Source organism: Magnolia sinica, chromosome 4 (genome assembly GCF_029962835.1).
Source record: "Magnolia sinica isolate HGM2019 chromosome 4, MsV1, whole genome shotgun sequence".
NCBI classification, from domain to species: domain Eukaryota; kingdom Viridiplantae; phylum Streptophyta; class Magnoliopsida; order Magnoliales; family Magnoliaceae; genus Magnolia; species Magnolia sinica.
The window spans coordinates 28853961-28965914 of record NC_080576.1 but is presented as its reverse complement, the minus strand read 5'-3'; the positions used below and the strand labels follow the sequence as shown (position 1 = coordinate 28965914).

The following is a 111954-nucleotide window of genomic DNA, read 5'->3' as shown; positions in this document are numbered from 1 at the left end:
TTAATTGTAAGAGTCATCTATGGTGTCATTCACGATTTGTGGCTAGGGGTGTACACGAACTGAGCTAGCTCGGTTAGCTCGCTTGACTCGGCCTAAAAAAACTCGGCTCGATTCGAAACTGAGTTCAATACGAGTCGAGCCGTTTTTTACAGCTCGAAAATGAGTTCGAGCTGGCCCCAGCTTGACTCGACTCGGATCGACTCAGTTATATAGTGTGTGTGTGTGTGTGTGTGTGTGTGTGTGTGTGTGTATATAAACCCTTATGGTTCAACTTATTTCTCTATTGATTCAAGTAATGTATTATAAGCCTCATATATAGTGGTTCATATATATTATCGTGACGTAATGCATTTCAAGTAGCAGCCTTCTTGGTCAGCACGTAATTCCATGGGTTTGTGAGTGGTGCACAATCGATATAAGCAAATCGTCATGCATGTTACATTACTTCTCGGAATTAGATGTTGCAAATAGACGCTCCATAAACACATTGTGTCACGTAAATCTCTCAATCACGTTATTGTGTCGCCTTGAGACATTCGCATAAATCCACATTGACATTGGACACGCCGACGAATCTCCGCAGTATGGGATGCGGGGTGAGCCTAGTTTTTTATGAACTATATTCCACATTGTGAGACCATTACATATGATAAACCGCACACACTATGCTAGGTATGCATTCATATAGATTGGTTACGCATACTGATACCACTAGTAGTGGTGAAGTGTGAGACATATCAAAACTCTCACATTATTCTTATGAATCTATTAAATTGTTGTTAATCTTAAAGGTAACCATCACTATGAGTAAGGCATTGACCCTCACCAGCTATACAGATATTGCAAGTGAATTACAGGTTGATGATATGATCGATAATCATTCCATGGAAGATTCTTTCGAAAAGAAAAGAAGAAGGATAACAACACGAATCATTTTATTTATTTTCCTCCACGAACTTTGACAATGTAATAAGCTCTCATTGAGAGGACATTAAATAATTGTTTGTACGCTTTTTACTCTAATGGAATAATAAATACGGTCGATTTTATTCTCGTGAATGGTTACCTTCGTAAATATAACTGGATGTGATTTATCTAAAAAAACGATGTGCGATTTTAAAGCATCCAATTTTTACAGCATTAACACCAAGAATTCTTGGGCATGAGTATGTACTTGGGCCGCAAAAAATCGGGATGTTACAGTTAGGGTCACTAATGCACCATATTTAACCGTTCTTTACTCATTGAGGCTCTACCTTCAATTATGTTTTCGGTCTTCAGCTTCCAAGCGCTCAACTAACTACACAACATAAACTCTTGTGATTGACAAATACGGTGCATAAATTAATGCACTAACAAAGTCAACATCTTCTCTTTAAGCGTATCTCTTTGCTACAAGCATTGCCTTGTACCTATCACATTCATTCTTGAAGATCCATTTACACCCGATCGCTTTATGGCCGACGGAAAACTCAACCATCTCCCATGTCTCATTCTTGTACAGACAGCCCATCTCATCATGCATCGCCGATTTCCACTTTTTGGCATTTACATTGTCAATGGCCTCCTGAAAAGTAGATTGATCCCCATAATCCGTAATGAAGGCCAATATAGCATTCGAGTCATCTTTGTATCCCGCCAATAACTTATGATCCATTAGCCAATTCTTTCTCATAGTTGTTTACTCCACTTGCACGTACACCTCTTTCTATGTCTCAGCATTAGCATGTATCTCATCTCTGTCTATCTAAATATATACAATTGACTTTTCATCCTCCTTGTGTTTATCCTTGTGGAACAAGGATCCTTCATCGAATCTAATGTCACGACTAAGGATGATTTTTTGTGTAACCCTTCACACCACCACCATAGCTGAAAAAGATGTACTTTTTAGCCTTTTAGTCTAACTTATTTCTCTCAACTGACAATACATGAGAGTAAGCATCACAATCAAATATTACCTGCTGACCACTCCATACTTTCTCTTAAATTTCACAATTAATAGCCATAGAAGAGGACCAATTAAGTAAGTAGTAAGATGTGCTAACGACCTTAATCTACATTTTCTTACCCAACCCAGCGTTGTTCATCATGCATCGAGCCCTCTCTAAGCAAGTTTGATTAATTCGCTCAATCACACTATTCTGCTTAGTTGTGTGATGCACTGTGTTAAACCCCATGATCTCTTCATCATTACAAAATCGATTGAATTTCCCACCATTACTTGTCCTCAACACTTTCACCTTTTGCCCTGTATGTTTTTCCACCATCGTCTTCCACTGTTTGAAGTTAGTAAAAACTTCAAATTTAATTTTTAAAAAATAAACTCACACCTTTCTAAAATAGTCACCAATGAACGCAATAAACAATGACGACCCTTCACTAAAAACTATAGGAGACGACCCCCATACAGCAGAATACACGTAATTTAGAACCTCCTTACAAGCATATTTCTCATATTTAAAAGACAACATTGATTGTTTATCATATATACATTACTCGCACATACGAAAATCAATGCTTTTAAAAACCAGAATCAAATAACGGTAAGCAAGTTCCTTCGTGCCTCGCTCTCTCATGTGGCCTATGCACGCATGCCACATACGTGCAAAAATGAAATCCGCTACAACCTGCTACAACTCCACCCGATGAAGTGCTCCCGATCTACTTGTAAAGGTTATTATTCCTATGTGCCTTCATGACTACGAGTGCCCCAATTAAAACTTTAATGACACGATCCAACCTTGTGAATTTGCACTAAGTGCCTCGAGTGCTTCCAAAGATATCATATCCTTCCTCAACTTAGGAACGTATCTCACATCTGTTAATATGCGCTCCATGTTATTAAACATCTTGATGGGCACTGATCTAACACCAACCACATTATAGTCATTGACATTACCCATAAACACCTGGACATCATTGCACTCACTATAGCTGGTGAACCAACTCATATAAGGGGTCATGTGATACGAAGCCCTCTTATACAAAATCCACTCATCGCTGAAATATCTAGATTTTGATACAGTCAACACGTCCCTACCACCCGCCTCCTCATTGGATTTCGCAGTGATGGCCTTTCTAGAAGAATTTTTTTTCTCCTTTCTCAACTTAGGATTATGACGATCCCTCTTAATGTGCCCTGTCGCTATAGTTCCAACACTTCAGCTTGTCTTTGCCCCTTGCATTTAGATCTTGATCGCAAAGATCCACTATCTTACTCAAAATTTCCCCATCTTCTAACCAACGCATCTATAAAAGTACTCACATCATAATTTTTCTTTCTTATCACCTTCGACTGAAGTATTAAGATAATAGTCTCAACGCGAATGGTTGTCCTAAAAGATGAGCTATCGATGTCCTGAAGGAGGGGTGAATAGGACAATACAAAATTATTTCAAATAAAGCGGAATAAATAATCTTAATTGCCTAAAGTATTGAAACATTGATTCTAAATAATTCGCAAGACAACCTTCACCTAGTATTTTAGGTAGGACAACCTTATATGACGATGTATTTGAAATTAATCTTTCAAACTAGCAAGAGAAAATAAAATAAATATAGCATTCATCACAAAGAATGAAATAAATATAATATTTACCACAAATAATGAAATAAACAATTACAATATAAGCACAAGGGGTTATAGTAGTTCGGTGTTTAAACCCACACCCACTTCACTCCCAAAATTACTCTCCTCATAATTTTGGCTTTCAATATTTCAAGGTTTTCACATGTTCATGTTAACAACCTCATACAGTTCTTGTCACGCCCCAAACCCGGAAATCGGATTCACATGAATCCCGATCGTCAAATCCGGTGCCGACAGCCTCCGTAGTACCCCATTCTCGGCTCCTAACGTCTAGACGCTAGATTCCGATCCTGGGATCCTATAAGGAGGATTATTTTTTTTTTGTACATTTAACTCAAAATAAGCGTAACCACAAGATTACCCAATTCACAAAGGAAACATCATCATCACATATCCACTAATATAGTCATTTGAGTACAATGCTAAAAAGGGATATACATAAATCGAAAATCAAGCTCCAGAAGATCGCTGCATGCTCCAAGCTCAACACTGCTGTAACCCAACATCACCTGTACGCATCTATCGTGCATAAGCTTATAGAAAGTTTAGAGGGTGGTGTAAGTATGTGCACAAGGTGAGTGCCAAGTATTCAATACAAAACCATAATCATACAATACCAGAAATACTGGTAATCCATAAATTGTATAATGTCATAATAAACAGAAATACTGACAAGAAAATGAATTATCATAGTAAACAGAATATTGACAAGATCATAAATCATACGATAACAGAATAAGTAAAAATACAGACAAGCCCATGAGTCAATCAATATCAGAATACGCATTATAAAACAACTATGCAAATGAGGAGTCATAAAGAGGCAAATATCAGATGTCGAGGATGCGATGCAGTACGCAATTCCTGATGAGTTCACGAATAGCGTCAACCATATCTAGACTATATAAATGCAGAAACATAGTAACTCAAAATGCTATATGCCGCGGATGTAATGCAATATGCGGTGCGAATGGAATGACCATGCTAGAGTGTGAAGTCGGGATGATAGTACGTAGTATCGCAGGCTATGGGGTCCATCACAAGGGTCTTCTATCCAAACCAGTCTCATACCTAAATTTGGATAGTCATACTTGATGTAGTAAACTCTTGATCTCAGATTAGTCGCGCCCCCAACCGAAATCCTTACCATTATGAAGGTACACAATAATTAGTTGCGCACCACCAGCCCAAGTGGATAGTGAATGAAATGAATGCATGAGTATGCAACTCCTACTCAATAAATCCACATATCAGTATAGTTCCTCTCTGGAAAATCACCGGGGTCTATTACACTCCAAACCAGATTGTCGCCCCATCGCGCGCAACAAGATGAGTGGAAGAGACCTCACTATCCGCCTGCCAATATCGGGCCCGGCTCGTCGATAGCGGACCCATTCCTCGAGCTGGTCAAACTCTACCTAGCATTGCCCCCTCCTCTAGGGCAGGTAAGGCCGTACCCCCTTCCAACCGACCACGACATAGTGGGAGACGCGGCCTAATGGTATACGGCCCTCATGCGCTTATGCATCTACTCGGTCTAGACGTTGGAGCAATCTCTAGAACCAAGAGGGTTTAGGGACTTTTACTCAGGGATATCTATAACACCCCATGTAGAACAGATTTTTGGTGTCCCATCTGGCCATCCACGAAATACTTGTGGAGGCTACGACCCTAATGTCGCTAGGGCGTACGGTGGTCATGTCACATAAATGCGAGATGCATGAGTCATACAGTCCAATTATGCATCAATCTTACGCATACCGTGCGCTCATGTGGGGCAACTCTGCCTGTCAGGGAGCCCCACGAACAACCTGCCCTATGGCATGTGCAACGGTCAATCATATCTCATAACAAACATGCAGATGATGCGTATGGGCATGTATCATGATGCTATACTGTCACATGCTCATAATCAGTATCAATAATCGGTATCAACAATCGGCCTCGACAATGTGGACATTTAACCAACATTGCCCCCAAGGAATGGCCACATAGAGCCAAACATATAATGGGGCCACGCCTCACATAAATGCCTAATATACGACATGATGGGCCTTACTCAAGGGCTACATATACACAACAGGTGGGCCCTGCACATGGGCCTCAAATACATGGCATGTGGACCCTGCACATGGGTCTCGAATACATCAAATGGCCATGCATCATGGGCCTAATACATATCATAATGGGCCTTGCCCATAGGCCACGAATACATCACAATGAGCCTCAACTACGGGTTGCATATGTATCATATAAGTCTCGACAATCGGCCTTGGCAATCGAAATCGACACTCGGAATCGGCCTCTTTACTCGGTCTCGACAATCGAAATCGGCCAATACACTCAACCTCGACAGATCCAAATCGGCCTCGATCCTTGGAATTGGCTATCGACGTCGATGAGAATGGCCTAACAAGGCCTAAGGGAAGGTCACAATGAGGACGTCTAACCGTCATTACCCATCAATGTGGACATCTAACCAATATTGCTCCCAATGAGTGACCCATATAGGGCCAGACATATAGTGGGTCCATGGCCTCACATACAATCATGATGGGCCTCATTTATGTCACATCGGCCCCGTCATATGGGCTAACATACATCACATCGGGCCTTGAATACACAACAGGTGGGCCCTGCACTTGGGCCTCATACATCTCAGGTCAAGCCACGACCCATGGGCCTCATCACGTCACAATGGGCCACAACCCATGGGCCACAATTACATCCGAGTGGGCCCCGTGGATGGGCCATAAATACATACAGGTGGGCCTCAAAACATGGGCCACACCAATGGGCTAATATACATTAAGTGGGCCGCAACACATGGGCCACAATTACATCCGAGTGGGCCCCGTGGATGGGCCATAAATACATACAGGTGGGCCTCAACACATGGGCCACACTAATGGGCTAATATACATTAAGTGGGCCGCAACACATGGGCCATAATTACATCCGAGTGGGCCCCGTGGATGGGCCATAAATACATACAGGTGGGCCTCAACACATGGGCCACACCAATGGGCTAAATGTACATACAGGTGGGCCGCATCACTGGGCCACAATTACATTCGAGTGGGCCCCTTGGATGGGCCATAAATACATCAGGGTAGGGCCCACCATAATGGATATTCTCCATCCAACCTAATCATAAGGTCACAAAGCCCTGGATAAAGAGGGAAAGCAAATATCATATTGATCCAAACTTCTCTGCACCCAAAGAGGGTTTCAGTGGCAGACGTTCAAACCTCCACTCTTTTCTACAGCGGTCCACCTGGTAGACAGTGTGGATATAGAATAAATACAATAATGGTGGGTCCCACCGTCCATATGGACGGTGCAGATAATAAGTGCATCACGGTGGAGTTCACATTGATGAACGGTGTGGATCAATTCCGCACACCATGGTGGGACACACATACAATGGACAGTGTGGAACAACATATACATCATGCTAAACACCCACCGCCCAGACAGTGGACGGCTGGGTTAAAACACATAACTCAAGGTGGATACCCACACATGTACGGTGTGGATCCAAAGCTTACGTCAGGGTAGTGGACCACCGTCTAGATGATAAACGGTGTGAATAATAAATACATACATCATGGGACCCATGTGCTGGGCAGCATGGATGCAACACACTTATCAAGGCAGGCCCTGGATGGTATGGCTTTTACATAATTGTCAGGTGGGTTCCCACGTGGCCAATACCACAGGTGGATTCCATCTTCTCACGTGTTCCCCTAAGATTTGGATCTATCTCATTCTAATGCCATAAAACAATCTCTGAAAGTGGTTGGACGGTAAGGGTACAACGCATGCATCATGGTGGGTCCCACCATCCAGGGATTGGACGATGCGGGTAGACATGCATCACGACCGTGGCCCACGGAGCTTGTTGTGTCGTTAAGCAGTAATAAGGCTAGTGTACGGTACCCAGCCAAGTTGCTTTCCCTATAGCAACGGGCCCCATAGATCAAACGAATGGACAGCGGGTATAGATACATACATCAAAGGTGGCCCCACCCCACACATGCTACACGTGTGGGTGGGTCCCACCCACCAGAGAAAAATGGACGGACGGTCTGGATGGGGGTCCACACAGCAGCTGGGCCCCCTTGCCGCTACTGCTAGCGCTACAGGTGGGTCACACGTAGGCCCACCACCAAATATATGATATTACATCATGTTATAATTATATTATATTATATTATATTATATTATATTATATACTTTACTGTACTTCATCTCTTGTAGTTGGATAGCACACCCCCACTGAACCCCACCGTCAGATCACCTAATTTCGTGGGATATGAATGTGGGTCCCACGTATGGGGTCCACCACAGCGTTTATTTGCCGTTCAATCTGTTAATATGGTCACACATACCCGGATGAGGAGGAAAAACGAATTGCATAATGATCCAACACTTCTGTGATAACCTAAAAGGGTTTCAATGGTAGACGTTCAATCAACACTTTTTCCTGCCTTGTGGGCCACTTGAGTTGTATAGCGGCTGATTTTGTGGAAAACCAGTTCCAAAAAGGGAACCTATCAAATTCACGGGGCAGATGTGCAACATACATTGTGGTGGGGCCTGTGGTGGGGCCCACCATTCCACCTTTGAACCAGCAGTAGGGACGCTGCTTACTGCAGCGTCCAGGGACGCTGACAGCAACAGGGACATCATGTGCTTGCCTTTGTTTTTTTTTTTTTTGTTATTCTATGGATTGTTATATGTAGAGCCCACGTTAAAAAAATCCACACCGACTACTGGTCTCCCCAGCTCGTAACGGAACTAACAAGTCCAATATACAATATTTTTGACATATAGAAACAACACAGCGGGCCTTAACCGTTTAAATCACATAAAACCACTGTTTCCTGTATTATGGCCCGCCAGATGTTTAGATCAGCTTCACATTTCGGCTCAACGGTTAAAATGAGATGGGAAAAAGGGTGGATAGTGTGGATTAAATCTATACATCAAGGTGGGGCCTGTATGAGTGGCCCACCTAGAAATATAAAAAAAAAAAACAACTGACGTTCCCTATATATATATTACTATTATTATCATTTTATTTTGTTAACTTGTTAGTACGCACCCAATACACAGACTCCATGCTAGCCATACCCTACTTCACGTCCAGCGTCCAGGGAACGCTGTAGGGATAAATACAACATCATGGTGGGTCCCACATGTATGTGGCCCACGTTTCATCAAGGTGGGTCCCACATGATCGTGGCCCACCTGATGAGTTAGATATTGTGTTTTCTCATCATCCATAAGGTAGGGTCCATATGATTTGGATGGTTTGGATAAGACATACATCGAGGTGGGGTCCATCCGAGTGGGCCACACATCACACAAAATGAAAGAGAGAGAGAGAGAGAGAAAGAGAGAGAGAGAAGCACCCACCTTTGATCTCTTCTTCCTTCTTCCGCCAACGTGATCTAGAGTTCCAAGTGGATGATTTCAACGGTCGAGATGATCATAGGATGGTGGAGATGAGAGGTAGGAAAGTGGGCCACAAGCTCTCTCCCATGGAAGCTTGGACGAGAGTTGCTCTCATAGAGCTTGAGAGAAATGAGAGAGAGAGAGAGAGAGGGGATAGGTGGGAGATGTGAGTGATGGATGGGTGTACTTGATGGGTGGAGAGAGAGAGAGTGTGTGTATTGACTTTAGGGTTTGCTTGGGGATGGGTGTTTGTACTTGACATGATGGGATGGGGTACTTGACACTTGATGCGATTGATGGGACATTCTCTTGGGATTGCAACGCGCTGCGTTTCCCTCGAACTGAACGCGGGCCCACATCTCGTAGCCCGGGTATCACCTCGGCGCGCGAGACATGGCATCGGAACCGCGGCGACGGCGCGGTCGCACTGGTATAAGTCTCGGGTTGAGCCGACTCTGATATACGGGACACGACTCAGGATCGCGCGCAAATGCCGATTATAGGTCGCGGGTTGCCGAAATTCGACAAGGAGGGTCGCGGGAATCTATGGAATAATACGGTCTATGATACGAGTCTTACAGTTCTTGTGATTTTCACAGGCTATCACAACAAAACCCTTTTGTGATTTTCACGAGCTATCACAAATCAACCCACAAAGATTTTTGGGTTATCTTAGAAAAATCCAAATAAAATAATGTAATTGACAATGTACTTATCTTCAAGTAATGATTCAAATATGTACTTAAAGCTTGAAGTAATGATCTTCTTTCTTAAGTGTCGAGGATGCAGTGTATGCTCAACCAAAAAGAATACAGTGATCTAATGTATTTCAAGGAATATAAACCATAATGTTGCAGATTCAATCCTATGTTTCTTAAGTAAAGTATAGATTACTCTCTAAAATGTATTTGAGATCAGCTTGAGAAAAGGGAATTGAATAAGCTAAATGAAATTTATAAAACTGCACAAATAGCTTGATGTGGACCTGAGCTTCTCTCTTACTTGCAGAAAGTTTTTTAGTAAATTTTGTTGTAAAATAGAATGAGAGAAGGTCCCAATTCACAGCTAAAATATTTGAAAATTCAGTCAGCTTAAGAATAGGTTTGACTGGCCGAATTCCAACGATTTTATTCTAACGACTATCGGATTGTGCGGGATAAGATTTATTTAAAATTCGACTGGCCCAAGCCAAAATTCGGCTAATCGAATTCCCTCGAAAATTTAAGAATCCTTTACTATAAATTGACCCGAACTTTCATTGGGCTGGCAGAACTTCAAGTTAGGCTGGCCGAATTTACAATGGATTTTTCAAATTTTCAAATCTAAAAAATTACCCAAACATGAAGTTAGATTAGTTGAAGTAAGTTGGGCTGGCCGAACTTGAAGTTAGGCTGGTTAAACTTCAGTGAACTTATACTGAAGTTACCTCATTTTAATCATTTTTCGAAAAGCACCTAACCTAGGGTCTTTCTAAGGTCATTCTACCTGATGGTTGGCATATACAAAGATCTTCTAATCTTGATAAACTTGAAACTGAGCGACATCGTTTAAGTCTTAAAATGTTGAGCCAATATTCATGATATGTTGTATAAGACTATAATGTACTTGCGATCTGACCGGTATCTTTGTCTACAAAATTTGATAAGTGTATTACAAATATAAGCACTTACATGTCCTACTGGTGCACAACAAGTCTTTAAACGACTTATGTGATTCTGGAAGGAAATTTAATAGAATACATGCCTGATCTTTATCTTTCATCATCTTATCCACATCCAACAATTTACAAATAAGCTTATTGAAGTTACTGATGTGGGCCTCAACGTCAACCCCTTCCATTATCTTTGGATTGAAGACATGTAGCATGATTTTTAAGAGACTTAATGCATAGGTGTTCTCTAACATCACCCAAGTATCGGCCACAGTTTTCTCTCTCATAACGTTGTAGAGGACCTCATCCATTAGGCACAACTAGATTGAGATATTGGGCTTTTTATCTAACTTGTTCCATTATTATTCTTTCATAGATTCCAGCCACTTTCAAGGAGTGCATCTTCCAATTGTTATTGAGCTAGGATTCCGTTCATCTTAACTTTCCATAGTTCAATGTTATTTTTACCGGAATACTTCTCTATGTCAAGCTTCATATTAGATGTCATTGATATCTTACTTTCAGATTCGATCTGCTTCCCAATGTTCTCTTTGATACCAATTGTTGAGAGTCGCGGGAACACACGGAAGAGAATTAAGCAAAGTAATCGCATTCGCACAAACAAACCCAACAAGAAAGCAATCTGAATTTTACATAGAAAAACCCTTGCAGGAAAAAACCACGGCACAAAGCGATGAGCAATGCACTATGAAAAGTAAAATTACAAGAGATAATAGATCTTACTGATTCGAACAACCCTCGAATCTCCTTTGAAACCCTAACTACGCCCATGATCCCTTTAGAACACCTTATAAAGCCCTAATCCTCTCCCTAATCCTGATTACACTCGGTATATATATACTACTCAACCAGAATAGGAAACAAATTGCATACTTACATAACTCTATGCGCGCGCTCGATGGAACATTTGATGGCATCAACGGACATCAAAGATCAGTTAATGACATCGAAAATCATTTGATGCCATTTCGTAGCAACTTCCAAAAGCGTCCAACAATCAAATATGATTGATTTATTTTTCATATTTTCTCGATGGGATCGAGTGATTTGTCGATAACATCGACATCATCCATATCTACTTGATGGGATTGAGTTGTCTGTCGATGGCATCGATAGACCATGTTACAGACAAATCCAAGACATTAGACAATAACCTATACCCATCCATAATGGGACTCATATTTTCAATTGTTTGATAGATGGAAAGAAAATAAAAAATAAAAACATAATGAGTAATGGCCATAATCGTGAGGGCCACCTTGATGCATGTTTTGTATATCCACACCGTCATTAGTTTTGTTTACTCATTTTAGGCATGGACCTAAAAATGAAGAAGATCCAAATCTCAAGTGGGCCACACCATAGGAAATGGTGATGATTGAATGACCACCAATAAAAATTAAAAGTGGGCCATAAAAGTTTTTTGATCAGGCTAATATTTGTGTTTTCCCTTCCTTCAGGTCCTTTTTTTCTTATCAACGGGTTAAATGGCAAATAAATATTACAATGGGCATTAAGAAGCTTTTAATGGTAGGCATTCAATTAACACTTTCTTATGGCGTGGCCCTCCTAATTTTGGATTTACTTTATTTTTTTGGGCCCATGCCCTAAAATGAGCTAGTAAAACTAATGGATTGCGTGCACATACAAAACATACAATATGTGGGCCCCAATGTCACATCCTCACCGAATTGAGTCCCAATTCAAATGCAGGAATGTACGGAAAAAATTGAAAACAAAATCATAACCTTGTTTCCTAGTCGACTATAAAGAAGGAGGGGTACATAATGCCAATTTGGGGGGGGGGGGGTGGGTTACAGATTTATAGATAGAGAGATCTAATTGTGTGTGTCGATAGAGAGAGAGGTTATTGGAGCTTCTTTAATGGTTACACTTTACTATTATGGAGGTGCGTCTCCCCTCTTTTAAAAAATCAATCCGTTGGATTGTAGGTTGCTTATACGAAAGTGACTTGTCAACCCATCCCCTAAAAGTTTCTGGTTAATTCTATCTATAAGTGACTTCCATGTGAATTTCCTCCCCAAACACCACTTGTATGTCGCTTTCCACTAACCCCAACTCATAGGCATCCAAACAACCCTTAAAAGATTATTCTTAAAATATGTATATTTTAGAATAATTGCACTAAATAGCTTTAAGTATGCCATCTAAACCATTCGTAACATGATTCTTATTGGGATGAACAAAAGCATAAAAATATTAGCTCGATCTTAAACTTATAATGTTTCGGCGGTGGACTTTCAATATTTATTGTTTCCTATCGTGCTACTTACTTGAGTTTTGGATTTGCTTGATCTTAATTTGGACTCATGTTCTAATATGAGCTGGCAAAACATATGGATGAGGTGAATTTATGAGAAACATCAGAATAGGCCCCACCTGGCTTATGAGCATAGGAATTTCTTACGATTGGGTATCGTACGCAATTTGTGTATGCTAAAATAAGTTCTTAAATGTCTTTTAGTTGGAAACATAAGAATTAGTTTGCAAGAGACAATAGATAGCAAGCGTAGTTGTAAAAAGCAGATCTCAAGGCTTGCTAATCCCATGCACATGCATTGTTGCTCATCTATGCTGCCACCTACAGTAGAATTCACCTCTTCAATACTCACTATTTCCTGTCATGGAGCTCACTTGAGTTTTGGATTTGCTTCATCTTAATTTGGACTCATGTTATAATATGAGCAAGTAAAACAAACAGATGAGGTAGATTTCCCACAAACATCATAGTAGGCCCCACCTAGCTTATGAGCACAGGAACTTCATGTCATAAGGTATCACAGGCAATCTCCATCCGCTAAAATTGGTTCTTGAATGTTTTTTAATTAGAAATACAAGAATTGGTTTACAAGAGATGATTGATGGCAAGAGTAGTTGTAAAAAGCAGATCTCAAGGCTTGTCAAGCCCATGCACATACATTGTTGCTAATCCATGCTGCCACCTACCATAGAATTCACCTTTTAAATCCCTACCCTGCAAATCTCTTTGCATCATCAACATCTATATCGTCATTGGGCATAGCTTTATTCTTTTGAGCTATGGCTATGGCTTTAACTGGGCCATGCCTTTAACTAAGCTAAAAAAGGCACTCACCCTACATGGCTGGGTAAGCCAAGTCCGTCCTATGAAGGAAAGAATTTAAAGAATCAAATGTTTGAAATCATCCAATTCAAGAAACTTTCTTTGGATATCTTCTATTTACAAGAATCTCATGGCATGAATAGTTTAGATAATAATTTCTTTAGACTGCACATGCATGTTGAATGGAACTGAAAACAAGTCTATTTAAATTGGTCATTCTCATTATTTTTGAACTTTTATTTTCAAGGACATGCGCCACAAAGTATCTTAAAAGTTCAGATTTTACCAACTAAAGGCCCCTGCAACTCAAAGTTTATGTAAGGAGTCTTTTGGAGGAGTGAAATTATTTGTTCATTTAAAAAGGTTGTATAGTTGAGTACTGTGGGGCCCACATGGCATGTTTATGACATCCAACGTATCCAATTGAACCCCACCACAATGATTAGACAAACCAAAAACATTACAGATCTAATGATAAAGTGGACCACATCATAAAAAAACAACCTAACAAAAACTTCCTGTATAACTCATATAATTATTCAATCGCCCCATTTTTTACTTTAGGTGATCGTCATCCGAGGTATATATGTTAGATGAGTTGGACATGATGCACCTAGCAAGTGAGCTCCATAATTCTACCCTCTATTACTATTTAAAGAAAAAAAAGAAAGGCACATTTTGGAGATTTGTGTTGTTGATGTCTTAAATATGTAAATCATCAGGTCTGTCAATGCAATCAACAAATTGCTCGATGCCATCAAACATGTGCTCGATGCCATCGAAAAAAATATGAAAATGCATGTTTTCTTGCTGGAACATTTGGGTGTTTTCTCGATGCCATCGAAGGGGTTTAATGCCATTGACAATCTGTCGATGCCGCCGAAGTCCCATCGAAGGTGCAAGCGCGCATGCAGAATTACGTAAGTGCGGGATTTGTTTCCAATTTCAATTATGATTCTTGTATATGTTATGTATATGGGTGTAATCGGGATTTGGGGTATCTTAGAGCTTTCTAATTATTTCTAGGGTTTCAAGGGCATAACTTGGGGTGATTTGAGGCTTGTTCGGATTGGGTGATCTCTATCTTTGGTAATTTTATGCTTTCATAGTGCATTATTGTTGCTTTGTGCTATGGTTTTTTCTTGCAAGGATTTTTTATGTTAAATTCAGAGTGTTTGTAATTGGACCTGATTGTGTGATTGGAATGCTTTGTTTGATTCATCTTTGTGTGCTTCTGCAATTTCGCAATAAGTGGTATCAGAGATTAACATTGGGAAGTAAATTGAATCTGAAAAACATAGTATAAATGACTTCTAATTTTAAGTTTGGTGTTGAAAAGTATTTCGGGAAGAAAATAATTTTGAACTGTAGAAAGTCTAGATGACTGGTCTCCTAATTCAGCAATGATTGGATGATGCACTCCTTGAGAAGTGGCCTGAATTTATGACGCATGAAGAATGGAACAAGATGAATAAGAAGACGAGAACCTCTTTCCAACTGTGTCTAATGGATGAGGCCCTTTACAATGTCATGAGAGAGAAAACTTCAACAAGTACATGAGCAAAATTAGATGACATATATGTGAAGAAATTTATTGAGAATTACCTGTAGTTGAAGCTTCAGTTGTTCAATCTGAATATTACATAGGGGGCTGATGTTAAGGCCCATGTTATTAACTTTAACAAGATTATTTGCAAATTGTTGGATGCGGAAGAAATGATAAAAGATGAGGATGAGGCATGCATCCTGTTGAATTCTCTCCCGGGTTCGTATGATTCATTCAATGACTCATTATGCACTGGTAGATCGGCCATTAGCGTCGATACCGTTATCTCATCCCTTCAAGGAAAAACGATGAGAAAGAAAAGTGGTGATGTGGTGTAACGCCCTGAACTTTTCAATACTCGAGTATTGAAAGTTCTCGAGCGTTACCATAAGATTCAACATATTATGTACATGGGTACAATACCAATCCATCTAGCCTAACCTTACATTGAACCCCAAATGTAAATTAGACCATTTAGAATGATCTCTATCTATAGACCAAGCCATCTGATTGTTAAATTTGAGACAAGACCATCTATTAAGTGATCTGACATATGCACATTCCTCTAAATGAATTGGGCGAATAACCCTTTGTCCGTAATGATTTAAATATAAGTTCGCATGTAAGAGTTGCTTAGGAAGATGTATATGACCCCGTAAAACCATTGGATTTCTCAAAACTCTTAGATCAGCAAAAATTACAAAAATGTCATCAACCTAGACCCCTGAATTCTAGAATTCATAGTTTTCGTGATCCGTTTCATGTAAAGGTTTATATCATGCTAATCTATCATAAATTAACTGCACACATCGAAATTCAACCATTAGATCATCATAGAAGTGCCCAATCGACAAATCAGCCAATAACCGTTTTTTTTGTCGTTCATCGAGTGAAGAAACCTCATAGATGGTCGTAGCCAGACATTTCCCTTCATATGAATGGAGTGGATTTGCTCGCAAACATCACAAGTGGACCCCACCTGCACTGCAGGTGCACAATACAAGTGCATGGGCGGTGCACTGTACTAGAGGTCGTCTTAAACTCGGTTTGACCCGACAAAACTCCAAACGTAAGCGAATTCCTCTCCTTTTCCCGCCATTTGTAGTTTAAATGGACATCGCCCGTTTGTGACCTTTGCAGCCCACCATCATCATCTGCATGGATGATCTAAACTGTTCATCACAATCGGGGGCCACCTCTGTCCCAACCCTAGGTGTTCATGCGTGGGACTTTACATGTGAGTGTAGGCAATTCCCAGCAGAAGAAGGACCTCTGTGCTGCAACGTCGACGGATAGAGTGTGTTTGTAACTGCTGGGACCCACTGACGATTCATGATAGATGAATCAGAACCGTCCATCAAGATCAAGGTCAAATTCCGACCGTAATCACGAACTCCGACCGTGATCTCCGGCCAAACCGTGAGGTCGCGCAACACCATTCAACTGTTCAAATTCAAAGAATATCATGTATTATCGTGCGGAAACGGGAGTTTCCTTGCATGATGAGATTTTCAAAGTTTCTGAATTCTCTCAACCAAGAAATGAAGGGAGAACATGAGAGGATTTCGCAGATGGATTCCACGCCGCAAAACTCGCCGCGATAAGGAGAGTATGTGGAAAATCACCGACAGACTTCATCCAGACCATTAATCCCATGACCGGGAAACATAAAGCAAATAATCCACACCAATGAAAGGATCTAACCAAGCAGAAAATGGTGGAGATAAGATTTGCCATTAAAACGGAACTTGCCTCCATGACCGAGTAGGGAACGGTGATTGCTGGTTCAAAGACATTTTACAATCCAACCGTTGATCTGATGACCCCAAAACAGATTATCAATTTATAGAAAATAGACATCTAGTAAGATTGAACGAAACCCACCTTGTGTAAGATGCGATCGCACCAGCCGGGCGAGCAAAATTGTTTTCCTATCCGTAAGATGTTAACACACAAGGTCAACCAAACAACTTAGACACGCAAGGTTTTACGCATGAGAATTCTAGAAACCCATAAGATGAATATATAAATCCTCGACCGAAAATAACGTAAGAGAGAAAGGAGAGAAAGAAGAAGGAAAGAAGAAGACGAGAGGGCAATCGCACCATCAAGACGTGGAAAAGTCACCCACGACTCACTGAGTCGTTGAATCGGGAAATTAGTTAGAGGTATATCCCTCCCATATTCCTCTTTCTTCTTGAGCTCCTCCTTCCTTTCCCTTTCTTCCACCGGCGCAAGCCAAAGGACCCAGGACCGAGTCAAGGTGAGTTACCTCAGTCAAGAAAAATTAGGATATGGGATTTAGGCTAAACCTCCAACCCTCGACATTGACCTACGCTCAAGAAGGAACAAGCATCAAAAGTGAGGGTTTTATCTTTTAAGCTTACAATAATTTAAGTTGATATGTTATTATCTTATCTTTTACATACTATGTTTCATGTTTTTGTGAATTCTTCCGGCAATTATATGTTTTACCATCAATTATTTGCCCTTTTGGGATTATAGTATAATATTGATTTCATGAGATCTTTATGAATTTATGTGGGGCCATGGATATAAGTCTTGCCCTTGCCTTTATCCATTTATTGGGTTGGCCTTTGCCACCCTCTTCTTTATTGAGTTAATCATTACCACTCTCCTTATTATTGAGTTGGCCATCGCCACTCGTATATTTGTTGAGTTAGTCATTGTTATTTATCTTTTATTGAGTTGACCATTGTCACTCTCCTCTTTGTTATGTTGGTCATTACCACTTTTATCTTTGTTTAGTTGGTCATTATCACTCTTCTTTTTGTTATATTGGTCTTGTGTTATTTATCTTTAAGGCTTGGGCATGGGTCTTGATATTCCAAAACCTTCATGATTCAGTTTATATTCTTTATAAGTGCAAGTGATGTGTTAAGATGTGTCACAGCTAGTGATTCAAATAATCTATCATAGACTTAATGTGCTCTAGGTAGAGACCCTCTTGGTCGTCACATAACTTCATAAGTTTTGGGTAGTGGTGTACAAATCGATGTGTATAATTCGCAAATGTAGTGTCACATCACTTCCGGGATTAAATGTCGCAAATAGTCACTCCATGAATAAATCGTGTTACGTAATTCATCCGACTCATGTGTTGTGCGCATTGAGGTGTTCACGTAAATCTACGGTAGCGTCGGACATGCCGGTGAATCTTCGTAGTGTGAGAATGCGGGGTGATCCGGTTTTTCTATGAATTGCATTCCACATTGTAATGATCACTATGTATGATGAGCCGCACACACTTTGTTAAGCATGCATCCCATGTAAGTTGTTTGCGCATTCTGATACCCTCATATTAGTGGATTACGGGACGTATCAGAACCCTTACATTACTTTTATGAATCTCTTGAATTATTGTTAATCTTAAAGGATAACTATTACTATGGGTAGGACATTGACCCTCTCCCAACCGTACAGATTATACAGGTGACATACAGATTGAAGACCTAGTGAACAATCTCCCTAAGGAAGATTATATTGAAAGAACAAGAAGACAGTTTTATGATTTAATTTTATACTTCCGCTGTGAAGTCAATAAATGCAATAAGATCTCATTCAGAGGACGTTTAATTATTCTTTTTACTCTGATGAAATATAATCAATACAGTTGATTTTATTCTTGTGAATGTTACCTTCATGAATGTATTTGGATGTGATTCGATTTTTTTTTTTAAAAAGTACATTTTTCAAAAGCATCCAATTTATACATCATTAACACTCAGTTTTCTTGGGCGCAAGTATAAACTCTGGCTGTGAAAATTCAGGATGTTACACGTGGGCAGCTCTATTAATGCATTGGTTACAAGGGGACAACATTATAAGCGGGACAATGGGTTTCTCGATCAAGATCTAAATCTAAGGGTAGTGGCAGAGGAAAGTTAAAGTACTGGAATTGTGGGATGTCTGGGTGCATGATGAATTATTGCACAAATCGTAAGGCAAGAAAAGAGAATACAGAGACTTCTTCGAGGGAGGCCAACACTGCTGAGTTTAATAAAGGTACGAGTGGTTGTAATGTGTTATTAGTGTCCATGGTTAGACGCTTATACGATGGTTGTAAGGATGAGTGGATCGTGGATATTGGGGCATCATATCATGCGATTTATCATTGGAGTTGTTTCACCAGTTACAGAGAGTACGATGGTTATTAGGTATATTATGGACAATGATAATGCCTGTAATGTGGTTAGTGTTGGATTGGAGCGCATCAAGATGTTTGGTGGCATGGAGCATACCTTAATCAAGATAAGACATGTTCCTGATATGAGGAAGAGTTTGATGTCTTTGGGAGCACTCAATGAGCTTAGGTACAGATTCACCAAGTTTGATTGTATCCTTAAAGTTTCAAAAGGGAACCCGTAGTCATGAAGGCATAATGGAACGAGAATATTTATAGGTTGATAGGGAGACTTCATTAGGTGGAGCTACAATATCTGTAGCGAATTCCATGTTTGCACATATGTGGCATGCACATTTGGGCCACATGAGCGAGTGAAGCATGGAGGTACTTTTTTATTGTTGTTTAATTATGGTCTTTAAAGGTATTGATTTTAATATATACGAGCATTGTATATATAGTAAACATTCAAGGTTATTTTTTAAATCTGGCATACATATAAGGGTGTTCTTAATTATGTCCATTCTTTTGTATGGGGGCCGTCGCCCGTAGTTTATGATGGAGGGTCGTCGTGGTTTGTCACCTTCATTGATGACTATTACAGGAAATTATAGATTTATTTTATGATAAATAAATCCAATGTTTTCACCAACTCCAAGTAGTGGAAGGTGATGATGGAAAAATAGTCAGAGCGAAAGGTGAAGGTATTAAGGATAAATGGTGGCGAATTCACTTATGGGAATTTCAGTCAATATTACAAAGATGAAGGAATTGTGAGGCACAACACATCGCGCCATACACCAAAGTAGAATGGTGCGGCTGAGTTGATGAATCGAACTCTCTTGGAGAGGGCCTGATGTATGATCAGTAATGCTGGGTTGGGCAAGGAATTGTGGACTGAGGTTGTTAACATGACTTGTTACTTGGTGAATTGATCCCTTTTTACGACCATTAAATGTAAAATTCCAGGGGAAGTGTGGATTGGTCAACAGGTAGACCACTCGAGACTGCGTGTATTTGGTTACGATTCTTACTCTTATATACTGTCACTTGAGATATATAAGCTAGACCAAAGGGTCAAGAAATATATTTTTATCAGCTATAGTGGTGGCGTGAAGGGGTATAGGTTGTATGATCGGGTCACACGAAAAATCATCATTAGCTATGAAGTTAAATTTGATAAAAGATTATTGTTTCGTAAGGATGAACATGAGGAACCAAAAAAGTTGGTAGTGGACGTTTAATTATACAGAGATGAGACATAGGTTGAGACAGAGGTACAAGAGCAGGTAGAGCAGCCACCTATGAGAATGAATCCGCCACGAGATTGCACGTTACCGACGAGATACATGGATGACTCAAATGTCACATATGTCCTCATTATATATGAGGGGGATTCGTCTACTCTACATGAGGCTCTTGATGAGCTGGATATCGAAAAGTGAAAAGCTGCAATAGATGATGAGATGGACTCATGGTACAAGAATGAGATGTGGGAGTTAGTTGAGCTTCTCGTCAACCGAAAAATGATTGAGTGCAAGTGGATCTTCAAGAAGAAACATGATAGGTACAAGGTAAGGTCGGTAGCAAAGAGATATACTTAAAGAGAATGTGTCAACTTCACTGAGATGTTCACACCTGTGGTGAAACAAATATTTATCAGATTCGTGTTGGCACTGATTGCTCAATACGATCTCGAGCTGGAGCAAATGGATATGAAGACTGCCTTGCTGTATGAGGAATTAAAATGGCAAATTTACATGAAGTAACTAAAAGACTTCAAAATAAAATGAGCATAGAATAAGGTTTGCAGGTTGAAAAGGTCATTGTACGGCATAAAACAGTCGCCTAGGTAATGGTATAAAAAGTTTGATTCTTTCATGGTGAGTCAGAAGTTTGTTAGGAGTAAATATGATCATCGTGTCTATTACAAGACGCTAAGTGATGGAAAAATTAATTATCCTGGTATTGTATATTGATGATATGCTTATCATCAGTCACAACATGTACGGGGTTGACTTACCGAAAACTCGTTTATTAGAGACATTTGAGATGAAAGATATGGGGGCTACAAGGAGGGTTCTCGGTATTGATATACGATCATGCTATGGTTATCTCAAGTGGGATACAGTGATAAGGTATTGATTAAGTATGAGATGGACAAGGCAAAATCGGTTAGCGTTCCCCATACGGCTTATTTCAAACTTTCTTCAAAACAGTGTCTTAAAATAGATGAAGAAAAGTAAGATATGTCTCGTGTGCCTTATTTAAGTGCGATTGACAGCTTGATATATGCCATGTTTTATACGAGACCGAATATATTCACGCGCGATGGGTGTTGTTAGCATATACATGTCTAACATTGGGAAGCAACACCATGAAGTAGTGAAATGGCTACTTTGATATATTCGAGGTATGCAGGACTACATCTCATCTTTTAAGAAATCAATGGCCAAGTTAATAGCTATATGGATTCAAATTACGTGGGTAGTGTGGACAATATAAGGTCAAATTTTAGTTACTCATTTGTGCTAGCGGGTGGAGCAATTATTTGGATATCAAAGCTTCAGTCTATGGTACCTCTTTCTATGACTGAAGCTGAGTATATGACAGTTACAGAGGCATTCAAGAAATGTGTTTGGTTAAGAGGGATGATAAATCAGTCGAGGCTTCAGCAGGAGGCCTTGTCGGTTAATTGTGACAGTGAAAGCACAATCAAATTAGCTAAAATTTTTATTTATCACTAACGTACTAAACATACTGATATGCGTCACCATTTTATATGACAGGTACTCGAGGAAGGAGGCGTGATTCTAGAGAAAATTCATACGAGCATGAATCCGGCTAACATGCTCACTAAGGTAGTTCTTACAGAGAAGTTAAAGTTCTGTGTAACTTCTCTGTGCTTGGTGAAGGCATGAAAGGAAGACAGAGTGTGGACAAGAAACGATGGTGGAGCTATGATGTAAGACATAATTAGAGATAAAGAAAAAAAGATATGAAGAATGGTGATTGAAGACATGGTGGAGATTGTTGTTGATGTCTTAAATATGTAAATCAACAGGTTTGTCGATGCCATCGAAAAAATTTAGAAAATCCATGTTTTCTTGCCGGAACGTTTTGATATTTTCTCAATGCCATCGAAGATGTTCGATGCTATTGAAGTCCCATCGAAGGTGCCATTGAGTGGGCACACAAAATTGCATAAGTGTAGGATTTGTTTCCGATTTTGATTGTGATTCTTGTATGTGCTATATATATGGTTGTAATTGGGATTTGGGGTATCTCAGAGCTTTCTAATTTGTTATAAGGTTTCAAGAGCATAACTTGGGGTGATTCGAGGCTCGTTCGGATTTGATAATCTTTATCTCTTGTAATTTTATGCTTTTATAGTATATTATTGACACTTTGTGCGATGGTATTTTCCCGCATGGGTTTTTCCACGTTAAATTTGGAGTTTTTGTGATTGGACTTAATTATGCAATTGGAATACTTTGCTTGATTCATCTCCGTGTGCTACCGCGGTTCCTCAATAATTTGCCCTTTGAAAAACATCACAAGTTGATTTTCATTTGCAAAGGCCTTTCCTAAATGGCATGGAATTGCATTAGATGGAATTAACACCATTACTACACAATGATTACATGTTTATATATACTATGGTATTTTAACAGTCCAGTCTCACGTTTGTGATCAAAATCTTCCTTTGGAAAATACATTATATTAAATTAAACTTACGTTTGATCAACTATGGAATTGTAATCACTGAACTAGATTTCACACCTATGTTGATCATCTATGAACACATGTGACTTAAATGTCATGTGAGAGCACATACGGATGAAGCACGAATCAAATACATGAATCAATGTGAGGTGCACAGGTGTACTGGATTTGGAAATTCACTGAAATATCTACTGGGCTCGGATGATATAATCCCAAGATTAATCCTTCCTCAGGTTTTCAAATGTCGGATGAAATTTGCATGGACCAAATTCAATTCCATATCACATAATCCCAAGCTAATGCTATGTACCCAGCAGGTGGGAGGAATTTGGCCTCGTGAAAATCCCATTTATACTTGTAAACGGGTCCCACTTGATGGTGGCCTAGGCCCAGGCACTGTGCTAGATTTCAAGCCCGGCCCAGCTATTGGGCTGATTGCAGGGCCCAAGCCATGGCCCGCCGGGTCGCCCAGCTCATTTCTACCTCTACTTGAGACGAAAGAAACCTCGCCTTTTTCTTGGCGAAGGGGGCTCTCTCTATTGTAGTTTTATTTCCGCCTCTCTCGTCTCTCTCCTCAGTCTCCTCCACAGCAACATACGATGGGAGATAGTCAGTATTCCTTCTCTCTCACCACATTCAGGTATGAACCACCGTATATCTACACCCCCCGCTGTATCTCTCTGCACTTCCTGTAAGCCGATCTTTTGATACCATGATCCGATTTCTTTTCGTAACAGTCCTTCGGGGAAGCTGGTCCAGATCGAGCATGCCCTAATGGCTGTTGGATCCGGTCAGACATCTCTCGGGATCAAAGGTATTCTCTTCCATCTCTCTCTCTCTCTCTCTGCAATAACAATAAATGGTAATGGATTTCAACGAAGTACAGATTTATTAGGTTTCTTTATGAATACATGATCGCCAGCACGTCTCGCCTCATGGGGCCCACATGCTACTGCGTTCAGATAATCACGCTTTAAGGGTGATCCTGAGCTTTGATTCAGGGTTGAATGGGGCCCATCTTTTATGCAGCTCTGATGTCCTACACACATGACTTGTTCATGGAAAAGAAAGGGTTGCATGTGAAAGTTCACATATAGTGCTTTTATGTGATCATCTCTCTCTCTCTCTCTCTCTCTCTCTCTCTCTCATTTATCCCAAAAAATGAAGCTGTTATTTCTACACCTTTCCATCAGCATTTCTCATAGTTTTGAAGTTGAAAAATTTGCTTTCTGATATCTGCAGCTGCCAATGGTGTTGTTATTGCAACCGAGAAGAAACTTCCATCCATCTTAGTCGATGAGACATCCGTAAGTGCATACTGTTCTAACTAAGAAATTTTGCTGCTTTGTTTTCTTGTTGCGAGCTTATTCTCCCATTTATTTACTATTTTTTCTGTTTACAATAATCTTCAGTGGAGTTCCTATGCTGTTTACATGCAAAACTACACCACTAAGTGACTCCCTTGTATAATATATGCATGCTTCATTTCTTTAGTGTCCATTAAATTATAGAGTATAATTTCCACCAGAACCTGTTTTTGCAAAACAATTCGCATGTCATTGGAGATCCTAGTGGTTTTGAGGTAAGCTTCTAGGAAATGTCTTGCTTATCCCCATGCTTTCAAGTAATTTTTACCTTTCTATGGTATAAATCTCAAGGTGTAGGCATGTTTGATTGCACCAAATATCACATAATTTCACGATATTTGGTGCAATCAAATATGGCCCTCAGGTTCTAGTCCATAGCTTGATGGTAGATGGTGTGATCCAATATTGGCATCTCGGGTTCGAGCCCAACTTACATATTAAAAAAAGGAAAATCCAAGGTTTATTCATCCAAGAGCATGAACTGTGTTAGGTTGGATCTCTCAAAAATAAAATAAAATTGTATCAGGTTGGAGATTTGGAGTTTGCATGAAACACTTAGATGTTTATTATTCCAAGGCAAATTTACAGACAGATGGATGAATAGAGAAATTCCTTTTTTGTGCAAATCTATGGAATCTAAAAAAATAGAATTCCTAGCTAGCAAATATATGAAAAATAGGAAACCACCTAGATAAGAAACCACTTAAATAAGAAAGTACTTAAATAATAAAATTCTAAGATTACTTCTTGGCTGATATAAAAATATCAAAGGAAATTACATAATGTAGAGATTTGCCTAAAATGGAAAGTGGGCCATTTCTTGTGCACAAGTGTGGAGTGTGCACTGTGTGGGATGTGGGGTGATTGCATCAATAGGATTCATAAAAACGTTTGGAACAAAGCATCCACGGCAGCCATGATAATGGTGGTAGTGGCAATGATGACAGAAGTATCTTCTGCTGCTCATAATTAGTAATAAAATTTTTACCTATGGTAAGGGATAGATACTTGGACGAAGGATTCTGGTTGTGAGGACTATTTATGGTTGTTTGACTCCTTCAAATCTTAAAAGTGGCTGTGAATCTGTTTCTGGCGAAACAGATACCCACTTCCCAGTGAAAGAGGTTCTGTATGTGGGATTTGGTTACAGAGGAATCCACTCTCAGGAATCCAGTTTTTGCATTTGGATAATTGGGAATAATTGTTAGGAGAGGATAGGAGAGGCCTTTTTGTCCTCTTCAAAAAATATAGTAGTTGGATGGGAATCCATTACCAAAATTTTGCAACCTAAATCTTGAGAATTGGATTCCCATGGGAATTCATTTCCCACCATTCCCTGGACCAAAACTCAAATCGAGCCATCACTCATGGAATCAATTTCTCAGGTCTGGATTCTTGGTAGCCAAATGATCCCTTTGGTTTGCCCCCCTTGGTTCCTTTATATTCATTTGGTCAGATTTAAAATATTTTTGTGGTGCTTATGTTTAATAATTAATCACAAGTTTTAAGAAGCGGCTGATACTTAGACCAGGGATCTGGGTTGTTAAAAACAATGAGGTTTTTTCCTAGACCCATCAATATTCATTTAATCTACACTTTGAAGTATGCCTTGCAATATTTGATCTACACTTTGAAGTATGCCTTGCAATAGACTTAGTCCTAGGAGAATTGCTGCATGTTTGACATGCAAGTTTTTTTTGTTTATGCCTTGCAATAGAGTTAGTGTCTTTTTCTTAATCCAGTCGTGGAAGAACCAGTGGTACTGTAACATATGTTTTTTTTTTCCCCACCCTTTTCATTTGCATGCATTCAAGGTGCATGCATGCAACATCATTAGTTTGTTTTGCACCTTGCATTTTAGTATCTATGGTACCATGTTTTATTTTATTTGTGGATAATCATTGCTAGTGACTAGTGCTTTAACATGATTTTTTCTTTGAGGGGTATGGGGCTTCTATTTTTTAAGTTCCCTGACATATGTCTAGCTCTCTGGGATTTTGATGAATTTTCCATATCCGCACCATTTTTTTTTTTAATTATAATTTTTTTAATTTTATTTATTTATAATATATTTTTTTTTTGGGTGGGAGTTTTACTGCGAAACACCACAAGATCACCAAACAATGTCTTAACTTCTCAAAAGTCCCAAAATGCGCTCTTCAGTGAGTGAAACAACCAAGATGACCTCATCTATTTTTTCCTGAAAGGTGTGGAGTGAGCATTGTGTGGCCCGCATTGTGTGGCCCACATTGTGTGTATGGCATCTACCCATCCAACATGTGCACCTTGCTAGGATGATCAGAAGAATAAAAAATCAGGCTGATCCAGTCATGAGTTGGGGCTTTATAAAAAATGATTGCACAACCTAAAACATCCAAATCACATGTGGCTCACCTGATTATTGGATTGGCATGTTTTTTGGTTTGTTTTATGATCAAGCCGGGGTATACCTAAATGCCATTGGAGCCCACAATTCTCAATTCCATCACTTCTGAGGAAAGATGTTTGACAATGGCATTTTGGTCATTTCATTCCCAGAAAAAAAAACAGATTCTCTTTCTTTCTCTCTCATTCAAGGCATTGTTTAGTGAATCGTGAGTTTTGTGGAAATTTGTGGTAAATCCGTTGTTTTTTCAATAACTATGGTGTCCTTGATTTTCTTCTGCTGTAGATAATGTGGGAATAATCTTGGGAGTTCATTTGATTGCAGGTACAAAAGATACAGTCTTTGACACCAAATATTGGAGTTGTATACAGGTTCGTTGTGGAACTCGTGCTTACTAGGATTGATTAGCCATATTGCTTGTATTGCATTGTAATTTGTAGGTGCCATATTGTGCTTAGTTTTAGTTGCTTTTACTCTCTATTTTGCTGACTACTAACATGTATTACTCCTCTATTTACTCTTTATGACTGGTCGATGCAGTTCTATATCTTGTTAGTTTTTATGAATTCTTGCCTTACAAATTCTTCTATTAATGTGAATTGTTATTTTCATTTGCTGTGCTGCTTGTTCTTTAATTCAAAAGGCTAAACCATGTATAGTGAGAATCGCATCTGCATGGTTTGTTGATGTGGGAGCCTGAAACTCTTGATTCCACATCAGCATCTTCTTTGGACACGAATTGATTGTAACCCCTATATCCCCTGATGTGGCCCAATGATAATGCGTCACGTGTGTGTTAGATGCAAGGTTCACAGTGAAAAGTGAATACTTGCATCTGATGCGCGCACGTGACACTTTTTAATTAAGCCATGTCAGGGGTGACATGGGATTCCTATGACCAGGGTTTACTGACAATTTGTGTTCATCTTCTTCCTGGCACTTATGGAAACTAAGACTCAACATTCCCAGTCATCTAACTATTCCTACACCTCCCACTCTTCCAAGTCTTATCCAAGTTACGAGTGGTTTAGAAAACTTCTAGGTACATGGGTTTGTCCACTCCATATATCAACAAAAACTAAGTCCTCTTTATTAGGTAATGGAAACCATCATCTTAACTATTCATCATCATCATCATCATTTTTTTTTTTGAAAGATGACAACAAATTTATTAAAAAACTCACAAAAAGTGAGGAAAGAATACAACTTGAACAAACTAGCCTAGGCGAAAAAGATTAGCAGCCAAGGATGCTTTTACGTAAATGGTGTCCAACTTGAGACATACAACTTAACTTGCCTAATGGCCCCCTCTACACCCACCCTCTCATTCCGAAAACAACGCCCATTCCTGGTACCCCAAATAACCCAAAGCACGACCATGATGATCAACCTCTACCTAGCTATTCCAGCTTTGCCAACTTCACCCCCATGCCATGCCCACAAAAATTTTTCCATTGTCTTTAGCATAATCCAATTAGTATGAAGCACACACAAAAAATGATCCCAAACTTTCCAAATAAACAAGAAATGGAGAAAGAGGTGATTGATCGACCCCGCATCATTCGTACACATTAGATAAATATTGGGAAGAACTAATGATCTCCTTTGGAGATTATTGACTATAAGAACCCTCTCCCGACCCACAAGCCAAACAAAAATAGATGCGGTGAACTAATCAACCCATAGTGCGATCAGACAGAGAATGTTCCAGAGCAATGCGCAGACCAATGCAACGAATCTCTTTCATGATATATATATATATATATATGTATAGGGAAAAGGTTCTATGCGGTCGAGCTCATGCGAACTTCCCATGAGGTCGAGCTATGTGGGTCCCACCATGATGCGTGTCTAAAATCTACCCCATCAGTCAGATGCCACGAGCTTAAAAATCAAGTCAATCCATGGCTCGGGTGGGCCACACCACGTACAAAAGTTGAGAGGGGTTACTCTCCCATTAAAACATTCATAATCATTTGTTGGGCCCACCGAGATGTGGTTCACAAATCCAGCCCATCCAGTATGTGTGTCCCACTTGGATGAGGGGTCATACCAAGTTTCAGACGCATACAAATTTTAGGTGGGCCCCACAAAGTGATTTTATATGTTTTAGGCATGTCTTCACATGATTTTAGATGATATGGCCCACCTGAGTTCCGTATGCGGCTGATTTTTGGGATATCCCATAATTTAAAGGGGACCCATCAAATGCACGGTGTTGATGTTAGACACGCATCATGGTGGGACCCACACAGCTCGACCTCATGGGAAGTTCCCATGAGCTCGACCGCATAGAATCATTTCCCCTATATATATATATATATATATATATATATTGAAGACACAAGGTGTCCCTGTCCCTTTTGAGGCGAGACTATTCCTTGCAGATATACACAATCACTCACAACCACGTGTATCAGGTACTACCGAGGAGGGGAGTCGAATCCACACCTTTAGGGAGCAAGCCCACGGAATCTCTTTCATGATATGAAGGGATAATATCTTTAAGATTATCCAATAACTCGGCGAACTCAATAATCTTCTCATTCATCATATTCCTACAATAAGGAGGATTCCAAACTACATGGCCATTGTAGACAAAATAGCATTCTGCCACTAAGATGAAGCAATTAGAAGCGAGACAAGCTACTATAGGGAATAGATCTTGAAGTGCATTGCTCCCACACCAAACATCAACCCAAAAACTGGATGCGAATCCTATTGCCAAGTGAGAACGCAATACCCCTGCGAACAAAATGTTGCGTTTCCGCGACCGCCTTCGAAATGCCTAAGGCTCTATAGAAAGAAGACCTCTTCACAAACTACTTGCCCCCTTGCACGCCATACTTACCAACTATCACCTCCCTCCATAAACTCTCAGGATTAGAACCAAATCTCCAAATCCACTCCTTGGCACCTTTCCAAAAGACATCTCTTCTCAGCGTCTTAAGCCTATCTAATACCGACTTGGGACACTTAAAGAGAGACATGAAATATATGGCCATATTGGAGAAAGCCGTCTTAATATGAGTTAGGCGACCTCCCAAGGATAAGTACCTACATTTCCAACCTGCTAATTTCCTCTTGATTCTTTCAATTACTCTATCTCAAAGATGCCTAGCCAGCTTCCCAATGCAAAGAGGAAGCTCGAGATACGTCAAAGGAAAAGACCCCCATCCTGCACCAAAAAATACTCACAAGGCAACACGCAAGTCATCCTTGCAAACACGGATTTCTAGCTTTTGCGATTTAGCAACATTGATTTTCAAACCCAAAACAACCTCAAAACAGATGATGATTTTCCAAAGATTATCCATCAAAGGCACATCTCCATCACAAAATAACAGGTCTACCAAGTCGTGATGGGCCACTCAATCAGCAAAACTTCTCATGCATCTAGTCAAACTGCCACCCTTGGATTTTTGGTGAGAAAACCGCATGACATCATAGTCCCCCCCAACACACCATGGAGCCTCCCATATCTGTTTAGCCTAAAACTGGTCTCTCAATCTGTAGCTACATGGACCATAAACAATTAAACCTAAGTAAAAGCCCACTGAAATCCCAAAGAAATATCACGGAGCAAGATGGGCAGGGAAAAAGTACCAGAAACAATATCAACCTTCCTCCAAATCTCTGAATTTCAAGAGACAATGACCCCCCTAGCAGCACCAGATGCATCAACAGCAACCCAATCTTTCTGCTTAAGCCCTCCAGATAGAATCGAGCATAAATCTGTCTACAGATTTAATTTATATTCTTGCAGTGCAATGATATCAGCCTTCGATTTTCTGCAGATTTTTATGACCTGAGCCCTTTTGAACTTGCACCCCAGACCTCTCACGTTCCAGCATAAAATAATTATTGGAAACAGACTTTTACCCAATCTTGCCCTCTTTCCTTCACTCACCTTGCCTGACAAATCATAGTTGATTGAGTTTTCAAGGCTGAAAAGTTCTCTCCAGTGCTTGGGAGGTTCTTTGATTTTAGAACCTAAAGATCCTGCTGCCATTGAGCTCCTCTAGACTTGACGAACTGAAAGAAAGCATACACGCCCTCATCTTGAGCTCCATAAAAAAGGCCCACAAGCCCCCAACCTTTCTAAGATGTCTTTGGCCTACCGGAATTGTTCCTCTCCCTTTCATCATCATCATCATCATCATCATAGCTTTCTCCCAGCAATTTGGAGCTGGCTTTTAAATGGACGATTGGCAAAAGTTTAATGATTGGCTGCACACCAGGCGTCGACCTTCCTCTTTAGCTTGGGTTCCATAACCTTTCAGGTGGAGGTTCACCTAACTTACCATTCATCATCATCATCATCAAGCCTTTCTCCAACAATTTATGGTTGGTTTTTAAATGGTAGATTGGCAAAAGTTTTCTGACCGGAAACCTGCAAGAGAATAGATTGCCTACCTTTTTTACCCTGACTGTTGGACCAGCCATTGCAAAGGCTCACATTGACGCCAGTCACTTGGCAGCAGCTTCTCACCTTGTATTGACCCCCCCAGCCCAACTATTTCATGTAGGTCCCAAAGGGTGATAAAATAAAGTAGGGTCATGGAGGGGCAGTTGTCAGGCAAACTGCTAACCACAAAGCACCCCCACATATGAAGGATAATTGGCTGCACAAAATGGCAGGGAACCCATCAATACAGGATTATCAACACCACTTACATGCCAACATAGTCATGTCCCATGCTGAACCTTGGCACAAATATTTGTTTCCCAAAGGGGAATTTATGAACAATTCATTTATAGAGCATGCAAAGACAAACAAGCCTGCTAAGCATGCAACAACTTAGCATTCGCTTCATACTTTGTTAAATGTCCGGCCCACAACTTGATTTTAAGCAGTTCTGCTTTGAGCATAGGCCAAGAGACAGGAGACGGGAGATTGGATCACATTGTCATGAACCAGGACCGTAATAAAAAATAATAATCATAACCAAATTAAAACTAAAAATCAAAGCACCAAGCTTGTGAAGTCTAACTTCAGGTGATGAAATTGTCTTAACCTAGATAGCACTACCAAACCCTAAGAATAACTGCATTTGATATCTAGCAAATGTCTGTGATAATTAGCTAATTAATGATGTCAATAAACAAGAAGCCTCTCTGCAGAGATGCACCTTAAAAACTAAACTTGCATAGCGTTCTGTAAATGGGGCGTGGACTTTTGACATTTGTGAATCAGCTAGCTTGAGTCTCGAACACATGCCAATTAAAGTCCAAGTCAATATTTATCATAAAAAAAAGGAAAAAAAAAGTCTCAAGTCAATATTTTGTCTATGAGAGTTTGGGCCCGAATTAGTCTGGACTATGGAAGGCTCGGTTGAGTCATTAGGAATCACATTATGAGCAAAATCAGAAAATTGAGTCTTGAATATCTGGATTTAGGAAATTCTAAGGCCTTGTTTAGTAGACGGCTAAAAATGAGTTCATCTTGTTTTAGTTAACACATAATTACTGTTAACTAAAACGAGATGAATTCATTTTTAGCTCTACCAAACAGGGTCTAAGATGTTGGGGGTTTTAAAAAAAATGATGTAGAAATCAATACACTGATTATAAATCGTTTGAATAAAATCGTATAGTTTGAAACAACTACATTCTAACGGATTCAAAGTAAAGTAAATTGACTTTATATTTTTTTGCCCAGAAAATAAGCAATTTGTAATTCTTTCAAAAGTAAGAAAAGAAAAAGAAAAAGAAAAAGGAAAAAAAGACCGCAAATTAACTTCCCTTACAATCCGAAATCCAACCAAGGCTTTTAATTGATATGTGGGATATTCAATCGTAGATCCAGACTTTCCATTAATTCACACCACCGGGGACACCCCATGGTGCAATAGATCATGCCAATCAGATGCTCCGAACCTTTCTATCAATAGTATGTCAAAATGGACAGTCAAGATCAAGCCGAGAAGCAAAACATGTCAAATCATCTGGAAATATCTCTTCAATATGCTCCACTGTGGATTGTTTATGATTAGAAAGAAGCTCTTTGGTGTTTTTTTGAAAGGTAAAAGAAGCTTTTTGGCTAATGATGCTAACCATCTGATCTATGGCTTGTAAGAAAATGGATGGTTGTAACAAAATGGCTCACATCGTGCATGCGTGCGTGCGTGAATACACAAACATGTATGTGCATAGATATACATGTCATCATTGTCGTCATCATCTCAGTACGTGCATAGATATACCTGTCATTAGGGCTGAAAGTCGGGCGGGTTGGGTCGGGTTGGTGATCAACCCTAGCCCAACCCAAGGTTCTTGTACCTCAATCCTAACCCAACCCAACCCAACCTAGGGCTGGGAATTCTCAACCCAAGCCCAACCCAAGCGGGCTCGGTCGGGTTGGTCGGGTTGATCGGGTGGATACATGATAATATTTTCATTATTACATTAGTCTATTGTATTTCAATACATGTCTTATTTTTTGTATCTATAATTTTATTAATTATATAGGTAGTTATTTATAGTATAGGACTTCATTTTTTTCTAAACAAACAAGTTAAAATATAAGACAACTATTTCTTTAAAAGTCATGCTGTGTAGCACGCAATCTATTTGGGAGAGAAAAATCTGACATATCTTATTTGCGTAAGTCATAAAAAATGATGTGGACCAATGAGACCCAACAACACTGGAATTTCCTATGCCTTCTTCAACACAAACGATCCACACTATTATAATTAATTAGTAACTTATATATTGATCGGGTTCGGGTTGGGTCGGGCAACCCAAGACCTCAACCTAAGCCCGACCCAAGTTTTATCGGGTTGGTGTTTGTATAGCCCAAGCCTAAGATCGGACTCGATACATCCTGCCCGAGCCCAACCCAATGTCGGGTCGGTCGGGTTGAACCCGCCCAACTTTCAGCCCTACCTGTCATCGTCATCTTAGCCTTTCTCCAGCAATTTTGGGTTGGCTTTTAGATGGTTGATTATGTTTGGTTGCCCACCAGACATCAACCTTGTTTACCATGCTCTTGGACTTAGAACAAGCAATGGCAGAGGCTCACATTGACACCAACTCACATGCTAGCATGGTCCCACCTTGCACCAAGCCCAGACCAGTAATTACGTGTAACCCCAAAGTGCAAACAAACAAAATAGGGTGTAGGGTCCACAGACATGAAGGTCATGATTGAATGGTTGGTTGCACAAAAATAGAACCCATCAATACATGATTACCAACACCCTCATGTGCCAACAACAGTCACACCCCATGCAGCACCTTAAGCATTGCACACTACTGAGAAAGGAGAATCCATAAACAATTCATTTGTAGATCAGGCAAATGCCTGATGAGTCCACTAGTTAATACAAATGCACATGGCTTAATTTATGAACAATTCATTTCTAGAGTGTTTGCAAATGATCCAGTGCTCTCATCCATGGCATTGATGGATCTTTGTTTCTCTTTGGTCTGTGGGCTTATTGATAAACTTTTTGTTATTAACTAAAAAAAGTTTCTGTGAATATTTGAAGAAAAACTAATCACGTTGTCTCTCTCTCTCTCTCTCTCTCTCTCTCTCTCTCTCTCAAAAAAAAAAAAAAAAAAAAAAAAAAGAAAAAAAATAAATAAAATCTGAATCATGTTGGTGGTTACTGGTTACTGAAGTTGAATTGAAAGGTAATAATCGACAAAAATAATTATATCTCACCCTGCAAATCTTATCTTCCAATAGAAATCTTCCATTACAAACTTCTCCTACAACACTTCAGTGGGGACAATAGGATCTAGAGGGAGGATACACCAATTTCTGCTATTGAACATTGTATAACATAAATTCCTGGGAACTGCAGAAGCAGAGTAGGTGTTGTTTGTGGTGCATTCCAGTCTCAAAACATCTTTTGACATATGAAAACTGTTGGTGGATTGGTTTTTCCTGTATCTTGTTCCATCTTTCTGGAATTCTGCTGAGCTTGCACACATATCTTCACATGGCTACACACGCGAACCTGCATGGGACATTGGATCCGTGCTTCAGGTGGGCCCTGTCTGCTCATCAGGTGGTATCACCTGTGTATGTTGGTTGTGGACTTTTAGAAGTTATTTATGATGGATCCATTTCTTTCATACATGCATGGTCCACTTAATGAGCCAATTTTGGCCTATTTTTAGGTCAGATCATTTACATGGTGGAGCCTGCCTGATGCATGGCCTGGACCTTTATGCGTCCAGCTTTCCACATGTGGGCTTAGCAAAACTCTATGCTTAATGTTTGATTAGAATTGTTCATTTTGTCTACTGGCCTTCTTTTTGTCCATGGTGACATTTCTATTTATTGCCAATCTTGAAGTTCAACACCCAGCCTTATTTGGTTGTTAGTTGCTTTTGTTCTTATCATTTTTTTTTCCTGCTGGTTATTGCTCTTTAGGCCTTAGATGTTAATGCTCATACTTGCTTGTGTTTGTGCAGTGGGATGGGTCCAGACTCCAGAGTTTTGGTTCGGAAAAGTAGGAAGCAGGGAGAGCAGTATCACAGACTTTACAAAGTACTGTTTCAACCTTTTATGTTCATTTTCTTTCTTCTCTTTTTCCAACACTAAGAAATCTCCAACTTCAATGATTCTATGGATCTAGTGGGCAAGTTTAGAGGCTTTTGCTAGTACAACTTTGAATATCTTGTGCCACATTTAAAGTCTATGGTTTGTTGGAATCTTACAATTACATGCTGACATGCTGTTTTTGTTTATTTATAGTCTGTGAAAATGGTATTTCTAGTCAAGCACCAATATATGTAAACTTGGACAGTTTTCACTTCTTTTTCTCCTTCCATCCAGTGCGTGCTTTAACCACAGTTTTTTTTTTTTTTTTTTTTTTTCTTTTTTCTTTTAGCACACACACCCCACACACTCACGCCACGGTGGGATTTCACCACCTATGGGTACTCGAACCCTTGACCAGGTGTTGAAACTCCTGAGAGTCTACCACTGGAGCAAGAATAAGAACTCAACCACTGGTTATATTTGCCTCTTCCATTGTTTCTTTAGCAGCATGTGGCTCTTTACTATGTTGCTTTGGAGTTTGGATGCACATCTGTCTCACTTGGTTAAATCACTCTCAAGTTCTCAAAGGTTGTTCTGTTTGAAGATTGGAGTCCCCAAGTAAAAAAAATAAAACATATCTGATCCATAGGATGATTATGGGCCACAACATGGATGAGGTATACCCCCAAGATCTCTGCGATTGGGATATCCTAACACTTAAGATGGGTGGCCTACAAATATACTATTAAGAAACACTAAAGCAATGATTAGTGCTCAAAACATTGCATAATGATTCACATTCCAAGGAAAATGGCAATGATTGTATGGCTAGGAGTCTTCCAATCTGGGAGTTTTTTTGGAGCACTCCCGTATCCTAGGGGGGATCGATAATCAGTCAGGATGATCAAGCCACAGGTCTCATTTGTACAGGAGGATCCATTGTACACCATGCATGTCCTGCAACACTGGATCAGATGGTTCCTTTACAAGTAAAAATGGAATCCTCCTTGTTCATGTCTTGGAGAGGACGGTGCGTTTGCGTTAATGTCTAATTGTATTGAATGGAATTGTTTGGAACCATGGAGGTCTAAGTTTATTGCAAGCTAGATAAAGGTTTGACTTGCTTCTTAGATGATGGTTAACATCATTCCCCCAAGTAGCAAATGGATAAGCCAATTCAACCTTGTCGGTCCGTGTTGGTTCTTTGTATCCAATATTTCAGTGGATATTGTATTATCCATTCTTTGTAGTATTTTTTTTTTTTTTGGTATATATATATATAGACATGCACACATCAGATCATTTGGCTTGCAATGTAAAGGTTATGATGAAAAATTAGTTTAGTTGTATCCGTTATTTGTTTTCAGTGTATATCAGTATGTATGTATGGGTGCCTGTGGGTGCGGCGTGCGCGTGTTTTATTGAGTACAACTAAGGTTAAACAGCCTCACTGTTTAAAATAGTCACTAAAGATTGCAGTTCTCGATAACTAATCTTCGTATGTATACGGTATTGCTGCCATGCCTCACGGTCACCAGTATGTCTGTCAGGCGTCAGCTGCCTCTCCATGACCTTCCTTGCTCACTTGTCCTTTAGGGTATGCATGTACTATTTGGGGTGGGGGTTAGTACTAGGAGGAACAATGATGGCATGTGAGCGTTGGTTGTCAATGTGAGCCTCTACCATTGCTGGTTCCAGAACCTGAGTAAAAGTGGGAGGTTTAAGTCGAGAAATTGTCTCCATGATCCTCCTTTCCCTGCTTTTGCTTTGGGGTGGGTATGCATACGTTGGGTTGGTGGCTAGTACCAGGTGAAAAATGTTAGCATGCGAATGTTGTCAATGTGCACCTCTCCAATTCTCCATGGCAGGTTCAAACCTCAGGCAAAGAGGAAGGTTGATGTCTGGTGGGCAGCCGATAATAAAACTTTTGTCTATCCACCATTTAAAATCCAACTCCAAATTGCTGTGAGAAAGGCTAAGGTGACTATGGCGGTGATTTTATTTGACATCCTTGGCATGTTGCATGATATGTACAAAAAACCTTAAATTTGTAAGGGCCTATTTGGTTGCATGTAAATACATGTATTTCCATGTACTACCAGTCAATTCAGGCAATAAATGCTTGTAAAAGTGCGGTAAAAACATAATTACGGCTAGTGCATATGGTCTGCAGTAAGGTGGGAATTTCACCTTGGGAAGCGGGCAATTCTCAACCTTATAATTAGAGCTGTACACGAGCAGACTAAGGCTCGAGTACTCGCTCGACTCGACTCGAAATACTCGACTCGTACTCAACTCGTGTGATTTTGAGCCGAGTACGAGCGGGTTTATAAGGCTCGTTTAGAAAACGAGTAGAGTATGAGTTGAGAAGTACTCGACTCGGTACTCGACTCGTACTCGACTCGTGTACCGGTATATATAACTCGCTTTTTAAAAAAACCCTATTCGTCTTGGTCGTTTTCAAACAGCGCCCGTTCAAAAACGAAAACCCCCTTCCCTCTCTCTCTCTCCCCCCCCCCCAAGCGACCGGCCGGCCGTCCCTCTTCTTCCCTCTCTCTCTCTCTCTCTCTCTCTCTCTCTCTCACTCCTCCCCTGTCCCATGTCCGGCCGTCCCTCTTCTTCCCTCTCTCTCTCTCGTCCCTGTGGCCTGTCCGGTGCCCTGCACCGCTGGTCCGCTGCACGCAAAGGGTGGAGATACTCGTCCGTTTTCCCTGCCCTGCACGCTCGTCCCTGCCCTACTCGTCCGCAAAGAGTATGAGTCCCTAATCCTTATCCATACTTTCTCTTTCTTTTTATTATTGTATGCCTAATGTGATTCAAATCTGCCCAATTTTTTGCCATGAGAAAGGCCCACAATCTGTCCATTTTGGACAGCGAGGATGGCCTTAAATCTGTCCAATTTTTGGACTGTTAGACGGCCCACAAATTTGTCCAAAATATGGACCTTGGATGGCCTTAAATCTGGCCAATTTCTGCTCGTACTCGAACTCGCCTCGAAAACTTGGACTCGACTCGACTCGTTATCTACTCGTACTCGGCTTGTACTCGGGCGAGTAGAGTACGAGCAGGGAGTCCATGCTCGTTGGCCGAGTAGAGTTGAGTACGAGCACGACTCGGGCATTAAGAGCTGAGTACGAGTAGTGCGATACTCGGCTCGACTCAACTCGTGTACAACTCTACTTATAATAGATGGGCCCCACAATGATATATGTATTATATCCATGCTGTCCATTCATTTTTGCAGATCATTTTAGGGCCTGAGCCCAAAGATGAGATGGATCCAAAGCTCAAGTGGACTACACAGAAATCAATGGGAATTGAACGCCTACCATTGAAATATTCTTCTGTGCTACAGAAGTTTTGGATCAATCTCTTTTTTGGGCTCATGTGCTAAAATGATCTGAAAAAAAGAATGGATAGTGTAGATATTACACATACACCATGGTGGGCCCCACGGAGAATAGGTGACACAGTTCGGGCCTTTTTCCAGTTGCGTACTTGTCAAATCTGGAAATACCAAAAGTAAGGTATCATTACATATTTACCACCAAGTACATGTAATTACAACTAACCAAACAGGCCCTAAAAATAACTGTGTCAGGGCCTAGTCGTTTCCTGGGTTAAGTCAATAAATATGTAAAAGTTAGTGTCATTTCTTGGGTTAAGTCTACCCGGTTTTCACTGTGGGTATCATATTTCAGGGAGGAGATTTTTGATCTTTGCATGAAATGACATATTTCCTTCTCTCATGTTCCGAGAGAGGCCAATAGCGAGGATGATGATCTTGCAAAGAGAGGCGCAAGTAGTATCATGTTTCAGGTTGGTGTCAATGGGTGATTGTTTCTTGGGGTGGATGCCCCTTTCCTTTTGTTGGGCCGTAGCTTTTGCATATTTTGGATTTTTGGGGATTTGTTCATAAGGCCATATGTAAATTCTTGATGTAGGCCCATGGCCCACCCAGGCCCACTGTAGGGCCTCAACAATACAACAATAATGTAGGCCCATTGCCCGCCTTGGGGCCCAACATGTGCTGATTTTTGGATTGTTTCTTTATAGATTTGGGAGCTTAAATCAAGAATTGCAATTTACTTTTTATGGAAGATATGAGGGCTGATTTAAATATGTGAGGGGGATGTGATTGAGATATGGGGCTGATTTAGAGATGTAAATAGGATTTTCTATATTTGCTTTTACTATTGTTAAGCTTTTTACCATCTTTTAGATTAGATTGATTTGAAGTTAGCTATAATTTATTTGAAATCAATCTCTTATTTGGGGTGATTCCATTAGAGATTCATTTAGAGTGTTTTTTTTTAAAAAAATTTCGGGGGGGTATTTTTCTGAGTGTGAGTTTTTCCTTAAGTTTGATATTAATAAAGTTCTCTCCCTCTCTATGATAGTATTCTTGTGGGTGTACTCTTGTCCATTTCATTGCAATTTGCGTGTCAAGATCTCATTAACTTCATAATTGGGTTGGGATTTTCCTTAGTGTGAGTTTTTCTTAAGTAAACCTTGATATTAATAAAGTTCTCTCCCTCTCTACTGTAGTATTCTTGTGGGTGTACTCGTCTCCATTTCATTGCAATTTGTGTATCAAGATCTCATTAACTCCATAATCAGGTTGTACCAATTTTGAATTCTGCATTGTGCTCTAATAAATTTTCCTCATTCATAAAAGAAAAAAATTGGGCCATTCTGGTTTCTGTCTAATAAAATTTCCTCATAAAGAAAATCGTATTAGTGCTATGTTTTAAACAAGTACTGACATTGGTATTAGGGAAATATTTCAATTGTCCCCCTCTCTCTCTAAAAAAAGAAGAAATGAAGAAAATATCAATTCGTCTTTTCTTACTTTTTAGTTCATTTCTTATAGTACTCATCAATTACAGTGTATTTTCACATATTACTCACGAGTTTCATCATATTCGAAGTTGTTGAGATTTTCTCTTGCAATTTATATGCTTTTGTTAGCTAATGCTTGTTTAAAAACATACTTTCCAATATATTACCATGTTAGCTTTTAGAGGGTCATTGTGTCTAACTGTTGGAGTTGTGCCTTGGAAAACCAATCTACGCCTTGATCCATTGTTCACGTGAACGTGATAGGGTTGATCTCAGCTGCTGATCTTGATGACCACGGGGCATATACTTTGGACGTGATAGGGTTGATCTCAGCCATTCATCTTGATGAACATGGGTTCTTCAGGACATGTATATCATGCCTTAACAAGTATCTGGTGTTGCTTAAACTTATATCCAAAGTATATGCCCCACATGTCACACGTGCAGACATCCAACAAAAAACATGGATCGAGATAAAAAAGATCAACTTTAAATCAACATCACCAAGAATCATGTGGTCCTGATCTCGCCATGCAAGGTCCATGGATTAATTTGATCAGATCTGCATGATCACGGCATCTTTTGGTCAATCAGAGCCGAATGGATGACTTCAGGATGTGCTAATTGAGCTAGGAGTCAATTATCAGCCCAATTGGATCTAGGATCAAGCAGATCGGTTGAAATCATCCTGAGGTTGGCCATGATCGTTTCAAGATCAATTTGGCCAGATTTGGACATATTCTGTCCAATCTAACTGGACCATGTCAAAGGGCACACCAAAAATATTGTACAAACCAAATTGTGTTCCAATATGACAGTGAATCGTGAGATATGGCCCACTCAATAAATGAATGATCTTGTCCGTCCAATAAATTCGTAACATGAACTTTGATTTAGGCGAGTAACCACTTGTTTCGAAGTTCTCGGTGAGCACCACAAACCTGCTGGATCAGATCTCCCAAAAGAAACAAAAAAGTGGCCCAAAAGTGGGATGCAATTTTCTGATGACATCAAGGCTGTACAAGGGCCACCATGTGTGGTTTTCGGGCCCCACATGCTGATTCGTCCATCATCAAGCCAAGGGCGGGCCCCACATACACAAGTGGTCACACGGTCCGATCTAATGCACGGATGGACAGATTTGAACAAAAAAATTTACATATACATGTTGTGCAATCATTGAATGGCTAGGATTGTGTAGGACATGTCCCCTTGGGATCTTAGAAAATTCCAGATTTTTTAAAGTCCCAAGACCCTAATATAGAATTGTGGTTAGTCTAGGATTTGGGGATTCAAAAAATTTGAAATCTAAACACAATTAGAATTGCTAATTTAGGGAGAAAAGGAAGGAAACGAGGAGAAGAGAGAGTAGGTGACATCACCCTCTCTCCTCACAACCGGCGGCACGGACCGCCTCTCTTGGAGATACAAAGGCTGGTGAGGTTGTGGGCCACCTTCCAGATAATGTGAACCATTCGTTAAAATCCTCCCTCCAAGCTTTCCAATGAACCCTACATATGCCTATGATCTCTTTAATGTGGATGTGATAAGGTTGATCTTTGCCAAAATCTCAATGATGATCGGTCCTTCCGGACATGTATGTTTTGCCTTAAAGTATTAGGCTATTTAATGTTGCCTTAAACTTATATGGTATGGGTATGTGAGGAGTACATCCTCTGGTCCTTGGGAACTTGAGATTGGGCATAGTGGTCACTGACTAAGGAGAGTTGTATTCTATGGATCTCAGTACCTTGATGATCACATCTGTGGACATTATGCTATGAGTAGGGTATCCCAAATCGGTTACGTATTGGCCGTAACGGCCGATACGTAACGGTAACGGTGGGACCCATTACACGATTCGGGGTCGAAACGGCTGTTACGGAATTCTGTGACCGTAACGGCCGTTACGGAACTGGGAAGAAAAATGTCTGAAGTTTAACTTGTTACATTAACCAAACTTGCATTCTTCTTTACTTATTGCATTAACCAAACTTGCTCTTCTTCTTCTCTCTCTCTCTCTCTCTCTCTCTCTCTTTCTCTCTCTCTCTCTCTCCCTCTTTTTTCTTTTCTCTCTTCTTTCCCTCTTTTTTCTTTTCGGTTTTCCTCTCTCCCTTTATTTATTTATTTAAAATTTGCAGGAGTACCACGCACCAGCTGCTGTAGGTACGTGTCACGCTAAGACGAGCGCTGACACTCCTCGAGCTTCGAGTTGTACGAACGGTTCAAAGGAGATCAAAGTTATATGGGCTCCACAGTGATGTATTTATTACATCTACACCGTTCATCTATTTTCAGAGATCATTTTAGAGCACTACCCAAAAAATGAATTATATCCAGAGATCATCTGGATCACACCAAAAATAGCAGCGGAGATAATGATTTTCACCGTTAAACAATTCGTAGGGCCCACAGTAACGTTTATTTTCCATCCAATTTGATCAGACCCGAGTGGGCCCCACCATGATGTATATATTTCATCCATGTCATCCATCCATTTTGCCACGTCATTTTAGGTCAGGATCCAAAAAATTAGTCATATCCAAATCTCAGGTGGACCACACCATAGGAAATAGTGGTTATAAAATGCTCACCATAAAAAATTTCTTAAGGTTCACTGTAATGTTTATTTTCAATCTAACCTATTAATTGGGTCACACTGACGCGAATGAAGGGAAAACACACATGTCAGCTTGATCTAAAACTTTTGTAGCCCCCAATAAATTTTTAATGGTGAACATTTAGTTATTGTTGTTTCTTATAGTGCAGTCCACTTGAGCTTTGGATGTGCCTCATTTTTGGGCTCATGCCCTAAAATTATTTGGCAAAATGGATGGACGGTATGGATATAACACATTCATCACGGGTGGGGCCCAAAAAACTTTGACACATGTGCTACACTTCACAATCCGAGTCCCGCCTAATTCAAGCCTTAAAAATTAGTACACGAGACATATATTAACTTAAAATTTAGCAATTAAATTATGGACTGCAATTGCTAACTCACAATGCCAAAATCAAGTTGTTTGAATAGTTTTAATTGTTAATTTGTGGACTTTTATTTATTTTAAATAGGGCCTTTTGATTTTTTTCATGATTCACTATCCAATAAATGTCCACCAATTCATAAGTGGGATAATGACAATAAATTGCATGAATTTGAGGCTGATTTGGAGCATAGATTGGTCCTCCAAGTTGGCCCCAAATTGGCAACGGCATCTACCTGAATTTAATTTCATTTTTTTAAAGAACTATTGGGAGAAATGATATCAAGTTGTTAAGTATATAAATTACATATTTAGAAAATTAAATATGTGAATTTTGTGGTCAAATTCAAGTTACCTGGTTAAAAAATTAATCAGACAGTCCGATACAACTTCTCACCAAAGAGTGGATCGTTACACCACCATAAACATGTTCCAATTTAGAAATGAATGCATATTTGGAATGCTTAAAATATTCCGGATTTAATCAATATTTTTTCATATTTTTTTGGCAAAAAAAATAATGCGCCATTATGGGCCGTTACGCCCCCGTATCCGTATCGGTTTCGGAGGGCACCGTTGCGCCAACCGATACCGATACGGGACACATGTACAATCATCCTGTGTGAAGGGACTGACCTGGGTAAGGATGGAAACTTTCCACCATTAGGAGCAATTTGATGTCAGTTGTGCCTTTTTGCCCTTACTTACACAGGGGTGTGAATGTGCCATGGACATAGGTTCTTAGATCTGAACCTTTGGACATTTACATTGGAGGATAAAAGTTCAAGTCAATATAGTCCGAGGGCCCATTAACCTAGACTATGATAATATGATCAAGCGCTTGATGATGCATGAAAGATGATCAATCGTTAGAGGGCGTGTATGAGACTTGGATCTTGATTGGGCAGATTTGGCTCACTTTACGAGGTTTTTTAGAGGTCACTAAAAGTGGGTAAAGCTAAGTACATCCATCAATTCTCATTGCTTCTTGCGTGGGCCAACATGGTATCCACTAAGTTTATTTAGGGACATGTTTAGAGCTAGATCCGATTAGACTGGGGACTCATCAAGTGGTTTTTCCACTATACCTAACACTAAAAGGTTTTAATTGATTTTTAGAAGGTTTTCAACCGTTAGCATTTTGTTTTAACAATTAAAACTTGTTTTTATCACACTTGATAATGATTTGATGGTCCACCTATATAATCAGCATGGGATCTAGATCTATGGTAGATGGCCTAGACAGTGGAAGAATTAGATTATAATTATGTGTATATATGAGGCGATTTAACAGGCTTCTTTCATAGTAGGGTACAAGGAAGTCCGTAGGGTGGTGGAGTACCATATTGAGAATCCACTTGAAACCCTAATCCTTCTTTATATATGGATCCAATTGCAGAGGAGGGGCAACCCTGGGAAGAGAGAGATTGGTCGTCCCCTTCTCTCTGGACATCCCCACCTGCAATAGATTGGGGAGAGGCTTCTTGGTTTTGAGGTTTGGAATTAACAATTTCATTAAAGGAAAAACATCCATGCTATTCATCACATGCAGGTATTATTTAAGCCATTTTCATAATTGAGATCTTTCTTTAGAAATCTGATGTTATAGCATGTGGGATGTTGTTGGGATTGGATCCATGAAAAACATTAAAATCTGTGTATCTGCTGCGTTTACGCCCTATGGATCCAACATTGACAACAGTGTCTAAGGCAGTAAACAATTGTTCACACCAGTAAAACAGATCACATGGAATCCAAGTCAGATCTGGAATGATTTACTACTCAATCATTTGAGTTTCCAAGTTCTTTGTGCTATTGTGCTCTCGTAATCATACCATGTTATCTTTTTTTATGTTTTAAAATGTGAATCCTTTCAGGAAAGCTGCAAATTGGTGCTTATATATATTGATTGGAATCATGATAATAGGGTTACATATGTAGTTGTTAATTGATTAAAAAAGTTACAGAAAAGTTCTTGTTTCATTTTCTGTCACTGACTTTCTATGCATCTAGCTTTTTTGAGTTGTTCAATTTTCCTAGCGTCTTATGGTAACTTTATCTAGTGCTATAACTGCAATAGAATAATTCTTGAGATTGTAACTGGTTTCTTTCATCTCCGTACTTCCTTTTACTATCAATTACAAGACAGCATGTGTAGAGCCTCTCTAATTTGAGTACTGATGTCATGACAATAGGAACTAATCCCTGTTACACAACTTGTAAGGGAAACAGCAGCTGTTATGCAGGAATTCACTCAATCCGGGTAACAGTTTTCTCTCAATCTCATGCTATATATTTTCATCTTGTCATGAACTTCAGTTGATTCATAATGGCAGCAGAAGGTGCATTTTCCAAAGGGAATTAAACGGCCAGAAACTTTTTTCTAGGTTTTTGGGTTATATAGTCATTTAACGAACGTATGTTAGAGGTGCAAAGTTTCAAAGATGCACTAGAACTCTCCATCATGTTATCAAACCTTGTTAAAGATGGCATTTAGAAACTTGATTGATTACTGAAACAAACTTGCCAAGCTGATTTATTCAAGATCCAATTCTTATACATTGTATGTTGTTTCTTAAATGAAAAATTGAAGTAACTTGATGGGATACGTGATGATATAAAATTGAAGTAACACCCCCTCAGCCATTTCTAGAAAACTCCTATTTGGGTCGTAACTGAGATCAGTTGAGTTTTCCTTGGAGAACCATATTCTTTTGAAGAATGCTTTGATAACCTTTTTCTCCTTTATTTGGCAGTGGTGTAAGGCCTTTTGGGGTTTCGCTGCTGGTTGCTGGATATGATGACAATGGTCCGCAGTTGTATCAGGTATATCTGTCTCTCTGCTTCATGTTAACATTGTTTTCCAGTTGTTATCAATGTTAGCAAAGCCTGATGTGCAAACAAAGCTAGATATTTTGGTTATTAACTTCTGGAAGAATACCTTTCCTCAACCAGGCTATGGAAGTGTTACAGTATCTGTTTTTGTTGAATTTGGAACCATCCTTGCTCAGCTCCTGCTTAAGTACATCTTACACTGGCCATTACTCACCAATGTCCTATTTTGTGTTATTTTATTTTATTTGGGAGCTAAAAATGATGTTTGATACAGGCCATGGATAATTGAAGTGGGAGACATGCTAAAGAGATTTGCATGAAGGCAGGTTGAAGAGGGTTTGTCTGATATGTGTCACGGTGGAACATGTGTCTGAGATATAGGCCATTCTTCAGATGAGCCTATTTTGTGCATGCCCTGTTCTATAATTCGGGGCATTCCACTTGTCAGGCGGGCAATGCACATATGAAAAAAATGAACACTCAGTAACAAAGTGATAAATGATCCATTCAACATTTGTGTGTGGCCTGCCTGATGAGCTCATCTGTCTGATTTTTGGCCAGGGCATGTTCACAATGGTCTGTATCCCAAATTTGTCATGAGGCACACGTTTCTTGAATCCTCTTCAGTCTGCCTTCATGCAATCCCTGTGCTAATCCATTTGACCTGACACAATTATCCACGTCTGGATTTTTACATGTGTGGTTTTCATTTTGATCTAGGTGGATCCTTCAGGTTCGTACTTCTCCTGGAAAGCTTCGGCTATGGGGAAAAACGTTTCTAATGCCAAGACGTTCCTTGAGAAGAGGTACATAAATTTTACTAATTCTGGCAACAATCCAGGTTCATTTTGTGTAAAAGCTGTTGTCTTATTTTAAATTTACAAGTACATTGCAGTGTTTTAAATGGCTGCATTATGTGGCATGTAGCATACGCTACGTAGCATAGCTTTAGCCTTAACGCTAGTCACTATGTAGCTCATGAAAATAGCTTAATGCTAATTTACATTCACTACACGCTACGTAGCTTACACTACGAGTTATTTTTCACGAAAAAAAAAAGTTTTCAATGGTTTGTTACATTTTTGTATTTAGCAAAAAAATTGTTAATTTTTTCAGCAATTTTATTAGGGGCCGTTTGGATGGGAGTAAATGGGGGGAATTGGGAGTAAATAGAGGTAAATGGTATTTGGTGGGTGTGTTTGGAGGGAAGTAAATGCATGGAAATGAAATGGAATGGGAGTAAATAGGCATGTAAATGAAATCTTCTCTATGAGAGAGGATTTGGAAGTAAATGGGTGTGAAATGCCCTTTTGACCTTCCTTGGAGGGATGCATGACTAAAACAAAAGTGGCATTATACACATGTCCGCCATACACAAATCCTGCTAATGATACTCTGAAACAATTCAATTACCGGCTACATCACTAAAATTGCACCAATAGAATGATCCAAACCATACAAAGGTAGGTCATCTAAATGGATGGTTAAACGTGATCCTTACGTTTGTGGCCCACTTGAGGCTCAAAATTTTCTCAAATTTGGCTAATATATATATATCAATGGGCTTATTACAATCATTCTGTTAAATATCACATGTCTGCACTAATTTGAGATATTAAAGCTGATTTGGGATATCACATATGTTCTTGTGAATATATTGAAAAATTCCAATGCATTCCAATTCCTCCCATTTACTCCCATCGAAACAGAATATTTGGATTTCAAATGCATTTCATACACTCCCATCCAAACACAACTGAGTAAGTCATTTACTCCCTATTCATTTACCTCCAATTCCATTTCGCATTCACCTCCATTTACAAGCTCCCAATCGAGCCCTAGAATCAATAAAAGTAACATTATTAAACCAGTTTTGTTGCTCGTTCTTCATTTTTATCGTTAATCTTTTCTCTATTCTTCCTGTTATTTTATATTAGTGTTTGGTCGCACCAGATATCATGAAATTCTATTACCACTCAGTCTAATTCGGTGCAAAATATCGTGCAATTTCATGATATTTGATGCAACAAGCACAACCTTAATTAAAATTCTTGTAGCAGCGTGTAGCTTAAGCCTCATGCTGCTGAGGTTTAAATGCTGCACTACACACTGTTCACTATTTAAAACACGGTTACATTGATAAGGACTTCCTACTGTTATCTTTGATCTTTCTTTAATGCTAGTTAAAAGGATTTAGAAGGAAATTTCTTTAACATGGACAGATGAAACTAAAGAGAATGGGATAATCAATTATTGGCTTATGAATTATGACCTGATTTGGTAGAATTTTCAAAATGGTTTAGCTGAATTTTTGATCCATCTCTTGCCACATCCTTAGAGACTGCTTAGCTATCCCACAAACATTCATTTACGTTGATATTGCTATGCTTTCAACAAGGAAGAAATTGATGAAGAGTTGATTTTGAGCTGGTTTGGCCATGTGTTGTGGATTACTGAAATTAATAGGGAGGGGAGCTTGAACTAGACTTGAAGGTACTCTTCAAAAAAAGGAAAAAAAGAAGAAGAAAAAAATTAGATTTGAAGGGCCTGAAAGGAGGATGAGAGGAAGACCTAAAAAGGACTTGGATTGAGGTGGTGAAAAGGGATATTAATGTTTGTTCACTTACTGACAATAAGACCTTGGACATGAATGGTTGGTTAAGGTGGGGTTACAAAAGTTGGACCCCCAAAAGCCAGGACAAGGCTTTGATGGTGACAACAGCGATAACAAGGGGGGTTGTTGCGTTCAGTCCGTTCTATTGTGATAAAGTAAGTGTTTTGCGGTTAGCAAACCATTTCTAAACATTCTGCAGCCCTCGATGCTTTATCATATTTCCATCCAGCAATGCTTATTGTTGAACTTGGTTCTTAGTCCCTTACATCAAGAGTTTCACCATGCTTCTAATTTTGGGAACTTGACCAATCAAGTATGTATCTCGTAGAAATCATCTCTTGTAGGGAAACAAAATACAAGTGGTCGCAAAATACAAGTGGTCTGGCGATGACCAACTGCACGCCCGATTCGAGTTACACACGCGATTCTTATCCTCATTGGACGAGTAGGAGCCTTTGCTCCTCATCCTTTTCGAACATTTTGAGAATGATCAACAATCAATCCGATGGGGCAATTGGAGCGTTTTTGGCCTTTTCGAACCAGGACCCTCTTAGGATTGGTGGTTGACCATTCTTGGGAGCGCCAAGTATCTATATAAAATGAACACTTACAAATCATTTTTTCAATAAATGCGCTTATTTGTCTTGAACATTAGATTGCAATTGCTTCGAAAATTGTAATCGGTGATCTCAATAAAGGAGAAAAGCTTAATGGGAAGAATTACGATATGTGGCATCAAAAGATCCAGTACCTGCTGGATGAGCAAGGTGTCCTCGAAACTTTGACGACTAGCATGGACCCTCCTGAGGAGGGAATGATGGCTCAGCACTGTCGTGGCATAGAGACATTCCAGAATTGGTCCAAGTAAAATTGATGTGCACGCTTCACTATTTTCAGCGCCATGCATGACGATTTGGTTGGACAATTCGAGGAATGTAAGACATCCAAGGATATGTGGAACTTACTGTGCCTTTAGTTTGCCGGCACAACTGCTACTAGGTTACGTGCACTTTTGTCTTTTGAGACATACAAGATGGCTCCCAGCGTGAGAATGGTTGAGCATCTTCGTAAGATGTTACAAATGATCTGCGACCTTAAAGCAGCAGGTAATGTGCTTAGTGACAAGTATCGCTGTTCTGAGATCTCTTCCTGACTTCTGGAAGCACATGAAGCTCTTGATGATGCACAGCGAGAATGCGAAGACGTTCACCCAGTTGTTGGAGCGTAGAGGTGCTTGGCCAGTGAGGATGCACTGAGTGCATTCTTGGATCTGTTAAATGCATTCTTGTGGGTCCACAAATGGTTGACTGGCTCTATTGGCCTCCAGAATTATTGTCACAATCGCTTAAAGAGCTTGAAAGTATCCAATTGCTTGAGTTTCATGTTACTATGTGTGGATACTTTTTTTTATTATTTATAAATAAAATAAAAATCTATCTATGCACATAAATACGTGCATGCGTGCATGCATTCATACATACATACGTGCGTACATATGGTTGACTTGGGTTGTCTTACACTCTTGAGAACTAATGCTTCACCTCTTCCATTCCCAAATCTTTCCTGCTTTGTTTATGCTGAAGAGAAGTTAGCAGTGTATAGAAACACGACATTCTAAGAGAAAAGCCACATATTTTCACTGTGGGGCAGAAACTGTGCAGGATATATGAACCTGAGCTAATTCCGATGGCTTCTCATCTTGGTTCAGTTCAAACCCCGGATACATTGTTGGGAACTATGATTTCATTCGTGTGTTATTTATGTTGATGGTCCTCTCTCTCTCTCTCTCTCTCTCTCTCTCTGTGCATGGTAATTTCCTTTTTCTCCCACTTAGCAGTAGTTGATAAGTTCCCCTTTCCACTGTAGGTACACAGATGATATGGAGCTTGATGATGCAGTCCACACAGCCATTTTGACGTTGAAAGAGGGGTATATAATTCTCAAGTCCTGTTGGGATGTATCTAATCTTAACATGAATTTAAATCTAATTCTTTCTTTATCTGATGACCCTCTTTTTTTTCTTTTTTTTTCTTTTTTTTTTTTTTGTGTACTGTAGGTTCGAAGGGCAAATTTCTGGCAAGAACATTGAGATTGGCATAATTGGCGCTGATCGAAAATTCAGGCAAGTCTTCTTTTTGCACTTTTAATAGCTGCAAGAATTGGCTTCAGTGTACTGTTTCTATCAGCACTGAAACCGGGTTGCATCACTTAGTGTTGGGCCGGCCATCCCGGGTTGACAAGGGCCAATACAGGCAGTCGGGCATATTGTTCATGGATGAAACTGGTACAGATCAGGCATGTACTGGTTTTGGATGACACTTAATCCGTGAATAGAAGTGCATAAATCTATATGGGAAAGTCAAGGCTTTGGTTGAACAGCTACTTTCAGTCACGTCCTTTACATGCATCTAACACAATATATGGCCACTTTGATGGAACATCTAGATCTTTCCTTTCTTCTTCTTCTTCTTCTTCTTTTTTTTTTTTTTTAAAATTATTATTTTTTAATTATTAATTATTTATTTTTTAAAGTTTGATCCTGCTGACCAGAAAAAAGGAATGCTTTCTGTGGGTGGGTTGCATATGCCTGTCCATCTACATGGTTCCCACCCTCCAAATTATGTTGTCAACTTCGGTTTTTGTTGTCTGAGCTTGTGTAAATTTGGATTGAGAGTGGAAGTTGGTGTCCTGGTTTCAGAATTCTGCTTGTGGGATCTTCTATTACTGTCATTCCCAGTTTTAGTCATGCTCCAAACTTCCATGTGAAGCTTGGGTGAAACCATTCTTCAGCTTCTTGTAATCATGTGAAAAAGGCCTTTGATTTCCAAATTTTATTTGGATTTCTTTGTAAAAGAGGCTGATTCCATTGTATTTACTATAGCATTTAGTAAATATTACAATTGATATAACTCATAACATTGGTGAAACATGTCAATCCACCTCATGGATGGGTCACTTGTCAAGAATTTCATCAATTGGCCATTTCCAACCACTACGTCTGTGATTTTTTTTTTCAGGACTGCCTTTATAAATGTTCCTTGATCAGCCAGAAACAGGCGATGGCTTGAATATTATGAACATCCAACCAATCTATATGGTTCATCCAAGAGTCGGGTCCACTAATCTGACTGTCTGGCCTCCTCACTAAAGTTGCTCCAGTCAATGGTTTGCAGTGTTTTTGTGCCATTTGTTAAATGGTACCTAGGCCAATCCCTAAGCATTGTAGAATTGGAGTTTATATTACACACCTTGATTGGGCTGGGTCGAACCCATTTGAGTCATCTCAACTATTGGAGTTTATATCACACACCTTGACTGGGTTTGGTTGAAACCCAATAGACCCATCTGAACTATTGGAGTTTATATTACACACCTTGACTGGGCTTGGTCAAACCCAATTGACTCATCTGAACTGGGGTCTGCGAATGAGTTTCCTAGCCCTCATCATCAAACCTATTATTATCTCAGCATTGTGAATTTATATGCATTTTCTGATAATATACTATTGTTCAAGCAAACATGCCAACATGCACATGCGTGCATACTCGTGTCAACAAATTCACATTCTCTAATAAATGTCGTTTGTGTGCAGAGTCCTGAGCCCGGCGGAAATTGATGATTACTTGGCTGAAGTGGAATAAGTGGGTGTCCTCACACAGCTTCAGTTTAGTTGTTATCTCCAAATTTCTTTGTCAGTGATTTATCCAGTTTGGAGTTCGTAAACTCCGAATCCACAAAACTCAAATTCTTGCAGATGGTTACATAATGCATTCGGATTTTTCTGGTTCAGTAGTTTTTGCAGCCTTATATAATTAAGGCTAGCAATGGTCCGGTCTGAGCATGCATGCACGGAAAGCCCAACACCTATTGTTGGAATATGAAAGGCTCTTTTGGGTGCAATGCCGGGTCGACATGCATATTTCAAGGGAAAAAGGTTACACGCATGGTGTGCATGACTTTGCTATCCACCAGCATGCACTTCAAATTGCAATTTGAAATGTTTAGGGCCTGTTTGGTTGCCACTTTAAATGAGTTGATCTCATTTTTGCTAATTGTGATTGTGTATCAGGGATCATATTTCTTTTTGGTAAGGATTGCAAATAATCTTGATAACCAACCATCATGATTGGTAACATACGTGGCATACTCTGCCGATAGGGCATGTGTGGGTCATCTGATCGGTGTGCAGGGTGGGCCGTGCATGATGATCCGCAACCAAAAAAAAAGAAAAAGGGGCGGGGTTTGGTTACCGACACTGTCAATAGCGACTTGATACCTGACGGTTCTTTGTGGGCCCATCTATTTTTACATATGATTTTAGGGTACGATACTAAAAACGAGTAACATTAAAATATTAGATGGACTACACCACAGGAAACAGCAGGGATTGAATGCCTACCATTAAAAACTTGGCGGGAGCCACAAGTTTTGGATCAAGCTGATATTTGTGTTTTCCCTTCATCTGGGTCTTTGTGACCTAATCAACAGGTTGGATGGCAAGTAAAAATTACAGTGGGCCATAGGAAGTTTTCAATGGTGAGCGTTGAATCACCACTGTTTTCCTGTGTTGTGGTCCACCTGACACCTGGATCTATTTCATTTTTGCTATTATGCCCTAAAGTAATAATCCGAAATTTATGGACGGCATTGATAAAACATATACATCACCACTGTTTTCCTGTGTTGTGGTCCACCTGACACCTGGATCTATTTCATTTTTGCTATTATGCCCTAAAATAATAATCCGAAATTTATGGACGGCATTGATAAAACATATACATTATAGTGGGGCCCACAAAACAGTGTCCCAAAAAATGGAGGTCTACTTATCAGCTAGATTTCACTTGCAACTGTGACATTCAACAAACGTGTGGTTCCGTCTGTGCTACTGATAGAAAAGAACTGCTCTGATAGTTGAGCATGCAAAGGTGGCTCATACGGATGCACAACTGCTACACATGTGGGCTCATAGTACAATCCAAACCGTCCCAAGTTGTGGGTCACTATGATAGTACAATCCAATCCGTCCAAGTTGTGGGTCCCTATGATAGTACAATCCAAACCGTCCAAGTTGTGGGTCACTATGATGGAGCTGAATTCGAAGGTTGCATCGATCCGAAAATTCGGACATTGATGTCCAAGCTGGTTTGGATTGAGCTGTACGTATACCATGGTTGCCGCAGGTGCACGGACATAATCGTCTGGTCGGGGTCTCCGTGAAAGTTGGCCACCAATTTTCTCAGTTACACTGCCCCATCTTACAACGTACAAGTAGCATTTATTACTGCAATCTGGACTATAAAATCACTTGTCAAATTGAATGCCTGAACGACAGCAACCATCTGATCTGACTTGTCTGATTTGGACCGCACGTCATTTATAGACCGTCCAGTTTATATCGCTCAAATGGATTGTTGGTCCACCAATCGGAGGAAATTTTTGGTCCATGCTACAATCACAATTGTTCTGATTGACGGTCGTGATCAATGTGCGAGAAATACGAGTGCCGAAGATGAGGTGCAGCAATTTAAGAGGTGGTGGTGAACTATCACCGTAGCCATTGCGTATGAACACAGAGAGGGTTGCCAGGCCACTCGGGCCGGGAAATTTTGAGCAGTTCGTTCGGGTTTTCACTTGTACAAGTGGGGCCAGATCCAAAGCTTCAATGTGATGGGACTCACCGCCGATGGTGCATGCAATGGGAAGATCTTAGCTGGAAAATGTTTGGCCTTTCACTGGCTTAAAGGAAAAAGAAATTGTAGTACTTTCTCCAAATCTTGGCATTGTTTGTTGGCCGCCTATTGAGAGGTGCAAGGATTTTTCCATGCGTGAGACTTTTAGTTCATCGTAGATTCATAATGGGGCCCATAGCTTCAATGGTCGGGATCACTGAACAATCGGCCCTACCTGTCCCAACTGAAAACGAGAACAGCATCGCACATGTTCTTATGATTACCATACGATGCAAAAGTCGTCCGAATGGCCCTGGCCGACACCGACTTTCTATTGGTTTTTTTTTTTTTTAATAAATAATAATAATAATATTATTATATGTTACAAAATTTCACTTTCGGCACTCATCCACGGCGAAAATGTCCTGCGCCAACGGCATCTGAGCCCCTAACTGCCTACCTTGAAGATCATTCATTGGGCACAAAAATTCCGACAATCCGTTCATCAGGTGGGCCACACTGCAGAACACAACGGACGCGCAGTGGATTGGCTGAGGGTATATGCTACGTGGCCCATCTAACGAGTGGATCATCTGTTTTTGCATCGATTGACCAATTATCTATGGTTGAGAGAGTTGTACACGTGGCATAAATAACTAAAATTAAACCAATAGAATTATAGAACCCGAAGTCGTAGAGTCAAAGTCACCAAATCAGATCGGTAGAATAATCCTAAAACGAACGCAATTTCTACTTCAAGCGCCTGTGTATCAACCATCACATCCTTACAGAGTAACAAAGTAAAAATAAAATAAAATAAATCATTTTCACCATGCAGCATGCGGTGATAATGGCCTGACTTGGGTAGGGCCATGACATAAACTGCTCAGATGCTCCACACGCTTGCGAGGCCGGCACGCGTTGTGGAGAGGGGTGCGAGTGGGGTACCTCGAGAAAGCCTGATTTGGCGGGAAATGTTTCCCGGCAAAACATCCGGCCAGAAGATGCGGATTGTTCGCTTTCGTCACACGAGCTGAAAAAAGCGGTTGGACATTACGGTCTGATTTTTGATTCTCTACACGTGGGGAAAGCATGGCCCACCGTTCACTGGGGTTGTCCATATGGGCCCCACCGTGAATCGCTGGTCAGCAAATACGGCTAGAATCTTCAAATTGCAAGCGATTTATGGTACATAGGCCATATACGCTGGGGAGCGGATTAGGTGAGACCCCGGACTCACCCAAGACGGTGCGGCCCTTATCGTGGGGCCCACCTTGATGTATGTATTCTGTATCAACTCCGTCCCCGTCCATCCGTTTTTACGTATCATCCCCGTGACACCAGCCAATGGCTGGTGGTCGGTGCTCTGTGGGCCCCACCATGATGTATGTGTTTCATCCATGCCATCTATCTATTTTTACAGATAATTTTAAAGCATAAGACCAAAAATGAGATATATCCCAATCTCAAGTGGACCACATTACAGGAAACAGTGTTGAATGAGCGTTGACCATTAAAAACATTTTGGTGGCTATAAAAGTTTTGGATCAAGCTGATTTTTGTTTTTCCCTTCATCTGGGCCTGTATGACCTAATCAACAGATTGGATGTCAAATAAACAGTACAATGGGCCTTAGGAGGATTTTAATGGTGGATATCCAATCACTATTGTTTTCATGTGGTGTGGACCACCTGAGATTTATATACCTATAATTTTTGGGATAAAGCTCTAAAATTATCTTTAAAAGTGGATGAAAGGAATGGATTAAACACATGCATCATGGTAGGGCCCACAGAGCACCGACCAGCAGCGACGGGGTCGGTGGCAGGGGGAATAGCCAATCTGTTTCCCATTCGCTGAGCCCATCAAATCACCGATTTTGATAATTGAATCTTGGGCTCCACTTGTATATGCGAAAAAGCTGAACCGTACGATACTACCTCCGGCCCCAACGGCTAATTTTCTCGAGATCGAGAGAGAGTGGGCGGCGTGGATGCCTCGTTGCCCTCGATCTCGTTTGCTCGCCTTTAAACAGACATTAATACATCGACTAAGAGCATCATTACAAAAGTTAAATGCCTTTTGGAGATTTCTAAAAGCGCCTTTTCTTATCTTATCTTTTCTTCTTCTCTAAGTAGAGAGAGATTTTAGTCCATGGCGTTGGAGTCGTGGTTCGTGGAACAGGCAAGAGAAGAGCTCCAGATTCTGGAATCCCAGCATCCTAACCGATTTGACTATCTCAAGCTTGAGCTCAAGACCTTCATCTCAGAATCCGACAAGTTCTCTTCTTCTTCTCGATTTCTCTCTGAAAATCTCCATTCCTTGGGGGATGACTCCCACTCCACCTCCGCAAGCACTCAAGGTACTCCTACTACGGCCTTGCCCCCCGATTTCTTGAAAATTACGATCGAAAACTGCCGAGTCAAAAGCCCCGAAACGTCAGGGTCTTTTTTGTCATTTCTCTTATTCTTTTGGCAAGCATGATTTTTTGCTTCCAAAAAGCTCTGTTCAAGATTATTTTGGTAATTTAATAGACTTTTTCTAGTAGATTCCAATCACCACCCTTCGTTCTACTTCTATTCAAAGGTCAGTTTCGTTATTTTTGGCAATCATGGGGTTATTTATTGACGCATATTTAACGGGTAAGATTCGATTTCTTTGTTCAGTGTCATCTAACAGAAGGAAGAGGAAAGATTCTAAATTTCAAGAATGTGGGGTCGATTTTCAGAAATCAAAGCCAAAAATTCGAAGGTGTGGAGTTGTCTCAGAAGACAGGGTCGACATGGTCATTCAGAGGGCTGAGGCGTGCCTTCAGAAAATCAAAGAAACAAAGGAGAATTTTCTTAACGGCGGAGATGTCTTGTAATTTGTAAATAATGACAGAAAAGTAGAGGCGAGGGTTTTGTAATTTTTTGCACCCTTTCTTTTTCTCTATGTGGTGAGACAGTGGTGCAACTTTGTACCACTGTATTACCAAAAGTGGCAAAAGTGGAGTCAGGACTCAGGTTGGTGGAATTAAGCAGTAGCTTGTTTAGTACTACGGTAGAGTATGAATCTTGATACTCGGGCACTTAGATGTGGTACACGTGGCATAAATTAACTAAAATTAAACGGTTACATAGTGGACATTTGTCTAGATCACAATCCCAATATCAGATTTGATGACCGATCCTAACCGTGCACTAGTTTATGGAAACAGGACCATTGGATATTTTCCAGTAGAGATGGCTTTTGATAGTTTGTGTTGGCTTTTTGACATCTCCCTAAAAACAGAACCATTGAAACAAAAAAAAATTACAACTGAAAAATTATAATTCTATTGCTCTCTCTCCTTCTCAATTCTTTTTTTTTTTCTTTTCAACTTGAAAAATAAGAAAAATACAAAAAAAACATTTTAAAATGTGATAATTTAATTAATATTCGAGCAATCAATGCATGCAATGCTTTCAGCTGAAATGTACGGTCAATCAATAAATGCAATGCGTATAGGTTTTTTTTTTTTTTTGCGGCGAAAGATAAGTGTAGATGAAATGTAGGGTCCCAACCATCCATCTAATGGTCCCCAACTTGGATGGTGGATGGCTGCTTCCCCATCGTAAGTGAGACCCATTGGCCTAATGATTTGGACAGTCAAACCATGGTCGCACTTGTCCAGAATAGGAACGTACCATCTCTCATGAAATGTTTGCCTTTAAGACCGCTCCAGCTGAGTCGGCGTTGGACTGGACTGATGTAATATCTGAGCCTGGCCTGTGTTCTTCTTTTCTTCGGCTTCGGGCTCAGGCCATAGCCCAAACTGTGGGCCTTAAGGGCCCGTTTGGCCGGGTGGATTGGAAGGGATTGAATGGTATTAGGGTGGATGGCATGGATTTCAAGGTAATGATGGTGTTGTAGTAGATTGTCTTAAGATCCATGGAATTGCTATATCCGGAATTGCTATATTGAGTCTGTTTGGCACGCCGGGCCAATCCCGGGATTAAACCTTCCCATCCCTTCCAATCCCTCAGACCAAACACATCCCGGGCAAAATTGAATGGACTAGGGTGGATTGGATGGGATTTAAAGGTAATGGTGCTGTTAGTCGATTGTCTTAATGGTGTTGTTAGTGGATTGCCTTAAGATCCATGGGATTGCTATATCCGGGATCAGATCATCCGGACTGTTTGGCATGGCCGGCCAATCCTGGGATTTAACATCCAATCCCTTCCAATACCATCCAATCCACCCGGCCACACGTGTCCTAAAGATTAAACCCAAACCTAGGCCATTGCAGAGGCTTATGGACCAGCGCTGCCTATTTACGGTTAAGTTCCAAAACTATGGGGCCCACAATCTAAATTTATAGATTGAATTGGCTTTCAGCCAAGCGGCACACCAAGACCTATTTATAATTCTTGATATGGGGCTGTCATTGTGTCAGGTTTGAGTTGGGTTTTATAGGACTGGCGGTGCCTTTGCTAACTGCGTTTGGGTCTTGTCAGGTCCGATTCCTTTCGGATTTGGGTCTTCGTCTTGAAGAACTAGAATAGGATCCATGAGTCATGTTGTCGTCCACTGGATGTGTGGATCTACTTCTTAAGTTGGGTGAGGGTTGGATGGATTATATTGCATAGGTATGTTCCACTTTGACACGTGCTAGGATGTAAGAGGTATCTCTTATGTGCGTGTGGCGACTTAACGACATGGTGTGGCCATTATATTGCACCAAATCCAATCGGTCCTGGACCCGACTAGACCCGAATTTTAAAGGGTTGAGAAGATGAGCCCAAACCCCATCAGATTTCTTAACCGAAAATTTTGACCGGGACCCGTTAATCGGTCAGGTCCATTGGCTAACGTGGTTCTGGGACCTGGGTATCCATTGATATCCTGACCTTCATAACCCCCAACTCAAGTTGTCAGGCGGCCTACTGTGCTGAAGAATGTCTGGACCGAGTTCTTTTGTCCAATCCTAGCATGCAAGCTGACGAAGCTTGTCCCAATTAGCTAAAAACCAGGCCCATCTTTAACCATCGGGCCTTTGGTTCCACCCAAGTAGATTTGGGATTCGGCAAGTTAGCTCAGTTGTGACCCAGCCTACTGTCAGTCAAGGTCGATCCAACACTCAAAGTGGGCCATCTTACGGGGAAATGCGTGGTTGGGGACTCTCCCAGTAAAAGATTTCTGGGACCCACTGAAGTTTCGGATAAGGCTCGTATTTGGTCTTTCCCTTCGTCCTGGAGGGACTCACCTTATGAACGGGCTCGATGGCGTATAAGCATTAAGGTGGCCCCTGGAAGATTTTATGGTGGGCGTTCCCATCCCCACTGTTTCCCCGTGGCGTGGCCCCCTTGAATTTCTGATCAGCCAGACTTTTGGGCTCACATCCTAACATGAGCTGGTGATGGACGGAGTGGATGCTACACACATCATTGTGGTCCCCACGGAGCTTTTCCCGTCCGTTTTGAAATACCAGGAGATCATCGTAGTGTGGCCCACCTCTTGCACGGACAAGATATTGAAACCAGTGACATCTTGGAGGGGGAAATACCATGGCTGCATCTGATCATTTCTCCAGGTAAAATCCTCTCAAAACCCCTTTTCTCAGGAGGAGCCCAGAAACGAGAAAACCAGAAAAACGACATGGTTCGACCCGCATCTTCTTCCGGGAAAAAGCCCCGGAAAGATGAGAAATCCCAGACAGATCCCGAAACTGAAGATCGGAGAAGGCTAAAATCCCTAGCCTTCTCCAAAAACCTACTCTCTCACACTCCTTCAAAGCCCATCTCTCCTCTCAATCCTTCCAAAACCCTTGAAAAACACCGGGGCAGAGATATCTTGAAGAAGGGCCAGAGGAAGAACAGGTTCCTCTTCTCCTTTCCCGGCCTCCTCGCGCCAATCTCCGCGGGCAAGATCGGCGAATTGAAGGATTTGGGCACGAAGAATCCCGTCCTCTACATTGATTTCCCGCAGGTACCGTCTTTACGTTTCCTTCTTTCTCTCTTGGCTGCGTTTGGATGTGCAATTGAGGTAGATTGCGATAATTATGTTGCTAAAGAGTGAAATGTCCAATGCTCATTTGTCCCAAGTGCTTCATGTGAGGGCGAGTTGGAAATGTAGGCTTGTGTTCCATCATCTGGAAAGTCCATTGGGTGGGTCCTACCGTTGATGGACCACTGTTCTTTACTCAGGTGGATTGGACAATCCTGATTGGAGCTGGTCGATGTTTTCATGTGGGGCTTTGATCTGTCATCTGGACAGTCCCTTGGGTGGGTCTTATGTGGATGGACCACTGTTTGCCACTGGCTCAGATTGGACAATCCTCATTGTGAACTACCTGGTTGGTGGATGTTTTCATGTGGGGATGTAGTTATCATCTAGACAGTCCATTTTGTGTGTCCCACTGTGGATATACCACTGTTTGCTACTTGGGCGGAGTGGACAATCCTAATTGTGGCCTACCTGGTTGGTGGATGTTTTCATGTTCAATGCCGGCCGTTGTTTTTTTGTTATCTCTCTAAAAAAAGGACAAAAATAAAAATTCTGGTTGTTGTTGTTATTCTTGTCTACTGCCTGTTTGTAGGTCCCTGGTGGTTGGTTAAGATTGCCATTTCAGTGAGATTTTTCTATCGTGATGATTCTTGATGCAGCTTACCAGGTGATGGTCATGATCATGGTCTGTTGTGGACTTGTGGCATTAGGCCAAAGTGAGCGTCCCATTGGGTTACTGAAAATTCGGGCTGCTTTCAGGTTGGGTTGCCTAATGATCGTTCAATTTATTGCCCGTTTTAAACAGAAACAATTGTAATAATATCGAGAGGTAACTAAAATTTCTTAACTTTAAAAATATTCTGATCATTCTCTTCGACTTTTTTGCAGCCTAATCAATTGCACATCCAAACACTTCCTTAAAGATCAGGATTATAGAATATGTTTTTTTTTAAAATTTTTTTTTTTAACTGCTTATTTATTTATTTATTTAATGACGTTGGTTATTTGGTTACTTGTTTGCTAGGGCCGGATGAAGTTGTTTGGTACAATTGTTTATCCGAAGAACAAGTATTTAACTTTCCAATTTGCAAGATCATCAAAGAATGTGATGTGTGAGGATTGTTTTGAGAACATGGTTAGTATTTTGTTCCTTTTTTAATTTTTTAATTTTTTTCCCTCAGTCTTGAGGGATTTCAAAATTTAAAATTGAGCTATAAGCAATATCGATATTAGCTTTGGAGTGGAGAACTGGTGCTTTAAGAAGAATTTAGCAATTGGACTTTTTTGTTTGAGATTTACTTCACGTAAATATTGGTCCGAATCTTTGGATATACTTAAATGGCTTGAGTGTTTTCAGTGCCTTGGATGCTGTTACGCATGTGACATGTTGTCTATATCCACTCAATGGATGGTAACATTGTGGTCCATTGAGATGGACTAGAACACTCCTTAAAGAAAGAAAGAAAGAAAGAAAAAAAAAATCCCGTACAAGTGCTATCAAACCTTTTTTCATTGCTAGCTTCATATTTTGGTAGGTTGTATTTTCTGATGCATGGTGGATTGGACGAAGAGATGAAAATCCAGAAGAAGTTCAACTTGAGTTTCCCAAGGAAATTGATGAGGTCTGCTTTCCTAAGATTTTGTTCACTGGTTTTCTTGTTGTATCGATATTTTATTTCTCATTTTACATTTTTTATTTATATGTTCAGGGAAAACATGCTGACTTTGATTTTAAAGGTGGGGCTGGTGCGACATCTGGGGAAACTTCTGGTATTAATAAACCTAGAAAGGAATATGTTGAACCGATTTCTCCTGAAACTGAGTCAAAGGATGATGTATCTGATGATTCTGATCTTTTAACTGCAAAGACTTCAAATGTTGCAATGGAAACAACTCCAGTTCGACAGTCTGCAAGAACAGCTGGGAGAACATTCAAGTACTACCATTGCTTCATATTCAGTTGCTCCATATCAGCTTTCTAGTTCTAAGATGGTTAGCAGGCAGAAAAGTACTAAGTGCCAACATTTGTTGATACTTTATTCCTAAAAAATATGTCGGTAGTTGTAAGAATGTGACTATCTTATGCACATTAATCTGATAACAATATGGGCATTGCACCATGTTAACATTTATTATTTATTATTATTATTATTATTATTTTTTAAAATTTGCTTTTTATGAATATTATCCGACCATGTTAAATGAGCAAGGGCTACACAAAATGTAGAGAGAGAACTTGTTTGCTATCCACACGCACGCCTGCACACACACACACACACACACATAGAGAGAGAGAGAGAGAGAGAGAGAGAGAGAGAGAGAGTTGTTTCAAATTGGCGAAACGAAAAATCCCTACCATGAAAAAAATTGGAACTACCCTCACCTATGTTAGACATGTGAGTGATCGCCTGATGAGCATGCAACAATTACCCAAATACCCTCTCCTACGTTAGTGTTATCGGATGTGGGCCATACTACTGGAAAACCCACCTCTTTTTCATTGGGCTTACTTATCTTTAGTCCTTAGTCACATTATGTTATTTCGAGTTACTTAGGATATGTTGGGAATTCTTGCTTTTGTTATTAGGGATATTATGGTATATTATTTTATTTATGACTTAAATAAACAAGAGAGAGAGAGAGGGGGGGCATGAACCATAATCTCCTATTCTCTCATTCTATCCAATGTTTTAAATATTGATGACATCGGCTGATATATCTTATATCCCACCCCCACCTGTGTGATATGAAACGCACAAGTAGTGCCGATATATCCCATATGTTAGATCCAGTGAGCAATTTCAAAATTTGATCCTTTTTTTGTTGAAATTATGTTAAATTAGTGTCAAATGGTTATAAATCCATTGGTTTGTCATGTTTTGCATAAAAAATCATGGAGTTGGAGCTTTGATTTCGATATCCATTGGTTCTTCATGTTCTCTCTCTCTATATATATTTTTTAATTTTTTTAATTTTTAAAATTTTTTTTATAAATTTTCTTCAAGTAGCTGTTAGTTGAGATTAATTTCGAATTATTTATGAGTATTTAATGAAATGATCATCACATACACTCTAATATCAAAATTTGAGTTTAGATGGTCCGATTTGGTGAAAATTGTGGAAATTTCCAAAATTTTCCAATTTCTCCCAAATTGCTTGCAATGTTGCACTCCAAATATGAAATCAAGCATGTATGAGGTCTGATCTACTGATTTGTTAAGTCCTTGTCAATTTTTAGAAAATAAGAATCATTTTAATTAAAAATTAATTATATATATATATATATTTCGAAATTTCCCTTCAACCAGCTGTCAATTGAGACTAATTTCGAAGTATTTAGGAGTGTTTGATGAAATGATCATCACGTTCAGTCTAAATGTTATCCATTTAATTTGAATATAATTGCATTAGTTCAGTTAGACAACGCATAGCTTAGGACCCTACACAAAGGAAACCTATCATGTGCACTTTTTTTTTTTTGAGATGTTATGAATTATGATTTAAAAGTGTGTATTAAGGTCTTTTTTAACATTCCCTGAAGTTTTATTGAAAAATTCAACCATTTTCCCAATGTTTCCCAAAAAGTGCGATAAATTACTTGATACAAATGATATCTTGTGCGATAACTGATACGTATCTGCATCCCAAGGGTGTGATACATAACAGGATACCGATGTGTTGAACATTGATTCTATCTCCCTTCCTCCTCTTTTCCTCCTCTTTCTCTTTCTCAATCATGTCCACATGGTATTAAAGCTTTGATTGTTCCAGGCTTGATTTTTCTCGTCACCTTCCTTGTTTCTTTTGTTTTCTTTTTCTTCTATTTATTTATAGTGGAATCCTAAAGTTATTGGGGGCTGACTTCATGAATCCTCTTTCAACCACTATATGGTGGGTCGTGTAAACATGACTCGAGAATGCGTGAGGCCCACTTTTATATAACCCCATTGTGATGGATCAAAGGGGGCTATCATGCATCTATGGCCAGATTTGGGATCAGATTTGAGATCAAATGTGTGTGTGGAAAGCAGTGTTCGAAATATCAGTATCGCACTATGTATCGCACCCTTGGGATACAGATAAGTATTGGTTATTGCACGGGATATATCGTTTGTATCACATAATTTATCGCACTTTTTGGGAAACATAGGAAAACATTGGGAAAATGGTTGAATTTTTCAATGAAACTTCAGGGCTTGTTAAAAAAGACCTTAATACACACTTTTAAATCATAACATCTAAAAAAAAGGTGCACACAATGTTCGAAATATCGGTATCGCGTTATGTATCACATTCTTGGGATACAGATACGTATCGGTTATCGAATGGGATATATCGGTTGTAGCATGTAATGCATTGCTGTCGTTGGAAACATGGGAAAACATTGGGAAATTGGTTAAATTTTTCAATGAAACTTCAGTGATTGTTAAAAAAGACATCAATACACACTTATAAATCAAAACATTACAAAAAACAAGTACACATAATAAGTTTTCTTTATATGGGGTCCTAATCTATGCATTGTCTAATTGAATTGATGCAAGTATATTCAATGTCTATTAATATAATTTATAAATGTAAGAAGACGTGTGGAAACACAAGCGATAAATTCAAAAGAAAAAGAAGAATCACTAGATTAGGTTACATACATGTTTGATTTGATGTTTGGACACAAAGATTGCAAATGATTTGCGAGAAATTGGGAAATTTTGAATTTTTTTTCTAATTTTCCGCAACTCAGCCCATCTCCAACAAATCTCGAAATCGAAGCTCCCAATCCATGATTTTTCATGCAAAACATGAAAAATCATGGATTTGTAACAATTTGACACTAATTTAACATGATTTACAGAAAATAAAAGGATTGAAATTCGAAAATGTTCACCAGATCGAACATATGGGATACATCGCACTACCTATGTGTTTCGTATCATACTAGTGGGATACAAGATATATCATGGGATATATCAGCCGATATCGTTGATATTTAAAACACTGGTGGAAAGTGCATATGGCAATGATTAGGAATAAATATAAACATGGAGGTGTTGAAACAAGCAGTGCTATTAAGTGATTGTGCTGGTTGATATATGTTGTTTTCTTGAATACGTGTTGGGCAAATTAGAGTTAAACGTTCTTCCCTTGTGTGTTTGATTTCTCCTGCACCTATGGATGTCAAGAATGAAGCCAAGACTAATCTTTTGTCTTCATTTGAGTCGATGAACCTTTAGATTACATCGTTCAAAGTTAATGGGGCAAATGACCTGTAATGGGCCACATCGATAGAGGTATTCCTTACGTGTAAAAGGAAATTAAAACACTCGGCTTTCCCCAAACCTGAAGAATGTTCGATAGAATACGAAGATTGGGTGGCGGAGGATGCTTAGATCAGAGCTTTGTTATAGACTAGTATGGAGCCTTAGATTAGTGTGAAGGTGGTTTTTTTAAGACGACAAGGAATATATGGGAAAATCTGAGAGAAATATATTTAGGAGGAAAGAATTTAACTCGGATGTACGAGTTAGCTTTCAAATGTCTTCACTTTTCAACAAGGAGATAAGCGTCAGAATATCTTCGCTTTCTAACAAGGAGGTAAGAGTGTAAGAGTACTATTAAGCCTTGCGAGGCATGTAGGAAGAACTAAACATATACTAGCTGTTGTCTTAGTAACCACACGGTTGATACGTGTTGGGATCTTATTGGTAAGCCTGCTTGGGATAATTGAGTTTGCTCTTCAGATGATGGCACTGGGGGTTATGTCTTTTAGCCTCCGTTTCCGAGCCTAGAACTGCAGGTGATGCAATTATATTGTTCAAGGAAGAATACACCAGTCTTCTGAAACATCGTTCCACTCACGCATCATCCTCCACAGCCACCCTCACTTAGTCAGGTATAATCTGTCTTGCATTGTCTGATAGTGTACATTGTGTTATTCATTCAGGAGCTTCCAATCATATGACTAGCAAGCAGTGTATTGTCTCAGTTAGTCAAGTCGTCGTCTACTTTTTCTGTCACATTAGCAGATGGTACTTCAACTCGTGTGTCTGGGTTGGTTACTGCTTGTCCTATCCCATCACTTTAATTGTTGTCAGTACTTCACATTCTTAAATTTCCTTTCAATTTGTTGTCAGTGAGCAAACTAACCAAATCTTTAAATTGTTCTGTCATGTCACATTTTATCGTGAATTTCAGGATGTAAAGATGGGGAGGATGATTGGTGGAGGGCATGGTGTAAGTGGACTCTATCACCTCTATAATTGAATAAATGGAGCTGCATTGTGGATAGATATCTCTCTACATTAGTAGCATTCTAGGCTTGATTATCCTTCCTTAAGTAGTTTGAAGACTCTAGTTCCACTGTTGTCACATGTGTCTAAGATAGAGTGCGAGGCATGTAAGTTAAGCAAGCATTATAGAGTGTTGCTTCTTCCTCATGTGGACAAAAGAATTGATAAACGTTTTCATTTAGTACATTATGATATTTTGGCCTAGTTCATCTTACTAGTTTATCCCCTTTTAGGTATTTTACTATTTTTGTGGATGATTACTCTCGAATGGCATGGTTAAATTTGATGAAAGATTTAGGAGTGTTTTCTTGTTTTAAAGAATTTTATATAGAAGTAAAGACACAATTGATTCTAAGGTGTGTTTTATGTTCAGATAATGCTAGGGAATATATGTCTTATGATTCTAACTTATATCATTCATCTCATGGTATTATTCATCAAACTTATACGTGCGCACACACCCCACAACAAAATGGGTAGTCGAACATAAAAACCGTCATTTATTCGAGGTTGCTAGTGCTTTGTTGTCGAATATGAAGGTTTCAAAAATATTTCGGAGATGCAGTTTTAGCTGCATGCTACCTAATAAATCGAATGTCTTTATCCGTCTTAGATGGAAAATCACTTCTTGTCTTGTGTCTTCAAATTCCTATCTTCTTTATTCCTCCAAAAGTATTCGGTTGTGTGTGTGTCATACATTAGCTTGATCATGTTCATGACAAAGTTTGAACCAATGGCTATCAAGTGTATTTTTCTTGGTACTCCCATACCCAACAGGGATGCAAATGTTATCATCCTATTTTCTCTGGATGTTACGTGTCAGATGATGTCACATTCTTTGAACAAACTCCATGTTTCTTTGAGGGAGAAAAGTCTTTATAGTTTGAAGAGAGTTCCACCGCTACTCTTCCCATTACACCAAACAGTTCTACCAGAGTTAGGGAGATGCTTGTGCAGTGTGTGGATCGACCCTTGCAGGTTTATTTTAGATGTTCTAAACGTGGAGACTGGAGATGGAGTATATATAAGTATGACTTCTACTAATCCTCCTGATTTGTTAGAAGATCATCGTCCTTCGGAGTCCTTGTGTACTTCATTAGATGAAGGTAATTTACCTATTGCTCTTCTTAAGGGTATACGTTCATGTACGCAATATCCTATTTTGAACTTTGTTTCATTTGTTGGTCATTCTTTGTTGGTTTATCTTCTTCATTTCGACAACTTGCTTTGTCCTTGTTATTTGTGGTTATTCCTCGTTCTTTCCAGGAGGCTTTGAGTTGTGATGGGTGGAAACGAGCTGTGAAAGAAGAGATGGTTGCATTCTATCAGAATCAAATTTGGACATTAGCTGAACTACATGCTGGAAAGTGTGTAGTTGGGTGCATATGGGTATACAAGGTGAAATATAATCTTGATGGTTCAATTGATTGGTTAAAAAATCGGTTTGTTGCAAAACGGCACTCTCATACTCTAGGAGTCGACTATTTAGAGACCTTTTCTCCCGTGGCAAAGTTTCATTCTGTGCATGTGGTTGTTTTCATTACTGCAAATTTGGATTGGCCTCTATATTAGCTTGATGTGAAGCATGCTTTTCTTCACGAAGATCTGGTTGAAGAAGTCTATATGGAGCAACTGCCAGTGCTTGTTGCTCATGGGGATTTAGGTAAGGTATGCCGTCTTAAGAAATCAATTTATGGTTTGAAAGTGGTGTTCGAGTTCAGAATGAAATGTAGCTAGGTAGACCACTATGTTTTTGTAAGGCGAAATGAGTTAAGCATTATTGTGTTGGTTGTGTGTGTAGATGATATCATCTTCACAAGTAGTGATAGTATAGGGGTTGACAAGTTGAAGAAAATTTTATAACAACACTTTTATACGAAGGACTTGGACCAGCTTCGGTACTTCTTGGGCATTGAAGTTGGCAGGTCTAAGGTGGGCCTCAATTTGTCATAACTAAAATATTTTTGGAGAGATTTCTATGGAGCCCATTAGGGTGGATGAAAAGTGGAGGGAATTTCTCTGTCACAATGAAAATGCATTTGGAGATTTCTACAAAGCTCGTTAGGGTAGATGAAAAGTGGAGAGAATTTCTCTGTCGCAACGAAAATATGTCATGGATTTATTGGATGAGACAGGTCATTTAGGAGCTAAGCCTACTAAAACCCTCACGGATACAACCTAGAAACTTAGTGTGGATCAGGGAGAATTGGTTGATGATCCAGGGAAATATCGTCAACTGGTTGGAAAATTGATTTATTTAATGATTAACTTACCTAATATTACAGTCAACATCGTTAGTCAATTTATGCAGGCTCCCTGGGTCCCTCATATGGAGCTCGTGCTTCATATCTTCAATTATTTTACATGAACTCCTCGTCGTTGGATCTTCTGTAAGTGGAATGATTATCTCCATGAAGAAGGATATTCTGATGTAGATTGGGCTGGTTCTGCATTTGACAAGTGATCTGCTATGGGCTATTGTACTTTTGTAGGTGGTAATGTCATAACATAGAAGAGTAAGAAGTAGAGTGTAGTGGCCTGTTCAAGTGCTGGGGTTGAATACATAGCAATGACCCATGCGATGTGTGAATTCTATGGCTAAAGACGTTAATGTGCAAGCTTGGATTTATGGTTTATATTCCTATGAGGTTGTGTTGTGACAATCAAGCAACTTCTCATATTGCCAACAATCCTGTCAATCATAAGAGAACCATGCACATCGATGTCGAATTTCACTTCATTAGCGAAGAAATTTACATGCCATTTGTCAAGTCCTAAGAGCAATTGGTAGATATGTTCACGAAAGTTCTGAGTTGTACTTGGCTAGATTGCTACTCTGTCAAGCTGAGTATTCATGATATAGACACTCTAGCTTGATGAAGAGTGTTATCAGATGTGGGCCATATTGCTGTACAACCCAACTATTTTTCATTGGGCTCACTTATCTTTAGTCCTTAGTCACTTTATGTTATTACTAGTTGCTTAAGACATGTTAGGAATTCTTGCTTTTGTTAGTAATGGTATTATTGTCATTATTGTATTTATGACTTAAATAAAACAAGAAAGAGAGGGGGCGTGAACCATAATCTCCTATTCTTTCTTTTCTCTCATTCTCTCTTCTTCCTCTTTTCCTCTTCTCTTTCTCAATCAGATCACAAGTTGGAAATCCCTGCTAATGTCCTTCTAAAACCCAAAGTTCACAACTCTTCTAAGACTAATTGTGTGGGTAAAATTGTCCTTGGCTACTCGCGTTATATATAGTAGAGAGATGGATTACTTGCAAAAGTTCAGTTTAATCGACAAAGGATGTTTCCTTTTTATGCACTTGTGTTATGTTTGGGCACACTCTGCGAAAGTGATATGGGATCCCTTATGAAGGGTTTGTTTTATTGGAAAAATAACTCAAAACTACTTTAGTTTTAAAAATAGTTGGAAGCCCATAAAATGATGGCAATACCTTAAGAGTTAAGATGATATTTGCAGAAGTTGCCCACCAAAAAATTATTTCCCTTCTTTGAAGTAATTCTGTCCTGTTGATGCTGGTTTCAGCCTACCTAACTGATGTAACTCATCAACGAAAAAATGTATCTTTGTCCTATGCATAGCATTCTCTCTCATCTCAAGGTGATATTATTTAATCATTGCTTGATTTTTTTATTTTTTTTTTAATGTACCTGTGCCTGTTTTTCTCTCCTCAAATTAGCTGGAAATTATTTCAACGTATTGGGTTCCGTGCCTTTTTTGGCTGTATCACATGTACGCAAGATACTGGTGGCTGTACCGTATATCATTTACCAGGATATGAGGATGTCAATTCTATCACTTGTTTGTATATGCTTGATATTTTCATTGTTTTCCAATGATTCAAATTTGCAATTTTTTTTCTAGGATTGGTAATGAAAGTCCTTGTACCTAGTTTGTTCTATTTCATTTGTGGAGCAGGTTTGCAGAGTCTTCCGGAGATGAATCTGCTGATAGTGATGCTGACATGTCTAAAATGAAGGATGAGAACATTGATGATGAAGTCAATGGTGCAACTAGGAGTTCCTTGCTTGGAAATATCCGGATCATATTTGATATTATTTATAGTGGATATTACTACACCTTCCCATTTCAATACTCCATCTTAATTGTTATTCTTTATTTTGCATCTCCCCATTGAAAAATTCAATCTTCTGTGTTGCCAACTTGCCATGTGTGTTATTCCTTAAATGCTAGTACAGACTGAAGATTCTAGTGTGACAGCCTGTAGCCCTCAGGCTTTAGGCAATGTAGATGTTGAGATGAAAACTCCAGGAAAAGTTCAGCAATCATCTCTGTCAGTGAAGAAATCTAAAGGAAAATCTCCTAACAAACGTGGCACACTTGTGCAAGCTACTATAGCTACCCTGTTTGAGAAAGTGGAGGAAAAGGTAACTTCTTGCAACCTTTATCTTGGTCATCAAAAACGAAATTGGGTTGGAGCTTAACATTTTCTGGTTTGTTTTAGCATGGTTTTATTATTCTGGAAATCTATGATGTGATTGGTCATGTTAAGACATTATTCAGCAATCAAAGAACTTCTGGCAGTGACAAAAAAATGCAATGACAAAATGGGATCTTTTTTTTTTTTTTTCAAGAGTTGTAATAAAAGGCAGCGATAGAGATGAGTGCCCCCTCCCAGCGTCCAAGTCGAGAGACTCTTTTCGAGATTCTCACCTCAGGTAGCAATGATTCTAAGGCCAGGGATAAAGAACAAATTCTCTCTAGAGAGAATTCCAGAAGGAAAAAAAAAGGTTGTCATGCAAGCACGATATCCTTGAGGAGAAGCTCTTGCAGCTTTGACGATGCTAGGGATTTGGATGATGACTTCATTCACCAGTATGAAGACCATAGATCGAGACCTGTAGTCTCTTGAGAGGCAGGTCGATCTGGCCAATCTGCTGGAACGAAGACAATCCCCAAGCCGCCCCAGTCTCATTATTAGAGACCAAATCATTGCCAGTGCAAGAAGGGGGAATGATCAGATTGACACTGTAGCTTCGATCATCCCAAGCAGAGATAGGGTCTCTCTGAAAGCCAATCTCTACCTAGTTGCAGGGATCCTTCTTCTTTCTCATGCTCTCTCTCCAGAGCTACTTCTCGCAACGAACATTTGCAATGCCTTCATGACGGAAGGTTGCTAAAAAGGAAAGCTATATCCTTGGCATCTCTCAAGGAGGGTGAGGAAAATGGTTGGATTTATGTTGGCAAGGGCAGAAAATCAGGTGAGAGAACTTCTCAAGGGTACAGACCTAATCCACCTCAAGAACTCCCAACACTTTTTATGAGTGGATGGAGCTCCATTTCCTTTGGATTTTCAAGAAATTCAGTAAGGTTAGGGAGGTAGTTTTTCCTCAGGTGAGAGGGTCTGCTTCCATTAGAGGCTTTGCCTTTTTCCTTATGGATAATGAGGATGACCTGAAGAGAGCATTGAAGGTCTCAATGGCTAGAAATTTTACGGTAAACAAATCAACATCCAGGTTGCCCGTTATGGTCCAAGAGAGTTCAACTGCGAGTTGCAAACCCAAGGGGAGAAGAGCAGTCAAGCCGTTCCCATTTAGATTCATTCTCCTATCCCTCTTCTTAGATCTTTGTCGCCTGTACCGGAAGGTTTAAAGACCTCGAAATGTTCCTCGATCACTTTCAAGGAGGCTCTATTGGGAACCCCTTCCCCTCCATGCCCGACTGTGCTACTTGTCAATCATCAAGCGAACCCTTCTCCACCTCTAGATCCCCCACTCTCTCCGTCATAGAAGGTGAAGGCTCACTCCTAGTTCTATCGGTTTCCCCTGAAATTACCCCTAAAGCTTGGAACATGTTCCGATCATGCCTTTTTGTGTTCTTGTGCTTGGGATTTTCAATTCAGGACCTGGCTATTTGGTTTTAATTTTGTTGTAATTTGGTCCTGGGAGATCCTACTTCGTCATCTTAGTCACTCAACCATTTGGGTTTCATTGTGCCCTTCGGAGAACATTGAAAAGTGATGAGTTCATCTGAGCACATACATGAGTTTATCGGAGGAGGAGGAGAGCTGAGGCCTCTGCCCCAGTTTCATTATGGTTGGATGATCATCACATGGGGCCCAGTTGACACAATTCGAGTTCTTAGCCACATTAAAGACCCCACATGCATGGTTGTGCATTTTTGAAGACCCCATACTGGGAAGATGCATGCGGGCTACTTATTTGGAATTGATTGATACATCTTTTGACTGTTTGGACGTCACCCAGCCTGACCTGGACTGCGTTTGGACGTTACAAACGTTAGATCATGTCGTTGGATATCTTGGACACATCGGTTTGATGATTTGGACCAGTGGATATGTTAGGAGACTCGGGTTTAGGTATACGAACACTCTAGTTTGCACATTCGAGCCATGGACACGTTGGACCACATTCATTCAGGCTGTTGATCATGTGTAGATTTATGGACGTACCTGTTGCACGTTGGAGGTCATCCTTGTGCCGTGTGGCACATCTTTATTTCTGTTTTATTTTTCAGTTTTATTTTAGGTTATTAGAGATTTATGTTTTGATCTTGACAATTAATAGATTCAGACGATCAAGAATAGTTTTAGACTTAGGGTTTGCTTATGTTTCTTATATATACTTGTTTGAGACTTGAGATGGTGGACATATTGAATGAAATTTCTCTACATTGCTTCTTTTGAGCAAGAAAACTTCTTGTGAATAAAATTTGATGTGAAGCCAATGGAGTGACTCCAAGCTATCTTTCTTATTCCTATTAAGGTAATTCTTTCTTCTCTCTCAAACCATATTTTTCCATTGTTTTTTTTTCCTCATTTTTTTCAAACCCTAAACCCATCATCATCAACCCAACTCATTACCAACCAAACCGACCCAGCCCCACCACATCATTCGTACGACTGTACGGACGTGTGCCTACACTGCACGGACCTGTCTGTACAACATCCGTATAGCCGTACAACCTCCCCCTCATTGATCCTCTCTCTTCTTCTTTATTTTATAAAGGCCTAACCCTAATTCTAGCCTTATATAAAATCCTAAATTTTCAATTTCTTGATTTCCAAACCCAAACCCTAATCCATTCAAACCCTAGCAAAGAGCAAGTGAATCCTCGAATCTAGAACGAATCCTATGCTAGGTGGAAGTTCTACCTTCCACTGGGCCATGTCCAATCAATAGCCTTAAGGATCTATTTTGCAGGATTGTGATGTGGTCTTGAGCTTAATTGAATATTTGATTTATCTAAATTTGAAGTAGATTGGCTTTATTTTATGCTTTGATTTACTCCGGTAATTCGTTAATTAATTTATTTGCATCATCCTAGTTTAGGCCATCCATCCTGCATCAAAAAGATTTTATTTATAAGTCATGCTATATTGAATAGGTTTGATGAAATCTATTTCTAAATGATCGGATTGGTTTGTGTTTGGAACCTTAGATGTTTGGTTCCGTTTTTTGGATCTCCCCCTCAAATTTTGGTTTGATGAATTTTTTCATGCTTTGGAGAAACTGTTCTCATGGACTACACCACCGGAAGATGGGAGGAGCGTTGCTGGGCGAGGCTTTGTATCCGAGTCAGGTGATCGAAGGTGATTCTTGAAGTCGTAATAGTGAAGGTGGAGGAGACTTCTATCCATGTTAAGGTTATCAGGAAAGTCAATCTAAGCTCCTTGCATCAGGCCAAAGGTATTTCAGGAGCTTATAATGGTGGAACTCTTCCTTCCTTTACTGGAGGAAGTGCTCAAGGACATCCGATTCCATGCTTCTGCCTTCTATTGGATGGCGCAGTATTCACGTGTTGGAGGTCTTCTTCAGCCTTGACTTGTGTGACCCTGCCTACAGTCCCAGAGCGTCCATGTATCCCTGTCCCAACAAAGACGAGTGACCTTGGGCTGGGATAGATGATAGGCGCTGAGTTGAATCCCTCCCCTGAATTCGATAATCAGTCCCGCGTGGGCTAGGGTTCATCCGCGGTCTCAGACATCCTCAAATTTGATCTCTGCTAAAGCCTAAACCACCCATTCAGCTCATGACATTCTTGAGACGAGGCTTGCTGTAGTCCAACCCATATTAGAGTTGGGCCTAGTCGAAGCCCAACCCATTCCAACTTCTCCTAAGTTGTGTTGGCCCGTACCAGTTCGCCCCCTCGCTCTATCCTGACCATAGTGTGCCGTAAAGGCTGTTACGTAAAGGTAATGGTGGCAACCGTTACACGTTATGGGGTTGTAAAGGCCGTAACAGCCATTATAGAAAAAAAAATGACCCTTAATTGCCGTTAATGGCAGGTTACGTCCCCTATAAAGGCCATAATAGCCTCGTAATGGTCTATTACGGGACAGATACAAGTTTTTCATACTTGTTAATCAACATAACGGGACAGATATAGGTTTTTTGGGGTTTTTTTCAATCAATAAATAAATAAATAATTAAGAGAGAACGTAACGGCTATTATGGGGCCGTAACAGCCGTTATGCCCCGTATTGTAAAGGTAATGGTGGTGGCCGTTTCGGTCACTGTTACCGTTACCGTTACAGAACAACTTGATCCTGACAAGCCCCTCGACTCTTATCTCTTGTGCTGGAGACAGGTGGCCCCTGCATGCCACCAACAGAGTCTGCTATTGACACGTGTTGCAAGGAGATCCCTCCCCGGCCACCTTCAGTCAAAAATGCCATTATTGAAGGGAGACTTGGCTATTCATGGACTGCTCCTTTGGTCAGTAACCCTTTACAGCTGTCTAGGTCATTGAACAATTGCCCCCATGCAGCTTTCTCTGCCTAAGCCGGGAGATTGAGAGAGTATTTGAATTTGAATTCGGACGTACTACTGAGTGCCGCGTTCCCCCTAGTCATGATGGCTCCCAACTTTCTTGAGCCGCGCCCGGCTTTTCCCTAGGTGATGATGTTGGATATGCAGTATTCCTGCGTCTCGATGGACGACAACTGTCTCGAGGAAGCTGAGAGATCGCATCTCAGCCTGCCACGTGGTGAATTTCATCATCGATTGGAAGCCTTGGGGGATATGGATCGCCCAACCCCATCCTTCCCTGCTATCTTGTTGCATCAGCTAGATCCCAAAGAACCTGGCTGCATCATCTGGAGTCCTCCCTTGAGCACTCTGCAAATTGTGAGAATCTCCACTATAGCAGGAGACTCAGCAGACCCTCCTTCTTGCCCTTCTTTAGGCCGTCATCTCGAATCTTCGACTTGGAACAGTGAGTGGACCTCTCTCGCCTTGTCGGATGCTCCCCCTCACAAAGATGTGTGCACAAAAATAACAATTGTTGATACAGTTGGGACTTCAAATGGGTCTTTAATGACTTAAGCACAAAAGGGGCGACATTTGGCAAGTGGGTTGTGGAAGTGTCTTTCATGACAGGATACATGTTGATCTTGGATTCTTGTTGCAATCCTTCCGTAGTCTCATGCGTGAAGAAATGGTCTGTGACTTTGGGTACATAGTTTGTCAGCGCTTCCATCTAGCAAAGCATTGCTTCCATGTTTGATGAGATTTTAATGCATTAGAGAAGCTAACATATTAGTATTCCATTATCCATTTGTACCTGTCCATGCTACCATTTGACCATGCCTATCTCTTCTTGGCAGTGTTGCTGGACTGAAATACCAAACTCGATTCCATGGGAATCTTAAATTGTTTGCAACCCGTAGAAGCGTATGTTTTTATGTCAAATTTCTAACTCTTGCAGTCTTATTTTGTTGTCTTATGTGGGATGCCTTGAACTTCTTCTAGGCTTGATTCCCTTTTCTTTTACCATTTTCAATTTTTCAGTAAATGCACAAGCCATATATTTTTGTCTAATAGCCAAGCTTGCTTCATAAGTCTTATCATTTTTATTTTTTATTTTTAATAAATATTAAAATTGAACCTTGATTCTATGATGAGAATAGAAACATCATTCTCCAGTCATGAGCATGATTTTCTTATGAAGCTTTTGTGTTTTCAGAAATCAACGAGTGTAAAGAAATCTCCACCACTAAAAGGTTGCAACTTTTCCAGATAGCTTTATATTGTTGTGGTAAAATGTAGAAAATCTTGGATGTAACCAGAACAAATGCTGCTGCTCATTCTTAACATGATCAGTGTCTGATTTATGTCTTTCCAGGTTCTTCTCGAAAGAAACAGCCAATCAATTCAAACCAGAAGGCTACCCAGGAGAAAGTAAGAAGCTACATAATACTTGGTGCCATTTAAGATGCCTCTGGACTTCTCTTTACCTTTTTCCCAGTATCAGAAAATTGAGAATATGGTTGATCTGAAATCATGGTCATAACTGGGTCAGGTGGGGCCCGAACCATGGCTCTTGCAGCCTCTGTCTGTCCTGCTAGTTAAGGATCCTGGCCTGACTCGGTCAACTACCAAGTACTAGAGGCTTGGAGAGTTTAAATAAGTTGCGACTGGTGAGCTTCTCAGGCCATTAAGCAGATATAGGCCCTGGCCTAGCCCAAATAATCATATTGGCTTCAAAGCTCAGGCCCATGCCCAGTCCACATGCCTATAGACTCTGCCAAATCTGGCTGGCTGAAAATGGCAGGGCCTGACCCATTTGTACCCCAGATGTTAAAGCTGTGGTCATGGAATATTTGCTATGGGCTTGCCGCTTGAGGAATGCTAAAGAAGCTTGCTGGACTATGCTTGTTGCAGGCCAAAGGAGCTAGCAAGAAAGGAATGCAGACCAAGGGAAAGAAAGCTGGTTAGTATTTGGTTTCATGACATCATCATCATCATCTAAGCTCATCCCAGTTAATTGGGGTTGGCTACATGAATCTTGTTCTGCCTTTCCACTTTAACAAGGGTTAGACCTTCACTTAAACCATAGGTCATCAAGTCTTATCTTGTTACCTCCAGCCACCTCCTTTTGGGCCTTCCTCTTGCCCTTTTATAGCCTTCAACTTGCACCAACTCACTCTTAACTGGTGCGGTTCTTGGTTTCCATGGCACATGATGGCACATGACCGAACCATCTAAAGTCTACTTTCTTTGAAACTATTACCTATTGTTACTAATAAGTTCTCTCAAATGCATTCATTTCTAATTCTATCCTTCCTCATCTTGCCACTCATCCATCTCACCATCCTCATTTCAGCTACACTCATCCGATGAGCATGTTGTTCTTTAACTGCTCAACATTTTGTACCATAAGTCATGGCTGGTCTTATAGCTATCCTATAAAATTTCCCTTTTAGTTTGAGTGGTACATGATGATCACATAAAACTCTAGACGCACATCTCCTCATTTTCACTCATTTTAGTACTAAAACTGCACTCCATATACTTTGTTTTAGTCCGAATAATTTGAAGTCATTAGATTCTAAAGCATCCCTCTATACATTTAGCTTTTTGTTTACACCCTCCCTCATCTTGTCAATCAAAGCCGTGTCATCTGCAAACAACAATACATCATGGTATCTTGATGAGGACATCCGAGTACCATACCAGAGCAGGAGGTCTCGTGTTTGAGACTTCTCACCGGGGGTGATTAATTCATGGGCATTTTCACACCGGTCTCGAGTGGGGTGGCCTATGGGATGCAAGGGCACACTCGGGGTGGGTGGCCCGTGTGAGGTAGGCCTCACCTGTATGAGGCAGGTGGCTCGTGTGAATCGGAACCCCTGTGAAATGGGGCCCACGAGGGGGGGTCGGCCGAGGTCCTAACCCGTGGGATGTGAGGCTTGAGCTATGAGATAAATAGATTGATTCGCCATGCTCTATCAATTCGAGCTTTTACAGTAAGTGATTAATCGTCATGCATCAAATTTGGTATCAGAGCCATAGGTTTAGCATAGGATTTGTATTGCACTTAGGTTAGAGTCACATATAGGGTTAGTAGAGCATACATTGCATATAGGATCTAGGATCATATTGTTGAATTTTGTTCCTAGTTTGGAGTATCGCATTGCTGAATTTTCAGCTAGCATTTTCCACTTATGCCATTGCTGAATTTTCAGTTTAATAATCTCAGGTTGTCACATTGCTGAATTTTTAGTTTGTAATTTTCAGATTACACTTTTGCTGAATTTTCAGTTTGGTACTCTCAAATTACCGTCTTGCTGAATTTTTAACATAATATTTGAGGGTGACGGCTTGCTGAATTTTTAGATTAATTAGATTAGTGTTTCGAGTGTCTAATTTAATCTCTAGGTTGGTTTTATCGTTGTCATAACATTACCCCAGGATCTAGGTTTTCCTTTTAGAGTTCCCTTGTGTATGCCCATTTATTCTGGATGTGGCTTTGGTTTACATCCCACTATGAATCTAGAGTAGGTTGTCGAGGCCCTTAATGCTATTAACCATTGTCTGACGGCCATTGAAGCGCACAATAGGACCACCGCGACTCAATTGACCGTGACCAATGCACATGTTGATTAGCTTGAAGCCTCCCTTCATGGAAACCTCGACACTGGGGAAGATGTCCAATGACTCCAATCACAACTCAGTGATCAAATTGAAGGAGTTCAAACTGTGCCACTTGCAATTGTTAGCTGTGCCTTAAGCTATATTGTGAAAACTGATGATTGGTGCAGGAATTCAATTTTTCACAGTGTAGTGGCAAAAACTGCAAGTTGATCATCGATAGTGGCAGTTGCATCAATGTGGTCTCTGCTAGCACCGTGGACCGCTTAGGTATGCTAGTCGTTCCTCATCCTCAGCCCTATCGAGTCTTATAGGTTTATGCATCTTCGATTCTGGTTTCTCAGCGTTGTCCCATTCCCATCCAGTTTGGTTCCTATACAGACACGTGGTGTGATGTTTTGCCTATGGATATAGGGCACATCATTTTGGGCAGGCCTTGGTTGTATGACAGGGACGAAACACTATTCAGTCGCTCGAATATGTGTTCATTTTTGTATGAAGGCAAAAGGGTTTTCTTGAAGACTCCCACCCAAAAGTACCCCGGAAAAGGAGGACGTCAAAAAACGTGGTCCTGAAGATGTGATGAAACTCTAGCTTGAGTCTCTTCCTATAGTTAATGCCAAAGAGTCTGAAATGGTGACTAAAACTGATTTGACGCTGTATGCCCACATGGCAAGTAAGGTCACACCTGAGGTTATTATGGAGATGCCACCTGAGGTTACACTCGAGGGTAGTGTAGAGTTACCATCTGAGGTGAGTCCGGTATTAGAGAAGTCTAGTGTTGTTATTCCAGAGGACATACCGGATGAGTTTACACCCGCGCGGGACATTCACACGTTGATTCTACCAAACCTTCATCACGATCAAATGAGTCCCAAGGAGGAAGTGGATCTGGAAAGGCAAGTAGATTGCATACCCATGTTAGTGTTCCATAGGCCTTTAGAGTCCGCACATGCATCTACACGACATATGCATGACTTGCATGTGGAGATTAGAAAAAGAATCAATATAAGTAGGAAAGCATACAAAATGATTGCTGATTCACACCATAGGTTTAAAGAGTTTATTATGTGTGATGAAGTCATAATTAGAATATGTCTAAAAAGGTTTCTACTGGAAACCACAAAAAAATTACAAGCCCGTAGCGCTGGACCATATAAAATCTTGAAAAGAATGGGTTCAAATACTTGATAGATCTTCCACTAACGTGGGTATTGGTTCCACATTTAATGTGGAAGATCGTGTACCGTTTCATGGACTTTCCTCTAACTCTCACATGAACTTTGATGATGATGCCCCTTACCTGTCTCATAACCCATGGTCATTACCTAACCCTTCTTCTCAACCTTTATCACCGATACCATCCATATCTACAAGCAGAGAGGAGATAGAGGATATCTTAGATGGAGTAGTTTCCACATGGCATGGAGGTTACCGGGAGTACCTTGTCAAGTGAAAGGGCAGACCAAAGTCGGACAGTATGTTGATCACAGAGGCAGAGCTTCAACGATGAGACCCGGATTTCCTCGAGCATCACTGTAGCTTTATTTTGCCAGAGGCGAAATCTCCTCAGCCTAGGGGAATTGGTGAGGACATCCAAGCACCATACCAGAGGATGTGGGCTGGGCCAGTCTCCTTATGGCTAGATGACCATTACATGGGGCCCGCTTGGCCCAATTCACATTTGTAGCCACGTTGAAGATCCTATGTGACCCCACAGTGGGAAGATGCACGTGAGTAGCATATAGGAGCTTGATGGACACAATGATCTGACCGTTGGATTATCATCATTGGACATCTTGATCATGGACCCCCATGGGCCATGAAATAGTTTAGTTGTTTAGATTATTTACATGCTTCATTATTTTTTGTATAGCTTATATTTATATTGACATTAGGGAGTTAGGAACAACTTTTAATCTATTAAGCGTCATTATGTTGAGAATCTTATCTGAGAGTGTCTTTTTGTAAAAGGTCTTTTTTGAGACTATAAAAGAAAAAGATGGGTGTGTGAATCCCTAATGCCATTATTTTGAAAAGAAAAAGCTGTGTTTTCTCTTCTTCATGTGATTTGAAGAATACTCCATGTGATTTGGAGCTTGGGTGTTGTGTGATTCCATTCACCATTCAACGGAGGTGCGATGCTTCCATCTATCATCTTCATTCTCTCTTCCTTTCTATCCAAAAGAAGTATTTTTTCCAAAAAACTTCATCTCTCTTCTTCCCTACCTATCCAAGACCATCCAAATCATTGTTTTATTCAACTTTTCATCATCAAACTTCAACCCCAACCGAAATCAACCATTGAGGACTCAAAATCCCTAGCCAACAACCCACACGTGCGAGCCCCTAGGCTGACTGTATGAATAATCGCTCAATCCTTTGATTTCCCCTTCCTTCCCCCATCAAAACCCTTTCATTCCCCATTTATAACCCTACCCTAAACCTTAGATCCTCAATTTTCTATTTTTTCCAATTTCTAAACACCCCAATTCCAAAATCCCCAATTTCCATGAACCCTAATTTTTTAAATTTCAGATTTTCCCCTTCCTAACCCTAATCATAAAACCTACAAATCTATCCCTTGAGTGTGAAACATGCCTATGCTAAATTGGAAGTTCTATCCTTCCATCGGGCCTAGTTTTAATTGATTTATGTGATTTATTAGCATACGGGCATGTGATTTAGGTTAAATCAGATTTTATTTTCTATTGTTTATTCTTAATTACTTGGTGGGTTAGCATTTTTTGTTAATTGAATTACTTTATGGACTCTTTCATAATCTCCACGTTGTATGCTAGCATTAAATCATGTATCCTGCATCATATCTCTTCTTGTGAATGCCTCATTAACTCATCCATAACTAATGCGAAAAGGCATGGGCTCAATGTCGAGCCCCGGTTCAAGCCTACAGTAATTGGGTACTCACTTCTCTCTATACTAGTGGTCCTCACGTTTGTTAGCATTCCCTCATTCATATCCTTAACAATGTCAATATATCCTCTTGAGACTTCTTCCTTTCCCAAAACATCAGATGACTTTCTGGGGACCCTATCATATGCTTTCTCTAAAGTAATAAGGCCCATGTGGAAATCCTTCCTCATATCCCTATATTTCTTCATCAGTTGTCCAAGTAGGAAATTCGGTTTCATGATATAAGATATCTTTATCGACGCACGTGAAACAATTATTTATGCGGTAAATTGAAGAGAAGAACCCTATGGTTAATAACTCATGAAAATATTTGATCTTTTCTCCATTTGAAAACATAGGCTATGATCAGCCAATCTATTTTTCAGTTCTGGTTTGTTCTTTCTGATTGGAGTTGATTTTGCAAAATTTTAGCTTGCAATGAATCTTGGTGTGTTTCTGTAGTTTAGACAGGCCAGCAACCCAAACTCACTTTTATCTGAACTTCTGTCTGAATGCAGGGAAGGAAAGTGTCACAAAGCAAAAGCATTCTCAGGTATCATTTGATGAATTCAAGTACTAAAACCTTTCTATTAATAAGAAAGTAAAATCACTCTTATTCTGTTATGATGTAGTGGTGGTTGACTTAGTTTTGTGCTATTTTTCATCTTTTATTTTCTTTTATTCAAAATTTGTCCAGGTGATCATGATAACCCGGTGTTTTGCTCTGTCCATTTCTTTGAATCATTAGAATAATCATGGAAATTGTTTTGACTATTTTTCTTTAGAAGCAAGATAATTCTCACCCCTGTTTGAATGTTTTTAGCTTTTAAGTTGTCTGTTTTTGTTTTCGTACTAGGGGAATATAATGCTTCATAGGCCTACATTACCCTGTTCATCTACCAATGCCATAAAACCGATATGCTTAATTCTTAACAGCAAAAAAGTAAAAACGAATCACATTGGGAAGCTTTATAAAATGATTTTTAATTGATAGATAAATACAAATAGTATGTCGCTATGGCTAATTAATAGTGTTTTCACAACAAATTGTTTTGTAATGCTAGACAACATTTTCTTACTGGATTATGTTGTTTCTGTTTATTATGGCAACACTATTCTGATCTATTATTCTTTGAACCGTAGATGGTTGGGTGGCATGTCCCCAAGAACTACAAATATATTTACTGAAATTGCGGGTAAACCGCTACTAGTGAAGTACTGAGTTATGTCCAAGTGTCCAAGAGTGGGGTGAACAAGACATTTCAAAAATTTTAATCCTACTTAATGCAAATACTAACTTCTAAGCACTTGCAAACATGATTAAATGATAAGCAAGCACAATAAAAAACTAGGATAGTGAAATATATAGAAGCTGCATTGTATCAAACATGTAGTGTGTAGAAATTAAACATACCATGAATCAACACAAACGTAAGCAACAATATGCACTACAAACACAACGATATATAGTGGTTCGGCCACGTGCCTACTCCACTCCCGGCGGACGCACTCAACCCATGAGTGTACCAGATTTCACTATCCAATAGTTTTAAATCAAGTTGACCATGAACCTTTACAACCTGTATAAGGTTATCAAAAATGCCCACACAATACAATAGATACTACGCAAGGGCTCTATCGAAATTGCCTACACAAGGCAGTAGATCCTACACAAGGACTATATTCTCCCATCGGAGTGATGCGGACACAGGTGCATTCAAGGTGTACCAACGAAGAAAGCGCCAACCACAAGTGCCGTCCTTGTGGATAGGCGAATATTGAGGAGCTGAAGACCTTTCACATGTGATTGGACATATAGAAGACCCCACTTAGGGAAGACACATGTGAAGGAAGATTGGAGAAAGAGGACCGAGCGCCCAAACTTTCCCATACTTATGTTATTTGCACGTTTTTTGACTTAGTTAGCGGTCTTTTAGTAATCTTATATCTTTATTTGCTTATCCTAGGGGTATTTTAGTAATTTTATGTCTTTATGTGCTTATTTAAGTGGGGTAAAGCCCTAAATACGAATTTCAACTATTGATGAATGAAAAGCAAACCCTTTGGTTGCCTCCTTCCTCTCTTCTCTCTAATGGTGCTTCTTCTCTCCCCTTGATCTTCTTCTTCTAATTTCTTCTTGTGCCCCTCCAACTTCCTCAAGGTAATAACTTTCTTTCTTCTATTTTTTTTGTTTTGGCTAATTCCTCTTCGATCAAAATCTTGAGAACCGATCTAAACCCTAAATCCCCAAATTCTCAAATCCCTAATCCGAGAAACTTCTTGGTTCTTCGGACTAGTGATCTTCATTGATCGATTGGGTGTGACCATGCAAGATCGGAAGGTCTCATTCCTCGCCGGATCCAACCTAAGTAGTAATTGAATTCCATACTCCATGGTTGTAGTGATGGCCCGCTCCATTGCATGTTTCCTTTATGATTTTCTCGTTATGATGATTATTGTTAGAATTTTAGATCATTCATTCCTTTTATTTCCATTGTTTAATTATCTCCATGAGCATGCATCATAATTAGGGTTGTCTGCACAAATTTGGTATCAGAGCCTAGGCTTGCATGGTTTTTGTCTAGATCGAGTTATCAAATTAGGGTTTTGATTTTTAGGTTTAACTTGGGAAAGTTTCAAGTTTAGAAAGTTTTCAATTTTCGAAACTTTCCAATTTTAGAAAGTTTCTAATCTGGAAAATTTTCATATTTGAGTTGTTTCCTGTTTCAACTTAATTGTGTCAGTTCATAGTAGTTTTGCATTCATCGCATTCATCTTGAAAGTCATAACACCTAGTAGTCTAGTTAGGTAGAGTTTGGTTCAAGTCTTCATTGTATGCCCACGAGAAGAGGTAGAGGTTTCGGACTTCAACCTACCATGAATAACGAGCAGTTATCTGAGCAACTTGCTCAATTGATACAAAAGATAACCGCCCTAAGCGAGTCAAAGGCGTGAGTTTGCCCGCCTTGAGAACCAAATTACCACCACCATGACTAAGGTGGAGCAACTAGAGGCGTCCCAAAAGGAAAACCCCGCCGTAGGGGAAGATGCGCACTCCCAAGTGGAAGGAATCATTGAAGAACGTGCTGCCACACGTGGTGGTAGTGAGGATAGAGATCGTGGTAACGGTCGTGGTGTGGTGCGAGAGGCACGAACCACATGTGGTCATCAAGACCGTTATGATCCAGATGAGCGTGCGATGAAGAGTGTGAGAGTTGAGGCCCCGAGTTTTGATGGACGCTTGGATCCCAAGGCATTCCTTGACTGGGTTGCTGACATGGACCACTACTTTGAGTGGTATGGCATGTCAGAAAACCGTCAAATGCGGTTTGCTAAGATGAAGCTTGTGGGTCAAGCCAAGCTCTTCTGGACCAACACCGAGCGTAGGGTAGAGAGAGTTGGTAGAGCCCCTATCACACATTGGTATGAGATGAAAGAGAAGTTGAAGGAGAAGTACCTTCCTCTCTCATACCGTCAGAAGCTCCTTGACCAATGGCAATCCTTACGCCAAGGGTCAATGTCTGCCGCTGACTACATCGCTAAATTTGAAGAGTATGTGATGCGATGTGATATCCGAGAAGACCCTCTAGTAACGCTCTCGCGTTTTAAGACGGGCCTTTGTGCGGATCTTCAGCGCGAGCTTATCACTCGGCCCTTAACGGACTTAGATGAAGCATATCAAGTCGTGCAGGAGTTAGAGCAGTATCTGAAGGCTCCTGTCGTTCGTCGTTTTGAGTCCCGAGACTCCAATACTAGATCTAGTTCCCAAGGAACTAGACCTAATATTGGTAATCAACCTAGGGCACAAGCGACCATTCCGCCTAGGCCTAGGGAGGACAAGGGCAAAGGGGTTCTTGGTGCCGGTCCTAGTAACATGAGCCAAGTGAGGTGCTATGAGTGTGGCAACCTTGGCCACATGTCTAATCAGTGTCCTACGAAGAGCCGTGGGAGAGCCTTAGTTATAGGCGAATCCCACGAGGGTGGAGATGACCAGGGTGATTATGAAGTTGAAGAGTATCACCCTGAAGGAGGACTTACTGATGAAGAAGTGGATGGAGAAGCAACGCTTGCAGTAGTCAGGCGTGTGTTAGCTCAGTCTAGAAGTAGTGCTGACTGGCGTCGAAGCACTATCTTCTACACTATTGCCAAGTGTGGTGAAAAGAATTGTAAGGTGATAGTGGACAGTGGAAGTTGTCAGAATGTGATTTCCACTAGTACCTTAGATCGCTTAAAACTGAAATCCACACCTCATCCAGACCCGTATAAAGTTTTTTGGGTTGACAAGACATCCCTACCTGTCACCCAGCAATGTTTAGTCCCCATCGAGTTTGGGTCATACAAAGAGTCCCTGTGGTGTGATGTTTTACCTATGGATGTGGGGCATGTTATCCTAGGTAGACCGTGGCTATTCGATAATGATGTCACGATCTTTGGCCGTTCGAATGCGTGTACTTTTATATATAATGGTAAAAAGATCAAACTTAATCCCATGCCACCTGAGAATACACTAGGAAAGAAGAAGGATGAGAAGGCAAGTGAGCCTAGAGAAATGGGGAAATCCAAACCTAAGTCTTTACATATAATCAAGAGAGTTTGAAAAAGAGGCTAAGGAGGATTCTATGGTGTATGCCCTTGTGGCTAGAGAAATTACACCTGAGGTTCCATCAGAGTTGCCCCGTGAGGTGACCTCGGTCCTGAAGGAATACAGTGATGTATTTCCTGAAGACTTACCGAATGAGTTGCCACCTATGAGGGACATACAGCACATCATTGATCTTGTCCCAGGGTCTACTCTACCGAACCTTCCTCACTACAGGATGAACCCTGCAGCGCATGCAGAGTTGAAGAAGCAAATTGATGAGCTTCTACAAAAGGGTTTCATCCAAGAGAGTATGAGCCCGTGTGCCGTGCCTGCATTGTTGACGCCAAAGAGAGACGGCACGTGGCGCATGTGTGTGGACAGTTGTGCCATAAACAAAATTACTGTCAAGTATAGGTTCCCTATACCTAGACTTGATGATATGCTTGACATGATGGCCAGGTCCACTATATTCTCTAAGATAGACCTCAAGAGTGGATATCACCAAATCCGTATACGCCCAGGAGATGAGTGGAAGACGGCGTTTAAGACGAAAGATGGGTTGTATGAGTGGTTGATCATGCCCTTCGGCTTGACTAACGCACCCAGTACTTTTATGCGGGTGATGACACAAGCTTTAAGGCCGTTCATGGAAAAATTCCTAGTGGTGTACTTTGACGATATTCTTATTTATAGTACCACTAAGGAATCACACCTTGAACATTTAAAGAAGGTCTATAGTGTCCTTAGGAAGGAAAAGTTGTACGCTAATCTTAAGAAATGTACATTCATGTCTAGCCAAGTTGTGTTCTTAGGATTTATAGTGTCATCTGAAGGGATGCGCGCAGACCCTAAAAAAGTCAGGGCCATAGTTGAGTGGCCAGAACCAAGGAATATTCATGAGGTGCGAAGTTTTCACGGCCTAACAACTTTTTATCGTCGGTTCATTAGGGGTTTTAGGCACGATCATGGCTCCCATTACGAGTGCATGAAAAAGGGAGAGTTCGTGTGGTCTAAAGCCGCCGTCAAGGCTTTTAAAGAAATTAAGGGCAAGATGGTGGAAGCTCCTGTCATGCGACTACCTGACTTTTCTACAGTCTTTGTAATAGCGTGCGATGCGTCCGGTGTCGGTATAGGTGGAGTGTTGAGTCAAGAAGGACACCCAGTGGCCTATTTCAGTGAGAAACTGAATGAGGCAAAACAAAAATACTCCACTTACGACAAAGAATTTTATGCGGTAGTGCAATCCCCGAGACATTGGTGATACTACCTCCTACCATAAGAATTCGTTTTGTTTTCTGACCATGAGGCTTTCAGATATTTGCATTCTCAGAAGAAACTCAACCCAAGGCATGCCAAGTGGGTAGCGTTTCTTCAGAAATATTCGTTTGTTTTGAAACACAAGGCCGGAGTTGAAAACAAACCAGCGGATGCCCTTAGTAGGAGAGTGGCGTTGCTCAACTCTTTGAGTGTAGAGGTAGTCGGATTTGAGCAACTGAAAGATGAATACCCCATATGTCCTGATTTTGGGGGTACTTACACGTCGCTCTCTAGTGACCAGCATATTATGGGTGGATATGTTCTTAAAGATGGCTTTCTTTTCAAGGGAGACAGACTTTGTATTCCCGTATGTCCCTTCGTGAATTCCTCATCTGGGAGCTTCATTCGGGAGGGATAGCGCCATTTTGGTCGTGATAAGACCATTGCCCTCGTGGAAGATCGTTTCAAAGCCTCACGCGAGACGTAGCCAAAGTTTTAGGGCAGTGTCGATGTCAGCTCGCAAAGCAAAGAAAGCAAAATACTGGGTTGTACACGCCATTGCCAGTGCCACATGCTCCGTGGCAGGACATTAGTATGGACTTCGTGCTCGGGCTTCTCAAGACTATAAAAAAGCACGATTCCGTTTTTGTCGTTGTGGACCGTTTTTCTAAAATGACGCATTTCCTCCCATGTTCGAAGACGTCAGATGCGTCTCATGTTGCTCGTCTTTTTTTTGATGGTGTGGTGCGTCTCCATGGGTTACCTAAAACCATAGTGTCTGATCGTGATGTTCGATTTACTAGCTATTTTTGGAAGACACTGTGGCACATTATGGGAACTCATTTGCAATTTTCTACTGCTTACCACCCACAAACAGATGGTCAAACTGAAGTGGTAAACCGTATCCTTGGAAATCTTCTACGTTGTCTAGTGGGTGAACATGTTAAGACTTGGGACCTAATTTTACCAACTGCTGAACTTGCTTATAATGGGTCAGTTAATAGATCTACAGGGTTGAGTCCTTTTGAAATTGTAAGTGGTTATAAACCTAGAATGCCCATAGATCTCTTACCTATGTCTGTTACCCAAAGGTCTTCTGAGTCAGCCGATGCATTCGCACGCCATATTCATGATTTGCATACACATATTAGACAGCGGTTAAATAAGAGCAATGATGATTATAAAGTTTCAGCTGATTCTCATCGTAGAGTGCAAGAATTTCAAGAAGGAGACTGTAATGGTGCGAATAAGGCCAGAGCGATTCTCTCAAGGATCTGCAAAGAAATTACAAGCGCGTAGTGCTGGACCATTCAAGATATTACAAAAGGTTGGGTCCAACGCGTATCGGGTTGACCTTCCATCTGAAATGAGCATTAATCCAACTTTTAATGTGGAAGATCTAGTCCGTGCCCATACTCCCATTGTTGATACATCATCCCTTTCATGGCCTTTTTCTGAGTTTGCTACCCAACCCCTTCCACCCCCTCCTCCACCCATTACCCATAAAGAAGCAATTGAGGAAATCTTGGATGACGAGATAGTATCCACGAGAGATAGGGGTTTCCAAAGGTATCTTGTCAAGTGGAAGAACAAACCATCGTCTGAATCTACGTGGCTGTCGGGCGACGCATTGCAGGGTATTGATCCAGATCTACTTGAGCGTTACAAAAGTTTCAACTCGTCGGGGTCGAGTTTATCTCACCCGAGGGGAATTGATGCGGACACAGGTGCATTCAAGGTGTACCAACGAAGAAAGCGCCAACCACAAGTGCCGTCCTTGTGGATAGGCGAATATTGAGGAGCTGAAGACCTTTCACATGTGATTGGACATATAGAAGACCCCACTTATGGAAGACACATGTGAAGGAAGATTGGAGAAAGAGGACCGAGCGCCCAAACTTTCCCATACTTATGTTATTTGCACGTTTTTTGACTTAGTTAGCGGTCTTTTAGTAATCTTATATCTTTATTTGCTTATCCTAGGGGTATTTTAGTAATTTTATGTCTTTATGTGCTTATTTAAGTGGGGTAAAGCCCTAAATACGAATTTCAACTATTGATGAATGAAAAGCAAACCCTTTGGTTGCCTCCTTCCTCTCTTCTCTCTAATGGTGCTTCTTCTCTCCCCTTGATCTTCTTCTTCTAATTTCTTCTTGTGCCCCTCCAACTTCCTCAAGGTAATAACTTTCTTTCTTCTATTTTTTTGTTTTGGCTAATTCCTCTTCGATCAAAATCTTGAGAACCGATCTAAACCCTAAATCCCCAAATTCTCAAATCCCTAATCCGAGAAACTTCTTGGTTCTTCGGACTAGTGATCTTCATTGATCGATTGGGTGTGACCATGCAAGATCGGGAGGTCTCATCCCTCGCCGGATCCAACCTAAGTAGTAATTGAATTCCATACTCCATGGTTGTAGTGATGGCCCGCTCCATTGCATGTTTCCTTTATGATTTTCTCAGTTATGATGATTATTGTTAGAATTTTAGATCATTTATTCCTTTTATTTCCGCTGTTTAATTATCTCCATGAGCATGCATCATAATTAGGGTTGTCCTGCGTCACGGAGGCCTTATGAAAGGTTTTGGCGAGTTTGGAGAACCAAATTCTGAATCCCAAGCCTACACAAAGAAAGGGCTTCAGACAAAATGGATTCTAATACTTACCTCTAAGAGAGTGAGCCCCATTCAACACATGTTGATGAAGATATTCTATTTGATGAAGATTCTTCAGCTCCCTTGAACCACAATCGAAGATGCCGAGGTTGTTGGGTAAATCTAATCTAGTTAATGATTGATCTTTAAGAGCTAGAGAAGATTCCCAAAGCTAAGTGATGCAAGACAATTAGTCACTTGCTTTAAAAGCTCGAACTGTTAGAGCATGAAGAATCAATCCCTTTATCTTATAGCTCAGGCCTCACATCGCATGGGCTAGGACCTCAGCTAAACCCCTCCTGAGCCCTAAATCACATGGGTACCGCCTCACACGAGCCACCCGCCTCACACAGGTGGGGCCCGCCTCACACGGGCCGCCCACCCCGAGTGTGCTCCTACATCCCACAGAATACCCCACTCAAGCCCGTTGTGAAAATGCCCCTGCATTAATCACCCTCGGTGAGGAGTCTTGAACACGAGACCTCCCGCTCAGATACCAATTTGATGTAGGACAATTAGTTACTTGCTCTAAAAGCTCGAATTGTTAGAACATAGCAAATCAATCCCTTTATCTTATAACCCAAGCCCCACTTTACATGGGTTAGGACCTCGGCCGAACCCCCCTCGTGAGCCCCAAATCACGCGGGTACCACCTCACACGGGTTGCCCACCCGAGTGTGCCCTTGCATCCCACAAACAACCCCACTCGAGCCCGGTGTGAAAATGCCCTTGCATTACTAAGCATTCAGAGATCCCAACACAATGATTTGCCATCAAGGAGTGTTGCTAGATCATCAATGAAGGCTAGAGTTCATAGTTCAATCCAAGCAATGAATGTTCCAATGATTGCCTTTAAGCCATGGATTGAATGATGAACTCCAATAGGAAAGAGGGCTTGAGAGTAAGGGTATTAACTCTAGCAATAACTCTCACAAAGCTCTCTTCAATGCTCGCTCAAAAAGCCAAGAAACAACCCTAAGTGATATATAGAGTAAAATCCCAACGGTAAAAAAACGGGCAGAAATCTGTCGTTGTTGATGCCATCGAAAGGTCTTCGATGCCATCGAAGTTTCCTTCGATGTCATCGAACCTTCTTCGATGTCATCGACTCCTACACCAAGGTTTTCAAATAGGTGCTGGATAGATTCTGTTCGATGTCATCGAGCAACATTCGATGTCATCGAATGATGACTCGATGCCATCGAGATTTTTCTTGAAAAATGGACTGAGGTTGCTGGACAGTTTTGAGCAAATTTTTTATGTCATCAAACATCCTTCGATGTCATCGAAGTTTCAATTTTGATGTCATCGAAGTTTAAATTTCGATGCCATCGAAGACATTTCAATGTCATTGAGAATTAAATGATTTTCCTTTGAAAACTCTTTAGACAGTTTTGTCAATATCTCAATGCCATCGAACAACATTTCAATGCCATCGAAATTTGTCATTGAGCGTGCTTCGATGCCATCGAGAAATAAATTGATTTTCCTTGAAAGCTCACTGGACAAATTGGTCCCAACATCGATGACATTGAACCTTCTTCGATGTCATTGAAATTTGAATTTCGATGTCATTGAAGTGAGTTTGATTGCATCGAAAATATCAGAGTTCTTTCAAAGCTTGATGGAGAAATTTGGCCTCAGTTCAATGTCATCGAAGTATGTTTGATGTTTCGATGTCATTGAACTTCCTTCGACGCCATCGACAATATCCGGTATTTTTATAGTTTGCTTGCTAGACAATTTGACCATTGTTTCGATGCCATCGAACAAGACTTCGATGCCATCGAAGAACATGATATTTACCAATTTGATTCATTCTCCACAAACTTTAAACTAACTCTAAATCTAAGCTTACCAAGGGTTTTGCAAATATAGTTTTGGGTAAGTTAGGACCATTTTTAAGCGAGGTTATTACCTGATAAGGTTTGGTTAGGGATGTGAGGCTTAATATACCTATGATGCGTACTTGAATCTTTTCAACTTGGTGAGTCTTCGGTCTTGTATTCTTCATATAGGGCTCACTTGACTCTTAAGACTCAACATACACACATATTGACAAACCAGGGCACTTTCAATCTCCCCCTTTGTCAATTACGTGACGAAATACCTAATAAACCCTAAATGGTCTATACAACTCAAGATTTCACATTATTACAATGCTTTTACAAAAATATACAAATAATGAATTGTGCTTGTGTTGCTACTCCCCTCATCTTCCGCTCCTTGCTCGCATGACCTCGAAGAATGGTCCCAATGCGGTCATGATGGCGTTGATGTCTGTGAGTGTGCGTCGAATCAGGTGTGCACGGGATGGTGGGTGGGGGACGAGAGTCGTCTGCTGTCGGCATGTTTGTGTCTGCGCCCTTAGTCTCTCCCTGTGCGTCGACGTTGTCCCGATGTGCCGATGCTAAGGTGGTCGCTGAAGCTCCGTCAGATTCATCCGCTTGATATTGACTTGAGTGAATTTTGGCGCTGGTAAAAAATGATCACCTGTAGCCAACAATCCGTTGTCCCGAGACAATAACCATACTAAATGGGGACACGGAAGATACGTAGGACGGGTTCCGTGGAGAACAAAGGCTATTTGATGGAGGATGATAGAAGGGAGACGTAACCGATGACCGGAGGCGACACAATATAGGATCCCACTCATAAACGGAGTTAAGTCAACTCGATTTGTACCCCTAGGATACACATTTGTAGTGAAAATTCCATGAAGAACTCGATATTGTGTTGACATGTGCGTGGAACGTAGAGTGTTCCCTTCATGCCAGGGAACGTCTACTCCATTGCACAGAAACTTGGTCATCATGGAGCGCACAGTGGGAGAATTGGTATTGAGGTCTCCCAGACCAACTGGTGAATAAGGAACACCTAAAAGATGTGCTAGCTTAGCAATTGTGATGACCGTAGTGGTCCGCTCGTTGGTAACGGAGAATGACTGGCAGTCCAGGACTGGTGAGTGGCAATATGCCAGAAATTGATAAATTTGTTCATTTCGCGTTGTCCCACCGAACTTAAGGGCATTGCTTCAACCCACGGTGTCGAGGATGGATTCGATCCCAAAGGGACCAATACATCCTTGGTCTACTTGTCGCTCCGGATTGATTTTCCGCCCCCTATATTTTTCCAATAGCGTATCGCTGGGGGTTGGAATTGTCGGAATGGGCATCTCCATTTGCAGCGTCCCTCAAATAGGTGTTTCCTACCGCGAGGCAGGAGACGTGAGTGTTGAGGGCTCTGCTGGAGCCTTGGTCCTGCGATGAGGTGCGCATTGCTTGTACCATGTGGGGCGAGATGTTTCCCCTTGAGCCGGGGCTTTTCACTTGTCCTTAGGCATGGTGCAAATCAAGAAATAAACAAAGATTTTCCAAGAAATACTATAATGAGATGCACAATCACAAGGAAATCCCTAAATCAAGCCTATCAACCCTAAATCGGCAACCTAAGATAATGAAAACGAAAATGGATGACACTATGGGATGCCTTACCACACAAGAAGACCAATGGAGGAAGAAAATCGAATGAGGAACGTCCACCGAAGCTCCAAGGAGGAAGGGAGACGAATAGCCGTGCGGTGAAGAACAGGTGGAGTGAAAAATGAAAAATCTCGCGCGCCCGATTTTATACTTGTCATGATTCTTCGATTGCATCGAAGTGTCTTCAATGCCATCAAAAAACTTCCAGATAGGTCAGAGATGCGCGAAGGGTTTCGATGGCATTGAAGACGATGCCATCGAAGCAATTAGTCAATTCAGATTTTCCAGTTCAGCTTGCACGGAGATATACAATGAGATGCACACATATACCAACAATTCATTATTTGTACACTCAACAAAATTCACAAAATAAAAAATAAACAAGAAATAAATAACAATATATCCAAAAAGAATAATGAGGCCAAAAACCCGCAAATATATCAGTTAAAACATATGGGCCGATGATGAAATTAGACCGCACATACTCCAATAGATTTTTGAAGATCTCCAAATCTAATGGCATCCAGCGGTTTCGTTAATATATCGGCAAGTTGTCGCTTGATAGACACATAATCCAACAGAATCTCATTTTCCTCTACAAGCTCATGTATGAAATGGTGTCGGATGTCAATGTGTTTTGTTCTAGAATGTTGAACTGGATTTTTTGAAATGTTAATGGTACTTGTATTATTGCAAAATAGTGTCATTGTTGATTGGTCAGTCCCATAATCCAACAACATTTGCTTCATCCAAAGAAGCTGCGCACAACAATTACCGGCTGCAATGTATTCAGCCTCGGCTGTAAACATAGATATAGAGTTTTATATCGATAGCATCGAAGACCCTTTGATGACATCAACAATGATTGATTTTTGCTCGTTTTTTGACCTTTGGGATTTTACTCTATATATCACTTGAGGTTGTTTATTGGCTTTTTGAGCGAGCATTGAAGAGAGCTTTGTGAGAGTTATTGTTAGAGTTAATACCCTTACTCTCAAGCCCTCTTTCCCATTAGAGTTCATCATTCAATCCATGACTTAAAGGCAATCATCGGAACATTCATTGTCTGGATTGAACTATGAACTCCAGCGTTCATTAATGATCCAACAACACTCCTTAATGGAAAATCATTGTGTTGGGATCTCTGAATGCTTAGCTTTGAGAATCTTCTCTAGCTCTTAAAGATCAATCATTAACTAGATTAGATTTACCCAAATCTTGACCCAACAACCTCGGCATCTTCGATTGAAGCATTTACAACGGGTTGCGGTTCAAGGGAGCTGAAGAATCTTCATCAAATAAAAGATCTTCATCAACATGTGCTGAATGTGGCTCATTCTCTTAGAGATAAGTATTAGATTGTCTGAAGCCATTTCTTTGTGTAGGATTGGGATTCAGAGTTCGGTTCTCCAAACTCGCCAAGACCTTTCATAATGCCTCCGATGGGAGAATACATGTATAGTCCTTGTGTAGGATCTACTGCCTTGTGTAGCCAATTTCGATAGAGCCCTTGCGTAGGATCTATTGCCTTGTGTAGGCATTTTTGATAACCTTGTGTATGTTGTAAAGGTTCATGTTCAACTTGATTTAAAACCATTGGATAGTGAAATCCGGTACACTCATGGGTTGAGTGTACTGGATTTAAAACCTTGTGTATGCATTTTTGATAACCTTGTGTAGGTTGTAAAGGTTCATGGTCAACTTGATTTAAAACCATTGGATAGTGAAATCCGGTACACTCATGGGTTGAGTGCGTCCGCCGGGAGTGGAGTAGGCACGTAGCCGAACCACTATATATCTCTGTGTTTGTGGTGCATGCTATTGCTTATGTTTGTGTTAATTCATGATATGTTTAATTTCTGCACACTACATGTTTGATACAATGTAACTTTTATATATTTCACTATCCTTGTTTTTTATTGTGCTTGCTTATCATTTAATCCTGTTTACAAGTGCTTAGAAGTTAGTATTTGCATTAAGTAGGATTATTTTTTTTGAAAAGTCCTATTCATCCCCCTCTAGGACACTTGGACATAACTTAATACTTCACTAGTAGCGGTTTACCCGCAATTTCAATTGGTATCAGAGAGGGTTCCTCTTGAAGGGTTTAACAACCTAGAGGGAGATCCTACCTGAAGTTGGAAGAATGTCCAAAGGAGAGGGAACATCGGTCTCTTGACCGCCAAGTTTTGATGGTTCAAATTATGCATTTGGAAAGCTAGAATGAATATTTTTCTGCAATCTTTGGACCATGATGTATGGGATATTGTTGAGAGTGGGTATGAGCCACCAATGGAACAAATTGTACTTGATAATGACACTACCATATCTCGACCAAAACAAAAGGCATTTTGGACTAACTATGAAAAACAAAGGAAAACATGTGATGCTAAAGCAGTGAATGCAATTTATTGTGTTGTTTCACAAGAGGAGTTTAAACACATGCATGTGTGAAACATCAAAACAAGCATAGGATTTGTTGGAAACCACCTATGAGGGAACAAGCACCATAAAATGTTCAAAGCTATAGCTCCTAACAGTTCATTTTGAGAACATAAAAATGGAAGATCATGAGACCTTTATGGAGTTTTACACAAAACTGAATGATATATGTAACTCCATGTGGGGACTTGGAGAGAGGGTTCCGATACCAAAAATTTGTAGGAAAATCTTGAGATCCCTATCGGAACGCTTCAGTTCAAAAGTCACCATCATAAAAGAGTGTAGAAATATCGATGAAATGAAAGTAGAAGAACTCATAAGTTCCCTACAGACTTTTGATATACACTTTAAAACCCTCACCAAATCTAAACATATTGTCCTCAAAACTTTTAAAAACAAAGTTGAATCTGAGGAGGATAGTGAAGAGGATGATGGAGATGAGGAGGTGACCCTTTTGGCGAAACGGTTCAAAAAGTTCTTCAACAAGAACCGTGGAAGAATATTCAACAAAAATGGAAATTGTCATGACCATAAGTGCCAAATAGGCAAACCATCTAAAAGGTCAAAGGAGCCCCAATGTTATAATTGCCGAAAGTATGGCCATCTATCTATTGATTGTCCCACAAAGAAATCAAAAGGAAAGGTTATGGCAGCCACATGGGACGACATCGAAGACTCCGATTCAGATACAAGTGAGTCTGAGAGTGATGGAGACCAAAAATCTTTGAAAATTCTTATGACCTCCACCACTACGGTCATCTTGGATCTAGGGGACAGTAAGGAGATAGATGAGCAACAAATTGAAAAGGCCTCCTCCTCCTCCTCAGAAGATGAAGTAGAAGGAGAAGAACAAGAAAATGACAACATCCAGGTGTCCTATGACCAGCTTTATACTCACAACAAAAACATTCTTAAAATGCTTGGTCAGGCCTACAATGAGATCAAACAGCTGAAAGAAGTTTTGGATGAGGCATTTGCTGTTAATACCAAGTTGGCTGATGATAATCAAGAATCCCATGTTGAAAACGCCTTGCTTGGAAGAGAAGCAGTTGATGCTGATTTTAAAATTGAAAAATTGACCAAGAAGGTTAAACATCTAGAATTAGAAAATGAAAAATTGAAAACTGAAAATGTAAAGTTGAAAACTGAAAATGAAAAATTGAGACTAGATGTAGAGAAATCCAAACATTCAACTGAACTTAGTCATAGGTTCTCCCAAAGTGATGAAAAACTAGAAAGACTTTTAGGTTTGGGAAGAAATTCTAGGGATAAGAAAGGATTAGGCTATGAAACTTGCAAATCTAGCCCTTCTCTTGCACCTCCTATGATTAAGAAAATAGTTGCATCTGGCAGTCAAACAAAAGCTACTCCTATCTGCCATTCATGTGGAGACATGGGATATTTTAAATTTGAATGTCTAGCATTTAGACAGCCCCATTCCACTTCCGGTTCAAGCAATATCGGTAAATTCAAACCAACGGGTAAAATGATGCATAAACCAAAGAGTCCTCCTACAAAAGTTCCAAATGAAAGGAGGAAATTCCCTACTCCTAAAATGACAAAGAGGATGAAGGAGTTGCTGAAACAAGTAGCACAACTGAATTAGAAAACCAAGGAATTGATGAATCAGGCGAATCTGAATCAATTTCCCCAAAAATCCAAATCACCCAGGTATAACCAGCCTAAAGGAGAAACCAAAAGGATTACTTCATCTCCAAAGAAGGTGGTTACCAAATGGGTTGTGAAAAATAAAGCTAACTGCCTTGTAATTCATACAACACTCAAAGCAGGCAATAACTCTAAATGGTATCTTGATAGCGGTTGCTCCAGGCACATGACTGGTGACAGGACCCACTTTTGTAGTTACACAGAGTTTGATGGTGGGTCGGTCACTTTTGGAGATGGGAGCACCGCCAAGATTATTGGACGTGGGAGTGTATTGTCGGGCTTGGATTGCCCAAGATTGAGGATGTTCGTTGTGTTGAGGGACTGAAATACAATCTATTGAGCATTTCCCAAATATGCGATAAAGAATACTCAATCACTTTATCTAAAGATGTGTGCGAGATCTCGGACCACATAAGTAAATTAATCATGAAAGGTCTCCACACAAGTGTGATGGGGACATCACGCGCACATGCGCACGCATGCCGCCCCCTACGCACGTATGTCAGAAGAAGGAGGGCCCCACCGTCGATCTGAATCGATGACGATGTCCAGGGAGGGCCTCCTAATTAGAAGACGAAGTTTGGTTCAAAAGAGTGGGTTCGATAGTTAAGAAAAGTCTATCATGAGATCTCATGATTGTGGCCCACTAGTCGGATTGATTTCATATTTTAGGTTTTGCTTATTGTTATTATTTAGAACATCATGAACGCTTTAGATTTTTTTGTTTGGTTTTTATTTTAGTTTACTTCATCGCCAAGTAATAGGTTGCGCACATAGCGTGAGTTTTGGGGTATAGGGTTTTCCTATAAATAGGCACCCCTTGTAGCTCTTTTGATTCATTGAAGATTAATAAAAATTCTGCGTTTTCTTACTCTCTGAGTTGTGAAGCCTAATTGGGTGCGAATCTCTCCCTTCATCGAAGGGTTAACTACTGTGGTGCGAAGCCACATCTATCCCGATTCGCCCCTATCTATCGCCATCTCTACTACCCATCTTCTACCATCTCTTCTTCTCATCTCACCCCATCATTTACACTTCGAATCAATCATCTATTGCAACAATTCTCCTCCCTACAGCAGAATTTCAGAATTTGGCCTTACAGGAGGGCTGAAACTTCGGCGGAGCACGATGCACAAATCGTACATCGGATCGAGCTGAGATTTGGGGGTTTTGGAGTCCATCCCTGGCCGACCAAGGCCAAGGTGGCCTTTTTCTGAATAGTGAGCCCTACACACATGCGGTCGGGATCACATGCATGTGTGTCTGGGCCATTGTTGTAGTCCATGTGTGCGGTACTTCTCTGGTTCGTCTCTCTTCTCTTTTTCACTCCGCTTTTACCCAAAATCCCTAAACCTAACCCTAAATTACTCAAATCTCCAATTTTATGCCTCTTTTCTTACCCTAGGGTTCCTCGAATTGGAATTTCTGAATCCCTTGGATTAGGGACTGATTACTATGCATGTGTGTATGATTATTTATTATCTTTGAATATCGTTTGGTTCATAAGTTTTATCTGTGTAGGCCTGGACCCGCATAGATTCTCCTTAATTGAATGTTTGGACTTTCATGTGGGATATGGAATTTGTGTAATTGTTTCTGAACTAACGTGATCTTAAGCCTGAAATCTCGCATATCATATTTAATTTTCATGTCCTGCATCAAATTTGGTATCAAAGCTTAGGGTTCTTATAGGGGAATGCATTACATGTTTAGGGTTTAGTTGTTTATGTCCATTACGCATCAATTCTCATCATATATGGTTGTTTAGAGGTCCATAAACCTTGACATAAGCTGCTGAAATTTTCTGTTATCCCCTTATTTGAATTATTTTAGAAATTAACTTAGCTTTCTATTTCTAGGTTTAGAAACTTTCCTTTTCTGTTTTTAGAATCTAATTTTTTAGAAACTTTCTTAATCTGTTTTTAGAAACTAATTTCCTTTTTCTTTTTTAGAAACTAGTTCACTTTCCTTTTTCTTTTTTAGAAACTAGCTTACTTTCTATTTTTAGAAACTTTCCTTTTTCTTTTTTCAGAAACTAGGTTGCTTTTCAGAAACTTTCCTTTTTCGTTTTTAGAAACTAGGTTGCTTTTTTTTTAGAAACTTTCCTAATTTGTTTTTCAGAAACTTTCCTTTTTTCGTTTTTAGAAACTAGGTTGCTTTTTTAGAAACTTTCCTAATTTGTTTTCAGAAACTTTCCTTTTTCGTTTTTAGAAACTAGGTTGTTTCTTTTATATATATATATATATATATATATATATATATATATATATATAAATCTTATATTTTGACAACTATATTGCTGAATTTTGGTTTGCACTCTACACTAAATATGGAACAACTGCTAGAGTCACTAAACAAGCTGTCCCAGCAGATCGAGTCTTGGGGTAAGCACTTGGAACAAAGCATAGATCAACGCCTTGACCAAATAAAGGCCTCCCTCAGGACAAACCCCACCATTACGGAAGATGGCCAATCTTAGACAGGTGGCTAGGAGGATAGACCAATGAATGAAATTGGCCAAGTAATCAGTTTTGGGTGTGCACCCACCCCATGAGGGACATTAAGACCACTATTTTGAGAAGTACAACATGTGCGACCTTGGGGCTGGAGAGAGTGCACCAGAGGCTAGTGTAGAGTTACTAACTGAGGCCATTCTGATAGTGGATGAGTTTCGTGATGTCTTTCCTAATTATCTACCAGATGAGTCTCCCCCTAGGAGGGATATAGAGCATACCAGAACATGAAACACCGTAATAACTACAGCCGAGTTTGCGTTTAATAGTTCTGTTGATAGGTCTACAGGTCTCAGTCCTTATGAAGTCGTTACTGGTTATAAACCTAAGAAACCTATTGATCTTGTCCCTATGTTACTGTCCCATAGGTCGACAGAGCCTGCAAAGTCTTTTACGCTTCACATTCATTCATGGCATCAAGAAATTAGGCAGAAGATCACTACTAGTAATGAACGTTACAAATTTTCTGCAGATCAACATAAATGTTTCAAGGGATTCAATGTAAGGGACTCTGTGATGGTCCGCATCAGGCCTGAGCGGTATCCTTCGGGGATTGTTCGTAAGTTACACGCGTGTAGCGCTGGAACCTTCAAAATTATAAAACGAAACAGTCTTAATGCGTATGTAGCAAATCTTCCACCCTCCATGGGAATTAGTTCCACATTCAATGTGGAGGATCTAGTTGCATTTCAAGGGGCCATTGATGCATTGTCCAGCCTTTCGCCTAACCATCCTGATTCCCCAGACTTTTTCCTTGATCCATGGTCTTCTCCCGACCCATCTTCCCAGCCTCTACGTCCCATGCCTACCCGTCCCGACTCATTTTCCCAGCCTCTACCGCTCATACTTACCATTCCCGACCCATTTTCCTAGCCTCTACGTCATATACCCGTCTCGACCCATTTTTCCAGCCTCTACGTCCCATACCTACCCTTCCTGACCCATATTTTCAGCCTCTACCTCTCATACATACTCTTCCAGACCTTTCTTCCCAGCCTCTACCTCCCATACCTAGCCTTCACACACCCAGAGAGGAAATAGAGGATATCCTGGACCATCAAATAGTTTCAACGTCGGATGGTGGGTTTTAGAAGTACCTGATTAAATGGAAGTCACGCCCAGCTTCAGACAGCACGTGGCTCATTGAGGAGGAGCTTCAGAGATTTGATCTTGACATCCTGGAGCGGTTCAGGAGTTTTATTTCACCAGTGGTGAAATCTTCGCAGCCGGGGAGAATTGATGGGGACATCATGCGCACACGCGCACGCACGCCGCCCCCTACGCACGTATGCCAGAAGGAGGGCCCCACCGTCGATCTGAATCGATGACGACTTCCAGGGAGGGCTTCCTAATTAGAAGACGAAGTTTGATTCAAAAGAGTGGGCCCGATAGTTAAGAAAAGTCCATCATGAGATCTCATGATCGTGGCCCACTAGTCGGATTGATTTCATATTTTAGGTTTTGCTTATTATTATTTAGAACATCATGAACACTTTAGATTTCTTTGTTTGGTTTTTATTTTAGTTTACTTCATCGCCAAGTAATAGGTTGCGCACATAGCGTGAGTTTTGGGGTATAGGGTTTTCCTATAAATAGGCACCCCTTGTAGCTCTTTTGATTCATTGAAGATTAATAAAAATTCTGCGTTTTCCTACTCTCTGTATTGTGAAGTCTAATTGGGTGCGAAGCCCTCCCTTCATCGAAGGGTTAACTACCGTCGTGCGAAGCCACATCTATCCTAATTCGCCCCCATTCATCGCCATCTCTACTACCCATCTTCTACCATCCCTTCTTCTCATCTCACCCTATCATCTACACTTCGAATCAATCATCTATTGCAGCAATTCTACTCCCCACAGCAGAATTTCAGAATCTGGCCCTATAGGAGGGCTGAAACTTTGGTGGAGCACCATGCACAAACTGTACATCGGATCGAGCTGAGATTTGGGAGTTTTGGAGTCCATCCTTGGCCGACCAGGGCCAAGGTGGCTTTTTTCTAAATAGTGGGCCCCACACACGTGCGGTCGGGATCTCACGCACATGCGTCTGGGCCATTGTTGTTGTCCACGCGTGCGGTACTTCTCTGATTCGTCTCTCTCCTCTCTTTCACTCTACTTTCACCCAAGATCCCTAAACCTAACCCTAAATTACTCAAATCTCCAATTTTATGCCCCTTTTTTTACCCTAGGGTTCCTCGAATTGGAATTTCCGAATCCCTTGGATTAGGGACTGATTACTATGCATGTGTGGATGATTATTTCTTATCTTTGAGTATCGTTTAGTTCATAATTTTTATTGATCCAGCCCTATCATGTGTAGGCCTGAACCCGCATAGATTCCCCTTAATTGAATGTTTGGACTTTCATGTGGGATATGAAATTTGTGTAATTGTTTCTGAACTAACGTGATCTTAAGCCTGAAATCTCGAATATCATATTTAATTTTCATGTCCTGCATCAAATTATCACGGAGTCCCTAATATTGAATCCTTTGAAATGTTTATTATGCAGGGGTATGTTCATACCGGGCTCGAGTGGGGTTGCTTATGGGATGCAGGGGCACACTCGGGGTGGGTGCGGCCCACGGAGGAGGTCTCGTGTTTGAGATTCTTCACCGGGGGTGATTAATGCGCATTTCACACCAGGCTCGAGTGGGGTAGCCCGTGGGATGTGGGGACACACTTGGGGTGGGTGGCCCATGTGATTTGGAGCCCACAAAGGGGGTTCGGCCGAGGTCCTAAACCCATGCGATGTGGGGCCTGGGCTATGAGATAAAGGGATTAATTCGCCATACTCTAACAGTTCGAGCTTTTAGAGCAAGTGGTTAATTGTCCTCCATCAAATTGATATTAGAGCAGGAGGTCTCGTGTTCGAGACTCCTCACTGGGGGTGATTAATGCAGGGGCATTTTCACACCGGGCTCGAGCGGGGTCGCTTGTGGGATGCAGGGGCACACTCGGGGTGGGTGCGGCCCATGGAGGAGGTCTCGTGTTTGAGATTCCTCACCGGGGTGATTAATGCGCATTTCACACCAGGCTCGAGTGGGGTAGCCCGTGGGATGTGGGGACACACTTGGGGTGGGTGGTCCATGTGATTTGGGGCCCACGAAGGGGGTTCGGTCGAGGTCCTAAATCCATGCGATGTGGGGCCTGGGCTATGAGATAAAGGGATTAATTCGCCATACTCTAACAGTTCGAGCTTTTAGAGCAAGTGGTTAATTGCCCTGCATCAAAGTGACAACTGCTATGTAATAGAAAGCAGTGGAGAAAATGTCCCGTCCACATGATGTCACATGACTCGATATAATGAGTCTAAATTGTGGCACCAAAAACTCGGGCATGTACACTATCGAAATTTGTCCCAATTCAGCTTGAAAAGTCTGGTGAGAGGACTTCCTAAGATCGGGAAGAAAGAGATGGTTGTGTGCAGTGATTGTATTAAAGGAAAACAGATAAAAGTTGCTCATGAAAAGACAACCACCACAGCAACCTCAAAACCACTTGAGAGCCATGGAGGGAAGAGACATTTTTTGGTGGTGGTAGACGATTACTCCAGATTTACTTGGGTCGCTTTTCTTAGGGAAAAATCTGATACTTTTGAAGAATTAAAAAAACTTGCTAAGTGACTCCGGACCGAAAAGGGATATGTCATTGATAGGATCAGGAGTGATCATGGGGGAGAGTTTGAGAACGACCTATTCCAAACGTATTGTGATGAAAATGGGATTCGTCATGAGTTCTCAGCTCCAAAAACTCCACAACAAATTGGAGTGGTTAAATGAAAGAATAGAGTATTGTAAGAAATGGGCTTGGTTATGCTGAATAGTAAAAATATGCCAAAAAGTTTCTGGGCTGAGGCCGTTAACACTTTCTGCTATATAATTAATCGTATATACCTTAGAGCAAGTTTAAATAAGACTCTGTATGAACTGTGGAATGGTAAGCCACCTAGTGTTAAATATTTCCGTGTCTTTGGTAACAAGTGTTATATCCTTAGAGACCGGGTACAACTAGGTAAATTTGATTCTAAAAGCAATGACGGCATATTCTTGGGATACTCTCTAAACAGTTGCGCTTATAGAGTCTACAATTTGAGGACCCTTACAATCCAAGAAACAACCCTAAGTGATATATAGAGTAAAATCCCAATGGTAAAAAAACGAGCAGAAATTTGTCATTGTCGATGCCATCAAAACAAAACTCTATACCTTCGATGTCATCGACTCTCGAACTAAGGTTTTCAAATAGGTGCTGGACAGATTTTGTTCGATATAATTGAAGGAGACCTTCGATGTCATCGAATGATGACTCGATGCCGTCGTGATTTTTTCCTGAAAAATGGACTGAGCTTGCTAGACAATTTTGAGCAAATTTTCAATATCATTGAACATCCTTTGATGTCATCGAAGTTTGAATTTCGATGCTATCGAAGACATTTTGATGTCATTGAGAATTAAATGATTTTCCTTTGAAAACTCTTTGGGCATTTTTGTCCATATCTCGATGTGATCGAACAACATTTCGATGCCATCGAGAAATAAATTAATTTTCCTTGAAAGCTCACTGGACAAACTGGTCCCAATATCGATGCCATCGAACCTTCTTCGATGCCATCGAAATTTGAATTTCGATGTCATCGAAGTTAAGCTCGATTGGAGTTCCTTCAAAGCTTGCTGGACAAATTTGGCCCAAGTTCAATGTCATCGAAGTATGTTCGATGCCATCGACAATGTCCAATATTTTTACAGTTTGCTTGCAGGACTATTTGGCCACTGTTTCGATGCCATTGAACAGGTCTTCGATGTCATCGAGGATCATGATATTTACCAATTTGATTCATTCTCCACAAACTTTAAACTAGCTCTAAATCTAAGCTTACCAAGGGTTTTGCAAATATAGTTTAGGTTTAGTTAGAACCATTTTAAGCAGGGTTATTACCTGATAGAGTTTGGTTAGGGATGTGAGGCTTAATATACCTATGATGCGTACTTGAACCTCTTCAACTTGGTGAGTCTTCAGTCTTGTATTCTTCATATAGGGCTCACTTGACTCTAAGACTCAACATACACGTATATTGACAAACCAGGGTACTTTCATTTACTGTTTCTCCTGGAAGATCATCAACCTTGGATGTTGGGCCAAAAAGGGCTGGGTTACTCGGAGAATCCATTGTGCATTTTTGGAATGACTAATGATGAGTGTCCCCCATTGTCAGTTTATGGGGCTGGAGATTTTTCCTTCCGTCTCCTGTTCCTTTTCCAAATTCTGTGGTTCAGTTTTCCACAAGTAGATTGCTCATAGGAATGATAGCTGATTTAATGCTCTTGCTTCTTCCATGTCCTATCATTTGGGGAGGAATCACAAAGTTCTTTTCTATCCATACTTGTTGCTATTTTAAATGGTAGAAGTGCTGACTTTCCAATCCATTCAAAAGTATAGTTTCTCAATATATTATAGTTAAATCATCTGCATCAAGATGGGTAGTGAGGATGCAGTGGGAAGTTCACAATCTCTGCTAATTGTCTTGAAACGGCTGAATTTCAGTTGCGGTATGGAAGGAACTCAGGAAAATCTGGTAGAGGCATGTGGCAGGTTTATTAATGAACAGAATGGCTCAATTCTAGTACTATGATTGGTGTTGGCTCCTCTCTTGGGCTTAGGATCTATTACCATATTTTCGAACTTCAGATTGAAAGAGATCTCATGTACATGGTTGGCTGGTTCTTTTCTTGCTATTACTAATTCACTCCTAAATTTTGGATTTTGAGCTTCTTTTTCTAGCAAAGGTGCTAATTTTATTTATACCTTGCATATCCACTATGAAGCAAATTCCTTGTCCACTATTAAACTGGGAATGTTTTTGAGTCCATGCTTGGACCTTGCTTCTTGTCTTCATGATATCCAAGTACCCCCTTTTTTTTTTTTGTATCATGATTCATGACCCCTCTCTTCAAAAGCAAGATGACATCTTCAATAGATGCATGGGTTCATTAAAGTCTAGTTCAGGAAAGTCAATGTAGTTTAGACGTATTAGTTTCCATGAGCATTTGCATGGGACTCGTTTATGCATGTGCAATTGATTTTACTGATCACTGCACACCCTTTGCGTGGGTATGGAGTTGATCGAGTATCGGCGTCATTGCATAATTATTTTTATTATTTTTATTATTTTTTTCCCAGTTGATGCCAATTCTGGTGACCTACACATTTGTAATGATGATTCTCAGCACTTAGTGGTAATAGTGGTTGCTGTTCTGGAATGGTCTGAAAGTTTCTTGTTGGTCAAGTGATTTTTTCTGAATGCAGTGACATCTATTCGTTGTGTTCTCATTTGTAACAGTGGGATAATCCAGTCCACTGTTTTATCCTTCTCTTTTTGTAATCAGAGCTTTACTAGTGTTGTCTTTTGTAATACTTGCCATATAGCTTTTCTTTTTCTTTTTTCGTTTGTTGAGTAAGAAAGGAAGGGTCTTTATTAACAAATAAATGCACTGGGATTATAGGAGGGATGGAATCCCCAACCACCTATGCTAGCCAGGTAATTAGCTACAACATGTCCTTGCCACTGATGTGAACAAAAGAAACATAATCCTTCAACTTCTGAATTTCTTCCATCTGGCTCGCCAATCTTCAGTCGTAGAAGCGGTCCCCTCGGTGATTGTGGGATGCACTTTATTCTTGATTTCCTTGTACCAACCCACGAAGCTCTAACTTTGGCTTCATTATGATTCCCTGCCCCAATTGTTCCTGCTTTAAGCTCAACACCTCTCCCAGATCGTCCTCTAATGATCACTCTGGTTCCAGTTGGGCCAGGATTAGTTACAAATGATTGAGATTCAACCAACCTGAAGGCAGTGAAATCCCACTCATATTTCCAGCATCTTTTGAGATCATCACTACAGGTGATTCCCTGGAATTCCTTGCACAGTAATACTCATGATATCATCCTGCAATGCACTCTTTCTACCACCTGATTCCACTGATTCCAACTTATTATGGAAATCTCTACTGTTCTTTCTTTTGGTTAGCCAACCTCACTAAGCTTCTTATAGAACAGTCTGAACAGAGAATTTGGAACAATTCCCATTCCTTTAACCAAAATAAAAAATAAAAAATCAATTTCCGAAATGGGAACAAACTGGTCTTCCATGATAGCTAGAAGCTAAAGGAATTGATCTCCTTGTCTATTAGGTTTGTTATGAAAGAAGGGTTCCATAGAACTTGCTACGTTTGAATTATTTTTTTGAAACTGTTGCTACGTTTGAATTATTACTGCTGATAAAAAAGATTGTTTAGAATTGTGAACTGCTGAATGATCAATTTGGTATTGCTGATTGCATGCATAAGTCAAAACCTCTCCCATATATTATTAGGCATGTGGGGACCATAGTCAGCAAAATAGCATACGGCCAAAAAAACATTATGGGAAGTGTTCATTTTCAATTCGGTCTTGATTGTAAAAAATCTGGTAAAAAAATGGAAACGGCAAAAATGTTTGGAAAAATAAAAGTTTAGGTTTGTTACGGTTTTGTGCACGTGTTTGTGTATTATATATAAATAAGGTTAATATAGAAAGTTTTAGTTAAAATAAGGTTAATATAGAAAATTTTAGTTAAATTAATTAGAATATCTAATGTATAAGAGATAATGTCTACAGATAGTCAAATGATGTTCTTTGCCTCTCTTAAATCCTACCTTTCAAGTTATCCTCATATAAATCAATTCGTCTCTAGACTCTCTACTACAAACTTTCACTCTCTACTCAATTGTACAAATGGGTGGTGACTGCCAATCTCTATTTTTTACGCTGCCTCCAAAAGTTATTTTTTATTTTTATTTTTATTTTTAAAAAAATTAATTCGGTTTGCCCAAAAAAAAGTGTTTTTTTTTTTTCTTGGGAATTTATGGCTTTTTAAACATTTGATCAATTATATGAGTTATTTTTTTCCTCTAAAAAATATGGAGTTTAAAATGGAGCATTGCTAATGGAGACGGGGACTAGCATAGCAAGATCTAGGCTTGGGGAAGTATCTACAACATGACGGAACATCATAGATTGATGGGATATATATGAAACTGAATGTCATCACTGATGAATTATTTTCGTAACCTTTTTGGCCAATCCTAGATCTTATGACTCGGTATATCATTGCATCTTTGGAAAGAAAAGAGGTATTTCATCCAACGGTAAGTTAAAAACAATTCCAACATATAAAGTCTGTCACATTTTTTTTTTTAAAAACACGCACTCACACCCTGCACACACCCACACACTCACACCACAGTGGGATTACACCATAATGGGTACTCGAACCCATGACCTCGTGTTGAAACTTTTGTGATTCTACCACTGAGGCATGAGTCAGGACCAGATAAAGTTTGTCACTTGAGTTGGCATATCTGGTTTTTTGCCGAATTACATTTCTTCCTGCACAGTCTTGAGCTTATTGTCCAAATGGTGGTAACATGCTCAGTGCAGCCTTTTTCAATGAATGATTAACATTTCTAATTCATCTCTTAGGTGGAAGATGATGACACAGAAGATATCTCAAGCGAAACACAGGTTTGATTTATTCTCTCTCTCTCTCTCTCTCTCTCTCTCTCTCTCTCTCTCTCTCCATTTTTTTTTTTCAAATTTTAAAAAATTGCACATATTGTATTAAGAGTTCCCATACCTTCAACTGACATTTTGAACTACGAAGCTCAAACTCTGTAAGGTTGCTTTCACTGCACTTGTCGCGAGATTTATTTATTTATTTATTTATTGTGGCAGTTGAAGTTTCTGAAATTTGTTTTATTTCAGGGCACCGATGACGACGAAGAATGGGCTGCTTGAATTATAAGACTCGAGAAGGTACGACAGAAAACATTTGTTTCTAGACAAGTATGCAACAGCACAAAGCCTTTACTGGTTTCCAAGAGCCTGGGATAAAGAGAAGGTTGATGTCTAGTGGGCCACCGATCCCAAATGTTTTGCCAGTTACCTTTGAAAAGTTGGCCATGAGTTCACTGGGAGAATGCTAGAAGGATGACAGAAATGATAATGGCATCTGAGGCATTGTATACCCTGGTGGCTCTTATATACCGTATGGTTGATGTTTCTAGAATGTATTCATCAGTTTCCTAAAAGAAGATAGCTTCTGTGCAAAATAGGGATTCAAGATGTTCTTCAGGCAGGCTCCACTTTGAATGGGCCACATTCTAGAATTCAGACCGAGTGACGATCCTGACCCTCAGGTTAGAAATAGTTTCTAGGAGAGATTGATGTTGCTGTATAACATGTGCAATGGATGTAATATGCTTGGGGTGAAAGGAATGTTTGTATTGTATACCATTATCTTTTAGGCACCATTACGATATAGACCATGTCTTTGAAGATCCCCCGAATGGAAAACTTGCAAGGTTCCAATTTGACAAAGGAAAACATCAAATATTTTGTGGCTTGGATCTTCCAATATCGGGTGGGGTTGGTGCGTGGGCCATCTTCAGTGGGGCCCATATGAAATGACCCGAGGAAGGGTTTTTAAACAACTGATAGGGCACTTTGTGAGTGGTGATTGGCCCAGTTTGCCAACTCGGTTCTGCACTGATTCCTGCAACTAGCGCACAAATGTTGACATCCGACCTGTACGAAAGGTTGCCCCACTTTCTAGTCATGTGGAGCCAAAACAATGGATGAGCACCAATCTGTTTCAAAGTACATGTGTGGGCTACCTGGTGAGCTGATCATTTTTTAATTTTTTAATTTTTTTGTTTTTTTTTTCTTTGTTAAATGCCAACGTGTCATTCACCAAATTATAAATGCTTAAGTGTTTTATCTACATCACTATGATGTTTGTGTTTTATCTGCACCGTCCATTCAATTTGCCAGACCATTTAATGGAGCGAGCCTAAAAATGAGGCAGATCCAAATCTCAGGTGGACCACACCATCGGAAACAGTTTCTTGGGGGCTACAAAAGTTTTGAATCAAGCTGATATTTGTGTTTTCCCCTCATCCAGGTCCGCGTAACCTAATCAACAGGTTGGATGGCAAATAAACATTAGAGTGGTCCGAGGAAAATTTTAATGGTAGGCATTCAATCACCTCTGTTTTCCCGTGGTTTGGTCCACCTGAGATTTGGATCTGCCTCATTTTTTGGTTCATGCCCTAAAATGAGTTCGAAAATGGATGGATGACATACATACATCGTGGTGGGGTCCACACCAACGACAAGGAGCCACGTTGCTACAGGCAGCGTCCGTTGGCAATCCGCGTCATGCGTATCACATCTAACTCATGCAACACCATGAAGAACACGAGTCGTCCGATCCCACTAATCGGGTGGTCTTGCAAGAATAGAAATAGATATTAAAAAAAATAAAACATAATTATTCCAGCGATAATGTTGTTCACGTCAGTAGATGGATGGTCCTGATTCACCCATTCGAACTTGTGTTTGAACCCCTCATTGCTGGGGAACTCGATCCTGGGTCTTCCACTGGCCTCTAGAGCAATTTTCAAAGGGGCTGTCGCTTGTCTCTTGAGCAAGGTGCGTACAAGCATGGAAATCAAAACTTCGCGTGAACTCCTCCCCTGACCGTGGTGGTGCTTTCATTTTCTTGGCTTTGATATTGATTTGTTAGTATAGTCAAAATATTTTATTGATTCAGGTGTAAAAATGTATTTAATTTGAAGCCTCCGTTAGTTTAAATGAAATTTAAAATTTACGGCCAGCTAAAAACCGTATAATAGTTTAGGAGTCAGAGAATCTTATAATTCCCTAACTCAAGTAACTCCCATGGTTGGTCTGTGATCATAAATTTTGAGTAAAAGCATTGGTGACGGAAAATGAAGGGATTATGCACCATTTTTTGTCTCCACAATATGTGGTTTCCACTTCACAAGATTTTACAATTTTTAGGGATTCAAAAGAATTTCGGCATTTTATATTTGGTCGTGCCTTGCATAACTCATAAGGGTCAAGTAGGCGAAAATAAGAAAAAATTATATACCTTGACATTGCAGAATCAACTGGCCCCGAATAGACAAATAAAGTAAAAATGCAGTGAGTAAAATGAAATGATAACGAGCATTGATTCATATGATTTATGATCTTGGGCAGATAAAGAAAGAAAGAGAAAATGAAATAGGGAGCATAATGCAAAATGTGATATAATGAAATATGGATATAATTGATGTACTTTGAATGTGTGGAGTGGAATGCAAATTAAATAGAGATAGACAGACTCTTAGCTTCAATGACTTTTTTAATGACCGTTTTTTTTCCTATGTCGGGTAGAATGTCGGTATATTCGAAATCTTTAAGGTACCTTGGGCAGCACCTCTGGGTGAACTCCAACTCTCGGATTCTCTCTATAT

General features: G+C 40.3%; 3 protein-coding genes across 3 annotated transcripts; all 3 read left to right on the top strand.

The window, feature by feature from the left end:
* The first annotated feature begins 23729 nt into the window (after positions 1-23729).
* Positions 23730-52566, top strand: LOC131242917 (proteasome subunit alpha type-2). Its single transcript, XM_058241895.1, has 11 exons — positions 23730-23886; positions 23984-24060; positions 24489-24553; positions 27324-27370; positions 35430-35505; positions 45524-45591; positions 46085-46154; positions 46884-46969; positions 50644-50706; positions 50834-50899; positions 52370-52566. Exons 1-11 carry the CDS (start codon positions 23846-23848, stop codon positions 52416-52418), a joined length of 708 nt encoding a protein of 235 aa, XP_058097878.1. The 5' UTR covers positions 23730-23845; the 3' UTR covers positions 52419-52566.
* A 3688-nt stretch (positions 52567-56254) lies between these two features.
* Positions 56255-57585, top strand: LOC131242916 (uncharacterized). Its single transcript, XM_058241894.1, has 2 exons — positions 56255-56811; positions 57116-57585. Exons 1-2 carry the CDS (start codon positions 56604-56606, stop codon positions 57313-57315), a joined length of 408 nt encoding a protein of 135 aa, XP_058097877.1. The 5' UTR covers positions 56255-56603; the 3' UTR covers positions 57316-57585.
* A 2122-nt stretch (positions 57586-59707) lies between these two features.
* Positions 59708-109922, top strand: LOC131242915 (DNA-binding protein RHL1). Its single transcript, XM_058241893.1, has 12 exons — positions 59708-60401; positions 61444-61554; positions 61955-62041; positions 62129-62355; positions 70649-70765; positions 70929-71118; positions 76679-76715; positions 76838-76893; positions 77377-77425; positions 82518-82552; positions 109115-109156; positions 109397-109922. Exons 1-12 carry the CDS (start codon positions 60072-60074, stop codon positions 109427-109429), a joined length of 1314 nt encoding a protein of 437 aa, XP_058097876.1. The 5' UTR covers positions 59708-60071; the 3' UTR covers positions 109430-109922.
* The last annotated feature ends 2032 nt before the right edge of the window (positions 109923-111954 follow it).

Excerpts from the sequence above, each read along its gene's own strand:
- LOC131242915 (XM_058241893.1), top strand. The coding sequence starts at position 60,072 with ATGGTTCGACCCGCATCTTCTTCCGGGAAAAAGCCCCGGAAAGATGAG. Across the intron at positions 61,555-61,954 it reads AGGATTGTTTTGAGAACATG|GTTGTATTTTCTGATGCATG; the intron begins GTTAGTATTTTG and ends ATATTTTGGTAG. Across the intron at positions 82,553-109,114 it reads CAAAGCAAAAGCATTCTCAG|GTGGAAGATGATGACACAGA; the intron begins GTATCATTTGAT and ends TTCATCTCTTAG.
- LOC131242917 (XM_058241895.1), top strand. The coding sequence starts at position 23,846 with ATGGGAGATAGTCAGTATTCCTTCTCTCTCACCACATTCAG. Across the intron at positions 24,061-24,488 it reads GACATCTCTCGGGATCAAAG|CTGCCAATGGTGTTGTTATT; the intron begins GTATTCTCTTCC and ends TGATATCTGCAG. Across the intron at positions 50,707-50,833 it reads ATTTTGACGTTGAAAGAGGG|GTTCGAAGGGCAAATTTCTG; the intron begins GTATATAATTCT and ends TGTGTACTGTAG.
- LOC131242916 (XM_058241894.1), top strand. The coding sequence starts at position 56,604 with ATGGCGTTGGAGTCGTGGTTCGTGGAACAGGCAAGAGAAGAGCTCCAG. Across the intron at positions 56,812-57,115 it reads CACCTCCGCAAGCACTCAAG|TGTCATCTAACAGAAGGAAG; the intron begins GTACTCCTACTA and ends TTCTTTGTTCAG.